Source organism: Mesoplodon mirus (genome assembly GCF_964341445.2).
Source record: "Mesoplodon mirus genome assembly, chromosome: 1".
In the NCBI taxonomy this organism is placed as follows: Eukaryota; Metazoa; Chordata; class Mammalia; order Artiodactyla; family Ziphiidae; genus Mesoplodon; species Mesoplodon mirus.
The window spans coordinates 94,574,266-94,718,444 of record NC_138976.1 but is presented as its reverse complement, the minus strand read 5'-3'; positions in this window follow the sequence as shown (position 1 = coordinate 94,718,444).

The following is a 144,179-nucleotide window of genomic DNA, read 5'->3' as shown; positions in this document are numbered from 1 at the left end:
TTACAATAAGCGTCAGGAAAGTCAGGTTGAAGCTTCAGAACAGTGCAATAAGATGCAATTGCTTCTGGAATATTCCCTGAATCGTGGTGAATGGAAGCCAGATTGCTGTGGGCATCCGCAAATTCAGGGCTGATATGAACGGCACGAGTATAACACTGCAAGGCTCCCTGAACATCCTGCATCTCCCGTAGGGTGTTTCCCATATTGCAGTAGGCATCAGCAAAAGTAGGACTGATTCGAATAGCCTCCTTATAATGCATCAGAGCTTCGTGCAGTTTTCCCTGCTGCTTCAATACACTTGCTAAATTTGAATGGGCATCAGCAAAGTCTGGGCAGAGCTCTAATGCTTTACGATACAAGTGAACTGCCTCTTCACTGTTTCCCTGTTCTCCTTTGATATTGGCTAGGTTATTCAGAGGGTCTGCATGGGTGGGACACAGCCGGAGAGCTGTATGATAACAATCTTCTGCTTCAGCAACACTGCCCTTCTCTTTGAGAGCGTTTCCTAGGTTGCAGTAAGCATCAGGGAAATGTGGTTGCAATTCAATAGCTCCCCTGTAGGTGTCTACTGCCAGATCCATCAGGCCTTGCTCATAGTATACACAAGCCAGGTTGCCATGTACCACTGCATGATTTGGACTCAAGCTTAGGGCATGAAGGTAAGCTGCCACAGCTCTGTCAAAAATCTGTGCCTCATTGAAGACATTTCCTAAATTGATATAAGCATCCAGAAAATTGGGGTCAAGGGTGACAGCCTTTTCAAAGTGATGAATTGCAAGCCAAATCTCCCCTTGTGCATTGAAAACACAGCCAAGATTACTCCAAGCTACTGCAAAGTTCGGTTGCGTCTCAATTACTTTCAAATAACATGCCTTGGCTTCTTCTAAGCCACCCAGGGCTTTGAGCAGGTTCCACAGGTCACTGTGAACACAGTACAAATAAGGATTGTACTGAAGAGCAGAGACGTAAGCTTGTATTGCCCCTTCCACGTCGCCTGCTGCTACCAATGCGGCTGCCAGGTTAATATAACCATCGATGAAATCTGGTTTGAGACGCAATGCATGCCGGTAATGCTCAGTTGCTTCCTGCAACTGCCCTCTTTCCTTGTACACATTCCCCAAATTCGAATAGGCTTCTGCCAGAAGAGGGTTCTGTTTAATTGCCAGAGTACTAAAGTGGGCAGATCTGTCCAGCCTTCGACACTGGAAGTGTATAGATGAAAGTAATAAAAGTACACCAGTATTGCCTGGCTCTTGTCTCCAGAGCTGCATGCAGTGTCTCTCAGCTGTCTCAAAATCTCCTGCCTGATATTCTCGATGTGCCAACTCAGCTAACCCTTGGAAGGGTTTCATTGGTTCTGTACTGTCGGCCACGTTGCCCACGGAAGACGCCATCTGGAGCTTCTGGAGAGAGTGAAAAAAGGGGGTAATTGAGTCCCGCTGCCGCCACTACTGGCAAGAATGTTTCTAGAGGTAGCAAACACGAGCCCAGCAGCCATACCACTGCTTTGGCAGGCTTAAGCGGCGGCAACAGTTACAGGCACCGAACCTTAGGAACTCTGGTTGGCCATCTACCTCTCATGCTCTTGAAATCTTAATTCTTAACCCTGCCCTCTTCCACCATTTTCCTCCTAATCAGGGAATAAAAATTACCTATCCATTTGCCTTAGAAGAAATCAAAAGTCAGTAGTCCAAACACTTTCTAAAATATTGTTTTCTGTCCAGTTGGAAATGAAATACATGATTGACTTTTCTTCATCATTCATATAGTCAACGTGGAAAACATTAGGGCCATGAATTTCAATACAGTAAGATGAGAAAATTTTAAATTGGCCTTCCCAAACCACTAATAAGTAACCGATGTTGTATATAATGCTAAAATCTTAAGAGACTGAGTTTGATATTTTCAAAGTTCTGAAAACATTAGCTAATTTCTCCTCATCAAATTTCTCATGACTCAAACCTGAGTATTACTTTTTAAAAGATAAATTTATTTATTTTTATTTATTTATTTTTATTTTGGCTGTATTGGGTCTTCAGTGCTGCGTGCAGGCTTTCTCTAGTTGCGGCGAGCGGGGGCTACTCTTTGTTGTGGTGCCGGGGCTTCTCATCACAGTAGCTTCTATTGTTGTTCCACAACTCTATGGGTTCCTTTTTAGGTCCTACGAAGAACCCTAGAAATTAGTTCATGTAATTATAGGTTTTTGCAAAATTGTCAAAAGTGAGATATTTTAACTTCCATCAGGTAAGACCAGCGTCTATTTCTTTGCCAATTTTCCTTCTATCATAGTCCGCTATGTTGGATCATATTGGATTGGTCACAGGCTTTTTTGAAATCTGGCTAAGGAGATGTTTTAAGTGAGGCTATTATGTGATTTTCAGACACCACCATATGTAATTGACTATATAATATCCCATTACAGGAATAACTTCCAGTACTCTTACTGACTACTCTACTGACTTAACTAGCACAAGACACAGAAGCGTAAGGACAAAAACCACCTTACAATATAGCCATGTCTTGCACTTCACAGCTCTCAAAGCATGTGCATTTGAAGAAGAAAAAAAGAACTGAAAAGTATAAAACCAGAAGTTATTCTGTGGAAAATTATTTCAATCATCAGGCATGTGAAAGATAAGTCAAAGATTCAGTTTTCTTCAATGCTTAGTCAAAACGGAAATTTCCTTCTGTCAAGAATATACTCCAGGGCTTCCCTGGTGGTGCAGTGGTTGAGAGTCTGCCTGTCGATGCAGGGGACACGGGTTCGTGCCTCGGTCCGGGAAGATCCCAAATGCCGCGTAGTGGCTAGGCCCGTGAGCCATGGCTACTGATCCTGCATGTCCGGAGCCTGTGCCCCTCAACGGGGACAGGTCACAACAGTGAGAGGCCAGGATACCGCAAAAACAAACAAACAAAAAAAAAACAAAAAAACAATATACTCCAGGGGCTTCCCTGATGGCACAGTGGTTAGGAAGCCACCTGCCAATGCAGGGGACACGGGTTCGAGCCCTGGTCCGGGAAGATCCCACATGCCATGGAGCAACTAAGACCGTGTGCCACAACTATGGAGCCTGCGCTCTAGAGCCCGTGAGCCACAACTACTGAGCCTGCGAGCCACAACTACTGAAGCTTGCATGCCTAGAGCCCGTGCTCTGCAACAAGAGAAGCCACTGCAATAAGGAGCCTGCACACCGCAACAAAGAGTATCCCCCAGTCGCTGCAACTAGAGAAAGCCTGCGCACAGCAACGAAGACACAACACAGTCAAAAATAAATAAATAAATAAATAAATAAAAGAATATACCTCATCAATAATATGTGTAATGGAATGGTGTGAATGAGTATTTTATCAGAATTCCTGTAATGCACAATCCTATAGCAGTACTGAAATCAGTAATGCATTTATAATAGTAAATATTTATGAGGAAGTAATCCATAGAGGTTTTCTCAAAGTTAACAATGAAAATTAATGTGACATTATCAATAATAAATTGTGACGCTGAAATAAACTTTTCTAAACTATTAATAACTAAAAGCAACCTCTAATCAACCATGTTAAAAGAAATCTATGTCTATAAACTACAAAGTTTATTTCTTAAAATTTTATTTCTAAAACACATAAACTGTCATATGAGGAGGCAGTTAAAGAATATATAGCTACAAGAGTGGGGAAAAAGTTTTATAGAGACACATCTGGCAGTAGTTAATTTTCAAATGTCATTTTTCTAGATTTTGTGACACCTATAGTATTGATATTTGAAAGCATTTAAAAAATTGTAATTTGAAGATTTTCTACTTCCAGGTAGAGTAAAATATTTTGAAGCAAAACATTTCCACTGAGAAAAATTTAAAAATTTAAAAAATTTTAAAAGCCAAATAAAATAGTCAGCATTCAATCAAAAAGTTCTAGACATACCAAGAGATAGAATCATATGACTAAAATTCTAAGAAAGGAACAGATAATACAAAAATATTTATATAAGATATTGTGTATCTTTATCAGGAAAAGTCTTTATCAAGAAAAGACTTTAAAATCATCAGAATTAATATTATATTTTATTTATTTGTATATTTTATTTATATATTTATATAAAGGACTTAAAGATAAAGCCCTAGTTAAGGCAGTGACAAAAGCAGTAGCAGTGGGAGTGAAAAGAAATGGTTATATTCAAGGATATTTTGTCAGTAAAAGTCCAAGATCAAATGTCTGACTGCATACATGGCATGGATAGACGGAGTGGGAAAAATCAAAGTTAACTATAGAGGTTCTAGTGAAGGTGGGGTTGCCAACACCCAACCCAAGGGGTTGCGATCATCCCCAAGGTCTAGGAGACTCAAAGGGAAGGTCATGGTCGAGGAAAAGTTAATTGCTGGGAAGATAAGACTCCCAGTCTCTCCATCTCCTTATACTAGTTTTTTTTTTTAAACATCTTTATTGGAGTATAATTGCTTTACAATGGTGTGTTAGTTTCTGCTTTATAACAAAGTAAATCAGTTATACATATACATATGTCCCCATATCTCTTCCCTCTTTGATCTCCCTCCCTCCCACCCTCCCTATCTCACCCCTCTAGGTGGTCACAAAGCACAGAGCTGATCTCCCTGTGCTATGCGGCTGCTTCCCACTAACTATCTATTCCTTACACCAGTTTTGTTTTTCCGCTCATATATGTAGCAGCATTTCATTCAAGGGGAAAGCCATTGATCTGACTGGTCAAATTAAACACCATAGTTCAAGGCACATTTACAGTGGTTAGTTCCTCCACAATTTAGAAAGTAACATTCACAATTTCCCTCTTCCTACACCGTGGAACACATTGGCCATTCCTCCAAAGTTTCCACTCCAAAGAGTGGACCAGAGATGACATTAGCCCAGAACTGAGAGCTTGGCATGAGATAGTGTCAACCCCTCCTAGAGCTCTGGCATAAGTTATGACCCAACCCAGCTCCACAGAGAGCTCTGCATGGAATCTTGTCTCAGCCATAATAATGTGATTCTGTTTTTCATTTGGTTGTCTTCTTTGCTTAACTTTCCCTGGCCACTCTGACAAACAAAATTTCAGGCATTCCTGGGCCACTCACTAACTTTATTCCGTCTAATGTTATCCAGATTCCCAAGAAAATTACTAACAATAAAGGGGGAAATTTGGAACATGGTGAGTTTTAGGTGCCTGCAAATACAGGTAACTGAATCCAGTTAAGTAGCAAATTATTTGGATCTCAAATATGCCAGTAGAAGAGCAGACTAAGCTCAATTTAATGTACTCTTACTGGAGACACATGTAAATTCTGGGTCAATTTTGAAAAAGTTAAAAGCACATAGCTGAGATTAAAAGAAAGAAAGGAACACCTGCATGTTTCAGAAAGTAACAGAGAAATTAAATCCAGAGAAATAAGAGCAGACTGATGTGTATGGGTTCCGTTCCTTAGTATAGGCCTTATGTAAATAGGGGCTGGAGCTAGAAATCTAACATTACCTTGAGGCAGGGAATTTAGACTCAGGATGGAACAATATTGAGAAGTTAGTACAGATATCCTACAGAAATTTCATGAGGAACTGCTTAGTCCATTACGAGGGCCAAGGGAGGTGGTGAGGAAGATTGATATCTCTTGAAAACCTTCAGGTACAGAAAACATCAACACCTCTGAAAAGTAGGCCTGTCCTTCCCAGAGTTGTGATGGCCAGCTTGTCACTAACCTGTAAGGCCCTGTAGGAATCAGAAACTGCAAGGAGAGTAATTCAAAGAAAAACAGATGCAGGATGGGTGTGGCAATAAATCCTAGGACCCTATCAGAAACAAAATTAAAACCACTCTAGAGGGAAATTTTAACAAACCAGAGCAGAGAGTATCCTAACCAGAATAGAATAATAATTCTGAGGAAGTTACTTTACTTATTTAAGTAATATTCAATGCATTTCCATGGCCAGGCCCTTTTGAAGAATTCTAAAACATATACAAACAATTAATTTACATCTTATATATCCCACCATCCAGAGCAAAATTCACTTAAGAACTGTACTGGTGGAAATTGGGCGGCACTATGGAGAAAATAAAACGGTGTTTGCCATAAAAAAACATGAAGGTAAGAAAGATAATGTCTAAATTTTTAATTATCCTGTGGTTTACTGAAATCTTTTGGAAACCCAAAATAGAGAAACCTAGGAGGAAATGAAGATTTAAATATTTAGAGATTTATCAACTCATCTATAAAAGGTTTATTAATCTCTTCTTTTAATAACATTCCTGAGAGGTATAAATGTGTCCAGTGATAGGGTTGAATAAGCCTGAGAGAATTTCAATTGTTTACTATTCTTGGTCAGCTCTTAAGACGTTTCAGGAGCATCTTGATTTTCATGGCCTCATCCAACAAAAAGCAGGATATTTTACAGAAAGTCCTGGTCCACTGTTTGGCTTGCTTTTGTGTTTATGTTTTTGGTTTTTTCACATTGGGCGGTACATTAGGCTACCTATTGCATACTCCCTCATTCATGCATGCATTTATTCCAACAATATTTACTGACTTGAGACATTTAATTAACACTCAATAAATGATGTTTAGATGAATGAATGCACTTTTTATCAAAGTAAGTGCAAGTACTGAGAAAAATTACAGAATGTATGATCCCAGCCCCACAAAAGCTTATAACTGTGTTGAGGATATAACAGATGCTGATGAAATAACTAATATATCATATTGGACAGTTTCTAAGTTCAAAAATGAGTTTTTATAGATAATCAGAGCATAAGGAGGACAAAGAAGGGACAGTTCATTATGGGTTGAATCTATCAATAAATGTACATTTCAGATGAGATTTGAGATTGACCTCAAAGAAGAGGACTTAGATATATGAACAGAGAACAAAAAAGGCATGGTGATAGCATGTGCATAGATAGTGTGGCCGATATTTATGTTCTTCATTAAAGATAGTCAGAGATAACCCAAATGTAACTGTTTCCATGGGTCCATTCTCAGTATCCAAAGAAAATGGCAAATCCTGTCTTAGTAAAACTAATGAAAAACACAGTCTTTAACAAAGAGATTGTGAAGGAAAGGGGGAGAGAAAGGCTTGCATCCCACACCACACAACAAAACTTATTGAATTATTTGTTTAATTTTCTCCCTCTGAAAATTTCCTCTCCCTCTCTCTGTACGTCTCTCTTCTCCCACATCTGGCCACACTCTACCAGCCATCTTTCCAGATCTTTCCAGAACTCTCCATCCTAGTTTCATTAGGCCACAATTTAAACATCTCACAGGTCTCCAGGATGCATCCCCATCACTTATTCCACAAAGACAAACAAAGGACACTTCTCAGGATCACGTTTCTTTGACGGAAGAGGTCATGAGGAGTGATTATAAATAATATAAGGTGGAGAGCAGTGACTTAAAATACCATTTTTCAGCTTAGAATGTGAATACAGGGAACTTTGGGAAACTAGAAAATCTAGAAAGGATTCATTGATAGTTATTTATTTTCAATGAATAAAATAAAATGTAATAATACGGCTAAACTCTGACAGATTCACTTTTTCAAAAGTTGCTTTCACACACCTTCACTATTGGGATGTTTGATAAACACACCTTTCCTTCTTTACTTTCTTCTTTCTTTGCAGATACTGGCACCAAACTTTCAAACAATAGGAACCTTCCCATAAGTCCCTTGCCAGGCAAGATTAAGGTATAACAATCCAAACAAATTTTTGAAGAAGATAACTGGTTGAAAGCATAAGAAAAGAGCTGGGTTTCTCTTATTCAACAGTCACATAATGAGTAATGTGGGAATTGGTTTAAAAAGTCTCTCTGCATGAGGGGCTAAGGTTAAGATTAGAACTTCTGAGGCCAGAAGAGCAAAATGACTACAACAATCCACATATTTTCAAGAGCCGCCCTTTGGATGTGAGGGATTGATTTTTCCCACTACTTTTTCAGCAACCCAACTGGTGTCTTTATTAAACGACATAAGAGAATACAGTGTGGCCAAGAAGGCTTAGATTTCCTTAGCCCCAAGTCAGATATTCTCCAGTGACTGTCCACTCTAATTAAAAAGAGAGATTTACAAAAGGAAACTGGATACAACTGAGTGTACCTTAATTTCAACCCTTTACCTGAGTTATTTGTTTTGCTTTCAATTCTCCACTGAAGTGCCTACATTAATATATTTTTAAGAACATTTCCTTAAGTTGAAGTATTCATTCAGTATATTCATTTACTATAATTTAGAAAAGCCAAAGGATTTAGGCAAATTCATTTCTATATTGCCACAGCAGTGTATTGTGAACTAAATGACACCTGGCAGTTCTTTACTCAGATACTAACTCAATTAGAAGGCAGAACAAGGATACCTACCCATTCAGGGAAGGAAAGGTCACTTAGCCTCTGTAGCTGTCTTAGGTCTCTCATCATCACAGTAACAAATTGAACACTAAAAACCATATGATCATCTCAAGAGATGCAGAAAAAGCTTTTGAAAAAAATTCAATATCCATTCATGGTAAAAACTCTCCAGAAAGTGGGCATAGAGGGAACATACCTCAACATAATAAAGGCCATATATGAAAAGCCCATAGCTAACATACTCAGTGGTGAAAAGCTGAAAGCATTTCCCCTAAGATCCAGAACAAGACAAGGATGCCCACTCTCACCACTTTTATTGAAGGTAGTTTTGGAAGTCCTAGCCACAGCAATCAGACAAGAAAAAGTAAATAAATAAAAGGACTCCAAAATGGAAAGGAAAAAGTAAAACTGTCACTGTTTGCAGATGGCATGATACATAGAAAATCTGGAAGACACCATCAAAAAATTATTAGAGCTCAAAAATGAACTTGGTAAATTTGCAGGATACAAAATTTATATATAGAAATCTATTGTATTTCTATACACTAACAGTGAACTATCAGAAAGAGAAATTAAGGAAACAATCCCATTTACAATCACGTAAAAAAGAATAAAATACATAAGAATCAATCTGCCTAAGGAGGTAAAAGACCTGTACCCAGGGAACTATACGACACTGATACAAGAAATTAAAGATGACACAAACAGCTGGAAAGATATACCATGGTCACGGATTGGAAGAATTAATATTGTTAAAATGACCATCATACCCAAGGAAATCTACGGATTCAATGCAGTCTGTATCAACACATCAAGGGCATTTTCCACAGACCTAGAACAAATAATTTTAAAGTTTGTATGGAAACACAAAAGATCCTGAATAGTTAAAACAGTCTTGAGAAAGAAGAACACAACTGGAGGAATCATGCTCCCTGGCTTCAGACTGTGCTACAAACCTACAGTAATCAAAAGAGTATGGTACTGGCACAAAACATCGATTACTGGAACAGAATAGACAGCCCAGAAAGAAACCCATGCACTTATGGTCAATGAATCTATGACAAAGGAGGCAAGAATATGCAATGGAGAAATGTCTGGGCTTCCTTAGGGACGGTTTCATCAATTAATTTGTTTTCTTAAATGGACCATACTTTTCCATGTCTTTGTATACCTTGTGATTTTTTTGGTTGAAAATTTGTCTTTCAAATATTATAATGTGGTATCTATGGAAATCAGATTCTCCCACTTTCCCAGGGTTTTCTGGGCTTTTGATTGTTGAAGGCTATAGTAGTCTGTTTGTTTAGGGACCTTTCCAAACTATTTTTGCAATGACTGTTTTCCTTATTGTATGTACGCACTGAAGTCTCTGTTCCTTTAGTTCATGTTTAGCTAATGTTTTGACAGAGATTTCCTTGAATTCCTGCACCTAAAACAAACAAAAACAAATATACACAAGCACATCCACATGCACACTCAAAATCACACACCTCTGCCCATTGTGCAGATTGCTGGATCACTCCTTCAACATTTAGCTGACCGGCATTGAGTTCAGGGCTCAGCCCATGGTCAAAGCTTAGAGACTCCTCTGGTGTTTTCAGAACATGCATCTTATCTTGGGTATGCATGTGGCTTTCTTAATTTCTCTGGACACATGTGTACTTTTGGTAGGTTCTAATTTCCCAAAGAATCTCCCCCAACTTTGGCTCCTGCATCTTCTATGGTCTATTGTATTTCAATGCACAGTCTTCTGCCCCAGCCATCTGTGCTTTGTTAGTTCACCTTGCACTTTTTTTGAGCAATGACCGCTGCTTTTCCAGACTGTGTTCCAAGTTAGCTAAGGCAGAGATAAGCATCTTGTGTCAGTCCTTCAGGTAGCTCCCAGACAGGTTAGAACAGATACACATAATAATCTGACAGTACGGTCTCTTCTGCTCCCTCCTGAAGCAGGATTGAGGGTCCCATACTAGGAACGGTCTGCTGCTACTTTAAGACTATCGCTGCATTAAGACTCCACCACTTTAAGAACATCACTACACTAACAGTGGATGGGGCAAGGGCAAGTAAAAATGCCACAAAGCTTTCCTGCCATTTTCAAATTGCCTCTTCCCTGGTTCAGTATGTGTTTGGTTGCTATAAATCTTTGGCTGATTTCAGGACTAAGAGAAACTCAAAGAACCTCACAGCAAGAAACAGTACAATCAAACTCTCAGAAGCCAAAAGACACAGAAAGAATCTTTTCTCCCAAAGGAGAAAGAAAAAAGAAATTTGTTACAAAGCAGGGATCCTCAGAAAGATTAGAGCTAATTTCCTATATGAAACCACGGAAGCAAGAGGCCAGACATTTTTAAAGTGCTGAAAGAAAAAAACTGTCCACCAAGAATTCTACATTTGCCCAAACTGGTTTCAAAACTTAGGGAGAAATCAACGCATTCCCAGATGAACAAAGGCTGAGGGCGTTTGTTTTACAACTTCCTACCACTGCCCTAGGAGAAATGCTAAATTGAACCTTCAGGTTGAAATGAAAGGACACTAGACAGCAACTCGAAGCTGTATAAAATAGAAATCTCCAGTAAAGATAAATACATGGGCAAATACTAAAGCCAGTATTGTGTTATTGGCTTGTAACTCTACTTTTTATTTCTTACATGATTGAAAAAACAAATGCATAAAATAATCATAAATCCATGTTATTGGGCTCACAAAGTATAAAGGTGTAATTTCTGACAACAATAATGTAAAGAGGAGGAATGGAACTGTAGAGGAAGAGAGTTTCTGTGTGCTACTGAAGTTGGTTTCAATTGAAATTATATTGTTTTAACTTTAGAATGGTAAATGTAATCTTCTTGAGAACCACAAAGAAAATATCAATAGACTATATGCAAAAAGAAATGAAAAGGGAATCAAGAGTTCACCACAAGAAAATCGGCTAAGCACAGAAGTCAGTAATGGAGTAAATGAGGGGCAAAAAATGCATAAGACATACAGAAAACAAGCAGGAAACAGACAGAATTAAGTTCTTCCTCATCAGTAATTTTTGAAAAAGTAAGTGGATTAAGCTCTCCAATAAAAAGATAAACATTGGCAGAATGGACTTTCAAAACAACCATAATCCAAGTATATGCTGTCCGCAAAAAAATCACTTGATTTCAAAAGACACAAGTTGCTTGAAAGTTAAAGCATAGAATAAAATATCCCATGCAAATAGTGACAAAAAAGAAGGAAAGAGAGACAGAAAAAGAAAGGAAGGAAGGAAGGAAGGAAGGAAGGAAGGAAGGAAGGAAGGAAGGAAGGAAGATAGATCTGGGATGTCTATGTTACTATCACACAAAATAAACTTTAAATCAAAAACTATCACAAGAGGAAAAGGAGGCCACTATATGTTGATAACAAGTTCAATCTATCAAGAAGATATAACAACTATAAACATATATGTACCAAACAACCCCCAAATATGTGAAGCAAACATTGACAGAATTGAAGGAAGAAATAGATAGTTCTAAAATAATAGGTGGAGATCAATACCTTGCTTTCAATAATGGAAAACACATCTAGACAGAAGATCAGTAGAGAGGTAGGGGGACTGAATAACACATTTAATCAACTAAACCTAACAGCCATATATAGATCACTCCACTCAACAACAGCAGAATACACATTTTTCTCAAGTACACATGGAACATTCTCCAGGAAAGACCATATGTTAGGCCACAATACAAGTACCAATACATTTTTAAGAAATTGAAATCATACAAAGTATCTTGTTTAGCCACAGTGAAATGAAGGTAGAAATCAATAACAGAACCATTGATAACCATTTCCCATCATGCCTGTCACACATGATATAAAGCAATGAAGGGAAAAACATAATTTACCATTTAGAAAAGTGGGAAAGAGGACATACCATTGACACAGAGTGTGTGCTGTTTTCCGTTGTCAGGGATAGAAATAAATTAGCATCATTTATTCATTAGTGTGTTAATTTCTTGGTCAATCATTGGGCAGCCAGTGTTTCTGCCTGATGGGAAGATTTCCTATACTCAGTGTTGAGTGGAGCCAACCTTGAAAGGGACATTTTAAAGGATTATACTGTGATGGGCTTCGCAGTACCCTTCCTCCTATGCCAGTATTTAGGCTGGGGTATTTCCATGGAGTGTGTACAATCGTAGGCCCCAGTTCACCAGAATTTAGTTTGACTCGTTTTGTTAATACATTCCCTCAGTACTTTGTCTTTTGTAACCTTTTGCATTTACTTCATTCTTTATTATCACTGCAAAACAACTTTGTTTCCTGTTCAGATGCCAAAAAGTGGATATCAATACCTCCTGAGTTTTACACATCACAGATCAGTTTTGGATATCAGGGACGGAGACAACAGCTATTTCCAATGACTCTGAGACATACTTTGAACATGTGATTAAAATGTTGAGTGTTGAAATGTGTGTCGAGCTCATTATACTTGCTCTAAAAGGATCAAACTGCAAAGATTTAAAAATCTTTACCTTTGAATAGTTTTCCTGTGCTGTCCTTTTGTGTCAGACTGTTAATGTGCAGTCTGGCATCTTCAAATAATGTGGCTTTGTAACCAATTATTTACATGTTGTTTTATCCACAGAGAATCTTTTTTTAAAAATAAATTTATTATTTATTTTTGGCTGTGTTGGGTCTTTGTTGCTGCACACAGGCTGTCTCTAGTTGGGGCGAGCGGGGGCTACTCTTCGTTGTGGTGTGCGGGCTCCTCATTGCTGTGGCATCTCTTGTTGTGGAGCACGGGCTCTAGGCGCTGGGGCTTCAGTAGTTGTGGCACATGGGCTTCAGTAGTTGTGGCACATGGGCTTCAGTAGTTGTGGCTCATGGGCCCTAGAGCACAGGCTCAGTAGTTGTGGCACACGGGCTTAGTTGCTCCACGGCATGTGGGATCTTCCCGGACCAGGGCTCGAACCCATGTCCCCTGCACTGGCAGGCGGATTCCCAACCACTGTGCCACCAGGGAAGTCCCCACACAGAGAATATTAAGGTCAAAACATACAACTCGATTAACTACACTTCCTCCTGTTCACATTTCCCTCATCTTTTCTTCATCTTCTGTCTATGTATCCTTGGCCCTGTTTATATTAAGTGCTTTTGCAGTTATATTTGATTGTCTGTATTCCGGTGAGTTACCACAATGCTTTATGAGACACGGTAGGATATAAATGCATTTAAGTAATATATATATATATATATATATATATATATATATATGTAGTTTGCTTGAGTGCAGTGTTTTTTGTTTTCTGTACTGAATTCATTAGCATGGGTCGGTATAAACTTTAGCATAGGTCGATATGTAATTTGTAAACTAATAAAGTCTTAAAAGTGAGGAAATAAGTCTTTTAAATTTAATTATTTATTGTAAAGAGCAGAATAGCATACATAAACAGGTGCCTAATGAAAACTTGTATTCTAATTTGGAACTCTCATGAACACCTATTTTTTTGTTCTTCTAATGGTATGATAGTAGGCCATTTGATTATTTTTATTTTTATGGCTTTAACTTTAGAACAATGAAATATTCATAAATTTTAAAAAAGTATTTTTCTTTATTTCATGGGGGTGGGATACTGGAGAAATGAAAGGTCCAACACCTATTGAGGAATCCATACTTGTCTATATAGTGTGTACTTTTATTTCAATAACTGATTTAAAATTCCTAAAAGGATGCTATAATAAGATATTATGCCATTTTACAGGCTGAATTAAGTGAATTTCAGGGAGGTATGAAACTTGCCTAAGGCCATCCAGCTGCCAAGTGGTAGAATTGAGAATTAAATCCAGGTATACCTATCACCAAAGTTTCTGCTCATCTCTTTACATCATCCACTTTTAATAGCCAATGCTTTTCTGCTTACAAATATGACTGAGGTTTCCAGACAGTCAACATTGCTTTTTAATCAGATAGAAAAATTATTGTTGCTTCTCTAAAGACATATTCCTTTTCCATTAAGTGACTTTAGTTGTTCAGATAATACTTCCAGACAGTAGTCATCATACAGTTGGAGACTAAGAACAGAACTCAGGGATGTGTCTAGCAGTCAGTAAAGACCAACTGGGCTCACTGATGATACTTACGGTCATTTCCTCTAGACTAACATAATGTTATTAATAAGACCCTAATAATTCACAGTACTGCCCTTGCCTGATTGTTTGTTCTTCTCCCTCTATCACTCTCTCTTTCCCAAGATTATTATTATTTTTGACAATTTTTGGTGAATTAAATCCAGGGATTAGTATTCAGGAGCGCTAGTCACAAAAGCAGAGAATCTTAGCTCACACCAAAGGAAGAAAATAGAGAAAAAGTATAAAATATATGAATACACACATTTCACACATATACCAACTATATGTTGCACTTCTCCAAAATCTATTCGGTATCTGCACATTTATTGTATATTAGCAGTAAGACTAGAAATGAGCGTAACGCTCTGTTTACAAGATACAGAAAACAGACCCAAATATGAAAATTACTAGCAATGAGAATGGGGAAGAAAGACTACAACAAGGAATGTAGATGATATTTTTGTTTCTTAGCTGTGATGCCAAATATTGAGCTTTCAACTTGAGACAAGGAGGCCATAAAAAGTTGTATTCGTTTCCTAGAGCTGCCATGACAAAGGACCAGAGACTGAGTAGGTTAAACAACAGAAATTTACTCACTCACGGGGGTAGAGGCTAGAAATCTGAGATAAGGCGTCAACAGGATTGATTTCTTCTGAGGTATCTCTTCTTGGTTTGTAGATGCCATGTTTTCCTTTTGTCTTCACATGGTCTTCTCTCTGTTCATGTCTGTGTCCTAATATTTTCTTTTTATAAGGACACCAGTCATACTGAATTAGAGCCCACCCATTTGACCTCATTTGATCTCAGTTACCTATTTAAGGGCCTTATCTCCAAATACAGTCAGATTACAAGGTATTGGGGGTTAAGACTTCCACATATTAACTTGAGCAGGACACAGTTCAGGTGATAATAGAAGATAAGAGTAATTTAAGAAAGTAAGTAACTATTGTTTACAGTGAGTTGCTTAAGGATATGAATTTACTCAAGAAAAACAAGAAGAAATTGCATAACACTGTGTGTTATACAAAGATATTAAACTAATCATCATAACATCCTGTGAGATGGGCATTAAATTAGACTAAGCAAGAGTAAGCAACTTATCCAGAATTGTATAGTTGGTACTTTCCAGAATTTAAACCAGGTATTTTTCCAGTTCCATTCTACGTTATATATTCATTTCATTATTTGAAATGAATTTTGAGTCCTCATTTTGCTTAGTTTCTGAAGTTATATGGGGATAGAATGGAGTTGGATATTTTCAGTGACATTCACACATGGGGAAGGAAATTGAGTCCAGAAGCTTCAGCAATGTTTCTATGGAGAATGCTAACAACAGAACCAGAAACACCGTTATCCTTTTGGTTCAGTGATCTTTCCTAAAGCACTACAAGAATCAATTTTAAGAAGCCCAATGTTTTCCAAACTTTCACCAATGGGCTCTCTAGGGTCCTCTAACAATATCTAAGAGACTAACTAGTTTCACATTCCAAGCCACTTAAGACAAGGAGTTCTGATTGTTCTCTGTGAGGAAATCAAGTGACAATCATAGCTGGTAATTTAGGGTAGTTTCTTCAGGGCCCAGGCAAAGCCTAATACACAAGTAATAATCATTGTTAAGTGCATCTTTGACAAGGATTCATCAAGTATCAAAGAGGTCTATAAATTGGGAGAAATTATGATCAAAGACAAACATAGACCACAGTTATTTAATTAATGCTCAATTATTTATGAGTTTAACTTTGGTTAACCTCATTTTCCTTCTTCTAGACAATTTCCAATTCATCTCCACAAAGAGACCAGAATACTTACCTTCCAAAACAAGATTTATTGTGTTCCTTTAATTCAAAGCATACAGTGACTTCTACATTCACTCCACCAAGTTTTGCTAGGAGAGAAAAGGAGACATTATATTTTGTCTTGAATTACATATGCCACCATACTTGACTTAGCCCATCCTACTGGAAGCACTTTGACGCAGATTCTACAGTGTTGTCTTACATCCTCTACGGAATCAAGCCAAGGGAATCACACATAGTTACAGCTGGAAAAACGTTTGTTCTGGGTTGATACTTTTAGCCTTTACCACCAAGACTTTATCACCAGGATCTATCTTTACAGTCTCTGAACAGGAGACCTTCTTGCCTTCCATTTTCATATTGACAAGGAAGGTAAAGGGAAGAACTGAGAAGTACCCAAAGTCAGCTAGCAGCCAGCACAGATAAATCATCTGTGGAGATATTGTTTCTTTCAAAAGATATAAACATGAGAGGAAGTCCTAGTGTTTGAAACAATTGTGCATAATAAAATTCCACGAAAACCTAGAAATCCAGATGCAGATCAGTAACATATTGGCTAAATAAGCTGTTATGTTCGTGCAATGGACAAGTGTACAGACATTAAGAAGAACGAGATACTCATTTCTATGAGATTCTCTTTTCACTGAACTCATCAGTGCTGCAAAAACAATGTTACATAATACTTTTTCTTTAACATTATATCAGGCATCCACATCTTGTCCTGCGTTTATTGCCAGTGTTACTAAAGTTTATCATTTACCTCTTTCTCTTTTAGACATATAATTTCTTCTTATTTTGGAAGCATTCATCAATCCCTATTTTACTCTTTCTTTTAAATTACAAATGAATATTGAATTTTATAAACTATCTTTTGGGGGCTATTTCAAGTGATTGTATAGTTTGGCTCTCCTTGGACCTTGTTATATGGTAAATTATATTTTGTTATTTTATATATGCTATTTATTATATTTCATATTATGTTTACTAATTACATTTATTACATTATAATTACATTATAATTAAGGTAGCATTTTGTTTTAGATAGACAAAACAACCAGTGGAACAGGAAGCATCTTAAAATTAAATGCAAGAGCATAAGGGAATTGAGATTAAAATAAAATTCACATTTTGGATCAGTAGCAAAAATTATTCAACAAAAGTGGGAAAATATGGCTATCATTACTAAATTCTAGATACAGCAACTAGCTAAAAGTTAAAAAAATAATGAAACTGTAAAAGTATCAGAAACCTGGGAGACATGAAATAAAGTATTCATGAGGAATACCTTTCTAAGATACAAAGAAAAAAGGATACATTTAATTATATAAGAAATAAAATTTGCCTCATGGCAAAATGCACTACAAAGGTCAGAAAACAAGCAAAAGAAATTGGGAAATATATTAAGAAATGGATATGCTTTGTTAACAACTTTTGAGAGAAGCACATGTTTCTTTTTCCTTTAACCTGTTATGGGGGTATTAATCTATAATGTAAGTGCATGGTTCCTTTCCTTTAACCTGTAATGTGAGATTTAATCTATATGGTAAGTGCATGGTTCCTTTCCTTTAACCTGTAATGTGAGATTTAATCTATATGGTAAGTGCATGGTTCCTTTCCTTTCATCTGTAATGTGAGTGTGAACATGTGGCACTGTTCCCAAGCACAGACTTTGGATGTTCCTGTACTGGTCCCATCACTGACCATCCACAAAAACTTACAAATGTTGCTTCACTTTCCTGGGGGTTAGAGTCTTAGCTACAAAATGGAAGCAAAATAGAACTTTCCCACAGGGATGATAGAAGGTTTAAAGGAGTAAATATGTAAGTGACTTAGCACAGTGCCTAGTACAAGAGAGATCAATATAAGTACTTATCAATTTTTTAAAGAGACAGATGAAAGAAATAAAATGTGGTAATTTCAATCTATTGATATATATTCTTGACTTTAAACTACCTTTTCATTCATTGGATGACCTAACTTGCTCATGCTTTTTCTTACTCTAGTGAACTTGGGTAGCTAATATCATAGTTTAAAATTTTTGCTTTTATATTTACAAGTAAATTTGACCTGTAAATTTCTTTTTCCTTACAGTCCTAATCTATTTCCAGTATTAGGATTATATAGACTTCATAAGATGAATAAAGGAGCATTCTTCCTTCGCTTTCTCTAGAAGTTTTTCTTTGTTAATATTAATGTTATCTGTTTAATAGAAGTTCGATAGAATTGACCTCCCAAATGATCTGGCTGGGTCTGGTATTTTCTTGGTGAAAGATTGTAAACTATTGACATAATTCCTTTACTGGTGAAAGAACTCCAGCTATAGATTTCCTCTTGTGTCAGTTTTGGTAAACTTTAGGAGCTAGGAAATTGTCCACTTTACAGAAAAGTTCAAATTTACTGGCATTTTATATATTCTCTGTTTGTACTCTCTGCTATAACATTGTCCTGATTCTTTCTGTATATTATTTACTTATGTTTTTGTTTTGCTTAATCAAAGTGTGTTTTTAAAATCTTTTCAAAGAATATTCTTTTGACTTACTAAATCACCTCAATTTTATACTTTTTTCTGTTTTATTAAGTTCTGCTCATGTATTTATTATCTATTTTTCTATGTTCTCAGGGTTTATTGTTTTACTCTTCTGATATCAATTAAAACACTTGATTATTAATTTTAAGAAATCTTTTTAGTTATAAATAGTTGAACTTTTTGAAGATTCCAGCTTAGTTGTAAGTATCTAAGGGTCAGCTCGTCCACATTGTTGCTAGCCTAAGGCTTAGTTCACCCTATCGCAATGTATATATTGACATTTGTTACCCTCAACTTTCTGTGTTTTGCTACTTCTCACTTTTCTTTGGAGAGAAGCCCTTTGAAATACCCTTAACTTATTTTACAGCCAATAAGTCTTTAAAATAATGTGTATTTTTTAAAGATAAATCTACTTATATAATTAGGCAGAAAATCTGATCTGCCATATTTTTAAAAACAGCATAAATTCACTCTTCTCCATGATTAATCTGCTGTATTACACGACCTTCGAGTTTTTAGCTTTATCAATGACATGTACTTGAAAAATGTTTTAAAGATCCTACCCAGTCTTTTAAAACATCCTTGTTCCTTGTTTCAGTTCTAGTTTTATGTATATTTTCTGCCTTGCACCTGATTAGTCCAACATCTGATGGATGGCCTTGGGAATCTAATTCTGGTATTGATTGCTTTTTGCTGATTCTCTTCACTTCTAGCTGATTTCTTCATTATTGTGTAAATTTAGATCATGAGCCCACGTTTAGCTAAACTTTATCTGTGGGAATGCTATAGGCCTGTGTTGAAGGTCTACCTCTCCAGAAAGGGTTTAGTTTTGTGTTTGGAATACCACCGATTTGGGAGCATTTTAAGTTAATTTCTTAGCTTCTGTTTGCAAGACCGCACATAAATTTGCAACCCAAACACTGGGAACACAGATCTGGGGTTCAGAATTCTCAAGATTTCCTACCTGTCTCCTACCCAGAGCAGAGGCCAAGAGAATTGGGTCTTAGTCTTCCTTTGCCAGCAGATATTTTTTCTCCTGGCACACCCTTTCATTGAAGGTGAAGCTAGGGATAGATAGGTTTAGTTCTAACTTCCCATCTAGTAGGGATGGAGTCTTACCTCCTGCCTCTCATGTGGTCATGGCCATTTAAAAACAAGTCTCTATGTCAGGTGTGTCATTAAACCAAGGCATCCAGACAGATGCCTATTTTTATGGCCTATGAGCTATGAATAATTTACACATTTTAACTGGTAACGTTTTAAATGGTTACCTAAGTACCTAAATAATATCCTCAATTTTGCCTCTTTGGTCTACAAAGCCTAAAATATTTGCCACTTGGCTCCATAAAAACAGGATTTCCAGCTTCTGTTCTAAGCTATCAAGATCTTCAATCCACTCCTAATATAGCTATAACTCTCACACATGTACCACCCTTCTTCATGGGTCCTGGAAATTTCTACTGCATACTTCAAGAATCAACCACGCACTTAAAAATAAGTTGTGTACATTTAACCTAGCATACCTAACCCTTTTCCTTTAGGAGAGTTTTTCAAGTAATCTTGCCCACCGTATTCTTTAGAGCTTCATTAATGGTGGCAAAAAATTAAAACAACTTAACATTCAACAAATGAGAATTGTTCATAACAATTATAGAAGCACATACAGTAGAAAACTCTAAACTGTTATTGAAACAGTGAGACATAACTAGTTTTATTCTTAGAGAACTATGTTTATTTAGGTCCCTTTTGTTTAAATAAGTATATTTCTGTGTATGTATGTATATAGTCATGTATTTATATACACATACATTATTTGTATGATATAGTTATATAAACGTATGAAATACATACCTATACACATACCTTTGATTTATATTTGTATACATACACAGGAATATAATTATATATATTATATAGTTATATACATTGAACTGAAAACTGGTAGTATACATATATATCGTGTATAAATATGTGTCTATGTGCATGTGTAGAAAAGCAGGTTGAGAGATATAGAAGCATGAGTTAGACAGGGTTCACGACTGTAAAAGTAGTTATGTGTAGGTAGTGAGGTTAAGGCCTATTTGATTGAAAATATTGCATATTTTTACACCAATTGTTATGATGAACAGATTCCTATGTAAATAAAATTATAAATAGCTATACATACTTGTATGTGTAATGTATAATTAAAATACATATAGTTTCATAGATGTATTATATTTATATTACATAATATAATTGTCTTATACTAATACATTATGTATTGTGTTATATAGAATATATTAACTATAGTGTATTATATCAGATAATAATAATTATATATTTATAATATATATAAATATATATATTTATAATTTGTGTATTATGATATAATTGTTTTATAATCAATATTACAGGATATATCATATTAATATTATGAACATATTAACCATATAAATACATTTCATTACTCATATATTTTGTATATAATATATGCTAGGCAAAAATATATATTAATATAATACATAATTGTTACACATTAATATAAATATTAGTATATTAAATTTATATATCAATATAATATTTAATATTGGTATATTATAGTTAATATATACATAACTAATGCTCTGCTACAAGTAGAATAAGATCAGGAGTATGGCCAAAGCAAATTCTAAAAATATTAGATTACTTATATTCATTTATATGTCATTTTCCTGGAATCTGCATCTGGCTATTAGAGAGGACACACAGCAAAATCAACAAAAAGTGCCCAGGAGGACATAGGATCCTTTATTTATCGGAACCTCAAAGGAAACACAGTGCTATCCAGTCCCCCATCAAAGAGCCAAGAGCAAACCTTGAAGCACCCAGTAAAAGCCCATTCAAACAAAAAAGCTTTTCCACTTAAACTGGAAAAAGTTAAGCTCCCAAGAGACCCCCTACATCAACCACCGAAGCTCATTTGGCAGTAAAAACAATAATGTTCACCGAACAACAAGAAACCCAAAACAATAGTTGTTTTAGCACAAACACAAAAAAGCAGCTAATGAGTGTCTCTCCTGTTTGAAAGAAGGGGGTGGGAAGTGGGCAGAAGACCTGATAGGAAAGATAAAAAGCAAAGGAAAAGGAAAATAAAAGTTCCCAGTTTGACACTCAAGCTGTCTTCTGCATCCATTTCGTCAAGACCACCAAGTCAATGTGGAGGCTTTTTCCTCCTTCCCTTTTCTTTTCATGAGACTGATCACAACCAGCACTGCAGAGTCCATCGAATTAAGGAATGCTGTTGCCTACATGTGTGAATGAGCTGTGAGTAAAGTACTGAAGTAGAGGACACCTAAAGTGAAACGTCTTCATGAATGTCCATGTGGCTGAGCAGGAAGTTAACCTTTCATAGATGTGCTAAAGAAGAAGAGTTGGCTTTTATTTTATTTACTTTTCCCTGGACTGTGTTGAATGACTATCACCTACAAGTTCAGGCTACTTTTTGCTGAGGATTAATGCACTGGGAGAGCTGAGAGAGAACTGAACAGTAGAGCTGTCTTTTTCTTGACCAGTTCACCTTACTTTCCCAAACTCTAAGTCTTTCCCTAATTCTTTCTCCTTTTTATTGTAGTAAAATGAACAGAACACAAAATTCACCATTTTGATCATTTTACAATTCACTGTACCATTCAGTGGAATTTAGTACTGTCACAATGTTGTGCAACTATCACTACCGTCCAGCTGCAAAACATTTTTATCCCCCCAAGAGGAAACCTACACCCATTTTAAGGACTCATTCCCTATTTCCCTCTGTTCCAAACCCCTGGCAACCACTAATGTATAATATTTGCCATGTGTATGGATGTGCCACTGCTGGACATTTCGTATAAATGGAACCATACCATATGTAGCCTTTCGTGCCTGATGATAAGTTGTGCAGTGGTAGGAAAAACTAAAATGCGATGTACTGTAGGATGTATGTTTTACTGAAGTGGCTTGGTCAGATTATAATGATTTATGATAGAAATCACGTAAAGCAAGCATCACAATTCTCCAGGAATGTTCTGTAGAATGCTAATGTTAATTATGAATATGTGAATCCCAAATCTTTCATTTGTATTGACCTTATCTCATTAATTCTTCTCCCAACACTGCCATAACTAGAGTTGAGTTCTAAAACGTACCTTCTTCTTTCCCCATAGAAATTGTCCCACAATTTCAAAAAGTTCTCAAAGGTGAAAAAGTGCACACGACGTTTATCACGTTTGCAAATGTCGATGGAAATGCTAAGCTAACACTGTCCAAAATGCAATATTCTTCTGTGAGAGCACCCAACTTTAAACAAATACACGTATTCTAAATACAGCTTAGATCTGTGACATGTTTTGGTCACTGAAGTATGAGCAGACATGATGGCCTTAAATGAGCAGAAGAGGCCTTAAATGGGCTTGTGCGGTTGGGCTCACCTATGTTTCAGTGAACTTTTAGAGAAGACAGGGCCTGGGAGCTGCAGCCTCACAGTTGGGCTCCAGACGAAGAGGTGTGTGACAGACCTCAAACTGACCCAAAACACGGAGCAAAACTAGCCATCTAGAGGTCTAAAAGAGAGCCACTGCAGCTAGCCCATAGATCCAAGAAAAATAAATTCTTGTTTATGTAACTGAGTTTGGGGTGATTTGTTCCAAAGCATTATCACAGCAAGAGCTGACTAACACAACATCCTCCAAATCATTGTTATGTAAATGGATGCCACCATGCCTACATTTAAGGCAACTGTGTCCTCAAATTGCGAGAAATCTTGAACTCTTGGTGCCTCTCCAACACAATGTACATGGCTGAATTTCCACAAATAAGCTCACTAATATACCACCAAGATCTCCCTAAACTTGTATTAAATGTAATGCAAAGTTCTTTCTTTTCATTTTCTGCTTCTACATAGTTAAAATGCTGTTTATCAATGGAAAACGGTTCTTGCCGTTTGGCTTCTGTCGTTAGAGTCCTTTGAACTCTTTGGTTTTTCAGCTCCTAGGCTGTAACATTTGAATCAGCAAATGCCCCAAGGAGAAAGGCTGCACCAAATATCAAGCTTGCGTCTGTTTTTCCCTTCTCTCCAGAACTTGGCCCACATGTCTTGGTGTCTCTATAACATTCAGACGCCAGCAAACAGAAGTTCTCCTACTCTATCCAGCTTTTCTAAAATTTCTTTAGACTTCGCCTGCTCTCATGTTATTATTCAACTATCATCTCAATTAACCCTAGGAAGAAAATCTACAATTTTTAGAGAAAACGGAACCCTGGTACACCGTTGGTAGGAATGTAAACTGGTGCAGCCACTGTGGACAACAGTATGGAGGGGTCTCAAAAACTAAAAATAGAACTACCGTATGACCTCGCAACTCCACTGCTGGGTATAAATCCAAAAAGAACAAAAACACGTGTTTTCAAAAACATGTATTTGAAAAGATACATGCACCCCAATGTTCGGAGCATCAGTATTTACAATTACCAAGATATGGAAGCAACCTAAGTGTCATCAAGTGATGAATGGATAAAGAAGATATGGTACATATAACCAATGGCATACTACTCAGCCTTAAAAAAGAAAGAAATGTTGCCATTTGCAGCAACATAGATGGACTTGGAGGGCATTGTGGTAAGTGAAATAAGTCAAACAAAAACAAACACTGTAGGATATCACCTATCTATGGAATCTAAAAAATACAGCAATCTACCGAATATAACAAAAAGAAGGGGAGTCACAGATATAGAGAACAAACTAATGGTTGCCAGTGCGGAGGGGGAGAAGGGGGCAATACGGGGTGGGGAAGTGAGAGATGTAAACTACTGGGTGTACGATAGGCTCAAACATGTATTGTACAACACAGGGAATATAGCCAATATTTTGTAATAACTGTAAATGTAAAGTATCCTTTAAAAAGTATACAAAATTTTTTAAAACAGAAATCATACTGAAAATTGGAAACAATTTAAATGTCCATCAACAGGAAAATGCACATATAAATTATTGTATTGCCCTACATGGGAATCCTACATAGTGAGGAAAGTACATGAACTAGACAGATCTTTACACGTCAGCATGGATGAACCTAGCAAAGATAACACTAAAAAAAGCAAGTAAGAAGAGAAAACATAGCAGAATACTATATGAGGTTTAAGAACACTTAAAAATGTAGCCTAAATAGAAAGACATCCATGCAGTGATGGAGACCAAGTTCAGAAGAGTGGTTACCCAGGGTCAGCTGGGGAGTGGCTGTGTTTGGGAAAGTGGTCACAGCAGGCTCTTCAACAGGAATGGTCATGTTTCAGTTCACACGCTGGCTGGAGGACGGAGGGGTGTCTGCAATGTTATAATGTGAGCACGCTGCATGTGAAAGCCATTGCTGACCACATCTAGGGGATCTGATACGCGGGAGCTGGTAGTGGGTGGAGGCATCCGGAAGGTGGTGGTAGAAGAGGAACGTTGTATGCATAACGCCTAAGGCCTGACCAGAGGACGACCACTGTTCTAGAAACTGGACACAAATCCAACTTCTACGGCCAATGTTAAAAGACAAACTGAGGCATGTTTAAAAGAAGACTTTACGTGAGCAAAAATAGATTCAATTCAGGCACCGCCAAAGCGGAAGTGGTGAGGAGCACTCCAGCCACAGGAGCTGCAGAGATTTTTAGTTTCAAAGGGCAGAAGCAAAGCAAGGAAATGACTGACTTGCTATCGCTTTAAAGCCTAGTTGGTGGTTTGTGACTGGTTGTCCTCAGCGGTGTGCGTCACCCTGAGGCGTTGACAGGCTTAGATTTTGGTTGCTTTACGTAGGCGGCCGCATCACTAGAGCCACCGCAGGCTAACGGCCTCCTTGCAGGGTTCATTTACTAACACCAATTGTCTGAGTCCTTACTCTGACTCGGTCACTTCACTTCCTACGCCTCAGTTTCTCTTCTGTAAAGTGGATATTCAGTAGTAAATTCTCTGTGGAGTTGTCAGTACAAAACAAAGTGATTATTAGTAACCACGATCATGTCCTGAATGCATGGAACACGTCACCATTTGCCAACTACCGTGTCAAGTTAGCAGAAACTACAGAAATTAAGAGCTCTCCGCGTAAATTCACACACCCGTGCACCAGGTAAGGGACCACAGGCAGACGTTCACTCAGCCTTTCGTGTGTCCCTCACGGAATACACGCTCTCTCCTGGGCGGGGGGAGCACAGACACTTACGGGAGTTTACTTTTCAAATGCGTTGATACAACCAGGTCTCACTTTTGTTTGGATGAGTCAGCAAACGCTTTTTGGAAACCCCAAAGTCTCCACACCTCCAACGTTTCGCGCTGCCTTAGTCTCAGAGCTCCAGCCCCTACTCTTCAGGCCGCGTCACCATGGGAGACAGGGCTGCACGCGGACGCGACGCACGGCGAGCGTGCTGACGTCCTCGAGCCCCGCCCCCACGGTCCCGCCCGCTGACTTAAACGGCAGCCCCGCAGCGTGGCGGGCGTAGATGCGTGCGCCAACACCAGGCCCTGCGGGGTCTCTGGAGCGCGGCATGGGGGGGGGGGGTTGGCGTAGCTGGGGCCCGTGGCCCTATGTCTTCTGGCTGCGACGCCGGTCCTGCGCATGCTGCGGGGCCGCAACCGCCGGGCGGTGGGTGCCCGAGGGGCCGGGAGGCGAGCCGGGGCCGCCAGGCGGGTGTGGGCATCGTGTCCGCAGCCAGCGTCCCCGAGGCCGCGCTCGGGCCATGATCACTTGGTGAAGCTGCGCCGGGACAGCGTGGCCGATATCCTTCCGCGCTCTGAGGACCTGTGCGCGCTGCAGGACTCGGTGCCTCTGCCCTCCGTGCACGCTTCCCTACAGGAGGGCCTGCTGGACTTAAGGCCGACCGCCTCCGCGGGGTGCACTGGGCGCCGCTCCTGAGCACCCGCTGCCCCTGATCTGTATCCAGAGCTTCTTCCAGCCACGGCTTGTCGAGACAGGTTTGTACTTCCCGCTTCCAGGACCCCTCGTGTGGGCGCTGAGAAGCGGGGTTTTAAATGGTGCAAGGTGGAGGGTGGGCACTAGAACCAGTGCCCAGTGACCGGGTGTGCGTGCACTAGACGGGGCGTGCGGCCTAGGACTCCTGCCAGCTCGGTGACCCCAGCCGAGTGCCTTAAGGCTTCAGGGTCTCAGTGTTCTCATCTGTAGTGTGGGCTTAACAGGACCCAGTCTCTGTGGCGGTTACAAGGATGCACTGTGTTAATGCTTCTAGACTCTACAAAGTAGAACACTTAGCACAGTTTGGAGCATCGTTAATTGTTGCACAGATGTTACCTGGTCTGTTGAATGACTTTGCCTGGTACACACCAAAGCGATTAGGAAATGGATATATCCCAGCTTGATTTCCTTTCCATTAAAACAGGGCTCGGGAAAAAAAAAATCTGTTTTTCAGTAGTCGTATCATATAGTGGAAAGAGCACTGGTGTGAAGGCAGCCTAGGGTTTGAATTCCAGGGCTTATGCTCTCTGTGGCCTGGGCAGGTTTCTTTTGCACTACAATCCCCACACTTGTAAAATGACATTAATAACCACTCTTTCTGTGGGTTCTTAGAATTAATTAAGCAGGTTATGTGTGTAAAGTAGCCTGGCACTTGAATGAGTTGTCAGAACCAAGGGCTGCTGGAGACGATGCTTCTGCCCTAGGTAATCTCCCCTTCTACTGGGCGGCAGGTAGACACAAGCACAGTAGTCAGTGCTCTGGAAGAAGTGAGTTCTGGTGCTACAGAGCACAGAATCTTTTTTTAAATTTAATTATTATTTTATATTGGAGGTTAGTTGATGTACAATGTGTTAGTTTCAGGTGTACAGCAAAGTGGTTTAGTTGTTCATATATCCATTCCTTTTCAGATTCTTATCCCGTACAGTTTGTTCCAGGCTATGGAGTAGAGTTCCCTGTGCTGTGCAGTAGGTCCTTGTGGATTATCTGTTTTATACAGAGTCGTGTGTCTATGTTAATCCCAAACTCCTAATGTATCCCTTCCCCCGATCTTTCCCCTTTGCAGAGCACAGAATCTTGGAAGGGAAAGTTCAGGGTAGGATTTTTGGAGGAGGTGCCATCCTTTCTAAGGATATGTAGAAGCTCCTGGGGTGGCAGGAGAGAGCAGTGTGTGTTGAAGTTTGAGAAATATAAGAAAATATGGCAAAACTAATGTACAGGACTGGAACTCAGGGTTTGGGAAAGAAATGAGAGTTGATACTGGAAACTTAGTGGGGCCCAAGAGAAGGGGGCCTTGTTTGTCCTGTCAGAAGTTTGCATGTTTATCCTGAAGGCTGTGGGAAACACCAAAGAACAGTGAGATGAACTTGTGGTTTAGAGGCTCACTCGGACCTCCATGTGGGAGGCAGTTGATTGGGTGCAGGGTGAATTGTAATCTGAGGGTCCCACTGAAGTTATGAAAGGTGGGACTGGGTTTTGCAGATCTGAGAGAGAATGGGTAGGGCCTGGTGACCAGTTAGAAAAGGGAGGGCAGCAAGCGTGGGTGACAGTTTACAGCTGCATCTTTTTGAGAGATACAGAGCACAGTAGGAAGGGATTGGGGGTGGGGAGAGGATCTTACTTCATCTTCAGTGCTTTAGAGGGCCCTGGTAGACGGGTCTGGACCCAAGGTACAGATCTGGGCTTTTTGGGAGGACAGGTGTTTGAAGGCATGGTAGAGACTTAGGTTATCCACAAGAAGATCCAAAGAATCATAGGTCTGAGAGATTTTTAAGTGGGTATATTTGAGGATGTTTATAAGCTGTGAGAAAGTAGCCAGCAGAGGAAGGGTGTAAAGATCTAGGACAGGAAATGATTGTTCATTTGATTTTGAAAAGCTGAATGCTTATCGTGTGCCTGGCCCTTTTCTAGGATCTGGGGTTCACACCATCTGTTATCTCTTCTGCAAGGATAGTTCAACTCATCCCCTGGTGAAGAGAAGTCAGATTATTCTTTGCGTCCCATTCAGGTATAAGAACAGTTCTGTACCTCTGAAGGGACTTTACTTAACCAGAGTAATAAGTTAGAAATCAAAAGAAATTAGAGCTGGAAGGGACCTTAAAGGCCACTGTACTTAATTTTGCCTGATATTTGACATTGAATGTAAGAAAAATTTATTGTAGAGCCCATTCTCTTCAGAGTTCCTTCACTGAACTTTCTTTATGTCTTGCATCCAGTGGGTCTATCTTGTAAATTTTGGCCTCCTCCTAAATTTGCTTCTTCATCCATATTACATTTTGCCCAGACTATGGCAGAAACTCCTGGGTGGTTTCACGGCCCCTGGGTTCAGTTCCTCTAAGTTCATCTGCCTACTCGGGGTAAGTGATCTTCTAACAGAAAAAGATGTGCTTAAAATAATGCTGCTAATGGCTTGCCCACACAGAGTTAGTGCATAGTAGCCGCCCAGCGTGTGCTCTGCACGGAGGCGTGTCGTATGAACTGTGCTCGGACAAGCCTTATAGGGCTCTTTGCCCTGAGGAAGGGGAGCTTTTTGTGATCACTCCCTTTATCTAGTCGGTCCTTCAGCAGTGGGGCGCCTTTTTCTAATCAGCAGAGGCATCCTTACTCAGCTAGTGGTAGCCCCAGGTCTCACCACCTGTGGGATACAAGCCATGCTCTCTCCCAGGCTTGCTTGGACCAACGTCTCTATTTTCATTTCTGTCTCTTCTCACACTTGGACCCCTGGCCTTTAGTCATCCCCACCTGCAGCATTTACAGTGCCCAGCAGGAGTCAGGCTTGAGTGTCTTTTCACACATGTTCCCTCTGCAGCTAATGCACCTCCTACTCCAACTCTGCATAGCCTCATCTTTCCAGACTGTACTTCAGGGTTATCATGAAGCTGTCACTTAGATATAACTTTTTGCCTCCATAGGAACCTCTGTGCATAAAGGTTACGTTTATTTATCTCATGTGATTGAAATTTTGAGTTTATACATCTTCCTCCTTAATGAAGGCTTTAAGGGCAGGAGTCGTTTCTAATCCTTAGCCCAGAGCAGATGCTTTTGTTTTTATTTAGATACTTTTTAATGATGATAAAATGTTTGGTTTTAATCACTCATTTTACAATAATTTTGCTTTAGGTTGTGACAGAAAAAGAGTTTACAGAAGTCGTGTTCCTGCGATAAGAAATAAAGATGTGACCTTTCAGTTGTGTAAAGCTCATAAATGCTGTGTAAGTGCGTCGGGTGCGCTAAGGAACATGGAGCTAAGTGGGCTAGTTGTGTGAGAGAGAGACTTAACTATGTTAACAAACGTGAGCCTTCATTGTGTCCTGCCAACATTTGATAGTTGCCTTTGGGGCTAACTAAACCAGTAAAAGTTTAAACTGTTCCTCCCCATTAAAGGGATTGAATAATTGGCTTCTTTGGTGCACCTGTGTCTTGTGAATTGTCCAGTTGGGGATGAAGGTTTAGAAAGTGGGTTTCAGTCTTGTTTAAGTCTCTTCCCATCAGACTGGTCTCATGATTTCCTACACACCATGTCTGTCTACCTTTTCCTGTCTACCTTTTGTTGGTAGTGTTCAGGCCTGGATTGTCTCCTGTACCTGCTCAAACCTTGGTCCATTCTCATTTGTACCATGGAAGTTTGTCATGCTGGATACTGTCAGAATTAATCTTACTTAAGTTTGTGTTAAGCCACAAACTACATGTTTTGTATATTTTCTGTTTTCTCTGTTTGTTTATATTTTTATGGTTTCTCTTCAAGAAATATTATGGGAAGGGAAATAGCAAGATGAAGAGCAAAAAAGTCATCATTCTCTTTCAATTGTTAGAACATCTATGTGCAATCATAATTATGATGCACTGTGGTATGTGTTAAAATAAGAAATATATGTAACGTCCCGTAGGAGCAGCAAACTCAGTGGTGTTGGTGAGGGTGTGTCATGGAAGTAATCACAAAGCAGGTGAATCTTGATTAGGGTCCTGAAAGATTAGTGTGCCTTCCCGGTGTCCAGTAGTGGTCTGGAGGGGTCAGGAAGCCTGCCTTTCAATCTGAGGGAACAGAGAGTTTGAGGTCCTCTCTCTTCTATTGCTCTAGTATAGTATACTGCATAGCAGCTAATAAAATACTGGGTTTATAGTTGACATTTAAATCGCTGATTGATCATCAAGATTGGCATGTATCATTGGAAATGAAAATCGGAGGAGTCTTATGCTTTTTAGGTTTTTTCTTTTTTTTTCCTTTGTCTCAAAAGTATGTAGTACTTTACTGAGTGGTTGGGAATAAAGTTTGCAGTATTCAGTGTATTCAGTTTTAGTACCTAAATAGAATTAAACTGTTGCTGTAAACTGGAATAACACTTTGTTACTGACGAGTTTTAGGATGCATCAGTTCATCAATTACCTGTTTGGGAAGATTGTAGTTAATGATTTTAAGAATGTGGCTATAAACCTCCAATTGACTCAAGAAAAGCAAATAAGTCAAGATTGACAAATGTATAGGCTCTTCATCTTATTGTGTGTGTGTGTGTGTGTGTGTGTGTGTGTTTTCCTTTTAGTTACTTGTCAAGGTATAAAGAACTCTATCACTGTTAAGACAGTAAACTTCACAGGGTATAATCTGACATGGCAGGGAACAGATCACATGGTCAAGATCTTAAAGGTGATTTGATGTTTAAACTTTCATGAAAACATATGTGATTGAAGCACATTAACATATTGATACAGATGGCAGTTAATTTTTGTCTTTTCATACATGTGAGTGCAGCTTTTGTTTTGTAGAAAGAATATGACCAAAGAGTGATGTGAATTGCTGTTGCCTAAACTATAGTGTTGAATCCCCAATGTTTGCACTTGAGTTTAACAACTCTGTGGTTTCCTATCTTCTTCCTGAGACACTTAATCTCAGGTCCATCCTCGTTACACAGAGTAGTAAATTAGAGAACAACTAATATCACCATTTAAAGAAGTGAGACTGAAATCTCAACCATCCTGAACATAGGAACTGAAGGGGGCTCTCAGCCATTCAGAGAGTTATTACCAAGCCAGTCGGCTTAATGCTGTTCAGTTTTCTCCATAGCAGAGCCTTCCAGGTCCTTCTTTTGAGCTTATTTATTTTTATACACAATTCTGTATGGATACTGTACATAATACTAAATAGTTGTATTAACTGGGTTTAACTGGTGATGTATTTACATGAAGATCTAACTTCGTTTTGTTGATATCTTTTTAGGGGCTTTCCATTCATCAAAGCTTGTGATGTATGTAATCAGTTGCTGGTGTGTAGCTATCACATTTATGATATATAGGGCTTGAATTGGGAAAGGTGGATGGTCATTCTTCTTGCTCTTTAAACTGACAGAGCCTTACATGAAGCATTTCCCTCTCTGAAATAAATCCGTGTAAAACATGTTTGGTCGCTCTCCCAATGCAACTGTGTAGTTGTGTGGATTTGGTGCACAACTGGCAGCCTTGTGGTTACATCTGTAAACAAGGAAGCCTGTTTTCCAGTCCGCAAATCAGCTGTTACCCAGTGAAACGAACTTGACTGCCATTTCTGACCCCTCACATGGAGCTGTCATACTCAAGAATGTTCACATGTTTTCAAGAAACGTTGTTTGCGGGCTATATGTACAAATTCCTGATCTGAAAGCCAATATAAAGCAACATCTCCCAAACCTCTGCTCTCTCACCAAGGCCACACACATTCCCTCGCTTATGGCCTCGTGGCAAGCTAATACTGTCAGTATCAGATTCTCCTTCCCAGTGGTCTTGGGAGACTGCATAGTTGCTCTGTGAATGGCACCACTGCTGAGGTTGAGAGAAGAGCATCTTGGGTGTCAGTCCTGGCCTTGCGTTCCCGGAGAGAGGGGTGTGCACCTCGTTCTCCTGTTAGGGTTTTCCTATGCTGCAGGGTTTGCTGCTTGTTGTCAAAATGATGTCCTAGTGAATTGTTTTCTGTGTGGTTATATAATCCCAGCACACTTCTTTATGATCTGTAGACTTCTATGGGGTTGTGGCCAGGTCAGTTTTTAAATGTTTGGAAATGTCCTATTGAACAACATTGCAGTGGCAGTAAAGCTTGATGGGAGAATTGTATTACTGTTGTCCTAGTTTTGGCTTAAGGGTGGTGAGAAGATGAAATTTTTGATGGGTCAGTTTTAGTTGTGTATGTGTATGTGATTTATTTTTTAAAATTCTAATGTCTATTATTCACAGCTTAGATATGTTGACTTTCTGATTATTCATCAGTCCCTTTACTGATGTATTTTCCTCTGAAAAACTACATTTTCTTCCAGACTGGTTTTTTTTTGCCTTTTTTAATTATTTAATTTAATTTAATTTAATTTATTTTTTTGATTAGTTTCTGCTTTATAACAAAGTGAATCAGTCATACATAGACATCTGTTCCCCCATCCCTTCCCTCTTGCATCTCCCTCCCTCCCACCCTCCCCATCCCACCCCTCCAGGCGGTCACAAAGCACCGAGCTGATCTCCCTGTGCTATGCGGCTGCTTCCCACCATCTACATTACGTTCGGTAGTGTATATATGTCCATGCCTCTCTTTCGCTTTGTCACAGCTTACCCTTCCCCCTCCCCATATCCTCAAGTCCATTCTCAAGTAGGTCTGTGTCTTTATTCCTGTTTTACCCCTAGGTTCTTCATGACATTTTTTTTTCTTAAATTCCATATATATGTGTTAGCATACGGTATTTGTCTTTCTCTTTCTGACTTACTTCACTCTGTATGACAGACTCTAGGTCTATCCACCTCATTACAAATAGCTCAGTTTCGTTTCTTTTTATGGCTGAGTAATATTCCATTGTATATATGTGCCACATCTTCTTTATCCATTCATCCGATGATGGACACTTAGGTTGTTTCCATCTCCGGGCTATTGTGAATAGTGCTGCAATGAACATTTTGGTACATGTCTCTTTTTGAATTATGGTTTTCTCAGGGTATATGCCTAGTAGTGGGATTGCTGGGTCATATGGTAGTTCTATTTGTAGTTTTTTAAGGAACCTCCATACTGTTCTCCATAGTGGCTGTACCAATTCACATTCCCACCAGCAGTGCAACTTAATAAAATAATATGGGAAATTCCCATTACTAATCCTAACCATGTACAACAGAGGTCTGTACAGTAACATAGCAAAAATAAGTTCCTGTAATTTTACTTAGTCATTGCCTGTTTTAGACTAAGGAGCAGTGAGAGACATTTATAAATAATGATACCTCAGATCACTTTTGTTAAATGCCCTCTAATATTTGCATATTTGGCTCTGGCTTGTGTTATCTATTTTACAATCTTGTCTTCTTTCTTTGCACTTTAGTGTAACAACTCTGTGATTTCTTATCTTCTTCCTCAGACACTCAGGTGCATCAGAATTTCCTGTGACTGTGACAGTAGAGAGTCCTTCCTCCTCAGAAATCGAAGAGGTCGATGATTCCTCAGAACGTGTTCAGGAGGAGCCAGAGAAAATCCGTTTGAAACAAGAAGCATTGCAGGTACAAAGTTATCACTTTAAAGCTATAGAGGAGATTATTTTTCAAATGGAAGCCTGACTGCAACACTGCACAGCTTGTGTGAGGGTTCTGTTTTCTCCTCTCATCTGCATTGTATCCCCTTGAATGGTTCCTTAAACTTAGACCAAGGTGAATGGTGGACATTTGAACTCTAAGAAATAAAAATCAAAACTTGTCGTTAGTAATATATTTTCCTTTCCTCAGAACCTTAGTATATTAGATTTAGGGAGAACCTTAGTGATCATAAGATAAGGAAATTGAGTTCTGAATGAATACAGTGAGCTGATTCAGTGATCTTGTTTAAGATGAGAAAATTGACAGTTCTAGTTGAACTCTCTTTTTATAAGAGGAAAATATGGCCTCATTTTAAATAAAAGTAAAGTTGAAAAACGTTTCGATGTTGATATTCTCCTTTCCTAAAATCAAAAATATCAAGAAGCTACATTCTATTACCAAATAAACCTGACCTCTAATGTCATTCCATACTTTTGTTTGTATGGACAGAAAAGAAAAATTGATTTTCATAAGAAATTTTTGCACCTCAGAAATAATATATTTATTTTATTTCAACTTCAATGCAGAGCTGAACACTTCTAGTAAATAAAGCAACACCATTTGGGGGGACCTTGTCTTTGTGCTGCAAAGTCCATGTTTAATTCTAAAAAATTATTTAAATTTAATTATTTAAATTTAAAAATTATTTAATGTGATTTTCTTTTCATATGAAACATGAAACTTGACAGGTTTCAGAACTAATTATCCCATTATTGTAGGACTATGGGAATTACTCTTTGATTTTCAAAAGAGAAAGTTAGATTTTTATTTTTTTATTTTTATTAAAAAGTTAGATTTTATTTTATTATATATTTATTTTATTTTTTTATTTTATTTTTTTATTTTATTTTATTTTTTTTTTGCAGTACGTGGGCCTCTCATTGTTGTGGCCTCTCCCGTTGCGGAGCACAGGCTCCGGACGCGCAGGCTCAGCAGCCATGGCTCATGGGCCCAGCCGCTCGACCGCATGTGGGATCCTCCTGGACCGGGGCACGAACCCGTGTCCCCTGCATCGGCAGGCAGACTCTCAACCACTGTGCCACCAGGGAAGCCCGATTTTTATTTTTTTAATGAAAATTAATGATAATATAGAGAAATTTTAAGAAAAGAACTTAGAAAATTATGATTTAGAGCAGGAGAAATCTTTAGTTCATGTAGGGTTACCCGCTTTCGTTTTATAAATGAGCACCTACAATTTGTAGCACGTAAGTGGTTTATTAGTAAATGGCAGAGTACGACAAGACCCTAGAGCATGTAACCTGCATTCCTTGTCATTTTAGATGTGGTGTATTCATTTCCTTCACGAGTAGACCAGGAGATTGTATTTCTAAAAGCAATGATAGACACTGGGGAAGACCAAGAAGTTTAAACACTGGGACCACAGAGTAGCAGATTCAGAATGCATGAGAACCCTTTTAGCTCTTCTCCATTTTGACAAGACACAAAAATGATGGTATCAAAGTGTTTAAGTATATAAGCCCACGACAATCAAGAGATTTCAACATAGTTTGGAAAGACGGAAGACAGGTGGAAGAGTGTGAAACCGAAGCAGTAGAACAGAGGAAAAGCATCACCTAGAATATGCACAGGGACCACGTGCAACTGAGGAGGATTCTGACCCCACCTGCAGAAGTAGCTCCGTGCTTTGATGCGCATGTATGAGAGAGGGTGGAGTTAGTTAAAAGTGTGACTGAAATAGGGGAGCTCATTGAAGGGTTGTGTTTGGAGGAGTGGACACCCAGCCCCGCCCTCACCCTCCTGAAATGAGATGATTTCATTTTGAAAACAGTGAAACTGACGAGATCTAGGGCAGCTAGTGTGAGTTTTTACACCTGAGAAAATTGTGTTTGGGGGGGATCCTGTTACAGTTACTCCCCGCTTCTTCCTGCATAAGAAGTCAATCAATCGTTGACTTCAGGGAGCTTTCTGCACTCATTCTTTTTTTTTTTTTTTTTTTTTTTTGCTGTACGTGGGCTTCTCACTGCTGTGGCCTCTCCCGTCGCGGAGCACAGGCTCCGGATGTGCAGGCTCAGCGGCCATGGCGCACGGACCCAGCTGCTCCGCGGCATGTGGGATCCTCCCAGACCGGGGAATGAACCCGTGTCCCTGCATCGACAGGCGGACTCTCAACCACTGCGCCACCAGGGAAGCCCTCTGCACTCATTCTTAAATAGAAACTAACTGTCATTTGCCTGATAGCTGAGTAAAGCTTACAACATCAGAGAGGGGGAAAAAGAGTGAAAACATATCCTAGTAGGACCAGGGACAATTTAGGGAACAAGATAATTTAAGGAAAAACCTTAATTAATATCCTGAGAGAGGTTTAAAAACAGCTAGAAACTATAAAATAAGACTAGGGAGTTAATTAAAAAGAGAATGGTCAGAAATCAAGAGAAGTCTCCTGGAAATGAAAATATGGTTGCTGAAATAAATTCAGTAGGAATTTAAAAAATTTCTCAGTGTATAAAAAAGAAAGACACAATGGAAAATGTGATAGAAATATGTTAGAGAGGCTGCATCTGGGAGATCCCACATGTTACTATTAGAAACTCCAGACCCAGAAAAAAAATGGAGGGAAGCTATCAAAGGGCAACAAAATTCCCCACAGCTGAAAGTAGACATCAGGCCTCAGATTGAAAATAGTTATACAAGACGAGCAAGAATAGCCTCATACCTAGGCACCCTTCCTTGTGAAACTTTAAAATACTGAAAAAATAAAATAGAATAAAATACTGAGAGGATACATCCATTCCAGAGAGAAAGATACTGGCTACCTAAAAAGAAAATTTAAAATCTGACTTTATCATACTTGTCATGAGCACCATGGATCCTGGCAGGCATTAGAAAGATACCTCCAAAGTTTTTCAGGCACATAATTTTCACCCTAGGGGTTTGTATCCAGCCAAACTATGAGTCATAAGTGGAGGCTGAAGAAGATACTTTGTACAGAAAGAAATTTGAAAAATTGACCTCCTGTGCTACACCTTAAGCTATTTATAGACATAATCCAGCAAAATGAGGCAATAAACCAAGAAGGAAGGTAATAGGGGATTCAGTGCAGATTGCAGCTAGTCTAGAGTGGAGAGGCTTCTATTGATTGTGTGATTGAGAGCTTAGAAACACCTTGAGGCATATTGTACTTACTAGGTGTTAGGCACTGTTGGAAGGGAGGAGGGAGAGGAAGAGGAGAAGGGACTTGAACTCCAGAGGAGAAAAGGCTATACGGACATAAACCTGAAGCACACTAAACTATGGTTGATTTTTAACCTAGTATTGGTGAGGAAAGGAAGAATCCACTTCAACTTGATGCTATAGATGTCCCCCTTTTCAGTGACACACAGGGGTAATGACCACCTATCTAATTTGTTGTCCAAACCGGAACTTGTCCAAACTCCTTACACTTCAGTAGTGTAAGGAGGCACTCTAATGCTGTAACATCAGGACAACAGGTATAAATTGGAACAGCCCAAGGCGGCTTGGGGTATGTGGTCACCCTGCACAAGGGCAGTGACGCTGGCACAGTATGGAACGAGGTGTAGTCTATACACAGAGACACAGTACATCTGCAGTGGGCAATATTAATTTCATTGTAATAATGGCAATACTGTCTTGGTTTGCAGCTTTTATTGTCAGTTTGCATGTAAACACAAATAACTAAAGTAAACTATACTTAGTATGTATTCGTATTAACTTGGTATGTACTGAAATGTATTGTATACTGGTATGTACTTAGTATATATTAGGCTCTAAGTGTTTTGCATATATTAACTCATTTAATTCTCTGAATAGCCTTATGAGGTTGGTGCTAGTATCATTCCCACTTTTGAGAACAGGAAGCTAAGTCAGGGAAGGAACTTGCCCAGGCTGTACCTAATTTAAGGTTGGATCGAGCCTTTGAGTTCAGGCTCTCCGCCTGTTCTCTTAAACCTTACTCTGTACTGACTCTCAAATAACAGAAGACTTAACTGCACATAGAACAGAATATAAATTTCAACTTTGACAACGTAAAAGCTAGGTTTGGAAGGTAGACAGGAGGTAGAAAAAAGGGAAGATGGTATGAATGTCCTCATTTTACAAAGCGTGACGTTGAGAGAGTTTCTAGTTGATCAACAATGTAGGTTTTTAAGTATATGACTACAAGTCAAAGAGATCATGAGCAGTGGAACAACTCATGATGACATAACTTTACTGAGCAGTGTGGACATAGGAAAGAGTGTAAAGGAACTAAACCCTTACTTATTAGTAAGTTAGAAAGTGAACAGATAATGCCTCCAATTTAGTGTGAAAATAGTCATGTAAGAGTATTACTTGGAAATGGAGAAGAATTCAAAATAACAATAGTTGGACCTCCCTGGTGGCGCAGTGGTTAAGAAACTGCCTGCCAAGGCAGGGGACATGGGTTCGAGCCCTGGTCCGGAAAGATCCCACATGCCGCGGAGCAGCGAAGCCCGTGCTCCACAACTACGGACCCGGCGCTCTAGAGCCTGCGAACCACAACTACTGAGCGCACATGCCACAAGTACTGAAGCCCGTGCGCCTAGATCCTGTGCTCCCTAATAAGAGAAGCAACCTCAATGAAGAGTAGCCCCGCTCGCCGCAACTAGAGAAAGCCTGCACGCAACAACGAAGACTCAACACAGCCACAAATAAATAAATAATAAAATAATAAAAATAATAAAAATAATAATAAAAAATAACAATAGTTGATGTAAACCTCATAAAAAAGGAAATCCAAACCGCCAGTAAACAGAGAAAAGCGTACAACTTCATTAAGTAATAAGAGACAAGTGAGTCAAAACCAAGGAAACTACATGCCAATGAGATGGACAAATACATACAATCTGGTAGTATCAGGTATTGTAGACCTCGAGTACTATGGGAATCTTCTACCCTACTTATACTGGAGTACAAATCGACACAACTAATTTGGAAAGCATTTAGCCCTCTCCATCAACTGAAGTTATATAAATAGCCTGTGAGCCAGCAGCCCTCACCCCTGCCCTGTGTAAATGCACCAGAATAACCGGTACAGCAGGATTCCTGTCCATGATTTGCATTAGCACAAACTGAAAACAAACGAAATGTCCATTAAGAGTCAAAAATTAAAGATGATACAAATAGATGGAGAAATATACCATGTTCTTGGATTGGAAGAATCAACACTGTGAAAATGACTCTACTACCCAAAGCTATCTACAGATTCAATGCAATCCCTATCAAACTACCACTGGCATTTTTCACAGAACTAGAACCAAAAATTTCACAATTTGTATGGAAACACAAAAGACCCCGAATAGCCGAATCAATCTTGAGAACGAAAAATGGAGCTGGAGGAATCAGGCTCCCTGACTTCAGACTATACTACAAAGCTACAGTAATCAAGACAGTATTGTACTGACACAAAAACAGAAAGATAGGTCAATGGAACAGAATAGGAAGCCCAGAGATAAACCAACACACATATGGTCACCTTATCTTTGATAAAGGGGGCAGGAATGTACAGTGGAGAAAGGACAGTCTCTTCAATAAGTGGTGCTGGGAAAACTGGACAGGTACATGCATGTAAAAGTATGAGATTAGATCACTCCCTAACACCGTACAGAAAAATAAGCTCAAAATGGATTAAAGACCTAAATGTAAGGCCAGAAACTATCAAACTCTTAGAGGACAACATAGGCAGAACACTCTATGACATAAATCACAGCAAGATCCTTTTTGACCCACCTCCTAGAGAAATGGAAATAAAAACAAAGATAAACAAATGGGACCTAATGAAACTTCAAAGCTTTTGCACAGCAAAGGAAACCATAAATAAGACCAAAAGACAACCCTCAGAATGGGAGAAAATATTTGCAAATGAAGCAACTGACAGAGGATTAATCTCCAAAATTTATAAGCAGCTCATGGAGCTCAATACCAAAAAAACAAACAACCCAATCCAAAAATGAGCAGAAGACCTAAATAGACATTTCTCCACAGAAGATATACAGACTGCCAACAAACACATGAAAGAATGCTCAACATCATTAATCATTAGAGAAATGCAAATCAAAACTACAATGAGATACCATCTCACAGCAGTCAGAATGGCCATCATCAAAAAATCTAGAAACAATAAATGCTGGAGAGGGTGTGGAGAAAAGGGAACACTCTTGCACTGCTGGTGGGAATGTGAATTGGTACAGCCACTATGGAGAACAGTATGGAGGTTCCTTAAAAAACTACAAATAGAACTACCATATGACCCAGCAATCCCACTATTGGGCATATACCATAAACCATAATTCAAAAACCATAAATTCAAAAAGAGTCATGTACCTAAATGTTCATTGCAGCTCTATTTACAATAGCCAGGAGATGGAAACAACCTAAGTTTCCATCATCGGATGAATGGATAAAGAAGATGTGACACATATATACAATGGAATATTACTCAGCCATAAAAAGAAACGAAATTGAATTATTTGTAGTGAGGCGGATGGACCTAGAGTCTGTCATGCAGAGTGAAGTAAGTCAGAAAGAGAAAGACAAATACTGTATGCTAACACATATATATGGAATCTAAGAAAAAAAATGTCATGAAGAACCTAGGGGTAAGACAGGAATAAAGACACAGACCTACTAGGGAATGGACTTGAGGATATGGGGAGGGGGGAAGGGTAAGCTGTGACAAGGTGAGAGAGTGGCATGGACATATATACATTACCAAACGTAAAATAGATAGCTAGTGGGAAGCAGCCGCATAGCACAGGGAGATCAGCTTGGTGCTTTGGGACCACCTAGAGGGTTGGGATAGGGAGGGTGGGAGGGAGGGAGACACAAGAGGGAAGAGATATGGGAACATATGTATATGTATAACTGATTCACTTTGTTATAAAGCAGAAACTAACACCAAATTGTAAAGCAATTATACTCCAATAAAGATGTAAAAATAAAAAGTGTAGGCTGTTTTTATTATTGGATGCAAGCTAGTGATGCTGTAAAAGCTTTCAGCAAGTATGTGTTTCTTTCTTATATAAAGAACTGCCATTAAGGCTGCCCTAATATTTTTTAGATTACATTTACCTATAGATTACTTACAGGTTCAAATCTACAGTGGAAATAACTTTTTTTTTTTTTTACAAGTTTTGGAATGATGTTTTTAAACCAGTTCCTTAGAAGACTCCTATGTGACCCACACTAGTAAAATATACCTTCAGGTGCCTCCTCTGTCTGTAGGCAACAGCAGTGTAAAATATGTAAACAAATGAGTGTCCTTGTTTGCTAAAATTTAATCTGTTGATCATGTTGTATTATTGCTCTTCCCCAAATTCTCTCTCTCCATCAGGTAACATTCCTTATTATTAGGAAGAGGAAGTTCCTTAACATGTTATTTCGACAGCATAATTTACCCAGATGATGGTCATTATGATGATGCTTCATTTGTTTTTGATTTATTTTACTTTTTTTGATGATGCTTTAGACTCATTTAGAGTCCACCATTCAGAGAGGAAGAATAGCTGGCCTACATTATTTCTCATACTTATTAAAAATTGCTGCATTCCCATTTGTGAGTTTGTTGAACGACTGGGTAGCATACCTCTTTATAAAGATAAAATGGAGAGTAATAAATGAAAACACTCCCTAGCTATACTATTGATTTAATTGTTTATTAAAATAACCTCATATTGGACTTGTATTTTCCTCTTAGAAAATTGGCAAAGTGCTAATATATTTAGTTTAACTGGACCAAGTACATGTCTTATTTAACTTTGATTCCCCAGCACAAACTCATTTATTAAGAATAAATGCTTGGGACTTCCCTGGTGGTGCTGTGGTTAAGAATCCACCTGCCAGTGCAGGGACACGGGTTTGAGCCCTGGTCTGGAAAGATCCCACATGCCGCGAAGCTGCTAAGCCTGGGCGCCACACTACTGAGCCTGCACTCTAGAGCCCGTGAGTCACAATTACTGAAGCTCACACACCTTAGAGCCCGTGCACCTCAACTACTGAGCCCACATGCTGCAACTAATGAAGCCCATGCCCTCTAGGGCCCATGTGCTGCAACTACTGAAGCCCACATGCATAGAGCCCCTGTTCTGCAACGAGAAGCCACCACAATGAGAAGCCTGCACAGTGCAACGAAGAGTAGCCCCCGCTCGCCACCACTAGAGAAAGCCATGCGCAACAATGAAGACCCAACGCAGCCAATAAATAAATAAAATAAAATAAAATAGAATAAACAGTCGAGAATATTGGACTTTATTTAAAAAAAAAAGAGTAAATGCCTGTTGAATCGAATTAATCAGCCAAACAGTAGACAAATGAAAGTTGTGATTAATAAGATGGGCCAGACTGAAATAGTATTCTTGTTGAGAAGCTTACTTTAATCACCTTCTTATTTTCCAGCCTTATATAATCATGTATTAATGTGATAGAATATTTCTCATATTGAGAAAATAATAGTTTTGTATTACGCTGAATCTGCCTGGGAATAAAATAGACACCTTATCAAATTCAGTGGAGGTGTCATGAGAATTGATACCTAAGGGTTGTTGTGGGAACACATTTAAATTTTAAAAATATACAAGATTTTTGATATCGTCTCATGCCCACTATATTGTTTGGGAATAATGCAGTTTCAATTTATAGAATTGCAGCATGTATTTTAGGGCTGGAGAGAAACTTGATAAGTCCTGCATTGAACCTAAAGAGGAATGCATTGCCATAAGGTGCTCATTCAAAAATCAAATAATGATGTGAATAATGTTGATCATCTCTACTGGAGGAAAAACATGCTACACATTAAACACATTACTTATTATATATTTATTTAACAATCTTGGACTTTATTAATACAATGTTTTGTAGTATGTATGCCTTATTTCTTTTCTTATAGTTAAATGTCTGAATTCTGAGAAATTTCAGCATGCTTTGGTGAGAGGAACAGTCATCTTATTTTCAAAAAGATGCAGGCACAGACTGTTTTTGACCAAAAGGTGTATTACTGACCAAAATGCAGCCATCTAGTCTGGAAAATAAATGAAGAATTCTGCTGCTGGTGAGATGAATACATAGGTAGACGGAGGTGAAGAATGTAAACTACTTAGCAGCCTTAAACTTTCTCTTGACTTTGCTATAAGTGCTGGAGAAACATCAATGTTATCATTCCCAGAGACCATTCATTTAGAAATGTAAATTAGAACAGATGGAAAAATACAGTGTTGGGAGTTACCTATCAGGAAACAAAATGGATGTGTGTGATATCTACCCACTGTCATGGTGAGGGCCCTGCATTACATTACACTTACTGTCTAAAGCTTACTGTGCTGAAACCTTCACAGCAAAGGTTCCCGTTCCTCATAATGACCTCTAAGTGAAAGTGAATGAGGTTTAGCTACCAGGTATGTGCTTCTGGAACAACACACGAAGGGCCCTATTTTTTTTTTTTACTTTATTTTTATATTATTTTATTTTTTGGCTGCGTTGGGACTTTGTTGCTGCACGCGGGCTTTCTCTAGTTGCGGCAAGTGGGGGCTATTCTTCATTGTGGTGCATGGGCTTTTCATTTCGCTGGCTTCTCTTGTTGCGGAGCATGGGCTCTAGGTGCACAGGCTTCAGTAGTTGTGGCTTGCGGGCTCAAGAGCACAGGCTCAGTAGTGTGGCACATGGGCTTAGTTGCTCCGCGGCATGTGGGATCTTCCCAGACCAAGGATCAAACCCATGTCCCCTGCATTGGCAGATGGATTCTTAACCGCTGCGCCACCAGAGAAGCCCACAGTGGGACCTTTTAACATTGATTCCAAAGCTATTTTCTTTGGAATACTGTTCTGTGAGATTTGGTAGAAAAAGAATCCCATGATCAGAATGTTTGGGAAACACTGAATATTTTATCCCCACGTTATACATTCAAAATGTATATTTTTTACATCAGACATAAAATTCCTAGAATAAACAAAAACTGAAAAAACAAAACAAAAAATCCTGCTAATTCGATTAATACAAGTTTTCCACTGAACACTTGTGAGTGTTTCTGAGGCACTGGCTGATACTGAACACAGTCTTGGGAAGGTTGATCTAAGGAATTAAAATTCTGTAAATTATGAGGAAAACACTTTTAGGTGAGAAGAGATGCATATGGTAGCAGGCTTCAGTATTCTGTATTTCCATTCGGGAAATTGTTCTTATTTGATCCCTTCCACCCTTGATCCTTTTTCCTTTCAGTGGACTCTGTAGTAGGGATAAAGGGAAAAATGTCATTTACTACCCTAGAAGAGCTATTTACTCTAGTGTAAATACCGTGGAGGCTGGTAAAAGTGTGTTGATAATAAGACATATTAGCTTAGGTTCTCTTGGTAGCAAATAACAAAAACTAAATCAAAGTTGGATATGTGAAACCCAAGGGCAGAAATACAGCCAGGCTCAGGAAAGGTCTAGGAAGCAGCTATATCATTTCCAGTAATGTGATCACCGAACTGCTTTTCAACAAAGGGCGTCTTCCTAATGAACTTCAAAATGAGCTCTGCTGCTTGTTGGAGTTAAAATATATATATATATATATATATATATATATATATATATATATGTTTATACATATATATATGTATACACACACACACAAGCATGCATATATACATATGATACAAAGAAAGAAAACATATATAAGTGGATGTTTTGTTATTACAACATGCATGCCAGGCATTGGTGACCATGGGAGGTCACCTCCGTGTTTCTGAGCAAGACAGCCTAACACTCATTTTTCCATTATCACTGTTGCCCAGAGTGAACTTGTCAAAGAGATACTCCACCATTCAGACTTCCAAATCCCTCCACCCCCCATCTTGCTACTCATACTTAACCATTAGTATTTGCATAATTAATGCACATAAACATTTCAGGTGAAACTGAAGACACTCTTTATTTTAATCCCTGCCCAATCCCATTCCCTTCACTTGTTCCCCAGAGGCAACTGCAATCATGATTTTCAGGCTATGGTTCTATACTTTCACTATGCACATGCACCCACATTCACCAGGTACCCCTACCTCACCCCACCCCACCCCAGTCTACCCCCATATACTTACATTATTTATAAGGGGAAGACTGATTTTGTGTTTTCCAGGGCCCCATGGAACACCTTCTCCCTCCCACTGTGGAGATCCTGAGCTGCATATGGTTGGGGTATGGCTGTGTTCAGAAACTCCTGGATACCTGTTTTAAAACTTAAAAAATGAGAGATTTGCCCACATGAATCAACCAGAGACCTTTATTTACTTATGAACCAATAACTTTATTGGAAGAAATGGAAAAACTGGAAGAAAAAAACTTAAGTGATAAAGTCCAGGAAAAGAGAGTCCTGCCCTTGTTGCCAAAAAAAAACCAAAACCAAAACTTAAGTGAACTTCTTCTGCAAGGGCACTCTTGCCGTCTGCATGGCAGGCATGGTGACCAGGGCTCTGGTCACCCCGTGGCTCTGGGGAAGTCCAGTCCAGGCTCAGTTCTTCTTGTCGCTGTCGCCCAGGGTGAGCTTGTCAAAGAGTTACCCTGCCAGCTCGACGTCTGGGGCCCCCATCATGCTCAGGGTGGTGACACGACCCTCCAGCTGTCTGATGAGCGCCACCTACTGGCTGACATAGTGAGTTGCCAGGAAGTGGAGCAGGTGGGGGTCGCACTTGTTGGTGGCCAGCTGGTGCAGTGGAGCAGGCTCCGGGTCACTAGCTTCTCCAGGAACCAGGCGCACTTCATGGCCTTGAGGCCGCTCTTCCACTCGTCACTGACTGGCTTCCTGATGTCTTGGAAGTTGAGGCGGCCCCCCGGCGCTGGTTCTGCAGGCGCTTCAGGCCCTGGGCCCACAGTGGTGCAGGAAGAACCGGCTGAAGTGCTTCCAGGCCACGTCGTCGCGGTCGAGGTAAAAGGCCGCGGCCAGGCACACGAAAGAGGCCTGGAGCTCCAGGGTGAAATGGCTGTTGACGGCGGCCTCGCAGTCGGCGTGGTAGCTGTGGCGCACCTGCGAGGGCGGCGTGGGCAGCGTGGTGTGTGTGAAGGCCAAGGTGAAGGCGAAGCCGCGGGGCCTGCAGTACCTGTCTCGGAGTCCCTTTCACGTGATTTACCAATTTCCTTCCTCTCGGGTAAGTGCAGACTTCTCTTTTCTTTGTCAGAAAACAAAAGGCTTAGGTGTATTCTTAGAGAAAGAGCTTAACTGTGTGGATGTATTTATCCCCTCCAGCCTCATTTGTCCTTTCACTGCCACTCGGCAAGCATTTTTTTTTAACCCCTCAATTATGTTGTATGGAATGAGCCACAGTGGTAGGAAGTACCATTGATCTCAAATTATCTTTTATTCATTCATTCAGTAAATATTTATTGATTACTTAATATGGCCCAGGCACTGGTATGGGATTTGGGCATATATTAGGAACAAAGAGAGACAAAGTCTGTTCCCATGAGGTTTGTATTCTAGTGGAGAAGCAGACCAAAACCAAACCAAACAAAAAACTACTGTTTTTCTCCCTTTCTTGTCTCCAGTAAATACGTATAAGATACATATCACATGTATATGATATTAAAAAGTCAATATTTTCTTAGAAGTTAAGGATGTTATAGTGGAAGACATAAGACCAATCTAGGTATTTATAATTAATTAATTCAACAGCCATTTCTATACAGTATTCCAAATATGTGTCAGTGTTTGACTCTGGAGATACACAGAAGAATCAGACATGGTCTCTGTTCTCAAGGTACAAGAAAGAGTGATGGACTGTTTTAAGTGCTCTCAATGGTTTTAAAGTTTTTGGATAAAATAGCTGTTTTCACTTGAAGTTTTTTTACCATGACTTTGACTAATGTACTTTTTTGGGGGGGTCCCTTTATTTCTCTTTGAAAGCTCATGCTGTGCTATAATCATTGTTTATGAAGGAAGCAAAAGATCAAATATCAACTGTCACTTTGTACACTTATCTAAGCAATTTTAGAGGCATTTAATTGTTGAGTCTGTAAAGAAATAGAATAATAACAATGTCTATTTGATAAGTTGATGTTAATGATAGGATCATACATTAGAGATGGAAAAGAACTACATGATCAGTTTCTCAGTGAGATAAAATTGTATTCTATGTTTGCTTAACACCAGTGTTTAGTCTTAATATAATTGCAATCTTTCAAAAATGTCCTTGGAAGAGTCCATTGTAGACTTCACTGGAAGAATCTATTTAAATAGAAGAAATCTTGATTTTGTAGAACATTTTCTCCTTATGTCCCAAGATTATTTAATAATTTATCTGGACAACTTTACTCTTCAAATATTAAAATAATACTATTGAATGGTTCTGTGTGTACTAAGGGGTGATAATGGTGTTTCTCAGATTTTTTATCCCTCATCATTACTCCCTAGGTTAGAAGATAATGTTAAAATACATGTTATAACTAAGAGAAACCTAAGGTTTAAAATCTAACTTTTTTAAGGGAAATCAGTAAACTAGCATGAACTGGAACCTCAAATTTCCATGAAGGAAATATACATATATCTAAACAAAAACATTGCATCGAGTTTTTCTTTAATGAGGAATGTAAAGCTAAATACAAACACAATGAAAAAACTTCCGAGCAGATCATGTTTTTAGAAAAATTTAAAATTTTAGTTTTTAAATGTATTTATTTTATTTTTTAATTTTTGGCTGCATTGGGTCTTTGTTGGATGTGGGCTTTCTCTAGTTGCAACGAGTGGGGGCTACTCTTTGTTGCAGTGCCTGGGCGTCTCATTGCGATGGCCTCTCTTGTTACGGAGCACGGGCTCTAGGTGCTTGGGCTTCAGTAGTTGTGGCATGCCGGCTCAGTAGTTGTGGCACATGGGCTTAGTTGCTCCGTGTCATGTGGGATCTTCCTAGACCAGGGCTCGAACGGATGTTCCCTGCATTGGCAGGTGGTTTCTTAAGCACTGTGCCACCAGGGAAGCCCCCGAAATTAAAAAAAAATTGATAATCAAATTTTATAGTTTATAACTTGGTCTGTGCTAAGATAATGTCTTTTAAAATATCAATATAGGACTATAAGATGAAGGTTTCTTTGAAATGTTTGTGGTCAGTGTTGGTATTATGTTAGGATTCTCCAGAAAAACAGAACCAATAGAAGATATATTTGTATATTATATAAAATAAGGAATTAGCTCACGTGATTATGGAGGCTGACAAGTCTCAAAATCTGCAGTTGTCGTACTTGAGACCAGGAGAGTCCATGGTGTAGGTCCAGTCCAAAGGCCAGGAGGCTCAAGACCCAGGAAATTCAAGTTGAAGGCAGGAAAAAACAATGTCCCTGCTCCAAGGCAGTCAGGCAAGAGGAGTTCCTGCTTACTCAGAGGAAGGTCAGCATTTTAATTTTATTCAGGCCTTCAAATGATTGGATGAGGCTCATCGACTTTAAGGAAAGCAATCTGCTTTACTTAGTCTACTATTTCAAATGTTAACCTCATGGAAAAACACCCTTTCAGGCACAAACGATAATATTTGACTAAATATCTGGGTACCCCCTTTGAAGTTGACATATAAAAATTAGCTATCACAGTATTATTCATGATAAATGCAGAGTCAACAAATAAAAATTCTCATGCTATAATCTGCAAAAACTGTTTTGACTTTCAGTTCCCTTCATTAATTTACAAATGTTACAGAACTAATAGTTACACAACTGATATTAGACAATAAGTTCTGACTCCATGTCAATGATTAGCTCTCATTCATTCATTCAGCATATTTCTATTGAGCATCTATTATATGACAGGTATTTTATAGGTACTAACATAAAAACTTGTTCTATAAGCTCCTCATATTTGTATTTCTTTTGTAGCTAAGTGCTAGTAAATGTTACATATAATTCCTTCTTTGAAAATTAATAGATGAAGTAGGATCAATGGTATAATCTTAAGGAAGTAGACCATAAGTAGCAGCAGTTGGTGGCTTATCTCACTCTCTGTGTTGTGTGTGTGTGTATACATATGTATAAATAAATCATTTAATGAGAGGTAGTGAAAAGTGATACATCAATATTATATATCTCTGGGCTGTTCACTCTGCATTACCTCATTATTACAGATACTGGATTAGATTTGATTATTATTACCCATATTTTACAGATAAAGAAATTGTGAATTAAGGTATGTAACATGATCAAACACAGAGCTTATAAATAGCAGAGAGCGACACTCTGAATTGGATTCCTCTCTAGGTAGTTTGGGAAGTTTGGCTGGACCATGAGCTCCATTAGAACAAAGACTGTTCAACTTGTGATGCTAAATTTCACATAGTAGGGGCTCAAAAATATAAATTAAAATATTGAGTGGCCTATTAAAAGCTTTAGTCTCATTATTTCTCCAAATTAAAAAAATGAGTGGATGTAGATGTTGAATATATATTTAAACTCTATTTCCTTTAGAAGGAAAAAAAATCAAAGACACCCAATGGTGATAAATTACTATTATAATTTTACTTTAATATGCATAAACATAAAACCAGGCATAGAAATTGGTATGCTTTTATAACTGTAAACCAGACAATTTGTAAATATATGCAAATACAACTATAAAACTATTAAAATTAAGAAGTTCCAATTATGCATCCGATTATGCTTTTTGTCTTAAACACAGTCCCTTGTCACTGAGAACACACTAGTTGACGAGATGCAGGTTTCCTTTCGAGTGCGCCGTGTCTGTGTCCCGACACCCGTGAAAGATCTTAGCGCTCTACCACCCTTCTGTACTGAAGACATGACGTACTTTAGCTCATATGATGATTCATAATGTACTTTTGCTTTCAGGTAGTGGAAGTCATCATTCAAATATTGTCTGTCCATGTTCTTTTTTTATTAGTTTGTGAAAAGTAATTCTGATGCAGTTTGTTGATTTCATGAAATACCATTAAAAGCCTCAGTAACTTCAATAACTGAAGAGGCTGTACAAACTGGGAATTGAGGGGGAAGAGAACTACTGACAGAATTTTAAGGGATAACACTCTTCCCTTTGAGTTTCGTTCTATGAAACTATTTTTCACCTCCCAGTCATCACTTTAAAAGGAAATGTTAGTGTTTGCAGCTGGTAAAATGTGACTATAAGGGTGGACATGCGACAGTTGTCCTTTTTACACTAGAACATGCCAGCCTAGCAGCAGTCACACTGTGTGATTCAAAACACACACGCAGGCATGGACAGTGAGTTTGTGCTGCTACATTGAGCTATAGACAGATCCAGATAATTCTGAAAATGCTTCCAGTAATTTTTCATTTGGATGTAAACACAAGAACAGATCCATGGAATTCACCAATACAGGTAGAGAACACTGAGTTAGAATGGCATGGACACACCGTATAGATATAGTCAGTAACTATTTAGGACCTAATATATTCCAGCTTTGTGCTAAATGCTGAATGATTGCAACAGGCGTTGACTTTAATCTCATGGGCCCTAGAGTCGGTTTCAGTTCATTATGTTCACTGACAGAATGTATATGTGATGAAGGTAAAATTAGATGCTAATGAGTTGATAATAGAATATGTATATATATATTGAAATATTCATATATTCAATAATATTTTGTTTGAAATCTTTACTACTATTGGCACAGATACAGAAATTGCTACAGACGTTCTCATACCTTTTCCTACATAGCAACTAGGTTTAGGGAAAGTAATTTTGGTGGAATGGTGTTAGTCAGCCTACAAATCCAGAATGTCTTGGTTGAAGGTGTAGATACTTTGTTTCACTAAAATCAAGTGTAAGTTTTTCCAAACAAGTTAGGAAAAAAATGCAAAATCCTTATAAAATGTTCCTTATGATTCCATACCTTACTATACTATTAACCCAGTGTGTTAATAAGCTTGTATTTAATGTAATCATTATTCTTCATAATTTGACATGAGTAATGTGCTCTCACATTTTAATTTTCTAAATGTTTTTTTTGTGTGTGGGATGCGGGCCTCTCACTGTGGTGGCCTCTCCCGCTGCGGAGCAGAGGCTCCGGATGCACAGGCTCAGCGGCCATGGCTCACGGGCCCAACCGCTCCGTGGCATGCGGGATCCTCCCGGACTGGGGCACGAACCTGTGTCCCCCGCAACGGCAGGCGGACTCTCAACCACTGCGCCACGAGGGAAGCCCTAATTTTCTGAACTTTTATACCATATTCTCAATGACTTATTTGCTGATTTCCTTTTTTATAAAAATATGATACCTCAACCAACCACTGTTAAACTCAGCAAAAAGCACGGTTTCCAAAGTAAATGTTTTGTAAAGTGTTTCCTGTGTATTATTCACATTTATTACTTTCCCTCTGAGTTTTTTATATTTCAGTTCATACATGAAAAATAAACAATGTCCTTTTGACTTATTTTCTTGAAGTCTTTTGCCATTTTCCAAATATATCTGAGTAGTTAAGGTCAGTTAAACCTATTTAAAGTTTCAAATTTCTAGGAAATATCTGATATTTAGTAACTTTCTGCCCAAATGATTTTAAATCTCATTTATTATAAAGTGAATTAAAAGATTGGCATACATTCTTTAAATAGAAAGATTATCAACCTGCTTTTGCTAATGTAGATGGTGCTCTTAAGTTCTGATTTCCTACATGACAACCCAGGATTAAAGCCTCATTAATAATCTGCCAAATACTGTCAGCTGTATGACTCAATGCTCCATTAGTAATGTAATCCCTTGATTTTCTTCTGCCAGAAAAGTGATTCTTTGAAACCATTGGCAGTAATATGAATTTATACATTATGTGTGTGTGTGTGTGTGTGTGTGTGCGTGTATCTCTTGGAATAGAGACTGAACGCCAAGACAAAACCTTGCATTCCTTTACAGGACGTGCAATGCAGATCTATTGTGAAGTAACTGCTGGATCTGGGAAGGAAGGTGAGGCTAAAGGCAGCCCATTAGAAAGGGAAGAGGCTGTTGGAACTGGGAGTTGAGGGGAAGAGAACTACTGACAATTTTAAGGGATAACACTCTTGCCTTTGAGTGTCTGTGTGGTAGAGTCCATGGCCTAGAGTAGAAGGGGGAAGCTGTACTAGAGCAGCTTCTGGTGGCGGGAATATTATTTTCTTATACATGCAGCTATTGAAACATTGCTTAACATTCCTCAGATCTTAACTGTCAAGGACAAAAAACAGTAATGATAACTGGAAATGTCAGTTCCACATCCACAATAATCTATTTACAATTGCTTCCCTCTTTCATGAGTTCTCTATCAATTACCCACGCTTTTATCCCCCCCCCCAAATCATCACTTTTTCCTTAATCACATGTATTCCTCAGTTATGCTGTAGAGAACTGTAATTTTCCCTTCGTGGCCCTTCCCCCTTAATCCTTTTTTTTATTTTCCACATTAACAATCCCTAATTTTTAGAAAAAAGACAATAGCATATAAATGAATCAAGGTGCAGAATTCCTCAAATTATAAAAATCAATTCCTGGGGCGTTATTGATTGGTAACTATATTGATCACATCAATATAAGTATTTTAATCAGTCTGTCTGCAGAGATTGCAGCTACAAGATAAAAAAACATAATCAGTTTATTCAGGTGTTACAAATGTAGGAGGGGGAAATGGAAATAGGATTAACAAGATTTTATACAGAACCAAGAGTCCACTTCCTTTTCTTTCCAGAGACACTATTCTATAAACCATGGTATTGCTTCTCCTAGCCAGACTATGAAGCATGTTTGGTTAGATTACATTTTGAATTATACCAGTTCATTGGAGTAAATGTCTTTATGGGACACTTGGGTTTATAAACCTCTGTTTCATAACTGGATGATGTAGAGCATCCCTCAGACTATCTTGTTGCAAAAGAATGCTGTTGGGTCAAATGAACAAGAGAAAACAGGTAATAATATAATATTAGAACTCTCTACAAAACAACATCTCAATTCACATTTTGCGCTACGTTCAGTGACATCTTAGAAAACCATTCTGTGTGTATGTATGTATGGAGTGCACAGATTCGTACGTACATATTGGGCTTTGATGACTAATGTTAATGTTCGCTAAAATTTGTACCTTAATGTGGATTGTAGTATGAATATTTATGTAGTAAATTATTATAAAGAGATACGATTATTAATATAAAATAGTATTCTGTATTTTATAATTAGGGTTAGAGTGGTATAATTTAAAAATAATAATAATATTGAATATTTTTGCCTACCCTTCCAATATTGGACGTTAGTTAGGTAAAGTAGACATTAGTGGAAACATGCATCTTAGCTGATTGTGTATGTATATACTCTGTCAATTTTTAATTCTTTAAAAAATACAAATGTTGTATTAGAAGCCATGGAGTGTTAGAAGTCAGCGGTAGTGAAAAACTGAGGTTATTGATTATTTTGTGTTTTCATACCCACAATATGAAGTGATTTTGGAAGTTTTTTGCTAGCTACTAGAAAATAAGCTAAGATTTATGTTAGCTCTTTGAATGCATCTACCGAAGTTCCATCACTAGGAAAGTGAGGTCACCCTTCTTTGATTAAATCATCAAACATAACATAGTACCATTTACATGTCCTCAAAGTTTTATTACAACACAATTAATAGCCAAGATTTTAGCTATTTACAAGGTCTTCTAACTATATACCAGATAGTTTGATGTGTACATGGCATGAACTACCTTATAAAATAGAGCTGCCTCTTTTTATTTTCTAAATATTATAATCTATCTATATTAGTGAACTGGAGCTGTGGATCAGATGATAAGATATGCATAACTGTGTTCACTGAGTGATTGGAATGCCACTTGTTATCTTTTTTCTGGAAATGTCTATATAAGAAAATAAAAGGTACTTTATAGAAATATGAAAAACATAGCAGCCTGATACTGTTCATTCTTACCCTTTTTGGGAATTTGAATAAGTAATTTATTCTCCCTTAACCTCAAGTTCTCTATTTAAAAAAGTGACCTTGGACTAGATCCTGTTGCAGATACTGTGGTCAAATGATTTTATGCCCAGGGATTTCAGCCGTTGGCTGTGAATCAAAATCAGTTGAGGAAATTCTGATTCAGCAAGTTCGGGGTTGAACTCTGGCATATGTACAGTTGACCCTTGAACAACTTTGGGGTTAAGGGTGTGGACCCTCACACAGTCGAAAATTCAGGTATGACTTTACAATCGGCCTTCCGTATCTATGGTTGAACATCTTCATATTCAGTCAACCCCAGACTGAGTAGTACTGTAGATTAAGTGAACCCACCCGGTTCAAGTCCGTGTGGTTCAAGGATCAACTGTACTTTTAAGAAGTGCCACAAGTGATTCTGATACTCAGCCAGGATATGGAATATTGATTCTATGCTATTTGGTGCAAAGAACAAAATGGGAATCTCTCAGTCTATATATTGATTATAACTTATCTAAATATCATACCTTACTAAGAAAAGATATCATTGGGTGTAGCAATGGTAAAATAGCTGCAGTGTATTTCATTATAAGGGAAGATGGTTACCGTGTTACTGGTAGAAAAATGATCAGAATAGTGTATTAGTTAGGGTTCTCCAGAGAAACAGACCTAATAGGATATTTATATTATATTGGATTGGATTGGATATATAATAGGTTATTGTATTTTATATAATAGGGTAAACTATCCTATTGCGGTTGACCCTTGGACAATATGGGTTTGAACTGTGTGGGTCCACTTATACACGGATATTTTCCAGTAAATACTGCAGCGCTACACGATTCGTGGTTGGCTGAATCTGCGGACGCAGAACCGGATTATGCAGTTTTTAACTGCACTCTAACCCCCATGTTGTCCAAGGATCAAATGTGTATATGTGGGGAGGGGTGATTTCTTTTAAGGAATTGTCTATTGGCTTTGGTTTATGTGATTGTGGGGCTTGGCAAGTCAGAAATCTGCAGGGTAGGTCAGCAGGTTGGAAATTAAGGTAAACGTTCATGTTGCAGTCTTGAGTCCAAAAGCTAGAAACTCAGACAGAATTTCTATATTGCAGTCTGGAGGCATAGTTCTTTATTCATGGGAGGACTTCAGTCTTCATTCTGAAGGCCTTCAACTGATTGGATGACGTCCAGCACACTATGGAGGCATCATCTGCTTTTCTCAAAGTCTACTGATTTACAAGTTAATCACAGCTAAAATACACCTTCACAGCAGCTTCTAGACCAAAGAACCAGGCACCATAGACTAAGTTTACATGTAAAATTAACCATCATAAATGGTAAACATGAGTGAGGGCTAGCTGATGCAGGCAGAAGAATGCCGAAGTGGGTTCATTCAGAGGGAATGTGATTGGGTATCAGAGGAGGGCTGGCATATGCTGTGTGGGAGGAGGAGGCAGCAAGGTTGTGGACTACTTGAATCTGTTGGGGCTCAAAAATGGTGCCCTGAGCCAGCATGAATTCTACCACAGTAAATGTGGTAGGCAACTGAGGGTAGGCAGAGGTACATAGGATGTCATACTTGAGACCAATTAGGCTTCATTTAACCAGTGAGTTTCATCACGTTGGTTTTCATAGTTTATTCTCATTCCCTTGTTCATCTGTTCATTATATAACACTCCAGTCAGAGCCTTTCAACTTGCTTGAGCATTTGTTTATTAGCTTAGTGGTGTTGGTTTTGGTTGTCAGTACAGCACTATTCATTTTTGGAGTAGTATCACTTCATACTAAGGCAGTTGTTGCCTATTGATTGAACAGGCCCGTTGTAATTTCTCTGCACTCCATAGCAATATCACTTTTCTTCAACCCCGGAAGGGTTGATTGAATAAGCAAGTTGCTTCCACTTTTAGTCTTTCAGCTGCCACTTGGATACTTACCATACTTTGAATTCACTTGCCAAACTATCATGACCCTGTTATCCTGTGTGCCCACCAGTTATATACATATTATCTTTCCTTACTATCTTGCATATGCTGAATTTTGACTTTCTTCAAATTTGGTTACCTTGGATAATACCATTACTACTTTGGTTTTTAAAGCCTTTAAAAGTCTTTTGGGACTATAAAAGGCACAGGGCTCTAGAAATGGAATCCTCAGATTTTGGTGTGCATAAGATTCACCTATAGCTATAGGAAATGCAGGTTCTTGGCTCCATTTCTAGAAAATTCTGATACAATTTATATGGAGAGAGGGGGTTTTGCAAATCTGCATTTTACAGGAGCTACAGTTTCTACTATGCTTAATAGCTATTCTGTGTTGATTCATCATAATGCAATGCAACTATGCACTTAAACAAAAACTAAACCTTTTTTGAGAATATTAGATTCATCAAACAGTTGCAGAAATAGTACAGAGAGTTCTCATATACTCTTCACGCATCTTACTTTAATGTTACTGTTTTACGTAGTACATATGTTAAAACTAAAAAGACAGCGGTGCATTACTTTTAGCTAAACTCCAGACTTTATTCAGATTTATCGATTTTTTTTTTTTACAATTATGTCTTTTTTCTGTTCTCGGACCTAATCAAGTATATCACATTGAATTTAGTTATAATCTCTCTTCTATGGTCTCTGACAGGTTCCCAGCCTTTCCTTGTTTCCCATGACCTTTATAATTTTGAGAAGTACTGGCCAGGCTTTTGTAGAATGGCCCTGAATTTGGCTTGGTTTGCTGTTTTTCTCATGATTAGACAGACCAGGGTTTTTGGGGTATTGGGGAAGATTACCATAGAGGTGAAATGTCTTTCTCATCACCTTGTGTCAGTAATGACTTACTGGTGATGTTAACCTTGATCACTTGGTTAAGGTGAGGTCTGCCAGATTTCTTCACTGTGAAGTTACTATTGTTCCCTTTCCATAATCTATTTTTTGGAATCCAGCCAATACTCCTAAGAGGGAGTTTAAGCCCCATCTCCTGGAGGGAAGAGTATTTACACATGTTATTTGAAATTCTTTGTAAGAAAGATTTGTACCTTTTTCCCCATTTATCTATGTATTCAGTTATTTCTATCAGTATGGACTCATGAATATTTATTTTATATTTCTCTATAACTTTAAAGTTTAATTAATTTTATGACTCAAATTGTTCCAGCTTAGGCCATCAGGTGCTCCTTCAGTTGAGTTCTTGTGTCCCTTTGATCTGCCTCTATCCTTTTGATTTTTGAGTGCTGCCTTATTTCCTGGCACTACATAATGCTCCAGGCTCATCTTGTGTTTTCATTGCCCCAGGCCGAGAATTAGTCACTTCTCCAAGGATGTCTGGTTTTTGTTATTTTGGAGGACCATATTTAGAAACTAAGGCCTGGATGCTAGATGTGTTTGTTGCTACTTGGTGCCATTGTTTCTAGTCTCTCCACAGAGTTATGGAATATATGCATGTATATTAACCAATGTATACACATATCTATAATCCTTTCTATAGGTGTCTATCTCTATACCTATTAAACTAAACGTGAGTTCATACTAATGTCTGACTCTAATCCAGTATCACATGGTTCATTCTAGCTTTTGCCTCTTGCTTATTTGTAACTTCTTTTACTAACAGTGAGAAACCTGACTCAAATTATTTACCATTTATTTACTTATTTGTTCTACACTAGTGTAAATGTGTTTTCATATTTCTTAAACTGTATTCCTGTGAGAAACACTTACCAACTAAAATTGTGTTTATGTACAGTTATTTTTGCACCCAGTCTTAGATTTACCAATCAGAACATCATTTTCCAAAGTCACTTATGTCAGTTCCTTTTTCTCCACCCCCTTCAGTGCCGTTTTATCATATATTGGGAATACAGTTAAATTTATTTGTCACAGTATGCATTACATCCAGGATACTCTGATTAAAAATTGCATACATTAAAGTTCACCCTTTGATGTACTATTCTACGTGTTTTGACAGATGCGTAGTCATGTATCTTATGCCTAGTACCATACAGTACAGTTTCATCAACCTAAAATATTCTCTGTGAGTGGCCTTTGTAGTCATTCACTCCCAACCTCTGACAAATGCTGATTTGTCTTCCATCCCTATAATTTGTCTTTTCCAGAATGTTGAATAAACGGCATCATACAATATGTAGACTTTTGAATTTGGCATCTTTGACTTAGCAACATGCATTTAGGATTCATCCACGTTGTTCTGTGAATCTATAGTTTCTTCCCTTTTATCCCCTGAAGTATCCATCATCTCGAATACCAAGTTTGTTTATCCATTCACCTGTTGAAGGATAATATGATATGATTATTTCCAGTTTGGGACAATTATAAAAAAAGCTGCTATAACCATTTGGGTATAGGCCTTTGTGTGAATATAGGTTTTCAATTAGCTGGGGAATATGATTGTCTGATCCTATTGTAAAACTGTGCTTAGCTCTGTAGGAAACTGTCAAACTGTCTTCCCAAATAACTGTATCATTTTATACTCTCACTAGCAATGAATGTATGTTCTTGTTGCACTTCAACAGCATTTGGTATTGTCAGTTATCGGATTTTAGCTCTTCTAATAGGTGTGTAGTTATATCTCATTGTGGTTTTATTTGTATCTCCCTAATGACATATGATGTTGAGCATCTTTTCATATGCTTATTTGCCATCTGTATATCTTCTTTGGTAAAAATATGTGTATATGTATTTTTCTTTCTTTTGTTCTTATAGATTTTGTATGTGTGTGTGTGTGTGTGTGTGTGTGTATACACACGTATATAAAGTTAGGTTGCTTGTTTTCTCATTGTTGAGTTTTAAGAGTTCTTTATGTATCCTAGATATGAGTCCTTTATACAATATATTGTTTTGGAAAGTAAAAAAAATGAAATGGATACAAGGTACAAATAAAAGTTTTAATCAACAGTCATATGAAAAATTTTGAAGCTGCCCAGTTGAACTTTAGGATATTTTAGATAAGTGAATACTCATTAACTTGCTAGTTACAGTATTATTAAAGGGAATGGTTGAAACATTGGCTCTTATATAAGTTCCTCAGAATTTTTCTAAGTAAGGAAGCTAAAATTATACCCTTATGAAAATTCTCTTACTATATAAATAAACATGAAATCTACTAAATGTCTTGAGACTTTAAAGCATATTCCTATAAATAAATGAAAATATTTGTGAGATATAAGAAGATCTCTATGACTTTTGCTTCCCCTTTATGCGTTGAATATAGTTTACTTCTGTTTTCTAATTATAATTATACTGTATGAAATAGCAATATTATACTGGATGCTTATTCTGAGACAGATAACATGCAAAACCATGTTACATAAATTATACTGATTTACAAATAACCCATTTGTTTGATTTCATACGAAATTTAGAAAGAATATATATTGTGTCCAGTTTACAGAGGAAGAGCCAGAGGCAAAAGAGGCATTTATCGTTCCTCATTCACAAGGAGAAACTAAGGCATACTTGTTAGTTAGGTAGAAAACATCATTCAGCTACATCTAACAAAGGAAATGATAAATATTCCCTTGACAAGTTAATAAACATGTTTAGAACAATTAATTCTGTCATGAAAAATACTGTGATAAAAGAATAATCCAAGATGAATTCAAATCTTTAGAAAACAGCTTTTTCATGGGCATTGTAAGCACCATAAAAGAGATAAAAATCTAACTTATTATTCATGGAAAAATCAAGGATTGCAATTGGATCTATAGAGTAACAAATATAAATCTGTGATGTTAATCACCTACTGCTTAAGAGGTAAATGTCTCAGTTTCCAAAGACTTATGTATTTATGTATTTATTTATTAAATTTCTTTATTTTTTAAAATTTATTTATTTATTAATTTATTTTTGGCTATGTCGGGTCTTTGTTGCTGCACGTGGGTTTTCTCTAGTTGCAGCCATAATGTATTTATTTTTATTTCTTTGGAGATTTATTTTCTTCTTACAGATCATATGGTATCACCACTGTTTAAAATTCTCATATTATTCTTTCATTTAAAAATTATTTTGTAAAGTACTTAAGATTTTTATACAATATTAAAGGTTACTTTCCATTTACGGTTATTACAAAATATTGGCTATATTCCCCGTGTTGTACAATATATCCTTGAGCCTGTCTTACACCCAAGAGTTTGTACTTCCCACTCCCCCACCCCTATATTCCCCTTTCCCCTCATGTCTGGTAACCACTAGTTTGTTTTCTATATATGTAGGTCTGCTCGTTTTGTGTTATGTTAATTAGTTTGCTGAATTTTTAGATGATACATATAAGCGATATCATACAGTATTTATCTTTCTGATTTATTTCACTTAGCATAATGCCCTCCAAGTCCATCCGTGTTGCTGGAAATGGCAAAATGTCATTCTTTTTTATGGCTGAGTAGTATTCCATTATATATATATTTGTATATATATATATATTGTGTGTGTATATATATATATATATATATATATATATCTTGCATCTTCTTCATCCATTTATCTGTTGATGGACACTTAGGTTGCTTCCATACCTTGGCATTGTAAATAACACTGCTTTGAATATTGGGATGCATGTATCTTTTTGAATTAGTGTTTGTTTGTTTGTTTGTTTGTTTGGTATATACCCAGGAGTGGAATTGCTGGGTCACATGGTATCTCTGCCATTCGTTTTTTGAGAAACCTCCACTGTGTTTTCCACACCGATTTACTTTCTCAACAACAGTGTACAAGGGTTCTCTTTTCTGCACATCCTCACCAACATTTGTGATTTGTTGACTTTTTGATGATAGCCATTCTGACAGGTGTGAAGTGATATCTCACTGTGGTTTTTATTGGATGGGCCAAAAGGTTCGTTCAGTTTTTTCTGTAAGATGGCTCTAGTAGCACTTAGTTGTCTTTAACTTTCTTCAAAACAATTTTGTTAGATTGTATGTGACAGCTGTCATATCAGCATGCATATAAAGAAAGACTTATCAAAATTGGTAAATTTTTGTGTAGCCATTTTAATATTGAAGATGGAAGAAAAAAGCAACATTTTTGGCATATTATGCTTTATTATTTCAAGAAAGGTAAAAACGCAACTGAAATGCACAAAAAGATTTGTGCAGTGTATGGAGAAGGTTCAGTGACTGATTGAACATGACAGAAGTGGTTTGCGAAGTTTTGTGCTGGAGATTTCTCGCTGGATGATGCTCCATGGTCAGGCAGATCAGTTGAAGTTGATAGCAGTCAAATCGAAACAGTAATTGAGAACAATCAACATTATACCACGTGGGAGATAGCCAACATACTCAAAATATCCAAATCAAGCACTGAAAATCATTTGCACCAACTTGGTTATGTGACTCGTTTTGATGTTTGGGTTCCATATAAGTTAAGTGCAAAAAATCTTCTTGACCATATTTCCACCTGGGATTCTCTACTGAAACGTAATGAAAACGTTGCATTTTCAAAACACATTGTGATGGGTGATGAAAAGTGGATACTGTACAACAATGTGGAATGGAAGAGATCGTGGGACAAGCGAAATGAACCACCACTAGCCACACCAAAGGCTGGTCTTCATTCAAAGAAGGTGATGTTGTGTATATGGTGGGATTGGAAGGGAGTCCTCTATTATGAGCTCCTTCCAGAAAACCAAAGGATTAATTCCAACAAGTAGTGCTCCCAATTAGACCAACTGAAAGTGGCAGTCAACAAAAGCATCCAGAATTAGTCAACAGAAAATGCATTAATCTTCCACCAGGATAACACAAGACCACATGTTTCTTTGATGACCAGGCAAAAACTGTTACAGCTTGGCTGGGAAGTTGTGATTCATCTGCCCTATTCACCAGACATTGCACCTTTGGATTTCCGTTTATTTTGGTCTTTACAAAATTCTCTTAATGGAAAATATTTCAATTCCCCGGAAGACTGTAAAAGGCACCTGGAACAGTTCTTTGCTCAAAAAGATAAAATGTTATGGGAAGATGGAATCATGAATTTGCCTGAAAAATGGCAGAAGGTAGTGGAACAAATGGGTGAATATGTTGTTCAATAAAGTTCTTGGTGAAAATGAAAGATGTGTCTTTTATTTTTACTTAATAACTGAAGGCACTTTTTGGCCCACCCAATATTTGCATTTCCCTGATGATTACTGATGTTAGGCATCTTTTTATATGCCTATTGGCTATCTGCATTTCTTCTTTGGAAAAATGTCGATTCAGTTCTGTCCATTTTTTAATTGGGTTGTTTGTTTTTGATGTTGAGTTTTATAAGCTGTTTATACATGTTGGATATGAATCCTATATTGGTCATATCATTTGCAAATATTTTCTCCCATTCAATAGGTTGTCTTTTCATTTTGTTGATGGTTTCCTCTGCTGTGCAAAAGCTTTTAAGTTTAATTAGGTCCCATTTGTTTATTTTTGCTTATATTTTCTTTACTTTAGGAGAGGAATCCAAAAAATAGAGCAGAAATAAATACAGTCAAAAAAAATCAATGAAACTAAAAGCTGGTTCTTTGAAAAGATAAACAAAATTGATAAATCTTTAGCCAGACTCATCAAGAAAAAAAGAGAGAGGGCCCAAATCAATAAAATCAAAAATGAAAAAGAACTTACAACGGACACCACAGAAATACAAAGGATCCTAAGAGACTACTATGAGCAACTCTATGCCAACAAAATGGACAACCTAGAAAAAAATGTACAAATTCTTAGAAAGGTACAATCTCTGAAGACTGAACCTGGAAGAAATAGAAAATATGAACAGACTGATTACCAGTACTGAAATTGAATCAGTTATTTAAAAACTTCCAACAAACAAAAGTCTAGGACCAGATGGCTTCACAGGTGAATTCTACCAAACATTTAGAGAAGAGTTAACACGGATCCTTCTGAAACTAATGCAAAAAATTGCAGAGGAAGTACCACTTCCGAACTCATTCTTTGAGGCCACCGTCACCCTGATACCAAAACCAGACAAAGATACTACAAAAAATGAAAGTTACCAGCCAATATCACTGATGAACATAGATGCAAAAAGTCTCAACAAAATACTAGCAAACTGAATCCAACAATACATTAAAAGGATGATACACCATGATCAAGTGGGATTTATCTCAGGGATGCCAGGATTTTTCAGTATCCCAAATCAGTCTGACACACCACATTAACAAATTGAACAATAAAAGCCATATGATCATCTCAATTGATGCAGAAAAAGCTTTTGATAAAATTCAACATCATTTGTGATAAAAACTCTCCAGAAAGTGGGTATAGAGGGAACCTACCTCAACATAATAAGGGCCATATATGATAAGCCCACAGATAACATCATACTCAACAGTGAAAAGCTGAAAGCATTCCCTCTAAGATGGGAAACAAGACAAGGATGCCCATGCTTGCCACTTTCATTCAACATAGTTTTGGAAGTCCTAGCCACGGTAATCAGAGAAGAAAAAAAATAAAAAGGAATCCAAATTGGAAAGGAAGAAGTAAAAACTGTCACTGTTTGCAGATGACATGATACTATACATAGGAAATCCTAAAGGTGTCACCAGAAAACCACTAGAGCTCATCAGTGAACTTGGTAAAGTTGCAGGGTACAAAATTAATATACAGAAATCTGTTGCATTTCTATATGCTAACAATGAAATATCAGAAAGGGAAATTACGGAAACAATCCCATTTACCATTGCATCAAGGAGAATAAAATACCTAGGAATAAGCCTACCTGAAGAGGCAAAGACCTGTACTCCAAAAACTACAAGACATTGATGAAAGGAATTGAAGATGACAGAAACAGATGGAAAGATATATCGTGTTCTTGGACTGGAAGAATCAATATTGTTAAAATGACCATACTACCCAAGGCCATCTGCAGATTCAGTGCAACCCCTATGAAATTACAAATGGCATTTTTCACAGAACTAGAACAAATAATTTTAAAATTTGTATGGAAACACAAAAGATCCTGAATAGCCAAAACAATTTTGAGAAAGAAGAACAGAGCTGGAAGAGCCATGCTTCCTGTTTTCACACTATACTACAAAGCTACAGTAATCAAAACAGTATGGTACTGGCACAGAAACAGACACATAGATCAATGGAACAGGATAGAGAACCCAGAAATAAACCCACATACTCATGGTCAATAAATCTGTGACAAAGGAGGCAAGAATATATAGTGGAGAAAAGACAGTCTCTTCAATAAGAGGTGCTGAAAAACTGGATAGCTACATGTACAAGAATGAAATTAGGATGTTCTCTAACACCATGTACAAAACTTAGCTCAAAATGGATTAAAGACCTTAGTTTAAGAGTGGACACTATACAACTTCCAAGATGAAAACATAGGCAGAACACTCTGACATAAACTGAAGCAATAGTTTTTTGTAAAAATACTTTTAATAGAATTTTAAAAATATGAACATGTGGTGGGAAAATTTTCTTCGCATTTGCATTTTTTTCTTCTTTCACAGAATTGGTCATCTGACTGGGTATAAACTACTGGTATAAAATAGTTTTTATCAGGCATTATTCTGTTGACGTCTAGTATCCAGCAGTTCTGGTAAAGGGTTAGATGTACATCTGATTCCTTAGTAGGTCCCTTGTTTTTCTGCTCTGACATCTTTTTAGAAAGCCTTATACTTAAGTTTCTGAAATTTCATCAGCGTATGTTTCGCTATGAATCTTTTTTTAACACTTTGAACCCTGTAAGTTACTCTGTGGACCTATTTCAGTCTAAAAACTCAGATATTTGTTCAGCTAAGGGATATTATTTTATTAATGTCTCTGATGATTTCTTCTGTGTTTCTTATGTTAACTGATTTTAGAACTTCTGCTAGTTTTGTGTTGGACTTAATCACCATATTTCTTGATTATCCCTCATATATTTAATCACTGTAACTTTTATTTAACATTCTGTAGTATTTCCTCAATTTTATTTCCCTTTTGCCTCATTCATTGCATTATTCAGTTCATATACTGAAGATTTAAATTCCAGAAATAGTATTTTAATTATTTATTTATAATATATAAATGTAATATTGTGTTAATTTTTATAACTTGCTTAATCTGAATTGTAAACACAGATAATATTCTCTTATCTGGTGTTTTTCCAAAGGATGTTCCACTTGATATATGAGAGTTTAATAGGTATTACTTGAAAAAAAGATCTTTTCTAAAGTCAAATGAGTTTAGGAAACACTGCGCTTAACAAATATTAAATTTATTTCTTGAATCCGTTATTGTAAATGTCATTTAATGAACTCATGGGCATTGGGAAACTCTAAGAAGCGATTTTATAGGGCGAATTTTTCAGATTTATTTTACTAAAATATTTATAAATTAAAGAACATATTAAGGCACAGGGCAGTTTAAGAAATGGAACCATGTCACTTTAGAATATACAGCATTGGAAATACATTTTTTACAATCAAATTTTGTTAAATTTAATCTGGTATATTATTAGAAATTTCTAATATCTTTGTATTAAATAAATAAATTAAGAAGTACTTTATGAAGATAGGAGCAAGGGAATATCATTTTTTCCTCCATGCCCATTTCATTTCCTCCTCCAGGATTTTGAAACTAATTTATCACATCTTTATTTTGGTGACAGGTTAAAGTTTGGTTGTCTTTTTCTAGATGATAGTAATTATATTAAATGAAGGGAATTAAAGTACTACAGAAAGGCTTGACTAAGTTTACTTTACCTTTCCTCCTTATCACTATTAGGAAAACAGTATTCAATCAAGATCTGTCGGTTTGGAGACTAACTGTTGACAGGGTCTAAAAAAACACTGTGTTAAGATTATTTCTGGTATAAAATTTATTATAATCAGATCAACAGTGGGCCACAGAAATAGCTTTTTAAAAGTAAAACCAATCAGTCAACATACGTATTGACTGCCTATATATTTGTAATAAGAAGAGCTGTATTGTATATTGACTGTTTTGTTGCCAAATTACAGGAAAAACCACAGTTGTTTACAGCAGTGACTTTTTTACCCAGCAGGATAGAGAAAACATTCTCAGAAATGTTATACATATTTTCAATGTAGTCAATGTTGTGGTTGCAACTGTATTTATTTTGATTGATTTAACTCATGGTTAAGTGTTTGCAAGGCCCTTTGTATGTAAGTCTGTGGTGCATTATTGTGCATTATTGAACTAGAGTTCATTAGGTAATGGAGTTTTATGAACTTTATTAACTTTTTCATTTTCTTACCCAGGAGTAAATAAATAAGGTTCTTGCTCTAAATAGTAATTTCATAAACTATTGGTCAGATGACTTTAATTTTAAAAAGGCTAGCAAAAATAAATGAATAAAAAGCTTGTTGCTGTGTTCTGTCATCATCATCTTGCAGAACACAAATTTCATATTCACATTAAAAAGACATATTGCTCAAGTTGATCATTAACTAGGAAAATGAGCCATAGGGTGTACATTATGCTAAAGAACAGTGAAGTGAGAAAAATTCCCAAGACATTTGCCTCTTGAAAACAGCCTATAAGTAAAATCTTTTAAGCACCATGCTGTCATTTGATAAACTGTTATACTGAAAAGGTAAAAGTCAATACCCAAATTTGAGATGTCACCACACACATATACTGTGTGACTTCACTTGTCTGTAAATTGAAGTCCTCTTTTTAATTTTAGTTATAATAGTCAATATTCTGGTAGTTAGCAGAAAGTTAACAATAATAGCTTAATGATATAATAGCAGCCCTGGGAATTGAGATAATTCATGATCTATATATATTCTCAGTGTACTGCTACTTCATTTAAGATATATAGGTACAAAATGAATGCAATAAGTATTCTTTATTTCTTTCGCAGGTATGAAAGACTTGGGCTTCTGTGTCAAAAAGTCCTCAGTTGAAAGCTTGTTCCAAGCTATGTGAACTTGCATATAGTGATTTACTCATCAGAAGAATGGGGCTAACATTACCATATATTATAAGTATTAAGTTAGATGATTCATTTAAAATGATGCTAATGTTACACTTAGCTCATTGGCTTCAATTAATATGTGGTAGCAATTATTTTTAAAAGACTGACCTTGATAAAATAGTCTATTCATTATGAAAAAACTCAAGTTCATTTTTAAACTTTAGGTTCTTCTGTTGTGAGTTTGGAAGGCTAACATAATACCTTTCCCCCCTTTTTTCTTTGTTTTTTTCTTTTCCAGCTAGTCACTGAAATCTCATTTATATTTTTTCTTGTAGAAGTGTTAGTAGGTAGCACATTTCCAGCATGTGAATAGCTTTTGGAATCAATAAATCCTGAAGATTAGTTTGAGACAGAGGAACTAAACTTCAAAAAGTAGCTTATCAAGGGCTACATTTATATGGCCTTTAGACATTTCTTATGTTATTGTCCTGAATTTTTATTTAATTTCAAGAGTAACTGTCTTGTCTCTCTAAAAAGAGCAGAAAAGGAACCTTAGATATTGTCTGTGTTTCCATTACAGATTTTTCTCTCCCAGAGGCTCAATAATAATGGTGTAATAAGTAGTAGATCTTATGGAGCTTTTTAGTCCACTGAATACAGATCCACTAAATATTGGTACTGATGCACTGTACTGTACTGTGAAAATTTTGAAGGTTCATCATGCTAAATTTGCTTTTTAAAAAAATTGGAGGAAAGATTGCAAACATACAATATATAGTAGATTTCAGTGGTTTTTTTAATTTATTTTTTAAAATAAATGTATTTATTTATTTTATTTGTGGCCACATTGGGTCTTTGTTGCTGCGCGTGGGCTTTCTCTAATTGTGGCAAGCAGGGGCTACTCTTTGTTGTGTTGTGTGGGCTTCTTATTGTGGTGGTTTCTCTTGTTGCAGAGCATGGACTCTAGGCTTGCAGGTTTCAGTAGCTGTGGTGCATGGGCTCAGTAGTTGTGGCTCACGGGCTCTAGAGCGCAGGCTCAGTAGTTGTGGTGCACAGGCTTAGTTTCTCTGCGGTATGTGGGATGTTCCTGGACCAGGGCTCGAAACCGTGTCCCCTGTATTGGCAGGCAGTTTCTTTTTTTTTTTAATTTTTGAATTTTATTTTATTTTTTTATGCAGCAGGTTCTTATTAGTCATCAATTTTATACACATCAGTGTATATATGTCAATCCCAATCGCCCAATTTATCACACCCCCACCCCCACCCCCCTTCAGCTTTCCCCCCTTGGTGTCCATACGTTGTTCTCTACATCTGTGTGTCAACTTCTGCCCTGCAACCCGGTTCATCTGTACCATTTTTCTAGGTTCCACATACGCGTGTATGACAGTCTCTAGGTCCATCCATGTCTCAACAAATGACCCAATTTCGTTCCTTTTTATGGCTGAGTAATATTCCATTGTATATATTACTATGTCTTCTTTATTCATTTGTATGTCAATGGCCATTTAGGTTGCTTCCATGACCTGGCTGTTGTAAATAGTGTTGCAGTGAACATTGGGGTGCATGTGTCTTTTTGAATGTTGGTTTTCTCTGGGTATATACCCAGTAGTGGGATTGCTGGATCATATGGTAATTTTATTTTTAGTTTTGTAAGGAACCTCCATACTGTTCTCCATGGTGGTTGTATCCATTTACATTCCCACCAACAGTGCAAGAGGGTTTCCTTTTCTCCACACCCTCTCCAGCATTTGTTGTTTGTAGATTTTCTTATGATGTCCATTCTAACTGGTGTGAGGTGATACCTCATTGTAGTTTTGATTTGCATTTCTCTAATAATTAGTGATGTTGAGCAGCTTTTCATGTGCTTCTTGGCCATCTGTATGTCTTCTTTGGAGAAGTGTCTATTTAGGTCTTCTGCCCATTTTTGGATTGGGTTGTTTGTTTCCTTAATATTGAGCTGCATGAGCTGTTTGTATATTTTGGAGATTAATCCTTTGTCCGTTGATCTGTTTGCAAATATTTTCTCCCATTCTGAGGGTTGTCTTTCATCTCGTTTATGGTTTCCTTTGCTGTGCAAAAGCTTTGAGGTTTCATTAGGTCCCATTTGTTTATTTTTGGTTTTATTTCCATTACTCTAGGAGGTGGATCCAAAAAGATCTTGCTGTGGTATCTATCAAAGAGTGTTCTTCCTAGGTTTTCCTCTAAGAGTTTAATAGTGTCCAGTCTTACATTTAGGTCACTAATCCATTATGAGATTATTTTTGTGTACGGTGTTAGGGAGTGTTCGAATTTCATTCTTTTACATGTAGCTGTCCAATTTTCCCAGCACCACTTATTGAAGAGACTGTCTTTTCTCCATTGTATATCCTTGCCTCCTTTGTAATAGATTATTTGACTATAGGTTAGTGGGTTTGTCTCTGGGCTTTCTATCTTGTTCCGTTGATCTATGTTTCTGTTTTTGTGCCAGTACCATATTGTCTTGATCACTGTAGCTTTGTCGTATAGTCTGAAGTCAGGGAGTCTGATTCCTCCATCTCCGTTTTTTTTTTTTCCCCTCAAGACTGCTTTGGCTATTCGGGGTCTTTTGTGTCTCCATACAAGTATTAAGATATTTTGTTCTAGTTCCATAAAAAATGCCATTGGTAATTTGATAGGGATTGCATTGAATCTGTAGATTGCTTTGGGTAGTAGAGTCATTTTCACAATATTGATTCTTCCAATCCAGGAACGTGGTATATGTCTCCATCTGTTGGTATCATCTTTAATTTCTTTCATTAGCGTCTTACAGTTTTCTGCATACAGGTCTTTTGTCTCCCTAGGTAGGTTTATTTCTAGGTGTTTTATTCTTTTTGTTGTAGTGATAAATGGGAGTGTTTCCTTAATTTCTCTTTCAGATTTTTCATCATTAGTGTATAGGAATGCAAGAGATTTCTGTGCATTAATTTTGTATCCTGCTACTTACCAAATTCATTGACTAGCTCTAGTACTTTTCTGTTGGCATCTTTAGGATTCTCTATGTATATATCATGTCATCTGCAAACAGTAACAGTTTTACTTCTTCTTTTCCAATTTGTATTCCTTTTATTTCTTTTTCTTCTCTGATTGCCATGGCTAGGACTTCCAAAACTATGTTGAATAATAGTGGTGAGAGTGGACATCCTTTTCTTGTTGCTGATCTTAGAGGAAATGCTTTCAGTTTTTCACCATTGAGAATGATGTTTGCTGTGTGTTTGTCATATATGGCCTTTATTATGTTGAGGTAGGTTCCCTCTATGCCCCCTTTCTGGAGAGTTTTTTATCATAAATGGGTGTTGAATTTTGTCCAAAGCTTTTTCTGCATCTATTGAGATGATCATATGGTTTTTCTTCTTCAATTTGTTAATACGGTGTATCACATTGATTGATTTGCATATATTGAGGAAACCTTTCATCCCTGGAATAAATCCCACTTGATCGTGGTGTATGATCCTTTTAATGTGTTGTTGGATTATGTTTACTAGTATTTTTCTGAGTATTTTTGCACCTATGTTCATCAGTGATATTGGTCTGTAATTTTCCTTTTTTTGTAGTATGTCTGTCTGGGTTTGGTACCAGGGTGATGGTGGCCTCATAGAATGAGTTTGGGAATGTTCCTTCCTCTGCAATTTTTTGGAGGACTTTGAGAAGGATGGGTGTTAGCTCTTCTGTAAATGTTTGATAGAATTCACATGTGAAGCCATCTGGTCCTGGACTTTTGCTTGTTGGAAGATTTTTAATCACAGTTTCAATTTCATTCCTTGTGATTGGTCTGTTCATAGTTTCTATTTCTTCCTGGTTCAGTCTTGGAAAGTTATACCTTTCTAAGAATTTGTCCATTTCTTCTAGGTTGTCCATTTTATTGGCATAGAGTTGCTTGTAGTAGTCTCAGGATGCTTTGTATTTCTGCAGTGTCTGTTGTTACTTCTCCTTTTTCATTTCTAATTTTATTGATTTGAGTCCTCTCCCTCTTTTTCTTGATGAGTCTGGCTAATGGTTTATTAATTTTGTTTATCTTCTCAAAGAACTAGCTTTTAGTTTTATTGATCTTTGCTATTGTTTTCTTTGTTTCTATTTCATTTATTTCTGCTCTGATCTTTATGATTTCTTTCCTTCTGCTAACTTTGGGTTTTGTTTGTTCTTCTTTCTCTAGTTCCTTTAGGTGTAAGGTTAGATTGTTTATTTGAGATTTTTCTTGTTTCTTGAGTTAGGCTTGTATAGCTATAAAGTTCCCTCTTAGAACTGCTTTTGCTGCATCCCATTGGTTTTGGATTGTCTCTAGGTATTTTTTGATTTCCTCTTTGACTTCTTCAGTGGTCTCTTGGTTATTTAGGAACGTATTGTTTAGCCTCCATGTGTTTATATTTTTGACGTTTTTTCCCCTGTAATTCATTTCTAATCTCATAGCATTGTGGTCAGAAAAGATGCTTGATATGGTTTCAAGTTTCTTAAATTTACTGAGGCTTGATTTGTGACCCAGGATGTGATCTATCTTGAAGAATGTTCCATGTGCACTTGAGAAGAAAGTGTAATCTGCTGTTGGATGGAATGTCCTATAAATATCAATTAAATCTATCTGGTCTATTGTGTCATTTAAAGCTTCTGTTTCCTTATTTATTTTCATTTTGGATGATCTGTCCATTGGTGTAAGTGAGGTGTTAAAGTCCCCCACTATTATTGTGTTACTGTCGATTTCCTCTTTTGTAGCTGTTAGCAGTTGCCTTATGTATTGAGGTGCTTCTGTGTTGGGTGCATATACATTTATAATTGTTATGTCTCCTTCTTGGATTGATCCCTTGATCTTTATGTAGTGTCCTTCCTTGTCTCTTGTAACATTCTTTATTTTAAAGTCTATTTTATCTGATACGAGTATTGCTACTCCAGCTTTCTCTTGATTTCCTTTTGCATGGAATATCTTTTTCCATCCCCTCACTTTCAGTTTGTATGTGTCCCTCGGTCTAAAGTGGGTCTCTTGTAGACAGCATATATATGGGTCTTGTTTTTGTATCCATTCAGCAAGCCTGTGTCTTTGGGTTGGAGCATTTAATGCATTCACGTTTAAGGTAGTTATCGATATGTATGTTCCTATGACCATTTTCTTAACTGTTTTGGGTTTGTTTTTGTAGGTCCTTTTCTTCTCTTTCCCACTTAGAGAAGTTCCTTTAGCATTTGTTGTAGAGCTGGTTTGGTGGTGCTGAATTCTCCTAGCTTTTGCTTGTCTGTAAAGCTTTTGATTTCTCCATCGAAACTGAATGAGATCCTTGCCGGGTAGAGTAATCTTGGCTGTAGGTTCTTCCCTTTCATCACTTTAAGGGTATCATGCCACACCCTTCTGGCTTGTAGAGTTTCTGCTGAGAAATCGGCTGTTAACCTTATGGGAGTTCCCTTGTATGTTATTTGTCGTTTTTCCCTTGCTGCTTTCAGTAATTTTTCTTTGTCTTTAATTTTTGCCAATTTGATTAGTATGTGTCTTGGCGTTTTTCTCCTTGGGTTTATCCTGCATGGGACTCACTGCCCTTCCTGGACTTGGGTGGTTATTTCCTTTCCCATGTTAGGGAAGTTTTCGACTATAATCTCTTCAAATATTTTCTCGGGTCCTTTCTCTCTCTCTTCTCCTTCTGGGACCCCTATAATGCGAGTGTTGTTGCATTTAATGTTGTCCGAGAGGTCTCTTAGGCTGTCTTCATTTCTTTCCATTCTTTTTTCTTTATTCTGTTCCGCAGCAGTGAACTCCACCATTCTGTCTTTCAGGTCACTTATCTGTTCTTCTGGCTCAGTTATTCTGCTATTGATTCCTCTAGTGTAGTTTTCATTTCAGTTATTGTATTGTTCATCTCTGTTTGTTTGTTCTTTAATTCTTCTAGGTCTTTGTTAAACATTTCTTGCATCTTCTCAGTCTTTGCCTCCATTTTTTTTTCTGAGGTCCCGCATCATAATCTTCACTATCATTATTCGGAATTCTTTTTCTGGAAGGTTGCCTATCTCCACTTCATTTAGTTGTTTTTCTGGGGTTTTCTCTTGTTCCTTCATCTGGTACATAGCCCTCTGCCTTTTCATCTTGTCTATCTTTCTGTGAATGTGTTTTTTTTTCCACAGGCTGCAGGATTGTAGTTCTTCTTGCTTCTGCTGTCTGCCCTCTGGTGGATGAGGCTATCTAAGAGGCTTGTGCAAGTTTGGCATGCAGATTCTTAACCACTGTGCCACCAGGAAAGCCCAATTTTTATTTTTTTAATTAAAAAACATTTCCAACTTTATTGAGATATAATTGAGAAATAACATTGTATAAGTTTCAGGTATATAATGTGATGATTTGATATATGTATGTATTATGAAATGATTACTACAGTAAGGTTAGTTTATCCATTGCCTCACATAATTAAATGTTTGTGTGTATGTGGTGAGAACATTTAAAATCTGTCTTAGCAACTTTCAACTATATAATATGGCACTGTTAACCATAGTCACCATGTTGTATATTAGGTCCCCAGAACTTACTCACCTTATAACTGGAAGTTTGTACGCTTTGACCAACATCTACCCATTTCCCTCACCCTCCAGTACCTAACAACCACCATTCTGCTGTTTCTGTGAGTTTTTTGTTTTAGATTCGAAATGTAAGTGTTTGTGTTTCTCTGTCGGACTTATTTCACTTGGCATAATGTCCTCAAGGTCCAGCCCTGTCACAGATGGTAGGAGATCCTTCTTTTTTATGGTTGAATAATATTCTTTTATATTTAGGTATATATGTATGTGTATATATATATATATATATATATATATATATATATATATATGTATATATGTATGTATATGAGATAACATATTCTGCAAAGCAACTTGCCTAAAGCCACAGGATCATAACATGGCAATGCTGGACTATGAACTCATTTCTGCCTGGCTCAAAAGGCTGGGCTTTTAATGCTGTTTCATGCAGAGTGTCAGAAATGAAAAACAATTTCCTTTTTCTTTATTAAACTACATATTCTTAGAACGAAATTCTCCAAGGGTTTTGTTACCTCTTATGTGACACTGTAATACAATTGATTATTATAATTGTATAATATACCATCAGCTTTAGGCACGTGGCTGGCTTAAAGTGGAGGCTAACATGGACACACATATCACCAAAGGGAATTTTAACAGAGAGAAAGTTTGCTACAGCCTACTGCAACCTATTTTCCTAACCTCAGCAAATCTTTATTTTAAAGAATTTTAATATGAGCATAATTAACCTGGTTAGCAATGTTTAATAATTACACAGTGTTTGTTTTCACTAGGGTTGTAGCAAATAGGAAATATATGTTTCAAAAAATAGGATGAGGTACAATATTTTCCCTTTTTTAGTAGGATACAATTTGATGTAAAAAGTTAAGTGCTATGCACTTGGGCAAAAAAGAAGCAGTGAAAGGGCGATAATTAAGAAATCACAGGTTTCCATTTTGTAAGATATTAAATAACAGGAGTGGCTATCCATTACCTTTCAATTCTTCTATGTACTATCAGTTTCTTCCTCATGATGCAAATATCTGTTGAATATGCCATAAATATTTGCTTACTTAAAGACATTGTCTTTATTATGAACAATAAAAGTTCCTTATTTACTCTAATGATAGATTGAAAAGAGAACAATATCCTTAACTTTTTTTTTAAATGGTGAAAGATCAGGAGAGCATGATACGAGTATGAGTGGCCATGCAGTCCACTTCCCCCTTGTCTGTGGCTTTTACATCCAGAAAGGATTTTATCCCACCTCCTGCCACATAACTGACTAACAACAGGCAAGATGAAAAGCAGGGTACAACTCCTTCCAGAAAATGAAAGTATATCTTTATGTTTTCTTTATTAGAGGCTCCGGTACATATGTTATTGCCCTAGTTTCAATAGTTGGGGTCCAAGGTTTCAAGATGTATATTTCATTTTTCATAATATTGCTGAATGTCAGTGTGGAAATAATGCACACAATTAGAAGACACTGACTCAGATCTCACACTTTAGGTAACTCAAGTTATCTGGAGTTTTCTCAGTTATTAAAATGAAGACAATAATACTTTCTGGTTTCTCTATATCGTTAACCTGAAAAAAACCAAAGATTGTGAATGGGCTTTGAAAACTTTAGGAGGCTACACTAACAAAGATATATAAGGCTCTCCTGATTTCTCTCTCCTAAAAACTACAGAGTTGAGACTTCCTTAAAGTCTCATTGATGCTAAAAAAAAAAAATCCAAAGAGATCAAACATTGCTCCTGTTTATTTCTATATGACAACTTATACCAATACAGGTAATTACAGCAATGAAAAAAACCACATAATTTCTCCAAGGAAAGTCTATTTCACTGGAAGTAGCCATCACCAATAAGCAATAGGAAGCTTTTCTAGTGACTCTCATTTTGCAAATACATTTTTTTCATCTTAATAGATAAGATTGACTGAGCTTTAATTGAAGGCTATCACACAAGATAAACACCATTAAAGCTTTTTTTTTCTTGGGTTCTTTGTACCTTTTTGGAACTCTCCTTCCTTCCTCTCTCCCTCCTACTCTTCTACAAATATTTGCTGAATATCATTCTGTGATGCTTGTAATATTAGGGACTTATGTAAAGTGATCATTTAATTCTCACCAAAGTTTGAGTTTGATGATATGGTTTCCACTTTAGAGTTGAGTAAATGTGTTCTGTGAAATGCAAGGTCACATAACCAAAATGTGGAAAAGCAGATTTTATTGGATAGAATAGTGTAAGGGGGAAAGCTGCTTCACAAAGTCAAAGGCTTGAATGGAGAGCCACAGAAACCAGATAATGCTGAGCCAGAGGGCATAATATTGATCTCTTTGATGTGTGAATAAATAAGTTTGGCAATTTCCTAGATTTTTTTTTGTGGTACGCAGGCCTCTCCCATTGTGGAGCACAGGCTCTGGACGCGCAGGCTCAGAGGCCATGGCTCACGGGCCCAGCCACTCTGCAGCATGTGGGATCTTCCCAGACCGGGGCACGAACGCGTGTCCCCTGCATCGGCAGGCGGACTCTCAACCACTGCGCCACCAGGGAAGCCCCAGTTTCCTAGATTTTGAAAGCATTCGTTACTCATCTGTCTGGAGTATTAGAATGAATTCTTTACTAGAAGGCAACTGGCAAATGAGGGTCCTTGTCTAAAAACAAGATCTTAATAAAACCAATCATAAAATTGGCCTTGAAGGAGAGAGCATTGAAACAAGATCACAGTGGCCTGAGTCCTAACAATAGGGAAGATCATGTACAAAGACACAGAGATATGAAAAGGACATGTTGACTGGAATCTGGAATGTAAGTGTTTGTGTGGCTGCGTGTGTGTGAGAGAGATGTGTTTATGCGTATAGGTAAGTTTAGATGAGCCTGGAGAATTAACAAGCATGTGAATTTGACCAGATTTGCATTTTATAAAAATATACTTAAGAAGAGAGACTAATTTGGAAATCATTGGGTAAATAAGATACAGCAGTGATATGGACTTAAGGTTGTGGTGAGAAATTTTAGATTAGAGAGCAATTCTAGGCTTTGGCTTCCAAAACTACATAGAAAAGACCTGGTTCTTCAGGCACACGATGCTCACAGGCAAACTTCATTTGAAATAGAATATTTGCACATAAACAGATATCCTCTCCTATAAGGATGAAATATATACATATACTTCCATTTATAGATGAATTCCTTCATTAATGGAAACAGAAGTACACTTTAGGTCTGCACTATGAATTTTTCTAGCTACAAATTTTCCTGTCCAAGCCAGTTTTAGCTGTTATTTTGGAAATGTAAAGGAGTTGCTTGATTTCTTAAACTAATGAGTGAATTTTAAATTGCTATTCATGAAATGCAAAGCATATGAATAGATTTGTGAGGATATTTGATGTTGCTGTGTAGTTTTGATCACAGATGTCTATTTTGCAAACTACATTTGCCAGGGACTTGAAGCACCCTTCTGTTCTGTATCTGTTATATAGGATATGGAAATATTCCTTTGTGGTGAATTTTTATGAATATTGTAAAATTTAAAAATTATATTTAGTTGGGAGATATGATAAAATGACATAACTCAAGTTTTACCTACAATTTAAGTAAGTAGTATTCAATCTGGTTTTGGGGGCTTGATGGAATTGTAAAAGGGGAGTTAATAATTTCCTTATTAAGGAGAGTTAACATTGTTTTGACTATAGATTTCAATTTTTGGTTAACAAAATAATTGTCATAGTTATTTCATTACAATCTTAATATAAGTGGAGCTATACAATTCTCTTTTTACTCAGCACTATTATTTTGAGATTCCTCCCGTGCTGTAGTGACTTAACTAGATCTATTTTTTTTTTTTTTTTTTTTTTTTTTTTGCTGTACGCGGGCCTCTCACTGTCGTGGCCTCTCCCGTTGCAGAGCACAGGCTCCGGACGCACAGGCTCAGTGGCCATGGCTCACGGGCCCAGCCGCTCCGCGGCATGTGGGATCTTCCCGGACCGGGGAACGAACCCGCGTCCCCTGCATTGGCAGGCAGACTCTCAACCACTGCGCCACCAGGGAAGCCCAGCTAGATCATTTTTTTAAAGAGTAATTCTGCTTTTATTTATGGCTTCATTTTTGCCAGTAATTGATAGCAACAGTGTAATGTTCATAGCGCTACAAAAATATGAGAGGAGTATATATGAATGTTGGTCTCATAGTTGATAAAATATTGATGAACCTGAAGCAAAATTCAACTTCTTTAATAGATATAGGTATATTCACATTGTCTATTTATTCTTCAATGAACTTGATTAGTTTGTGTATTTCAAGGGATATATCTATGTCATATATCTTGTCAAAATTATAGTCAAAGTATTCATGTTACTTCTTGTTATCCTTTAGATAGCTGTGGAATCTGTAGAGTGATGTCACCTCTTTCATTGCTGATTTTAGCAATCTTTTTTTTTTTTACTAATTAGACAGGCTTGAGGTTAATATACTTTATTGGTCTTCTTAAAGAATCAGCTTTTACCTTCATTGATTTATCTCTATTTTTTCTCTCTTCTATTTGATTGAGTTCTCTTCCCAATTTTGTTCTACTGTTGACATCCATTTTGATCTTATATATCTTATAAATTCCATAATACTTAAAAAATTACCTTTCCTTAAATACTGAATCACCAATGATTTTAATATATAGGAAATCTTATTGATTTACCCATGTAGTTATCAATTTCACTACTCTTTATTCCTTTAGACACTTATTTCCATCTGGTATAATTTTCCTTCTGCCTAAATGAAATTATTCAGCTCTTTTGGGGGTACTTTATGTCTCCTGGTAATGAATTTGTTCATCTTTTGTATGACTGAAAAAATCCTTATTTTGCCTTGGTTTAAAGAGATGTTTTCACTGTACATAGAATTCTAAGTTTACCAATTTTTTTTCTTTCTTTAAGGAGGCTGTCTACTTTTTCTCAGTTGCATTATTCAGATAAGAGGTCTGATTTCATCCTGTTTTTTGTTTCTTTGTATGTAATGTGTCTTTTTTCCCTCTGGCTCCTTTAAAATTTTTCTGTTTATCACGGTTTTTGAACAATTTGTTTCCGATATGACTTGTCCTTTTTTTTATGTTTCTTGTGCTTGAAGTTTGTTGAAGTTCTTGGATTTGGGGACTTATAGTTTCCATTAAATTTGCGGAAAAGTTGCCATTATTTCTTCAAACATATTTTCTGTCTTGCCTTCTCTCTCCTCGTCTTTGGAGACTCCAATTTTATATATATATATGTACATTAGATTGTTTGAAGTTTTCTTCAAACAGTTTACTGATGCTCTGCTCATTTTGAAAAATTTTTTCTTTTTGTTTGTGTTTTATTTTGGATAATATTTCTCGCTTAGTCTTCAAGTTCACTAATCTGCAGTGTCTAATATGTCATGGATGCCATTCAATGTGTGTTTTTTTATTATCTTACACTTTGAATTTTTCGTTTCTAGAAGTTTGATTTAGGACATTAAAAAGTATATTCCTTGTTTCTAACTTAACTTTTTGAACCTTTTGAGTATAGTAATAAGAATTGTTCTATGGTCATTTCTGCTAATTCTAACATCTGTGTCGATTATGAGTTGGCTTTGGTTGCTTCATTTCTTCATTACAAGGGCGATTACTGCCTCTTTGCTTCCTTGATAATTGATTATTGGATGCCAGCCATTGTAAATTTTACCTTTTTGGGTGCTGGATAATTTTGTATTTTTACAAATATTTTTTACCTTTTTTCCTGGGATACTGTTAAGTTGCTTGGAAGCGGTTTGATCCTTTTAGGTCCTTTTAAAGATTTGGTAGAAAGAAATATATCAGTCTTGGGCTTCCCTGGTGGCACAGTGGTTGAGAGTCTGCCTGCCAATGCAGGGGACATGGGTTCGTGCCCCGGTCTGGGAGGATCCCACATGCCGCGGAGCGGCTAGGCCCGTGAGCCATGGCCACTGAGCCTGCGCGTCCGGAGCCTGTGCTCCACAACGGGAGAGGCCACAACAGTGAGAGGCCCACGTACCGCAAAAAAAAAAAAAAAAAAAAAAAAAAAACCCAAGAAATATAGCAGTCTCCTGTTATATTATATGGCTAAATAATGTTGCTGTATTGTTCTTTTATAATATATGGTTAAATATTCCCCACCACTGAGGCAAGACCTTTCCATGTATATTGTCCATTGCCCTGTTAATCTTGAGGTTTTACAGTCTGGCTGACAGGAAAAGTCAGTATCTCAGGCCCTATATGAATATTAGGCACTGTTTTCTATAGTCCATTTAAGTGGTTCCTTTCCTGCTCTCTAGTAATGTAGTCACACACATAAGCTGATCAGTAATCAGCTGAACAGTTAGTGTGGAGGTGCAAGATTCTGGAGTTCCCTCTCTGTGAATCGTTCTTCTCTCTGGTACTGTCTTGAGAACTCTACCCACCTTGTTCTCTAGTCTCTCAGCCCTTTCTCCTTTATTTAGTGAGACTGCTGGTCTCTGCCTTGGATCCCCCTCCCTGAGCTGTGGCCTGGAAACTCAGGTAATGTGAAGCAATCATAAGGCTCACATCATTTATTTCCTGTCTCTCAGGAATGAGTCTCTGCTCCTTGATGTCCAGTGTCTTGCAAACTGTTGTCTTATTTCCCTACCCTTTTTTTTCGGTGTTCCAGAGGGTAACTCTGATCCCTGTTACTCTATTTTGGCCAGAACAGAAAATGTAATTGACTTTTTCTTGCTTTGTCTCCACCAATTTGTCAATCTACCTTCTCAAAAGTCACCAATGACTTCCAAATCATCAAATATCTTCAGTCCCTGACTTACCGTGGTTCGACTTTGTGATGGTGTGGAAGTAATACACATTCAGTAGAAACCATACTTCAGATTTTGAATTTTATCTTTTCCCAGGCTAGCAATATGTGGTATGATACTCTTTCGTGATGCTGGGCAGCAGGAGTGAGCTGCAGCTCCGAGTCAGCCACGCTATCATGAATGGGAACAACTGGTACACTTAAAGCCATTCTGTACCCATTAACCATTCTGTTTTTCACTTTCAGTGCAGTATTCAATAAATTACATGAGATATTTAACTCTTTATTAAAAATAGGCTTTTTGTTAGATTATTTTGCCCAAATGTAGGCTAGTGTAGGTGTTCCAAGCCTGTTTAAGGTAGGCTAACAAGCTATGCGGTTTGGTAGGTTAGGTCTATGAAATGCATTTTCAATATATGGTATTTTCAAGTTACAATGGATTTCTCAGGATATTACCCAATCATAAGTTGAGGAAGATCTGTACCTTATTACATTCTTACTGATCTCCATCCTTAGAAATTGTAGCTCACACTCACATCATTGAAACCAAGTTCTCGCTTAACATCCATCCCATTCTATTTTTCTTTTCCCCCAATACTCATGAAATTTATCTACTTTAAAATCCATGAAATAAATACCAAACTCCTTAGCATACAACATTAGGTGTTTTACAAGTTTGATGCAGCATAGCTCTTCTTTTGCCATAGCCAATAATACTCCAATACACAAATTACATATTAGATATAATTCTTCAACCATGGCTGCAACTCGTATCTTTTCTTAAAATCCATTTTTTATTCATTTGTTTGCTCAGCACATGTTTGTTAAGTTCCCATTTTGTGTCCCAGTGTGCTGTATCCTCAAACTATTGCAATTAAAGATACAAACATTATGTTTTCCTATAATAAAATTTCTACCAATTATTTGCCAGATGAAATAAATTTTGTCATATGAATTATTTCAAAGATTTTGTTCAAACTTCATCCTTGAAGTACATTCTTTCAGAGTAAGTTTTGAGTGGGGCAGGTTAAGATTGCAAATCAGTGGAACAGAATTAAATGTGTCAGTACAACCAGGATGACCTAAGATTGGTGTGTCAGAAGCTAAAGTATGAAGCAAAGGAATAAAAATTTAGGTGACCGTGATTCAATGGGAGCTTGGTTTAGTCTAGTGACCATTGTAACTGTTATTATTATTATTATTCCCTGCAGTATGAATCACAGGCAGAACATCTCCACTTAAGGTCAAGGACAGTGTGACATTTTCATTTAAAGAAGAAAAGATGATTAGCAAATTTCCTACAGTTAATGGCCAGTTAGGAAAACATCTGATATTCAGATATCTTTGAAAGTTCACTATCTCCCCACTTTGTGATATGGCATATACTTTTTCCATATGATGAGAGATGTACAATTAAAATTACACACACCCATTGCTACAATTATCAAGTGAAATGTAATGAATCAGCATCATGTGTTCCAAGTAATGCTTTCAGAGATCACTTCACTCCAATGAAAGAGATTACATTACTGTATGAAAATCAAAATCTTCCAATTATCCGTCCTACTCTGGCCATGGAAGTCAATATCAGGAGATAAGGCTGTTGAAAAGGAGCCTGCTGAGGTTGTTTAACATCTCTCAAAGCCATATTTCTGAAAAGTGATTATCGATGTAGGATCCCATCTGTTTGCTCAATTGCCCCATGTTTTGCTTCTTGAAATATTAGGGAGCATGTTAATGTTGTATCTTAAAGGTAATTGTTACCATAATTTTGGTTTTTTATACCAATGCCCAATAAAAACATTTTTGACACCTTGTTGTCTAGGAAACCTTTTCAATATCAGATTATTCTACCAGCTTCCTCTTTTAGTTTTCATTTTGATTTTCCTTTTTTAATCAACATTACATTGTTAATTCTCTATATGCTTGGCTTCTATGTGTCACTTCTCTCTCTTTTGATATGATCAAATATTTGTATATAATGTTTCCACTTAGTCATCTGCTTTTCCAAGTTTTCCAAAGTTAGTCTCCCTTGTTTAATATTTCTTTATAAATCATTCCAGGCATCATTATGTTCATCTTCGCTGAACTTCAATTTCATCTAATTTTGCCCTTAATTTTCACTTATGGAAGCATGCAAAGTTTGTTCTTCCTGAAATATCAAGAAACTTCATATTTTATTACTTGAATAATCAAATGAAAAGAACATGACTGTAAAATTGTAGGTTCATTTCTGACCTAACAAAAGGAAACACAACCAAGAAGCTGTGTTGTGTAAAGTTCAACTATATAGGAGAAAAGTATCAGCCATTATAGCATTGAAAGCATAATGTGAATAATCACAAACCAAAACTTTGTGAATTTTAGAAATTAAAGTGTTAAAAGATGAAGTTCAGCATTCAACTATCATGAGAGTCTCAGATTCTTTCCTGTAATAACGTACTTTATATAGGGAAAAATACCAAAGTACAGAGTCATTTCTGATTTCTTAAAGAGGAAACACCTTTTATCTTTTCAGAAATATAAGTCTGATACATGTTAGTTTTCCTTCATTTTCCTGGATCAGATTTTCAGTGTGTCTCACCACAAAAAAAAAAAAAAAAAATCATTCTCATGGTCTCTTTACATCAGGCTTGTACCCTCCACTTTCTACACTGATGGTAGAATATTACTCTTCTTTTTTTTAAATAACAGCTTTATTTTGATTATGATTCACGTACCATACAATTAACCCATTTAAAGTGAACAATTCAATGGCTTTTAGTATGTTCACTCAGTTGTGCAGCTATCACAACAATCAATTTTAGAATATTGTCATCATCCCCAGAAGAAACACTATATCTATTAGTAGCCACTACCTTTTACCCCCATCTCCCTCAGCCCTTGGCAACCACAAATCTACTTTTTGTCCATAGATTTGCCATTCTGGACATCTCATATAAATGATTACATAGAATATGTGGTCTTTTGTGGCTGGTTTATTTTACTTAGCATGATGTTTTCAAGGCTCATCCATGTTGTAGCATATATCAATACTTCATTTCTTTTTGTTGCTAAATAGTATTCCATTGCATAGATATGCAATATTTTATTTTTTTCTACTGTGAATAAGGCTGCTATAAACATTTGCATATTTTTTTTATGTGACATACATTTTCAGTTCTCTTGGGTATATATCCAGGCATGGAATTTCTGGGTCATATGGTGGTAACTCTATGTTTAACTTTTAGAGGAACTGTGAGAGTATTTCAAAGCAGCTATACCATTTTACATTCCCAATAGCAATATATGAAGGTTCTAATTTCTTCACATCCTCACCAACACTTGTTATGTCTTTTTGATGATAGCCATGTCAGGGTGTGTGAAGTGGTATCTCGTTGTTGTTTCAATTTGCATTTCTCTGATGGTTAATGACATTAAGCATTTTTTCATGAATTTATAGACCATTGTATATCTTCTTCGGAGAAATGTTTATTCAGATATTTTGCCCATTTATAATTGGATTATTTGTCTATTATTGATCTGTAAGAGTTCTTTATATATTCTAGATTACAGGCCCTTTATTATATATATGCTTTGCAAATATCTTCTTCTATTCTGTGGATTGTCTTTTCATTTTCCTGATGGTGTCCTTTGAAGCACAAAAGTCTTTTTAAAATTTTTTTTATGAAGTCTGATTTATCTATTTTTTTTCTTTTGTTGCTTGTGCTATGACTTTGATATCATATTTAAGAAGCTACTGCCTAATCCAAGGTCACAAAGGTTTACCCCTAAGAGTTTAATAGCTTTAGCTCTTACATTTCCATTTTGAGTTAATTTTTTTCTATGATATGATATGAGAGATGGGTCCAACTTCATTCTTTTGAATATGAATATTCAGTCATCTCAGCTGCATTTGTTGTAAAGACTATTCTTTCCCCCATTGAATTATCTTAGCAGTGCTGTTGAAAATCAATTAAATGTAAATGTGAAGATTTATTTCTGGGCTCTCCATTATATTCCACTGATCTATATGTCTAGCCTTATGCCAGTACCAAACTCTCTTGATGATTGTAGCTTTGTCTTAAGTTTTGACGTATGGAAGTGTGAGTCCCTAATCTTTTCAAGATTGTTTTTGCTAGTCTGGGTCCCTTGAATGTCCATATGAATTTAGGGTCAATGTGTCAAATTGTGCAAAAAGCTAACTGGAATTTTGATAAGGATTGTGTTTAAGGTGTAGATAAATTTGGGGAATATTGCTACCTTAACAATATGAAGTCTTCTGATCCAAGATGTCGTTCCATTTCTTGAGGTTTTTAATTTCTTTCAGCAAGGTAATGCTACTTTCAGAGTATATTCTTTTGTTATAGGCCTCTGCCCTATGAGTAGAGGCTTTAAGTGGTTTTAAAACAATCATTTTCACCAGCTATGATTGTTTTGCTGGGCAATGGGTCTGCTTTTCATATCATCATTCCATAAGTGCTAGCGTGAGAATAATCTTGAGGTTTATTCTGACTGCATCCATTTCTTCTTTGAATTATATTGCTTTCTTATTACCCTATAAACAATTAATGATCATTTTCTAAATATGGTGATGTGCCATCTGCCTTACAAGCATTGTTTTTCATTTTTTATCCATGATGATCTGGGCATAGAGAATGACTCACTTTGTCCAGAAAACCCCTTTACCTTTTAGTAATTATGCCTTTACAATGAACCTTTTTACATGGCTCTTTCCTCTACCTCTGTCAAAGAGTTTTCAGTCTTTGAAGGATCCCTCAAGTACCACCGTCTCCTTCATGAATCCTTTTGCATTCTCAGGAGGCAAAAGAAGTATTTCCATCATCTGGCTATATTAGCAATTTGAAATTCTTCCATAGCCCTTATCCCATTAAACTTTGCTCTAGAGTCATTTGATGTATACTTTTCTAATATACTATTCCATGAGCTCTTTGTAGGCACGATTTCTTACCTTTTTATTATTTCACTTCCACAATACTTAGCCCAATTCCTTTCATATAATACGATCTCAAATTTTTGCTGAATCCAAGTGAATGTGTTCTGTGTCAAAGTACTATGCAGCTTTTATTCCCTTAAAGAATTCTAAATATAAAACATTCAAGGGGCTTCCCTGGTGGCACAGTGGTTAAGAATCTGCCTGCAAATGCAGGGGATGCAGGTTCGAGCCCTGGTCTGGGAAGATCCCACATGCCGCGGAGCGGTTAGGCCCGTGAGCCATGGCCGCTGAGCCTGCGCATCCGGAGCCTGTGCTCAGCAACGGGAGAGGCTACAGCAGTGAGAGGCCCGCGTACCTCAAAAAAAAAAAAATTCAAAATTGATCATGGAGCAATTTATATTTGATCTCTTTTAATTCTTTTACTGGACCATTAAAGCACTATATTTCATCTTCTAATTAAGGGATCTAGCAAAAGGAACAAAGCTGGCCTTTCAGTCTTTACTGTGACTGCAGCAACACCATGGATTACAGTGTAGATTACACTGATTTACTGCTAAGTAAATGGAGACTTGTGGACTAGTCAACACTGTGTATACTCTGCTCATTGGTCATATTAGGTCACAGTATTGCTTCTATTTGCAATGGCGTCACTGACTTATGGGGAAAATAAAATCTTTTCCTCCTATGAGCTTTAACAGATCATATTTACTTTATTTTGGTTAAAATAAATACTTATGAAAAAGTAAAATTTCCAAGGAGTGGGTAGCATTAATAAGCACTGATTTGCATTGATCTGATAATTTAGGAGTATGAAAAGTGGTTTGAGAAGTGTTATGAGCATTCATAGTCATTTAGATAGTTTTTTCTAGAGCTTTTTGGAACTGTGAAATTGAAAACAGATGAGGTTTGGACTTGATGGTAAACAGCCCTTAGATTTGCCATGAGACGGCATAGAATCCATTTTCTTCTTCAATACAAAATATAATGGACAATTTGAGTATCATACTTGTGCAATCTTATAGACTTGTTTTCCGATCTGTACATTTTGTTTCTGTGATAAGGCATGATTCATTTCAAATTTATGTTATATTTTGTGATGGCTTTTTAAAAATTCTTGTTTCATATTGTTTTTTTTTTCCATCTACTAGGATATATATAAGCCAGAAAATTATATATATATATAGAACAGAGAATTACAACAGGGCATATAAGTACATATATATATATATATATATATATATATATATATATATATATATATACACACATACAGAGAAAAATACAAATAAGAGATAATAAAATAAGGAAATTCTTAGGATCTTTCTAATATTATTCTAATGTCATTTTTCTTATTTTAACCTAAATCTGTGCTTGAACAAATTCATCAAATAAGATAGAATACTTCTTTAAGATGGGATCATATATTTTTTTCTACTTTTTTTTTTTTTTTTTTGATGTTGGGGGTAGGAGTTTTTTTTTTTTTTATTAATTAATTAATTTATTTTTGCTGTGTTGCGTCTTCGTTTCTGTGCGAGGGCTTTCTCTAGTTGTGGCAAGCGGGGGCCACTCTTCATCATGGTGCGCGGGCCTCTCACTATCGCGGCCTCTTGTTGCGGAGCACAGGCTCCAGACGCGCAGGCTCAGTAGTCGTGGCTCACGGGCCTAGTTGCTCCGCGGCATGTGGGATCCTCCCAGACCAGGGCTCGAACCCGTGTCCCCTGCATTAGCAGGCAGATTCTCAACCACTGCACCACCAGGGAAGCCCCATATTTTTTTCTACTTTAATGTCTTATGACAAGAATTTTGCACTTACATACCCAGATTGCCTTTCTAAAATTGGTAAATTTTATTAGTGGCATTTAATTAAGTTTTAAAAATGATTAAAACTATGACTTTATAAATAAATTATTTGAAATTTCTCACACCACCTGCTATGTGTGTAATCCATAGATACAAGGCAACAACAAGATGTGTGGGCTCAGGTAAAGCTCAGATTTCAATTTAAACAATTAATAGTTTATTTTCTAAAAGAATTTCTAAATACCTTTAGCATAAATGACACAATACTAATAAATTCTGTTGTTTGTATTTGTATGTATGTATGTATTTACTTATTTTTTACAAAGAACTGGAAGTGATACAACATTGGTGGAGTTGTTCCTCTTTGAACCCCTAGCATCTAATATGAGGGAAATTCTGCTCAGTGCCTCTGTTACCTCCTAATTTCTTAGATTTATTTGACCGAACTTCCTGTTCTTTTTCCTTTTCACTGCCCCATTTGTGTTCTTCTTGAAGGTGAGACCTTTAACAGGATAAACTTTGTACTTGTTCAAATAGTCTTTAATTCAATTAAAATAAAATTACCCAATTAAAAGTCCTCATCACAAGAAAAAAACTTTGTAACTATGTATGGTGGTGGATGTTAACTAGACTTTTGGGGATGATCATTTCACAATATATACAAATATCAGATCATTATGTTATGTACTTGAAATTAATATAATGTTATATCAATTATACCTCAATAAAAAATTTTTTAAGTATTGAAAGAAAGAAAGAAAAATCTGGACCTCAGTAGTCTCTATCACCAAGAAACTTTTCTTTTTGTGATACTTTTTGTGTCCCTGGAACTGCCTTTCAGAGTGGCTGATGTCCCTCACCTTGGACAGACCTGGGAAACTGCTGTGGATGCTTTGGTTGCTGGAAAGAGAGAGTATGATGAAGTCTAAAATTGGCTAGATTGTGTCACAGTGATCATGGAATATCCAACTAGCTAAAGAGGTGCCAGAAGAAAAGTTTCCAAATAACCAGCATCTTTCCTTATCTTCCACAGAAAGCTTCCCCCCTTCCTCAGTGCTGAATAGTGTATCTAGAGCAAAATGACCTGCACTCAAGTGCCTGCTTATTAAGAGAAGAGGTAAATATGCACGTTCAGGGGTGAGAATATAGGTATTAAGCATTTAAAAATGAGTTTCAACAATCCCTTTCTTGATCTTTTGCTTAGCAACAAATGGCTTTGACAAAAATCTCTGGGTACACACACATATGCGCACGCACACACACACACACACACACACACACACAAAGGGTGGGGGGGTGAGAGCGAGAGAGAGAAGCATTTGTGTTATTGCTTATTTAGCCTTATGTAGAAGACTGTAAGAAGACCATGTTTTTCTCAACCCTCACTGTCCAAAGAACCAGGCTTCAGGTTATCTGCTGAAGAGTTCAGTATTTAATCACAATCAACCATTCAGTTAGTTAAATGTATATTTTGCTCACTAAATGCAAGGGGTTTTAGATACAACTTCTGGGTTGAATGTTAAATTTCCATATTTAAGCTTTCTTCTTCTTCTATCTTGCATTCATTATTCAAAACTTTATCCTCATTTTGTTGCTTATACTTAGAGTTATCCCTATTGCAAATTTCCTAGACTTTTCTTTCCCACCTCTAACCTACCTACTCCTAATTTTCTTCTTTCTCATTTTCTTTCTATAAATCTGTTTTGCAAAGTTTTTGTCAGAAAGCAAAGTAGATTTTGGAATCCTAGAGGTCTATTTCAAATTTATTATAATTATTATATTACTATTATTTTTACTATAGTTTTTCGAGCTCATGCTATCTGCCAGACACTTTAAAAATATTCTAAATATATTAGTTCATATAATCTCCATAAGAAAAAAATTATCATCAAAGCAGCGTTCTCATTTTATAATCAATCACTCTCATAAATATAGTTTCTCTGGATCTGTATTCATCAGTTTAGTAAATAAATAGTTCGTGTGTTCATTTTGTACCGTGTAATGTATAAGTTACTGTTGTTAAACAGTGATTAGCCTCATAATCTTTTTCTTAATGAGGATAGCAAATAAGCAAAGAAAAAAACTATAATAGCAGGTAACAAATGCAGTGGTGCAGATATCCTTGTCTTCTCATAAGATAAAGATAGGGATGTCGGGGGAATGTTTTAGAGAAGGTAATATACTTTTCTTCTTGAAAGAGGAATTAATCAGATACACAAGGTTGGTGTGGACATGACCATGGAGAGAGTATCCCAGGTGAATGGAAAAGAATGTGAAAGATCTCAGAGACATAAAACCTATGATATTTTCAGGTAATTTAAAGAAAGTCAATGAAAGGAAAATCAGAAAGTACCAGATCTTGAGAGCTGACTAAAGCAGAGTTTCTTTTTAAACCCCCGAGTTTTATTGAGGTATAATTGACCAAAAACATTGTGTAAATTTAAAGTGTACAATGTGATTATCTGATATACACATATATTGTGAAGTGGTTACCACAATAAAGTTAGGTAATGTGTTTCAGAAGTTGTGTAGCCTTAGTTCAAATCCAAGTTCTGCCCACTGTTACCTTTTTGTGCCTCAGGTTTATATCTGTATAATTGAGATAATAATAATATTTTCCTTATAAAGTTATTTAGGGGTTAAATCAGTTAATAGCTGCAAAGATTTTACAGTAGCCTCTATCATGTAACAAATGCTATATGAATGTTGGCTGCTATTATGCTCTGCTAAAGAGACTGAAGGGACAGGTATATATTTATATTTTTTTAACAGGATCCCTGAGATGAATGGATAGTGGGATGCATAACTGCCCTCACTGAGACCAGTATGTAGGTTAGAAATGTTACATGAACCAACTAAGATGGTACCTGTGCCTATGGAGCAGAGGGCTTGGCTGTAGTTTGGCCCTGACTCAGGACCTTTATTATATGGAGAAGGAAAATCTGTTCTAAAAAACTGGCTCTACTGTGGTTCTGCTTACAGAAATAGGAAAAAAAAGTAGGAAGAGGTTTTTCATTTGAACACTTTGTCTTTAGTTGCCTATCATGCATAGTAACGGAGGTATCTGGTAAGTGGTTGAAAATGTATGTCTGGAGCTTACATTTAGATTTGTAAAAGAGTCATCATGAGAAAAATTGGTAAATTTTTGAAGTATAGTTAGAAAAATTATGAATCATAAGTACACAGCTCAATGAATTTTCACAAACTAAAACACCCATATCATCACTATATTTTAATCTGAAGATAACTCACTTGAGCACATGAAACATATATTCTAGTCTGAGAGTGGCATTTTAGTATAAGAAACAGACCATAAACTAAATGAACTTCAAAATAATTGGAGTTATTGTGTTTATAAAACATTAGCAACGATATACGGAGTTTAGAGAAACCCTTATGAAAATGCCATTTTCTTTCTCTTATACTTCCTTTCACCCCAAAAATTTCTCAGCTATCTATTCCAAACTCTTCAGTAGAACCACAACCCTCTCTATAGTTCTTTTTTTTTTTTTTTTTTTTTTTTTTTTGCGGTACATGGGCCTCTCCCTCTAGTGGCCTCTCCCGTTGCGGAGCACAGGCTCTGGACGTGCAGGCTCAGCGGCCATGGCTCACGGGCCCAGCCGCTCCGCGGCATGTGGTATCTTCCCGGACGGGGGCACGAACCCGTGTCCCCTGCATCGGCAGGTGGACGCTGAACCACTGCGCCACCAAGGAAGCCCAACAATATTTCTTTTATATGTACATTTAAAAAGCTTTGAGAAGGAAGCTCTGGAAAACATCAGAAGTAGACATTGCAGCAGGAAAAACAAGCAAGGGACATCTGGAGAGGAGTCATAGAAACCAAAGGAGGAAGAAATTCCAGAGAAATGGAGGGTGGCAATCAGTATAGTAGGTTTCAAAAGTAATGTAGGATGGTTTCCAAAAATTTTCAATTGGCTTTGACAAATTGGAAGTTTTTAGTGATTTTAGTAATTGCTTCTAGTGGAGTGACTAGAGAAGCTAAATTCCAGTGGGTTGGGAAGTGCATGGGGATTAAAAAGTAGAGGTAGAGGGGCTTCCCTGGTGGCGCAGTGGTTGAGAATCTGCCTGCCAATGCAGGGGACACAGGTTCGAGCCCTGGTCTGGGAAGATCCCACGTGCTGCGGAGCAACTGGGCCCGTGAGCCACAACTACTGAGCCTGCACATCTGGAGCCTGTGCTCCACAGCAAGAGAGGCCGCGACAGTGAGAGCCCCGCGCACCGCAATGAAGAATGGCCCCTGCTTGCCACAACTAGAGAAAGCCCTCGCACAGAAACGAAGATCCAACACAGCTAAAAATCAATCAATCAATAAATTTATTTAAAAAAAAGAAAAAAACGTAGAGGTAGAGAATTTAGATGACGTTTCAAAAGAACTGAAGTATGAGGGACATGAAAGGAATAGTAAGATTTCTGGCAGGGTGAGGGAGATGCAGAATAGATGGAGAGTTGCTTTTGAAGATTTGAGTGGCTTAAATGAATATTTTCTTAAATTCTGAAGAGGAAAGAACCAGTAGAAAGGAAGAAGATATGATATATAAATCAGATGAATTACGATGATTGAAGAAATGAAAGCATATGGAGTCCAGAACACAGATGGAAGGATTGTCACAGTCGTGAGGAAGAATACTTCCTTTAGTGGGACAGGTAAGAGAAGTGGATATGACTGTAGATACATTACAGAGGGATCAGGGAGGTGAGCTATGCTTTGCTGAAAAGGCAGTGTTTCTTGCTGAAACACTTGAAATCAGGTATGTTGCTTCCATGAGAAGTGATTCAAGTCCGCTTTCTGACCCTTTCCTAATCCCTCACATAACACGTCTGGAGGGAGGATAGTTTATGAATTGGTTAGAATGAACGTCTTGTTTACTTTTGGAATTGGATGTGTTAAATTTTAGTTTATCATAGTGGTTCTTTCTCTTTTACTCAAATGGCTGGAACATTAAGCAAACCAATGACCTACTCTGTTAGATAGTCCTTTTTTTTCTTCTTCTAACTCTTCTTGCCACTCAAATAGGAGACAGAAAGTAAGGAGGATTGAGTTTGGATGCATGCCATGTCATCTACATTCCTGCTTACCTGTTTTCCCCTGGTACCTTCCTCTGCCTAATTCCTGTTGGTAGGACCTGGTGAACTTCTCCCTTCTTCAAAGAGATTGCTAACCCCACATCTGAATCATGACCAGTGTTATATTTATGTGTCTCATAATAGCCCATTTTTTATGTCAAACAACTGTTGATATTTATAATTGCATGTTTTTGGTATTGTTTAAATGTTGCTTTCCCATAAGACTGTAAGCTTTGGAAAGGTAGGTACAAAGTATATTATAACTTTACGTTCCCATTGTTCCTTTTACAATGATCTGTTTAGAGCACCTCCCGGCCAAGGAACCATATGTCTGTGGTCCACAGCAGGATTAAGGTAATCTTGATTCTATGAACAAGCACTGAAGTGTCACTATAGCTTGTATACTAGTTGGAGGTAAAGGCAATTGATTATTAATGATCTGGCTGACATAATGGAAAACATACTCATTAAATTTTAAGAGGACACTGGCAATGTATTATTGGGAATTTTAAATGGTCCAGTGTCATTTGTTTCTTTTTTGTATTCTCACTTGATTTACTGTTTCTTAGTTAAAAAGAATGCAAACATCTGATTACAGACAGCCTAACCAGCTAAACACCAGACCAAACAGGAGAAGAAATGGGAAAGAGATTAAAATTAATTTTTGATGTCCAACACATCATTAGTCAGTAGGCACATAAGCAAGTGATAATTTTCTTAGTTAATTCAGGAGTGCTAGACCAAAGAAGTTAAGAAAAAGCCCTTTAACTTTTGTGTGTTTCTGTTTTTAAAACTTTCAGAGCAGTGCAAGTAAACCTCAAAAGTGACAGGTAACTTGGTTCAGAGGCATAAGCCCTGCTGGAATTAAGCCTAAAGTTACTGTTAATCTTAAAATAAAATTGTATTATATGTGTGTTTAAAGTGCTTCCCCTTTATGAATACGGAATAACTCAGAAGGCAAGGCAAGGCAAGGCTTATTTAAATAAAGCATAAAAATAATTCCAAGCATACAATGATTGTTTCTGACCTCTGAGTTTCTATAGGATGATAGCAGCTTCTTAAATCCTAATCTTTCCACACATGCTCTAGAACCCATAGAGATCAACAAGGAAAGAAAATAAAACCATGAGAAACTTATGCCAAAAGCATAGAAGTCAGAGAATACTACAACTTGGATTTATGTCTAATAGGAAGACATCTGAAACCAGCAAAACTCGTTTTGCAGCCCAGGCTGAAGGGGAGATTCAGATGAGACTGCTGAAAATCACGAGCATGCAGCAGGATAAAACCGGTGCCAGAACGCAGGTAAATTTCTCCTAGAAAAATGAGGTCTTACCCTGAGTGGAAAAATACCAAAAACAAGTAAGAGACGAGAAGAATCAGAAAACACTGGGTACTAAGAATCCAAAGGAAGGAACATAAAAGTGTGGGACCAGAGGTAACAGTCATAGAAAGGCACTGCTTCTGGGAGAAAGGGAGCAACTTGGAAGGGATGAGCATTTGAAAATGAAGAGAAAGAAAAAAGTATATGGAGGAGATTAGAGGTCCTACAGAAACAAAATAATGCATAATCAGAATATATAACCCTCTTTTCATTGTGTCATTCATTAAAGAAACTGTACTTCACTATAGCAATTCTATTCTAACTCTAGAAAATAATTAGGAAGAAAAAGAGAGAGTTATACATGATTACAGGGTTTTGACATTTTGACCTGCCAGTAGCAAAGAGCATAAATCATACTGAGATCTTGGTTTCTAAAAATCATTCCCTGCTGAAAGGAACAAGGATTCCTTGGAGATATGGCCTGTTGCAGGAAAGGTCAGAGAAAGTACAAGGTAAACCAGAAAGCCAGGAAGTGCTCAAACACAGATGAGACCATATGCAAAAGTTTCAGTAGTTGACTTGAAGTTGGACCCAGTGAATACATTTGGTACTGTGTGAGCATTACAGACAATAATGATGGTAGTACATTAAACAATAATAAATATCTATGAATAAGAGTAAAGAAAATTTCATAATTATTTTGGAAAGAGAGGAGACGGATAGAAAAGATAGGAAATGATCTCTTAAATATAGGATTTAAGATCATACCAAATGATCTCAGCAAGTAAATGTAAAAAGAATTTCAGAATGAGAAACTCACTGTTTTGTAACTCCTGATGTCATAATATTTTCAGTTAAGGGTCAATGGCTGAAACCATATGGTAAAGAAATGTGGAGAACAGGGTCTTTACAACCCCTTAAATTACGAATTAATTACAAATGGAAAATATGTCTTTACAACAGAGAAATCAGTGGCCCTCTCATAAATCACTAATGTTATGACCTGGCATTAATGAAATGCAGAGAAAGTTACACAATATTACCTACGTGGTGTCCTTGCCAGAAATATTTTATCTGAATTTAAACATGGGAACACACTCTGATGAATCCTGAAAGTATAACATACTGAAGAACAACTGGCCTTGACTCTGCAAATGATTCAATGTAATTAGAAGTACAGGACAGTAGATCAACTCTTCCAGATCATGGAAGATTTCCAGGTCATAGCAAAATAAGATGGTTGATGGCTGAATTAGATTGAATCATGGGGAAAGCCAGCAGTAAAAAGTACATTTTGGGGAAAATAAGAAAAGTTTTAGTGTTGTATGGGAGGAAAACTAATTTTCCCTTTACCCTTCTAGATTCTTGGCTAAGATGCTATAAGGGTAGCAAAACTTTCCTTCTATCCTTCTAAGTTCTTTGGCTGGTCTAATAATCAAATAGACATAAAACAGATTAACAGGAGAAAGACAAATCTAATTTCGTATGTAAGAGAGTCCCATAAAATATGAGACCCACAAGGCAGCCAGGTAATTGAAGCTTATATAACATCCGGAGCTGAGGAAAGGGGTAGGGGTCTGGGGATACAAAAGGAAGGAAGGCATTCACAGGAATGCAGAGATGTTTAGAAAACAATGGTTATCCTATTATGCAGGTAAGTTTCTTAGGTAAAAAAGTTATCTCTGGTAATAGCTCTCTTCCTGTATAGGCTCCCTTTCCAATGTAAATTTAGGAACTTGAGGTAGAGGTAAAGAGCTTTTCCTGAATCTGTTGGGTTTTGATTGTTTATAGCTCAAAATAATCCTCCTGCCAAAGTAGCATATTTTGGGGTGGCAAATGTTGCTCCCCTTAAGTTCCACCTTTGAAACTTCAAATAAGTTTCACAACCCAGACGCTAAGTTGATAGATTGCTGCCTATCTCGTTGACCCAGTCTCAGTCTTGAGAATAGGTCAGTTGAGTTAACAGTTGTGTTTCATTTCAGGAGGTGGATGATGCAGGTGGGCTCCCATAGTTAGACTTGTATTGCATAAACAAGGAAACAGATATTTAATCAGAGGATTTCCATGGAATAGAGAGTTTCTATGGAAGAAAAAGAAAAACGAAGTTTAATGGTTGGAGCAAATTATGAACCCAGTGTCTGAGTCCTGAGAGCTGCCAGTCAAGAAGACCTCTGGATATCAGGCTTGATACATGTTCAGATGGAGAGAGGGCAGACAGTGGGAATCTGATGGATTTTCCTGGTTTGCAGTTTGAATGTCTCTGATGAGGGCACTGGGTGTACCAGTCTGAGTGGCCCATGCAGTAACAGGCACAAAGGAGATTGTCTAAACCAGCTATTGTGGTGATTTCTCTGAAGTTTATATCAAGTCATTCACATTCTGTTTGCAGGGGTGCAGGACAAAGCTTTCATTCTCCCATCTAAGGATGGGAGAAAATCAGAAATATTAGCTTGGAGAGTTGTAGCCAGGTATTTGAGGGAACTGAAGGTATTAAAGATGCAGTCCACTTTACAGGCAAATACTAAATCCTCAAAGACAAGAAACAGCCCTAGAATCTAATATCCACAAGGGTGTGTTGCTGAAACATACTTTTTCTCTCTAAAAAATTTCTACACCCTCATTTTTACAAAGAAACCAAAATAAGACTAATTTGTTTGCAAAGTAAGTCTAATTTCAATACAACTCGTCCTGATTTTGTACAGAAGTGCAGCAAGAATAGTGATTGACCACATAAGCTCTTTTAAACATGCTTTGCCGGAATTTTTCATAAGGAATCTCAGATTGAACTTTTGAACTTTCTTTTTCTGGCTGTGCCCTGCAGCTTGTGGGATCTTAGTATGCCAACTGGGGATCGAACCTGCACCCTCAGCAGTGAAAGCACGGAGTCTTAACTACTGGACCGCCAGGGAATTCCCCAGATTGAACTTGTAAAAGCCTCTCGAGGGTAGGAAGCCAAACCAAAGACTTGCTATCTGACTTCACTTGCAATACCTATAGATATAGGTGAATTCTTCTCTTCTCGAGGTTCCCCAATTATCCTGAGATTACTGCACCTGTCAAGAAGTTCATTACTCACCTGATTAGGCTGTTGGGAACCCTGTAAGCAAGGTTCCAGGCTGTCTTTTCAAGGGTTTTTATTGGCTCCATAAAGTCACCCTTAATTTCTTAAAGTTGTCTGGTCATATTTGATTCTATGTACATTATTCTTAAATATGACATTCCAGTCAAAACCTTGGTTAATATAATCAGTTTCCAATTGTGTCCTGTTACAAGAAAAGCAGATATCTATTGCACTTATGCAGATAACTAACTGTATTGCCATGAGATGAATACTCAAGAGTTTCCAAAATCTGGAGGGTCAGGTAGGGAGAAAAAGTAAATATTTCATCTTTGTTTACAAAGGTGTATCTTACCCAATTGCTGCTAGCTTAAGAGAAAAAGTTTTCTTTTTTTTTTTTAACATCTTTATTGGAGTATAATTGCTTTACAATGTTGTGTTAGTTTCTGCTTTATAACAAAGTGAATCAGTTATACATATACATATGTTCCCATATCTCTTCCCTCTTGCATCTCCCTCACTCCCACCCTCCCTAGCCCACCCCTCTAGGTGGTCACAAAGCACTGAGCTGATCTCCCTGTGCTATGCAGCTACTTCCCACTAGCTATCTATTTTACGTTTGGTAGTGTATATGTGTCCATGCCAATCTGTCATTTTGTCACAGCTTACCCTTCTCCCTCCCCGTGTCCTCAAGCCCATTCTCTAGTAGGTGTCTTTATTCCTGTCTTACCCTTAGGTTCTTCATGACTTTTTTTCCTTAGCTTCCATATATATGTGTTAGCATACAGTATCTGTTTTTCTCTTTCTGACTTACTTCACTCTGTATGACAGACTCTAAGTCCATCCACCTCACTACAAATAACTCAATGTCGTTTCTTTTTATGGCTGAGTAATATTCCATTGAATTGCACTTTATTTTTGACTTGGCGCCCAAATTAGTCACACAATTACACAGTGTTTAACAGTTAATCCTTCTTGGATTTATCTACATGTATATCACTTTCTTTGCTCAGTATTGTTCTTTAATCCCACTTCTTCACGGTGAGTTTAATTCCCTTCAGTAAGAAGCCTATTCCTTGGAAGTTTTACTATCGAGGGTCTATAGGTAGAAATTTCTGTCTTTGAAAATGTCATCTCTTTCATTTTTTAATATAGTTAGTTAAACGTTATATTCTAGGTTAAGAGTGATTTTTCCGTTAGTACTTTAAGGATAGTGCTTTCAGTTATCTTCTGGCATCTATTGTTACTGATGAGAAGATTGCTACTAGTCTAATTGCTCTTTTTATTTGATATTCTTTCTTTCTTCCAAATTGTTTTTTAGACTTTCCTCTTTGCCATTATGTGATGTGGTTTACCAGCTGTTTTTTAGCCTTGGTTCCCCAGAAAGCAGAGCCTCAGGCCAAGAGTTTATGTGCTATTATTTAATTAGAGAGTACAATGCAAGTGAACCGGATTGCAGGGCAAAAGCAGTGAAGCAGGGAAGGCTGGCGATTCAATATAAGAATGCATGATCAAGCTGGGATTTGACCTCTGGAAGTTCTGTAAACTGGATCTCAAAATTATGGGGAGGGAATGTGAAGAAAGGAGAAAGAATTCATCCATGGGTTTAGCCTGTGGGAGAACTGAAAGGGTTGCTTTAGGAATATTCTCACCTGCTGGAGTAAGGAGAGAGGTGGAGGATAGATTTGTTGGAATCATGAACACAGTGAGACACTGTCAGATTGTATATATAAGTAGTCTGCCAGTGTTGCACATTCTTCTATTGTAGAACAAAGGAAGGATCAGGCTGAGGTGAGGTATACGATACAGGATATAGTCATATATTTGTTTTCATTTCTTTTACTGGTGACTCCATGCACTTCTTTTATCTGAGGATTTATTTCTAACTTAATCTCTGAGAAGTACTATTTCTTCAAATACTTGTTAAATTCACTCTAATCTCACCTTCTAAAAATATTATTAGATGAATGTGGGTCTTCCATTTTATCCTTTATTCCTTTATCATTCACATTTTCATTTAATCTCATCATTTTTTCTGGCTTATTTTCAACTTATAAAATTCAAATTCAGTTTTATCAAATATGTTATTTAAACTTTCTATGGAGTTTTGAACTCCAATGAACACACTTTTTCTGCCTTTTTCTGCATCAATTGAGATGATCATCTGGTTTTTCTGTCCTCCATTCTGTTAATGTGGTGTATCACAATGACTGATTTTCGTATGTTGAACCATCCTTGCATTTTACAAATAAATCCCACTTGGCCATGATGTATAATCCTTTTAATATGGTGTTCAGTTCATTTTTCTAGTTGGATTATAGCTTATCTTTGAAGGTTCCAGCTTATCCTTGATCTCCTAACTTCAAATCATCTCTCATTCCTGACTGCCAGCCCTACTGACTTCAGGACTTGCACCAAGAGGCAGGGCAGTGGATTTACATAGACTGCTTAACCAAGCCCCACTATCATGTAAGGTTTAATCTCTATAATAAAGTCCTTCTAGTGGTTCTACTTCTCCAATCAAACCTTAATATAGAGTTTATCGAATGTCATTTGATATTGTGATCAAGGAAAAATGGAGAAAGCCAAGGTATAAAGTACAGGAACAGAAAGAAAAAAAATACAAAGGGAAATATATTAAATTTAGGATGATGCACTGAACATAAATATGCTGTAAAAATCTAAAAACTGGGTGCAATTGATTATTTCCTAGTAAAATACATATCACCAGAATTGATTCAAGAAGTGTGTGAAAAACAAAAGAGAACCCTTAGAAGACCTTCATTGCTACTTTTGGTGAATTTGTCCACATTTCCATCTGGTTTGGTTTGGAGATCCCACCTCCATATTCTCGTGCTGGGCATGTGACCAAGACCTGGCCAGTTAGAATTCCCTTCAGGTTTTAACAGAAATCCCAAGCTGAGTCAGTCTTTTGTATAAAGGCTTTCTCGTTGCCTGGGTTCAGTAAATTGGTAATATATAAAAATAGAGTTGCTTTTGTTCATTTTTCTTGCCACCCCTTGGAGAAAGCTTTCCCCAAAATAATACAAAACAAAACAAAACAAAACAAACTGCAGAAGGAAGGATATCCAAGTCAGAGAAACATTTTCTATTTATATCCTTTGGGCCCCCACACTTACCTGAAAGTGTCTGAAAGTATCAGCACTTTCAAACTTTGGTGTATTGTGAGTCAGTAAATTCCTTTTTAGCCTTTAAACTAATTTGTAAGGGTTCTCTAAAATTACAATTTATAATTAATACAATGACCATGGCAGCAATTGCATAAGATTTCAAGAAGCTAATTTTCTTGCAAAAATGAGGTCATGGGTATATACTCTTTCAAGTTCAAATACTCTGAAACTCTTTCCCTGTTGCTGAATTTTAAAATTCCTTTATATTGGATTTCAAAATACAAAAGAAAAGAGGCTCTGGTTCAAGATGTTTGTGAATGTAAGCATACGTAGCCATTACCTTTGCCTCTCAAGAAACTATCATAATGTGAAATCTGAAAGAAAGGGAAGCCCTCTACTATAATATGCAAGGAGAGGGCTTCAGCTTCTGAGGTATGTATGTGCCCAGTAGAACTCCTGAGTAAATCAGGATGGCAAGAGGGAGAAGTAGACTGAAAGTCTATGTGGGGCAGAGTTACTTCACCTACACCTTTTTCTCCCAAGCAAAAAGCCTGACAGAAAAGCATTTAAACACCTTCTTACCAATTCTTTCTTTTAAAAAGGAGCCTTTAAAAAAGATATGTAAAGACTGTTTCCAAGTGATCTATAATGGCCAGTATGTTTGTTACAGTTCCTGCCAAAGACTTATTCTTTCAACATTTGTAGGTTTTTAGAATAGTGGCAGGTCTCCATCTGTTCATGGTAAAACTAAGCCTTTCAGGTTCTGTCCTACTCTATGAATTATTCCTATTTCTCCCAGGATTTATTTTTTCTATTTTTAATATTTATCTTATTCTCTCTTACGTCATGCCTATCTCAAATATCTCAACAAATATTTATGGAACATCGACTTTGGGCAAGGCAGTGTTTTGGGTGCTATGACTATTGTAGTGAAAATTACAAAACCCTTGCTTTCCTAGTAGTTTACATTCTTCTTAACATCTAGAGATATTTTGTTTTCTCTTCATATTTACGAATGAAGACCGTGAGCTCTGTGTTTATGATTATCTTTACACCTCTCATTTTTCTGTCTTGATTATCTTTGCTATCTTCTTTATGTCTGTCTACTTTATAATTGCTCCTGTTCCAAAGGATTCCATCCATCTCCCTCCACTACTACCATGGAACATACTTTCACAGGCAATACTCATACTTCTTTGACTTCAGTCTGGCATCTTTATCCTAATTTTAGAAGCATACTTGATATTCCGTGATAGCGAGATGAACATTGCCACTAAAATATCACTCTGACATCTCAAATCTCAGAGATTCCAGCTGAATTGTCATCTATTCCTCTACTATGACAAACAAGTTATATTGCATTTCTTATATCAGTGGAACTTCTCACCATCTACTCAGTCACCTAAACCAGAAACTTAAGGTCATCTTTAAATTATCCAAGCAGCCACCAAATTTTATTGTGCTTCTTTAATACTACTTGAATCTATATGCATCCATATCTCAACTGTCTCACCATTATATCAGGACTTTATACTTTTTTCTTCCAGTTAATGCCATAACTCCGTAAGTGGGACAATCTAAATTTTGACAATCTGTTCATATCCCTGCTAGTATGACCATTCTAAAAATTGAAAAATTTTATTCCTATTAGAAAAATCGTGTTGACTGTGCATTGCTTAGAAGATCTAGTTCAACTCTTCAGCCTGATACACAATACCACTTGTTGCCTCTTTGGCCTCATCTCTTCATTTCTTGCTAATGTACTTACATCTCTTCCTCTTCTACCCCAGAGCATGATGATTCATACTTACTGTTTACTGAGCCCTAAATTTTCAATGCATCTTTACTGTTGCATGCAGTGTTTATTTTGCTTAGAATAAAATTAATGACTTCATTTCATTGGCTAATTGCTACTAGTCCTGTAAGATACAGCTCAGATATAACCCAACTTTAAGGAGGTTTGAATTATTAGTGTAGATTTCTCCTCCTAGATCATTCCATTTTATCCTATATCTGAATCTGTGTCAGGGCATCCCTGACATAGAGTGTTACTGTATGTTTATTCATCTGCCTTCTTTAAAATGTAATACATTTCGTCATGATAAGTGCTGTACTTCGTAACTATAACCCTAGCACCCAGCATCGGGCATGGCACATTCTTGGTCAGCGTTGAATGCCTGAAATAGTGATTTAGAAAAGGGTTGGCAGATATTATACCTTAATAGGCAAGAGACCCTATACAAATATGTTAAGTAAGTGAGAGAGATCTAGGTTGAAATACATCAAATCCAGGATGGTAGGTAACAGTATTAAAATAGGTTTTCTTTGGAGAATAAAGGGTGAAAAATAAGTCTGGGATGCTCACAGTGGCCAAAAATTCTGAAGCAGTGTGTGTGTGTGTGTGTGTGTGTGTGTGTGTGTATGCCAGTAACTGTTCTAGTTTTTAGAAATGTAGTAGTAATTTAAAAAAAAAGAAAGATCTTTTGGAGCTTCTATTTTGGGATAGGAATGGGGAAGAAAACAAGCACAAGATAAATAAAAAATGTTTTAGATAGTCACAAGTGATACTAAAGAAAAAAAAATACACTTCCAGAATAGAAGATGACAAGGCCAGGGGTGGTAGATAACTGTGTTGTGACTAGTGATGTGAGAATGGAGAACCCAGAGCCCAGAGTTGGCTTATAATTAGTGTCTGTCCTCTACGAATGGTGGATGAGAGAAAAAGGATTTTCCCCAACATGCTTTTCCAAATCCCCACATTTTTGCAGTGATGTTAAAGATGCTGGCTTGATGATTAAAAATGGAGAGTTTTGAATATCACACAAAGGAGAGCCTCTTATTTCATAGTGAAAAAGCCTGAGTTAAGATGGTAAAGAATTTTCAAATCTTAAATGAAGTCACAGAAAAGAAATGCAGTTCAGATTTCCATTCGAAATTCTCATACCAGGAAACTTCTCATTGAAGGGAGTATACATTCACCTCTCAAATAATGAAAAGACATGAAATGTTTGGTTAATTGTAGTAAAGAAGATACTGAAGATCTCAAAGTATTGTATATGGATAACAAGTAATATTACTTAACAGAAACGTCACATTTCTTTGTGAACTTTCCAGTACATGCAGTGTTTTGATGTTCATGTTGTTCGATGCTCAGGCTTGTTTGCATTAACAAAAGAATCTTTATACTTAATTCTTCATGGAATATTGAGAGCACAACTTATTTTCATGGTTAGCCAAAAAAGATAGACTTTATATTGCTATCAAAAACTTATCCACAGGCTATAACTACTTTCAAAAAGAATTTGTTATTCAGACAAGGGTTTTCTTTGGAATTAGGCCAAAATAAACAAATGTTTTAAAAACTACCAAGAAAATACAGAGAAAATTCTTAAGATGGAAATATTTATGCTCACAACCACAGTGATGCTGTGTATTTAAACTGATATACTGTAATGTAAAAAACGTATCAGGTTGAGCTCAGAAGCTTCAGGTAAAAATCTTCTCCATTTCTGATTTGTCAGGGCAGACAGAGAGGAATATGATTTGGAAGAGCAATATAATACTCAGCAATCGCTTTGAGAGAAAAATAAGTGGCTCTATAGTTTCAAAGTCAGAGTGTTAAATTGGGTTTATGATATAAGCAGCATACACTGGTAGAATGAGATAGGGTGATGTGAAGTAAAGTTAGAGTGATACGATATTGGTGGTTGTTCAAACAGGAAGGATACTGTCTTCTAGCAGCTTCAGTAGCAGGAATTAGGGATTCCATTTTTGGGAAAAATGGTAGAATATAATGTTATAGTGGGCCTAGAACCAAGACATTAAGCCATTTACTTGTCTAGGACTCATTATAATCATTTTCTAGGTACAGGATGGATCCTAGATGAGAAGTTGTATTAGTTGTCTGTTGCTGCATAAGAAATTAGTACAAATGTAATGGCTTAAAACAGCATCCCTTTATTAGCTCACAGTGCTATAGGTTGGGATACTGGCATGGAGTGACTAGGTTCTGTGTTCAAGGTCTTAAAGGTCTGAAATCAGCATTTTTAAACCCTTGTCAGATAATTCTAACATCTAATTCATCTCTGTTGGCATCATCTGTCACATCTTATTCAAGCTGTCATGTATCTGGCTCTTGGTATAAGTAGTGATATTTTATTGTCTTTTGGACATTTTGGCTATTATGTTAGGATACTTTGGTCCCTATTTAAAGTGTTTTGTTTTTTTTTAATTTTTAGCAGGCATTCACTCTTTATAGGTTTGGCACACATTTCCTGTACTTTTATGGATGGTGGTTCCATGATAACCTAATTTTCTGACCCTTTGTGGTACTCTTATGGTCTGTTTCTCTTGTGCAGGTGGGGTTACCTCTGGTCCCTTCTCATGCTGCTTATGGGGTCTGAAGTAGCTTCCCCAGGATACGGCACTTGGTGCTTCTGGTGAGGGAAGGGAATCTCTGGAACACGTGATGAAGAGTCCTTCCTGGGCCAGGCACTTGTGACAGGGTCTCCCTGGACTGTAAGGAGTGGAGGGTGCTTACCAGGTTGAGAGCTTTCTGTGGAGGTATCTCCGTTGCCAGTACCAGCAAGTTGCCTGATGTTTCTGGGGAGGGGAGAGGAGTCTCAGGCCCATCTGAGGAGAGCATTGTCCAGGTGGGAGCTTTTTGTGGTAGGAGCACTTTTGCTGGGACCCTTAGCCACTGATGTGTCTGGGTGGTGAAGGGGGATCTCAGGCCCAGTGGGGAAGGAAAGCACTTTCCCTGGTCACTTATTGTCATCAGGGCTTCCAATTGTTCGTCCTTGCAGGTTCTGCAAGGCTCGCCTGGTGTTTGGGGGATTCCCATTTGATGTGATGGAGGAAGAGCCTCTTTGAGCCACTTCCTGTTACTAAGTTGGGAGTTAGGAAATGCTGGGCCTGGATCACATTTTTTTGTTTGGTAGAGGGTCATAAGGTGCCCTGCCATGAGGCTGTTCATCCATTCTGAGGGTCCCTAGGCAATTCACCTTCTCTAGACCTTTCAGAGATCTCCTTTGGTTGTCTCATATTATTTCCAGAATATATAGTTGTGCGTATAAAGGGGGAGCAGGGAGAGGGAAGTATAAACCATCTTATCTGGATTAGAAGTCCTCTCTGTGCCTTTTAAGTGCTCACCTGATGAGGTCAGGCTCACTCTGGATAATCTCCCAATCAACTGTGCTATATATCATAATCTAATAATGGGAATGATATTCCATCACATTCACAGGTCTCATACTCAAGGGGAGGGGCTCCTACAAAGATCATTGGGCATCATCTTAGAATTCTGTCGACCACAGAAGGTGCATGTGAATGTACTGAAGCATTAATTAAGCAATTATCATCCTTTGGAAGGTTTTAATCTGTTAGGATAGTATGAAAGCCAAGTACTTTTATAATTATTCTACTCACTTTAAATGAAGTATATCTGATATCAAAAATACTTCCTAAAAATCAGACTATTCAAACAACTTTCAGAAGTTAATGTAAATTTCAGAGGTTTGAGCCAAGCCTTCATTTCTGGCCATGCAGATATCTTCTGTGTGAAAAATATGCTACCTCAAAGATGTTTTCAAAAACTTCACCACCACTCCCCATTTATATTTTGTAGTTATGTGCAAATACTGTGGCTGCCAGCAATTCACAGAGAAAAGAAAGGTCAGTGATGTTGCTGACTTTAACTTTTTAGAGAAGGTGTATACTTAACACTGCCTACATTTGTATAGGTTGCACATTGCACAAAATTTCTGATTATTGCTTTAGGTTATAATACAATGTACTCTCACCTATACCAGGATTGAAAAATTTAAGCAAAATTTTCTGGACTGGCCAATACAACCCCCCAAAAATAGTCTTCAGGCTGAATTAGGAGAAAAATCCTTCACTATGTTTAGGTTGGAAGGAAGCATGACCTAAATTTTGATTTCAAATACTCGGGGTTTTGGGTGATGGTTTTACTGGGGACAATTAGAATTGAACTATGTAGACATGTTTCTTGAAGCCAAGTTTTACCTTTAAGGCTTTCATATTGCAGCTTGTGAGGCTCCAAGCAGCAATTGGCTACTTTGGGTCATTCACACAAGGATTCAGAGTCATATATAAACCATAAAACCCTTTATAAGAAATCAGAATCTGTTTTAAAAATTAATTATATGAACTAAACATATATAGAAAGAAATTGAAGCTTGAATATATTGAAGAAGCAAAAATTAAAGACATACCTATAACTGCCCTTTATCCTTAGTTGTTTACAATCACAGCAAATCAAAGTGTGACATGTTTAAGAGAAAGGTAATTAAGTTCTAAGGCTTTGTCATCTTATCACTTAAAAATACAAGATCTGAGTAAATGAAAGGAAAATAGAGAGGGTTGTTAAAGAGCTGAGTCATAGAGTGGAATAGAGAACAAGTGGAAGCGGAAGAGGCAAGAAAGCATACACAGGCTGGGTTTGAAGAGAGTTGGGAATGCTGGTTGTGGTAGATGGTCTCTGATTTGCTTACCGGATCTACTCGCCATCCTTCTTAACCCTGCTTCGTGATTCCAGGAGGCTGATCTTTATCAGCTTCATGGACCAGTCTCTCTGTGTCTTCAGGTTGGGTTTGGTTAATATGAACTACTGATAAGTGATTAGAAGTCAGGAGGAAAGAAGGCAAGGGTATTTATTTCCATGATCTGCCCCCTTCCAAACTTTAGGTTGGCAGTGGATGCCATTTTCTAAGGTTACATCTCTTGTTGGGTGGGCTTCTCCTATAACTCGAAGACATTCTGGGTTGCAGGAACTGCTATCTCTCTAGGCCCCTTCAAACCTAGTGGTTATAATACTGGCTTCTCACAGCTGCTAGCCTCAGGGTACTTCATCATCTCTTGGTTTCCCTTCATTCTTTACACACTTTAGTCTCTTCATTAAATGCTATTCCATCACTCTTTTAAAGTGTGCCATCAGTTTTTAGCTAGAACTGACTGATACATTGGTAGTGGGGAATAGGAGAAACGTTAAGGTAGTGTTAGGGAGGTGGGATAAACTGCTGTGGAGAGAGATAGGAAGAGAAGGGTTTCAATGCTTTTTATGGCATTCTAAGAATGTAACATGACTTCTTTATGAGAATGACTCTAATGTAGTCTTAAATGGCTTCTTAATTATTGATATTTGGTTGGGTTTCTGTTTCTTTGCATGCACAACCAGGATTGAACAGGGCTAAGAGATGTCTGGGATTTACATGACGAGATAATACTACTAGGATCTATCTAGATTCATTATATCATATTAAGACATTTCTCCCATGGAATCAGGAACATCCCAACCCAGTGCACATGCTAAGTTTTTATTGAAATTCAGTGAACTGCTATGGTGTGAAATTAATTTTTATTGTCAGTCCCCTGCGTCGGCAGGCCGACTCTCAAGCCCTGCGCCACCAGGGAAGCCCTATAACACTTTATATAGCTGAGAATTCATCGATCAGGATTTTCACTCTCATTGGAATCCACTACTTGCCTACGACAAATCGGACACGTAGAGTTCTCAGACAGCCAGCGATCAGTGCAGTGAATGTGATATTCATGGGAGCAAGGTAGTATGCGAAGCTTGCTGTTTTCTGTGTACTCTGTAAGGCAAATGCTACAGGCTTTTAGTGCATCATTTTCACCAAAAGATCTTACAGCCAAGCTGTCAATCTGTGCTTTGGTGAGTCCTGTAGTTTGCAGATTATGGGAGGACCCAGAGTCACTTTCATCAGATATTATTAGGCTAATTCGTATGCCCCCTTGGCTGGTCTCTGATGATAAGTTTGTTTCTTCAATGCCTTCAAACATCAGTGATCTAATTCCTGAATTTTCATCACTTGAGCTGGAACCAGAAATAGGACTAGAACTGGAACTAGACGTACAATTGGGGCTTGAATGACAACTCAGTGTGGAACTTGAATGGGTATCATAGCTAGCATTTGAATCAGAACCAAATGTACCACTACGACTACCATTAGGTGACTCTAGCCATTCCATGTCTTGACTTGGAGGTGAGACACTATGCTCTAAATTACTGTCACTGTCCATAAGGTTATTTGAGTTACTAAATTCTGTCATTGTCTGCCTTAACGTGCTCTGAATTGGAACAGATGTTGTATCATTTAAGCTAGTATTTAACATTCTGCAAACGGGATTTCTAATGGTATTGACATAAGCTCTCACACCTGCCTGCTCAGAATGTGAATACATATGCCTCAGTCCTCGTTCACTTTCAGAAGTGACAGTGTTGTTTGGTGTCTCAGATGTTAACTGAGTTCTACTAGCTCTGCTGTCTCTCTGAGAATATGCTCCAGAATGAACTTGTCCTACTTCAAGATTGAAGGGTATGGTTGGATATATTTCCCTCATTCCCCAAGATTCACCACTGCTGGTTGTATCTGGAGAATTTTCTCCATGAACGGCATTCCTCGTTCTAGAAGTTTCAATAAGACCGCTATTTTGCAACTCAAATCCAGTCATTTGCTGTGTCAATATTTCTTGGTGCTCAGTTCTAGAAAATCTCGCATTCTCACTTAGCAGAGGCTGCTCAAAATTCTGAGAGGGTATACTATGATTAAGTCTTTGTACAATTTCCCTAAGTGAACGTGGAGGCGACCAACTTTCAATTCTTGCTCTGGTTCTCCGATACTCTGGGCTCCTACTTCTTGCTCTTCTCTGACTTGTGGTAGGTGGGAATTCCATTAATGTTTCAGTTGTATCTTGTTCAGACATAGATGGTCTTGTAAATATTGATTCAGATTGTGGACTTTCCACTTGCCTTTGGCTGTCTTCCATATTTTCTCTTCTGGGAAGTCTTGCAGATGCTACATATTCATTCTCTGGATTTGGACTCCCATTATCAAGGTTAGCATTTATTTCTAAACTGAATATGAACTGATCACTTTTAGGATTAATTTAGCTCTCTTCTCTCCAAGATTGGTTTTCTCTTTGTCCACTTGTCATATTTTCAGTTTGTCCAGAACAGTTAAGCCAGTCTATTATAGAGTCACCACTAGACACGTCATCTGAAGAGTCTCCTCTGTCTGTTAACAACAAAAAATGGGGAGGGTGTGTAAAAGAACTACCAAAATTAGAACCATCATAAAATAGCACTCTGAAACTTTGTTTCAAAAACAAACAAAAAATGAGAACTTAAATACTCAGGTATTTTAAACTGATTTCACATTTATAGAGTTAATATTTTATAAACTGCACTGTGTAGATTTATAAGTAAAGGTAGAAAAGTTTGGATTCCATCCAAAAAGAGTGAGCTAATCCTAGATAAACTTAGAGAATTTTTTAAAAAGGGAATCCGGAGGAAGTCTATGTTTCAGTATTTCATCATATACACAGCCCTGTGTACCACTGTCGGAGGAATGTCAAGAGACTTTTTTTCAGTCCACTGTCAAAACACTAATGCAATTAAACAAGGTAAACACCAGTTAAGGTACAATGCTAGTAGTTTAGTTCAATTTACATTATTGTCTAATTTTCATTAGTCTCCAACATGACTACTTGTAGGCTCTTCACTTATGTGCTTTTGATAATAGATAGGCTGTTTTAAAATATAAGGTTATTGCCCAAACATAAACAAGTTTTATAGGTTTAAAAGTGTTTACATTTTGAATACTTCTTAATGTTACCAAGATTTTTAATTGACATTAAATTGAAGGTCAGATCAAATGAATAGACTGAACCTAGCATGGTACATATAAGACCATATTCAAGAGCCAAAGTATTATAGTATCCTCTTCATTAGACAGCAAAATCCTCTACTTCACACTGGGAGGGAGGACACCAGACCTGAGTTTCGAGCAGGGTTTCTCAGCCTTAGCACTACTGACATTTTGGTGCTGGACAATTCTTTGTTTTGGGGAGCTATCCTGTGCATTGTGGGATCTTTGGCAGCATCCCTGGCCTCCGCCCACTAGATGCTAGTAACACCCATGCCTCCCCTGTGACAACCAAAAATATCTCTAGCCATTGTCAAATGTCCCCAGGTGTTGAAGAGAGCACAATTGTCCCCAGTGGAGAATATTTCTGTTTGCTTTTTTTACATGTCTATGTAGAAAAAATAATTCAGGAAGTAGGAGGGACTTTCAGTTGAGGTAGAAAACCAAGAAAAATACAAATAGGCTACTTTGCACTGTTTCCCAATTAAAACAACCCAAATGTGAATCAGGAAAACAAACATACCTTGACATGCTCACCAAAAATCAAGTAAATGCCAGTTCTTTTTATGAGAAGTTACTTACCAAATTAATGTAAGTCACTTCTGTATAATTTACTATTTACTATTATGAAGTTACTATTTCCTATTATGAAGTTCCTTATTCATCCCATCCTATTCCCTCCAAAAGCAAAATATACCTGTATTTTCATCTGAGTCTTGTGGTGCGTTTTCTTTAATTAGCTGAAGTCTTCTCAGCAACTCTTCTTCCGTACTTTCACCTGGAATGCCTAGAAGATTGTTGTCTCTCATAAGTTCGTAATCTTCTTCACTCGGATTATTTACGAACCTGGAGAAATCTTCTTCCCGAACCAATCGGTCCGTTTGACTTATGTGTTGGGGCGAAACTCCATCTCCTTCATCGTTGAAATCCGAGTTTTCCACCTTAATAAACAAGTGGAAAATTATCTGAAATTCACGACGTGGTGTTGAAATTCACCAATGGTCGTTTCGTTTTCTTCGCTTTCTACTTCCTGCCAGAGTGTCCGGTTCCGACTCAGTCGGATGACCCTCCGCACAGATTCCTCCCTTCTCCCTTCCCGACTCAGTTCTGTGGCCCCTGGTGACGCAACAGTTGGGAGCCGCCTCTAGCCCAGAACTTGCTAGACGTTGCCTAGGCACCCATTATCTTCCCCGCTGTTACCGAGTAGGGACTGGATTCAGGTTAGGTTTCATTTCATTCAAAACCAGCCAATGTTACTGAGGGTTTATAGTGTACCAAGCACCGTGCTTTACCTCGTTTCACCCACATGAGCCTATTCTCAGGTTTTCAGGCTCTGATATGCTCTATTTATTCGTTACATTCCATATGACTGCCTTCTTCAAAATGCCATGCCAAAGTCAGCCTAGTTCAGTGCAGCAATTCTCATTTTCAGGTGCCCAGGGACCTCCGCCTTTCCTCCTCATGAATTTCTCAAATCCTAGACTCTCACTAAGAAAGCCCACAATTTTTGATAATTTACCAGGGCCCTGGCTGAGTCTCTTTAGTGTGTCCTCTCCCTTTTAACTGTTAATGGCTTCATCTTGCATTATACGGTCCTTCAGTCTTGTTTCAAACAAACAAGAAACACCAAAACTTTGGCAGGCTTTTCTGCTCAGCCAGGGAATTCCTTCTCCACAAAAGCATCAGGTTCATTTTTGTCCTCCTTTCTCATAAATATTATAAATATTACTTAAGCAAAACTAGCCAGAACATCACAGGAACTTTTAGGAGAGATACATAATAGTTACTTTGTCTGCCACAGAGAGTACTGACTTTGCTGATTTTGTCGCATGTATCACCTGAAAGGCTTGGTGAAAATAAAATAATGCTCATTTGCAATGCTATCTGGAGGAGACCTCTAATTCACTCTCAGTACACAGCTTAGAAGTTTAAGGAGCTGTGTAAATTCACAGTTGTTGTTTTGTTCACGGTCCACAGCAGGCTTTCTTGTTTGTTCTCAAGGAGATGGAAGGATGGTAACTTTACTGGTGTGACAGTGAAGAATCTAAGTCTATGTCCTGCTTTTGACATTTGTTCCATGCCTCGTTTAACTTAAGCTAGAAAAATCAATCTTTCCCCTCTGAATCAAATCTCAGCAAGTCTTTGGATGAGAACAGAATCCCCTAGACTACCTTGCCTCCTTTATGGACTTCTGAGTGTATTTGTTATCTTTTACTGAAGTTATTCTTTTCACAGGGGAAATCTGTTGTAAACTTGTTTGCTGTGCCTCAATCAAAACTAGCAGTATTATGAAAATTCAGCGTGATTTGTACTCTTGATGCAGGAAACCCTAACAATCATTAATGTTCTTGAGAGTGATTGATTCAGTTTAATTCAATTCAATCAATTCAAGTGTCAAGTATATTTAGCATCTGTTAAATGTCAGTCATATTATCAGATATTAAGATACAAAGATGAGTATATTTAAGAATCTGTTGTCATTAGAGTATAACAAACAATTGAGCTACACAGAGGTAAAATTACAGTTTTGAGGAGAAAGTGATTTGAGTGAGAGAGAAAATCGGTTTCACTGCATTTGGGTTTTAAAGGATGAATAGGAGTTTCCTAAGTGAATGAAAGGGGGAAATATTTTAAAAAGTGAGAACAGCAACTACTGACACTCGTAAAACAACAAGGATAGTAGATTTTAATTACTAAAAAAAGACATTAGTTAAATTGGCAGAGCAAGGCCAAAAAATGGAGATCTTTATGACATGTTTAGAAGTTGGACTTTATCATTAGTGCAATGGAAAGATGTTGAAGTCTTTAGACAGTTGATGGTCAAATTTGCAATTTAGAAATAATATTGATAGTAGTGTTGAGGATGAATATGAAGGGCAACAGTTCAGATGGGAGGGGCAGAAATAGATAGAGGACAGCTTAGGCTAGTGATGACAAGGTTCTGAATCAGGGCAAAGGAATATGATTAAAATGAAGGACTTTAACAGATCTCTAGGCAGCAGAACTGATTAAACCTAGTAATATATGGGAAAGAGGGAAAAGTGGGGAGGGGGAATATATGAGGGAAAGGCAGGGGTCAGGATTACTTCTGTATTTCTGTCTTTGCTTAGTGGACAGTGGTACCAATAAGAAGTAACACCTGATTCTGAAGTTGTATGGTTTAGCTTAAGAGGGAGCATGATTGCTTATGATTAGAATAGTATGCAAGTTACCTGAAGATTCAGAAAGTCTTACAGTCTTTCCAAATTTAGGTACAGAAGCACATGAACTAATAGCCCCGGATGTTTGGTGTTCCCTGTAGTTGGCTCTCAGTGTCAGTGACTCTAGCTTCCTGAACTACTTGTTCCTGGTTCTGTCCCAATTCTGGTGCAAGTAACAGGGTATAGGGATCATCATCCCAGAGACCTACTTATTGACCTTGATTATTTAAATAGAAGCCACCAATATAGCTGTGCTTTACACTTAGTTCTCTCATGTCTTGACTTTCCTTCTGAGTATTGCAGTGTAGGTTCAGTAGTTTTTCCTCTGGATGGCAATATTGCTGCTTTGGCCTTTGTTCTATCCCTTGTCGTGATATCAGAACTCTTCTGAAGACGTTTTTTCTTCACGTCTCATTTCAGAGATAGGAGGTGCATCAGGAAGTCCAGAGGTTGACTAGAGCATCACTCTAAGTTGAGTTGGAGGGGAAGAGTTTGAAGATGGAAAGTTGCTTACTTTCAATCAGAGTCAAGCACTTAAAAATTTGGCCAATCCATTGTTTATGATGTGGTAGAAAAATGGGGTGTGTGTGAGCAGATTTGGCTGTTCTTTTATCCTGGTTGTAATAATGGAGTTTTGTAATCAAGAGTTTTCTTTTACTGACTCTGTCCAAGGAAGCTTCTGAACAGATTCTATGACTCAAAGGGAGACTGAAAATAAGCAAGAGATAGCATTCTCCCTGAATATGGGTAAAAGGAGTTCTGTGGCTTTAGAACTGTAAGAAATGATCAAGACATATATTCCAGATACCTATTGCAGTATAACAAACCCTTCCAAAACGCAGTGGTAGATACAATAGAAACCATGTTGTTATAGTCAGGACTTTGTGAGCTAAGAATAAAGATAAAGAATACTGGGGATGGCTCATCTCTGCTCCATCATGACTGGGCCTCAGCTGTGGTGGCTTGAATGATTGGAGATAGATTAGACAACTTGACTGGTGTCATATGTCTGGGGCCTTGGTTCTGGCTAAGTTTTCTTTGAATCACATCTTTTGGTGCTGAAATGTCCAACCAAGATGGCATCTTCATTCACAAATCTGGGGCTTGAGTTGGGTTGCACAGGCTGAAAAGTCTGGGGCTGGTTTTCTCTCTGTCTCTGTCTTTCTCCATGAAATTTCTCGGTGTAGTTTTGGAGTCTTAGCAACCTGGATATCTCAAAGTAGTTGAACTCTTACATAGTGAATGGCTTCACCCAAAGTAAACATCTCAAGAGACTTGGCTGGAATCTATAAGGCTTCCTATGACTTAACCTCACAAGTGCAAGAACACCTTTGCTCTTGCATTCTGTTGACTGAATAAGCCACTGTATCAGCCCATATTCAGGAAGTGGGACACCACATTCTACCTTTCAATAGAGAGGTAACAAAGATTTTATGGTTATATTTAATGTACTATACCACATGATGAAAAAATCTTATAATGATGACCTTTCAGTTGAAGGGGAAATTAATCTCTCCCTCTGTTTTCTGAATTGCATTATTCTCTGGGTAAAAATAAAAAAAAGGGAGGACATAAAATCTGAAGTTCTTTGCATTCAGCCTGATTTTAAAGATACCCGATTAAGGATCTTTTTATTATGTAATAGTTTTCCCACATCAGAGACCATTGGTAATATCAAGAGCTATTTAGTGAGCAACTGTAATTGCTAGACACTCTGCTTGTGTTTTAACTTATTTGATCTCAAGCCCCATGCAAGATAGGTATTACTATTCTCAGAGATAAAGGCATTGAGGCTGACGCAAATTAATTGATTTTCTCAAAGTTACAGTAATAGATAATATGTTTAGATTCAAACAAGGTCTATAGGATGACTCTCACTCTTTCGCTCTACTCTGCTGTGTTTAATGAAAACACAATTTAAACATCATTACACAAACGTAGTAAAATCTCAGTTAAATGAGATGCTTGAATCATGTTTGATCATTTTCGTGTGCCATTTCAATTCTGCTTTGGGGTTAGTCTAGAATATCTTCGTTTTAACTTAATAAAGAGTAATTTTAAATCAAGAAGTAAACATAATTAAAGCTTGATAAGATATTTCATATTTTTATGTCTTTTTCTTTCCCACCAGAAGGATGGGTTAAAAGCTTGAAAGCATTGATGCAGAAAAATGAATATAAATATGCATGTCTCATGGAATCTACTGGAATTGGTTCTTTGACACAAATACTTGTTTTGAATCTAAACACGAAATTCTTGTTAATTGAAATCACACCCTTTCCACTTACATAGGCTTGACACTAGGAATTAGTTTCATCTCTTCCTTATGCTTACCTCTAATTATGGAAATAAAAATGTATTTATTTAGCAAGGTCTCATCCCTCTTATGATTTCCTTTCTTCCTGGTTCTGCTCAGATTTAGACTTTTTTTTTTTTTTTTTTTTTTGCGGTACGTGGACCTCTCACTGTTGTGGCCTCTCCCACTGCGGAGCACAGGCTCCAGACGTGCAGGCTCAGCGGCCATGGCTCACAGGCCCAGCCACTCCGCGGCATGTGGGATCTTCCCAGACCGGGGTACGAACCCATGTCCCGTGCATCAGCAGGCGGACTCTCAACCACTGCGCCACCAGGGAAGCCCAGATTTAGACTTTTGATAGCTTTTCTATTAGTGCCGTGTCAGTGGTTAGTTTGCTTCTATGCTTTCTCTAGTTTTGAGCCATTTTACACACTTTCTCTGAGGCATGCTCCAGGTCTGTTATTCACAAGCAAGTTAGTTCATATTTCTGCACATTTGTTTATTTGTAAAGTCTTACCTCCTAGATTATTGTAATAAATAAATAAACTTACATATACATAAATAATATTCTGTTTGTTTGAAAAGCACTCTGACTTTTTGTGAAAGAGACTCACTTCCCAATTTTACAGCATTAATCTGAGGAACAGGGGCCTGCTGGAATACTCCCCAGGGACAGAGGCTGGCAGGTGCCATCTTCCTGCTCTCTCTCTGCCTTGATAAAACTGAAAGGTGCCATCTTTTTTCCCCTTTTTCCTTTCCTGCAGGTGACAACTTTGTGCTCCAGCCAGCTGGCTCCTTCTTCCCTGCTCTTCCTCTGTCTTGCTATATATATATTTTTTCTTCTTCTTTTTCTTTTTTTCTTTTCCCTCTTTCCCTTTATTCAAATGGTGTCATCTTTGCACTCTTCCCACCGCCTCACTCAGCCAGTAAGCATCATCTTCACACTTTCCTTTTGATGTGCTCCAGAGACCCAGAATCTCCAAGACAGGAGATCCCATTTTTGTGGCCTCCACTCAGGGGATGCTCCTTGATCACCTGGCTCTGGAGGCCAGGAGGGATTTCTTTTCTGGGTCCCATGGGACTGTAACAATTGGAGAGACAGTTCTTGGCAGGATACCACCCCCAGGATGTACCACTACACATCAGACTGAGACACAGCCCCAGTCTTTACATGAAAAAAGCCTATTTGCTAGTAGGGACAAGACTTAAGAGCAGACTTCAGGTTCAGCACACATCTAGAGGCTACGGATGTGCTCTCGGGGAAGGTAGGCTGGGGGTGCCATCTCTCCACCCTCACTCTGCCTTACTACAGTTCACTGGTATCTCCCAGAATGGAGCTTGTACACTTATCTGAAGCACTGTTTTCTTGTGACTGCTCCCTGGGGAACACCTTCAGATTGCTTGCTTCTGGGGCGCAGCAGGGCTTACACTTGCAATCTCACAAGGCTAAATATATTTGCATTCTTTAAAAGCTGTTACCAAATTTTCTGGCTTCCTATCAACCTGAATCTAGGTACTGCCTGAGATCCTCCACTTTGGGTTGCTCATTTGTCTTGGCACACCCTCAACTGCTGGGATGGTGTGCCAGGTCTATTAAAAATAAACTGCTTAGACAATCACAAAGATTTGAGAGGCAACCAAGAGTAGACAGGGTTAAATGACAAGGTTCATCTGTCACACAGCTCTTCAAGACTTGGAGATGTGGCTATTTCACTTAATGCATAGAAACCAACACAGAGAGTCAAGCAAAATGAAGAAAGAGAGGACTATACTCCAAAAAAAGAACAAAATAAAACCTCAGGGAAAAATCTTAATGAAATGAACATAAGTAATTTACTTGATAAAGAGTTCAAAGTTATGGTCATAAAAATGCTCACTGAACTCAGAAGGAAAATGGATGGAAACAGTGAGAACTTCAACGAAGAAACAGAAGATATAAGAAAGTTCCAAATAGAAGTCACAGAACTGGAGAATGCAATAATTGAACTTAGAAATACAGTAGATGAAGCACAAGAAAGAATAGGTGAACTCAAAGACAGGTCAGAGGAACTCATCCAATCAGAGAATAAGGAAGAAAAAAGAATGAAAATAATGAATATAGCTTAAGGGATTTATGGCACATCAAATGGAATAACATTCACCTTATAGGAACTCCAGAAGGAGAAGAGAAAAGGGGGCAGAAAACATTTGTAGAAATAATATCTGAAAACTTTTCCTAACCTGGGGAAAGAAACAGACATCCAGATACAGGAAGCCCAGAGAGCTCCAAAGCAGATCAACCTAAAGAGATCCATACCAAGAAATATTAAAATTAAAATGTCAACGTTAAAGATAACAAGGGAATCTTAAAATCACCAAGAGAAATACAACTTGTTATATAACTTGTTATATACAACTTGTTATATAACTACATCAACCTAAAAAGCTTCTACACAGAACAATAAACAATCAACAAAATGAAAGGGCGAGCTACAGAATGGGAGAAGATATTTGCACATCATGTATGTGATAAGGTGTTAATATCCAAAATATATGAGGAACTCGTACAATGGCTATATATATATAGAGAGAGAGAGATAGATAGATATAGATTCTCAAACAATTCAATTAAAACTTGGGCAGAAGAACTGAATAAAAATTTTTCCAATGAAGACATCCAAATCACCAACAGGTTCATGAAAAGATGCTCTACATCACTAATCACCAGGGAAATGCAAATCAAAACTACAACCGAGATATCACCTCAGAGAGACTAAGAGGTAACAAATGTTGACAAGGATGCAGAAAAGGAAACCCTTGTGCACTGTTGGTGGGAATGTAAATTGGTACAGCCGCTATGGTAAACAATATGGAGTCTCCTCAAAAAATTAAAAAGAAAACTACCATACATTAGCAATCCTGCTTTGGGTGTATATATATCCAAAGAAAATGAAATCACTATTTCAAAGAGATATCTGCACTCGCACGTTCATTGCAGCATTATTCACAATTGCCGAGAAATGGAAACAACCAAAGTGTCCATACATGGGTAAATGGATATAGAAGATTTGGTACGTACATAGATGGAATATTATTCAGCCATGAAAAAGAAGAAAATCCTGCCACTTGCAACAACATTTATGGATCCTTGGGGCATTATGATGAGTGAAATAAGTCAGAGAGAGAAAAATAAATACTGTATGATATAACTAAATTGTAGACTCTAAAACAGCCAAACCCAGAGAAACAGAGAATAGAATGGTTGTTGCCAGGGGTTGGGGTTGGGGGAAATGGGGAGATGTTGACCAAAGGGTAAAATATCCAGTTAGCACATGAATTTCTGGGAATCTAATCTACAGCATGGTGACTGAGGTTAACAGAATTGTATTATATACTTTAAAGTTGCTAAGAGAGTAGATCTTACATGTTCTCACCGAAAAAAAAAATGTTATTTATGCGAGGTAACGGAGTTGTGTTAACTAGCTCCGCTGTGGTAATCATTTCACAACATGTAACATACCAACAGGTTGTACACCTTAAACTTACACAATGCTATATGTCAATTACATCTCAATAAAGTTAGAAAAATACAGAAAACAGACTGTTGCACAACATTCAAGCAAAAATACTAGTTTTGGGCTGCTTTTTCTTGAATTTAGTCATTGTTCCTTCTTGACTCTGTTTTGTATCACATGATAGCAGACTCATACAGGCAGCTTACTTCTGATCAGGCGCAGCCAAAAAGAAGCAACTGATGGTATATGGGAGTTTAGGGATAAGCTACGAGATTTCTCCCTTTCTTCCTCTACTTTATGAAGATTCTCCAGCAGCAACTTTGTAACTTCCATGGCTCCAACTCCAATGAGACAGAACTGGTATGGTCTGACATTGATGATCATTTAACCTGGCCCTGGACTCCTTTACAACCCTCTGCTTAACTCTGCCTTTCCAGCATAGGGATAAAAGTAAATTCCTGTTCCTACTAATCACTCCATTATCTAGGTGGCCCTTCTTTACTTCTCAGAAGTTTCATCACTGGTGTTCTTAATACCCTGTATTAAATTTATTTGCAAAGACTTGAAACAATTTCTATTTTATTTGTTATGGGCAAATACAGTATAATAAAATTTCCAAATATTAAAAAAAAATTAGAAGAGACATGAAATCTCAAAATGGGGAAATGTTAGCCACGTTTAGGAAGAAAATGTACTAATATTATTGGAGGAGAGAATTCAGGAATTGGAAGATAACACTAATGAGTTTGGAAGGTATAAGACTGTGGAGAAGTTTGAATGGTGGGCTTCATGCCACAGGAAATAGGGAGTGATTCAAAGTTCTATAAAGATTGTGCTCACTTCAGCAGCACATATACAAAGTTTTATAAGATTAATCTGAAAGTGGTGGGCAGTTTGGAGTATGTGATGGAGTGATGTCAAAGAAAAATTGCACCAGATGGTTAAACAGGCAAGGAGTACTTTACTCAAGATGATTCTGTAATAGGGGAGAGAGACTGAACTCCATTCTGCTGAAACAAAAGGCATGGAAGTTTTTAGATGCCAGGATGAGCTGTAGGAAAAATAGTAGAGGATGCTGGAGAAGAGGTTGGTCAATATAATTAGACCATCTCTGTTTGCTTTGGCTCTTATCAAAGTTAGGCTCCTATACTCCCCACAGAGACTGGGAACTAGGGGCAATACCTTTCTTGAAGGTTATATTTCAAAGAGCTGACTCCCAGGTCCTTGAGAAAGACATTTCTGGGTTGGAAAAGTATCAAGTGACTACGAGAAAATTTACATCTCAAAGGGGCAGAGAAAGAATTTACAATTTCAAGTTTCTTAAAGTAAATGTTTTCAGAAAAGGGAGGTTAAGGGCCTATGGTAAAGAAAAAACCTGTCTGCAGTTTAGCCAAACTGAGGGACACATTAAGGCCATCTTGATCAGTAGTTAAAATTAGCATTACCTTCAGGAAGGTTATTTTATAAAGAAAAGCAATGCTTTAGAAACTTTCTCAGAAGAATCAAAAGTAACTGTCTGCTAGTTAGATACAGGTCAGGAATAATGAGAAAGGGCAGTTACAAAGTTAACTCAACTAATGTTCTCTGTGTTGTAGCTTTAATAAAGATGAAATAAGTAGAAAAATAATAATCCATTGGTACACGGTGAGAGCCAATTGGATGGATTGCCCAATTAGAAATACTTCTTTATTTTCTAGTCATTATCAGTCAAGGATTAACAAACCTACTTTTATTAGATATACTTCTGTCTAGGGATTGAGAAATATCAATTATTTAAACTTAATCACTACTTTATTTCTGTGAGATTTTTAAAAATATACTTTGGGGAAAAGTAATGGAAGAGTGATATAGCACTAAAACATTGAAGTGAATGACATAATAAGATCCTATCTTTCTCAATTTAAGGAGAAAAAAAGGGAGGGCAAAAGAAATGGGCAGAAAGTAAGTTTACCTACCAGTCATTGTGTCAAGTGTTTTCATATATTTATCTAATTTAATACTCACAAAACAATGAGACATAAGGAAGATATTTATCCCATTCCGTAGATGAAACTCTGTTTACAAAGTAATATATCAACCAATTGTAGAGCTGACCCTTGAATTTAAGGCCTTACGTCTGTTGAAATGCAAGAGCCAAACCCTGCTAATACAAGGTGCTTAGAATAGGTAGACTTCAGTGAGCAGGAAAATTAGAGCATGCGTAAACTGATGACAAGTTTTGCTGATCTAGTAGCTTTGTGAGATTTGTCTAGATCCAAAGACCCTTGCTCTACTAAACCATCAAATTAGAGGTGGTCTCCTTCTTAAACAACCAATATTTGCAGAGCTATTCAGACTTTGGGTCATGGTATTTTTTCAAGGATTAACTATTATCACTGGCTTTTCAAATTTTAACTTTAGAAAGTCCTTGCTTTTGTTGGAAGCAATGTTAAATTTTGATGCAGTTGTTTGCAGGGATGAAACTTGGTCACCCTCTGGAGGCTATTCTCAGGTCCGACTAGCATACCTTAATTTTGAGAAAGAAGTCAGGGCTCAACAATTTAACAACTCATTTTAAATGTGTGGAAATTAGGTATATACATTATACTTTTTTAGAAGTTACAAAACATTGAGTTCAAAATGCTCAAAATATTTTAAAATGCTGAATTAAACGTTTTATGGCATAGCATGTTTTGAATTCCTGTTCTCCCTTTGGAAATGGAGATGGTCATCATTCTCCTTTTATCATGCAATATCTATACTGGGACTAAAACCGTTATTTTTCCTCCCCATGGGCAATTAGTTCTATAAATTGAATGATAAAACATATGACACAATACTATACACTCAATTACTACCAAGATCTTTCATTTTAAGTTTAAAAAAAAATCTCTAAATTTCCAATTAAAAAAATTTTTTTTTCCTTTCTCTCAGATATAAAACATCAGAGCTTACAAGAACCCTTAAAAACAGAATGGCTCAAAGGATAAAAATGTTTTGCTCCCTAGTTCATTCTTGTTCAGTTTTCTTGTAAAAGGTGTATTATACCAGTTAGTGTAAATTATACAAGCAAAGTTCTTGCCATATATTGGTGACAGCATTTCTACATAAAGTAAGCATTTAAGGGGCTTCCCTGGTGGCGCAGTGGTTAAGAATCCACCTGCCGATGCAGGGGACACGGGTTCCAGCCCTGGTTCCCGAAGATCCCACATGCCGCGGAGCAACTAAGCCCATGTTCTGCAACTACTGAGCCTGCGCTCTAGAGTCCGTGTGCCACAACTATTGATCCTGCGCTCTAGAGCCCATGCACCACAACTACTGAAGCCCGCGCACCTAGAGCCCATGCTCCACAACGAGAAGCCACCGTGATGAGAAGCCCACGCACTGCAACAAAGAGTAGCCCCCACTCTCCGCAACTAGAGAAAGCTCGCGTGCAGCAACGAAGACCCAACACAGAGCCAAAAATAATAAATAAATAAATAAATTTTAAAAAGTAAGCAGTTATGATCTGCTATAAACCTACTGTTTCTTTACTTGATTTAAATGAATTTAATTCTTTAAATAACTGAGCAGGTAGAGAATTTAGACTCAGCCATTATTAGAGGTACCTTATACAGCCAAAGTGGTATAAAAACCCTGTAACATGAAAGTGTTGTGGAGGTCCTTCTGGTCTTCTGAGACCGGGACACCTGTACCTTTATGTCCCATTTATAAATGTTCCTGTATAATGTTTGGGATGTTGAAATATTTGATGAGATAGATACCTCATGCCTATTACATGCCTTCCCTATATCTCTCTCAACTACATCCCTCTAATGAGTTGGTGCAGCTCCAAGGCTCTATCCAGTAAAAAGGTAGTGTCAGGCAGTGCTTGTTGTACTCAATGGCTTTTAATCCTCCAACTGCCTTGTAATCTCCTCCTTCACACCTTGATGCTTAGAAATGGCATATTTCCTGAGGAAGAGGTTTCTAGGGAGTCCTGGATACTTGCTTGAAATGGGGACAGGAGGATGGAGGAACAGAAGGGAAGATATAGGGAAGATGAACGGATTTTTTTAATATATATATTTTTTAATTTATTAATTTATTTATTTATGGCTGTGTTGGGTCTTCGTTTCCATGCGAGGGCTTTCTCTAGTTGCGGCAGGTGGGGCCCATTCTTCATCACGGTGCGCGGGCCTCTCACTGTTGCGGCCGCTGTTGTTGCGGAGCACAGGCTCCAGATGCGCAGGCTCAGTAATTGTGGCTCACGGACCTAGTTGCTCCGCGGCATGTGGGATCTTCCCAGACCAGGGCTCGAACCCGTGTCCCCTGCATTGGCAGGCAGATTCTCAACAACTGCGCCACCAGGGAACCCCGGATTTTTTTTTATATAAATTTTTCTGCCATAAAAACTATAGGTACCAAGCAAAGCAATCAGGGAAATTTATATTCATGCATTAATTTACCACTTACAACGATGAGTAGATAGAGGACATTAGATAGATTAAGGAAGTATCTAGGAGGTAAAATGGATAAGATTGATAATGGATAGGATATAGTGGCTGATGCGAGAGGTTGAACTCAAGGATTATTGTTAGGTGCCTGGTTTATACAACTGGGTGAATGGTGTCACTACACACTAAAACAAATGAAAATGAAGGAGGAGAGATTCGGCAGTTTAGGGAGACCATGACTATTTAGCTTTATGTATATTTTAAATGAACAGATTTAGATGTTAAATAAGCAACTGGATTTACAGAATTCAGATTAGAGGTCTCAGGTACACAAATGTCCAAACTTTATGGAGTTGGTAACTGAAGCTGTGTGTTTCTGTGAAATCATATTATGAGTTCTAGAGTGAGAGGACATAATGGCCTAGAACTGAATTTTGAAGAATTTCAACATTTAATGTCTGAGGAGAAGGATACGTACCTGCAAAGAAGATAGAGAATGAACTGCCGCAGAGATTAAAGGAAAACCAGAAGAGTTTTTGGGTCAAGGAAAATCAAGTCTCAAAGACAGAAGCAAATCCTACTTACAGGTCAAGTAAGTAGGAGATAAATTTTTCACATCGCATCCATGGATTTGGAAATAACTTATGAAGTACCTTTTTATTGGAGTAATAAAAGATGGATTCTATTGGGAGTGGGTTGAAGCATGAGAAGGAAGTAATAAAGTGAAGATATCAAATATAGATAAACATTTTTAAACAGCTTTATGGAGGTACAACTGATGCACAAAAAATGGCACATGTTTAATGTATACTATTTGATGAGTTTGGACATATGCATAAACCCATGAGACAATTAACACAATCAAGGTAATAGACATATCTGTCCCCTCCAAAAGCTTCCTTGTGTCCCATTTTTTCTGTGTGTGGTAAGAACACTTAACATGAAATTGACCCTCTTAACTAATTTTAAGTGCTTAACACTATTGTTAACTACAGACACTATTTGTACAGCAGGTTTCTTGAATTTACTCATCTTGTATAACTGAAAATTCATACCTGTTGAACAACAGCTCCCCATTTCTCCCTTTCCCCAGCCCCTGGCAACCAACATTCTATTCTCTGCTTCCATGAAGTCTGATTATTTTAGATACCTCATATAAATGGAATTATGCAGTATGTGCCCTTCTGTGACTGGCTTATTTACTTAGCATATTGTCCTCCAGGTTCATCCCTGTTGCCACAATGGTAGAACCACCTTCTTCTTTTAAAATTGAAAATATTCCATTGTAAATATATACTACATGTTTTGAACCATTCATCTGTCGATGGACATTTTGGGAAAAACTTCTTGACATTGATCTTGGCAATGATTTATTGGCTATGACACCAAAAGCACAGACCACAGAAGCAAAAATAGACAAGTAGAACTACATCAAAATAAAAAGCTCCTGCACAACAAAGGAAACAACCAACAGAATGGAAAGGTAACCAATGGAATGGGAGAAAATATTTGAAAATCATATATCTGGTAAGGGGTAAATATCCAAAATTTATAAGGAATTCCCACAACTAAGTAGCAAATAAAACAAATAACTCGATTAAGAAATGGGCAAATAACTTGAATATACATTTTCCAAAGAACACATATGAATGGCCAAAATGTATATGAAAAGGTACTCAGCATCGCTAATCATCAGGGCAATGCAAATCAAAATCACAAAGAGATATCACCTCACACCTGTTAGGATGCTTAGTTTCAAAAATACAGAGGTAACAAGTACTGGGGAGAATATGGAGAAATTGGATCTCTTGTACACTGTTGGTGGGAATACAAAATGGTATATAGTCACTATGGAAAACAGTATGGAGGCTTCTCGAAAAATTAAAAATAGAACTATCATATGATTTAGCAATCCCACTTCTGAATGGATATATGTATATATATATATATATATATGTATATATATGTGTGTGTGTGTGTGTATATATATATATATGTATAAGAGAACTGAAATCAGGATCTCAAAAAGATTGCACTCTCATGTTCATTGAAGCATTATTCACAATTGCCAAGATATAGAAAAACATTTTCAAGAATTATTTTAAAAACTGTGCCTTTGAAGAAGAGATAGTGTGGTAATTAGTAATAGAAGTCAGGTGGAGAAAGGTGAGTTTGGTTTTGCTTTTCTTTTTTGCTTTACTCTTCTTTATTATTTTTCCCAATTTGGAAGATTTTAGAATGTTTAAAAAAGATAGTGGAAAAGATCCAGATTAGAGAAGGTATTGAACAAAATAAGGATCCTTAGAGAGTGCAAGGTGATGCAATCCAAATCAGGAGTAAGGGAATTGGGTTTAGTAGGAATAGAGCTTCTGTTCTGTTAAATTACCAAAGGAGATAAAGATGGCAGCAGATGTAGTAACTCTATTATGTTAATTAACAAGAAAGTTCTCCTAATGTTTTTTCTTTTCTTTTCTGTGAATTAAAAGAGATTATCTCCTGATATTATAGCAAATGGTGGGGACATGCCATTTAAGAACAGTGCAATAGCTGAATCACTTTGTTATACAGCAGAAACTAACACAACATTGTAAAGCAATTATACTCCAATAAAGATTTTTTTTAAAAAAACAAAGAATAGTGCAGAAAGAGAGAACAAACTGTAAAGAGTGGGAAATGATGGGTCCAGATTAATGTAGCAGAATTAAAGGGCAATATTAAAGGACCTTTTAGGTTAGTGATCATGAATTTATAAAGGAAACAATCTAAACTATTATACACTTTACTTGGGAAGACTTTGAAAGCTGGAGGTCAAGAAAAGAGAAAGCAATGGTTTGGGTTGATCCAGCATAATTAAAAGACACTGGAACAGAGCTAGGGACAAACACACTATTAGATAATGGACATTGGAATGTAAGAGAGTAAGGAGAGATACAAAGGCAGTATCAGGAGAAAGCAAGGGGGTAAACAGACTTGCGTCAAAGTACTATCATAGTGGTGGGGTATTTGAACAAGTGAACTGGAATGTGAGAAGTTATTGTAAAGGGATGGCATATTTGTGTGAATAATTTTGAAAGACTATTTCTCTTTTTCCAGCTCTGATTTTTATTTTAGAGGACTGACTCCTGAAAACTCGGTTTCCCAGGATTCACTGGCAACTAGCTTCCAATTAATTTTGAGTAAAGGAAGGACTGGTGAGAGTTTGGAAGAAGGGGATAGGGGAGAACCCAGAATGCCCTCTTTCTTTGAGTTGTACATACAACTGAGGCTTCGTCTCCCTCATGCGTCCAATTCCTGCTCAAGGGCTTCTCCCTCCATGTCCCCAGCACCCACCAGCAGTCTCTACATTCATTCCAGTTCTGCTTAGGGGATTCAGTCTTTCCAAACTCTAGGTTGCCTTCCTATTTCATTTGACTCCAGATTTTATAACTTTTGAAACAAGCTCCTTTTATTAAAATCTACTTTCTAAACTTCCTGAAGCAGATTTCCTGTCCTGCATGAGTAATCCCGGGAAAAAGATGCTCAAGATGGGACTCTGGAATAAGGTTTTGAGCTTGAATGTAGTAGTGACTCCATTGCCAATGCAAAGACAAGTGCTTCTTCCGAGTAGTGGAAGCAATAAATAAATTACCAGCAATATTTGCTTTGAACATATTGCCAGTTGAAGACAATACTTTTACATCTCAAGAGGCAGCTGACTTTGTCTATTACAGCAGTAATAACTACAAGCACCACGGGGACCATTAGCTGCTTCTTATAGCACCAGAGAGCTTACAAAATGAAAATGTTTACACTTAATGTTAAAAGATGTTAGGTGTTTAAACTCTCAGATCGAGGCATGGGAAGACACAGAGAGCCACACTGAGGGCCTTAAAATTTTCTCATGTCTTATAGCCACACAGCAGACATGGCTGAGGATCAAGTTTCAAATCTAAAAGTGTGAGTTGCAGAATTAAAATGCAAGTTCAAGGTACATCTGTGCTAAGTCTCACAGATTAATATCAGGACATTGATCAGGAAGAGCTGGGTATTAAGATAAGGATATATTGAGTATTTAGGATAAGTGCAGGTAGGCAGACTCAGATTAATATGAAAATTTTTAACCCAAATCTTCCTGTGGTTTCCTCGCCAAAGGAAGCCACCCTTCTTCCTCCCCATTTGAGGAAACTAACCTTCCCTTACTTAACATATCTCTAAAGACCTCATCTAAATAGGTTAGTTTTCAAGGAAATTTCTACTTTTCTCAAGACCCACCCACATCAGCACTTACTGCATCCTAAAAACTACAGTCAGATTCCACCAGGCCCCAGGAGGCAAGTATAATGTCCACCCTGGCAGGAGTTAGCATATACATCAAAAGAAATGCTATATCCTGCTAACGTGTATCAGCAGAAACTTGTAGAATGTGAGTGTGGCATATGGTTTGTTGGGTTTTTTTGTTTGTTGTTTTGCAGTACGCGGGGCTCTCACTGTTGTGGCCTCTCCCGTTGCAGAGCACAGGCTCCGGACGTGCAGGCTCAGTGGCCATGGCTCACGGGCCCAGCCACTCCGTGGCATGTGGGATCCTCCTGGACTGGGGCACGAACCCGTGTCCCCTGCATCGGCAGGTGGACTCTCACCACTGTGCCACCAGGGAAGCCCTGGCATATGTTTTACAAGTGCTAGACTGAGAAAGATGGAATATAAAGTTGGAAGGGGTTGAATTTATTATAAAGGACATACCTGAGATTCAAAGTATTAGCTCTAGCTGATGGAATTGGCTCTAATCGTTGGCTTGTTTGGCTGACTGAAACATAGATTCAATAGTCAGCAACATTCAAAGAGGGCAAGATGCCATAATTTATCTGACAGAATGTAGACAAAGGAATCCATGTACTTAAAATGAGAATGTTGGAGTGGATTAATTATGTAAAACCCACTCAACTATCCCACAGTTATGCCCCCACAGAGGTCATCGATAACATTCTTCTTCAAGACATTAAGACATTCTTTGATGAGAGAAATACAAGCATCCTTGAAAACCTCTGTGGAATCTGTCTTCTGGGGGCTAAAGATGACAATGCGGGATAGCACCAATGAAATGGCCCCCGTGCTTTTAACAGGAATATGGGGTTACAGAGTAGCAGAGGTTAAGTGGTAGCATTTAATATGAGAAACAAGGTGAGTGCAATTATCATAAAGGTCAGCAGGGCAGAGTGGCACTATTTTCACCCAAAATGACTTCCAGCAGTAACAGATTAATCACATTTACACTGGGAATTACATTGATGAGCAGGCTTGACTGTATAAATGAAAATAAAATTCAAGCACAATGAACAGAAACCTGCACTGATTTTCCAGGAATGAAAATTACAGCCTCGCCCAGACCTAAACCAGAGATCAGGTGGCTACAATAGCTTCAGAAACTTTGCTGCAACACTGTCAAAAGTATAGAGTGTGATTTTTTTTTCTCCAGGTCTACCTCAAAGGTGTTTACAGTTTTCCAGGGGGAATGTTTAGAAAGAAAAGTGGAAAACTCAGAATTTTTCAGAGATTATTAAGATAAATTTACACACCTGAGGTTCCAAAACATCACTGTGGTCTTCAGGTCATAATAGGGCTTATGGAAGCCATGTGATAATTGGAATTTTGACACAAGTTCACCTCACTAGAAATCCTGTGCAGTGACCTACACTATATTTCCCCATATCTGAATGTATTTTTGGAGTACACATACTTGGAAAATGACAGAACTCTCAAACAAGGTAAGTGCTATTGAGAACGGCTACTGCCTGACACCCATTAGGATAGCTATTATTAAAAACAATAATAAATAACAAGTATTCGCATGGATGTGTAGAAATCTGAACCCTTCTCCGTTGCAGTTCCTCAAAAAATTAAACAGAATTAGCATACGATCTAGCTATTCTACTTCAGAGTATATATCCAAAGGAATTAAAAGCAGGGACTTGAACAGATGTTTGTAATTTCATGTTCTTAGCAGCACTATTCACAATAGCCAAAAGATGGAAACAACCTAAATGTCCATCAACAGAGGAATGGATAAACAAAATGTAGTATATACATACAATGGAATATTAATGACCCTTAAAAGGTAAAAAATTCTGACACACACTACGATACGGATGAACTTTGAAGACATCATGCTAAATGAAATAAGCCAGAACCGAAAACACAAATACTGTGATTCCAGTCATATGAGGTACTAGAGTAGTCAAATTTATATAGACAGATAATAGAATGGTGATTGCCAGGGTCTGGGTGCAGTGATGAATGGAGAGGTGTTGTTTAATGGGTACAGAGTTTCAATTTGGGAAGATGAAAAAAGTCCGGGAGATGAATGGTAATGATGGTTGCACAACAACGTGAATGTACTTGATGCCACTAAATGGTACACCTACACATGGTTAAGACGGTAACTTTTATGTCATGCATATTTTGCCACAACTGGAAAAAAATACATAGGAAGGGCCAAGTGGAAGCTCCTGGAACTGTCCCTACATGAAAACAATACCAAAAAATAGCAATAGCACATATCTGGGGAATTGGCAGAGACTAAAATAACCATGCAGATGGTAATCTCCATCACCTGCCCCATTTAAATAATCTGTTTGGCCTGTAAAAAAGGCAAATAAGTCATGGACAATGATTGTTGATTATCATAAGATAATGAGGTACTAATTCTAATCAAAGCTGCTGGATTTTATGGGCCTTTTTTTCCTGGAACAAATCAAAACATCTCTAACTCCTGATATACAGCTATTGATCTGGCGAATAGTTGTCTCCACATCAAACAGCAAAGGTAATGGAGCAGTTTACTTCTATCTGACAGAGACAGAAGTACACTCAAACTCTGTCTTACTTGAGTGCTATGCCAAGTCTCCCGATGTCTATAATATTATAGTCCATAGGGAGATTAGTCATCTGGATATCACAAAAGCATTATGATAGTCCCTTGTATTGATGAGTTTATGGTGATTGGACATGAGAAAAAGTAGGAAGTACTCAAGTTGTGTCAGTAAGATACATAGATGTCAGAGTGGGAAATAAACTCCATGAAAATTTAGGATGTCAAATATATCACAGCCTAGGTATGATAATGCACACAAACAGAAACCAACCTCCAGAAAGCACTGAAGATCATGTTGATTTGTTTTAAAGATGGAGGCAGCACACAGCTAGGATTCCGAACCATTTTTTACACACTCCCTTTCCTAAATCCCATTCCTGATAGTGACTGCTCTTTCCTTTTACCTCTTCTCTCCTGTCCTCACCCTTCCTTTATTGTTCCCTATCCTTCTTACCCCTCTGCCCTCTTTCATTCTTCCTCATAGAGAATAGCCTGGGCTATTATTTGTATTCTTTACATTCTTTGTATCTCTCTCCCGTCCACCCCCCACCTCAACAAAGGCCTTGTACCAATTAAGAAAGTAAACATTTCAAGTCTTCAGAGTATTGAGAGGAGAAAGGTTATGGGGAAATAGCAAATCCTGACAATTTAAATATTCTCTGTGTATCACATAAGTATATTTATCGTAAATAAATTCATACATGCAATAATAGTACAAACAGAAAATATTCACAAGCTACCAGACTGCCAAATTCTGCATGAGATACAAAATCACATACCTATACTATCTGCTTTTCAATTTATAATTAAAACCACGTTACCTCAGAATTTTAAAAATAGCATTTTGATAATTATAAAAAAATTATAACTACATTAAAATTTTAAATTTCTGCACTTTTAAAGACACCATTAGAAAATGAAAGGGCAAGCCACAGATTAAATATTCATGAGATATAGATATAGATATAGATATAGATATATACATAACATAGACTGGCATCCAGGATATGTAAGATGATCCTACAACTCAATAGTGAAGTAGTATTCGGGGGAAATACTACTTCAGAATTATAAGAAACAAATATTTGTGTTTAAGCCACCCAGCCTATAGTATTTTTTATTGAGATATAGTTGAAATATAACATTATGTAAGTGCAAGGTGTACACTTGTTGGTTTGATACATTTGTATATTGCAGTATGATTACCACCAGTAGCATTAGCTAACACCTCTATCATGTCACACAATTATCATTTCATCTTTTGTGGTGAGAATAATTATGATCTAGTCTCTTAGCAACTTTGAAGTTTATAGTACAGTATTGTTGACTGTAATCACCATGTTGTGCATTAAATCTCCAGGGCTTATTTATCTATCAATACCAGTTTCAAGTTTCTATCATTTGACCAACATTTTTCCAATTTCCCCACTCCCAGCCCCTGGACCACCATTCTACTCTGCTTTTATGACTTTGGCTTTTTTAGATTCCATATATAAGTGATATAAGACAGAAAAAGACAGTCTATGGTATTTTTGTCATAGCAGACCAAACAAAGGAGTATTTGGGAGATGCCATATCATGTAAGCTTTTTAGTCAATGGTGAGAAATATTGATTTTATTCAATTACAATAGGATAGTGCAATGCAGAGTTGGGTTTGGAGGCTTAAACATGGGAGAAAAATGATCTAATTTATTTTTTTAAGATTATCTATTGGGGGGTGCTTCCCTGGTGGCGCAGTGGTTCAGAGTCCGCCTGCCGATGCAGGGGACATGAGTTCGTCCCCCGGTCCGGGAAGATCTCACATGCTGCGGAGCGGCTGGGCCCGCGAGCCATGGCCACTGAGCCTGCGCATCCGGAGCCTGTGCTCCGCAACAGGAGAGGCCACAGCAGTGAGAGGCCTGCGTACCACACACACACACACACACACACACACACACACACACACAGATTATCTATGGGGAGTTTCCTATAGACAAGTAAACAAGGATTCAAGAAGAAACTTTAGAAGGCCCTTTATAAGAGTCCAGGTAAAGGATAGCAGATTAAGGTGGTAAAAATAGAAAAACATTAACTGGCAATTAACTGAGAAATAGATTTTCAGGAACTAACCCCCACACATTTAGATAATTCATCTGAAATACGCTATTTGAAAATATAGTTTCTTAGGATGCATCATATCTCTGAAGGAAATGCTAAAATACCAATGGATTGATAGTCCAACAATGAAGATTTACTGAGTGGTGTGTGTGTGTGTGTGTGTGTGTGTGTGTGTGTGTGTGTGTCGTCCTCAACTGTCCTAGGTTCAAGGAAAGGCAAATAGAAATAAAACCTTCATGTTGGAATACTGTCCCACAGTGAGTAAAGGTATCATGTACTTTTAAAATTATATTTATTTAAACAAAGCCTAATATAATGGGAAAAATAAACTAGACCTGGAATCAAAAGACCTGAGTTTGAATTGCAGCTTGATTAATTACCAGAATATTAAGTTCGGGCAAGTTGTCCACATTTGATCAATTTCAGGTTCCTTATTTACAAAATGGTAGGCTGGATGGAGTGATCTCTAGGCTCCCTTCTTGCATGAGATTTTGTTATTCTACAACACCATATTGGTATTCTCATTAAAGTGAATTTCAAGTGATTGGTCAAGAAGAGGCTCATTTATTTACTTCTTTTATTTCAAATTTAATAATAATGTAAGCCCTCATCCCATCAGGCAAAGAAGAAACTCTACCAGTTTGTCATCATTCAAGAATCCATTTCTTTCATTAGGTCACATGAACATTCTAGAGGCTTAAAATAACCCTAGAAAGTGTGGTAGAGGCTCTGTATTTGGGCCTTAAACAAAAGATACATCTTGTTGAACTTTCATGGTGGCTTTAAATCTGCTGACTCTACTGCTTCACTGATAAACTGGAATAACAGGAAAGTTGGTGCCTGAACCCATATTACTTGCATGAAGTGCATAACCACTGTTTCTGAAATCTTTCTCTATCTCTGGAGACATGCCCTATTTTCACATTGCCATAGTGAATGTTTAAGTTTTCTGCTACATGAAGATATGTCCCTCTCTCCAGCCTCAGGGACATCTATCCCTCTTCCTTTGGAGTCTCAATGGCTCTCCTCTGTTTCCTCTCTCTCTCTCTCTCACCTAACATTATTCTTTCAAAGTATTTGTGCTTTTCAAAGAACAAAGGAAAATCTGTCAATTCCAGGAAACACCAGCTTTTCACCCTAACACAAATCTCCCCTGAAGTAATTAACAGCAAATGTTAACTACCATCTTGAAGTGGTGCTAATAGAGTTATTGGGGAAAATAAACACAAATTAAAGCTTCAGTAAATTATACTGCCATAACTACAAATAATTAGCTCTTCAAGAAAACAGATTTATATATCTGTTTTGGAGCCTTCTCACCAAATAGCCTTAGTCTTTAAGGGAACAATCAATGATCTGAAATCTATCCCTCACCAAGCATACTTTGAAAAGTTCATTCTACTATACAGCTCATTAGATCGAACTTGCAATAAATCTTAACAGACTCAGAGAAGAAAATGTTTATTTAAAGTGGTAAATTTTTCAAAACTTCACGTGGAGCCTGACCGTATTTCCAAAGATCTGATTCCTGCATTTCGCTTCAGATCATCCCCAATCATTAGAGAGATCTCTAACCAAAAGGTATGTAAATCTTCTATGTTCATGTTGCCATATCTGACTACATATATATTCTTATTTAACACACACAAAAACTCATGCACACACTGTGTCTCGCTCTCTCACATACATACACAAACACACACACACCCATCCCTTCAGTTCATATATTTGTAAACCTACATACTCTTTTTGTAACTGCAATTTATTTTTTAAATCCACATTATGTTATTATGATCCACCCATGTTAATACACACAAAAACATTTCATTCAATTTACCTATTGTATAATATTACTTTTGAAAACAAACCATAATTTATTTATCAATTACCTTTAAGAAGGGAATTTAGGTAACATCCACCTTATTATAAACAGCACTACATTAAAATTCCAATGCACCTAGCTTCTAATGTAGATAAATAAGAACTTCCTTAATGATAGAGAGGCTGACCTTTCTATTATAATTTTCGTGGCCACCCAGATTTATTCTTTTGTGTTTTTATTTGTCCATTTGTCTATACTGCTGTGGAAATGTTTCAATATTAATGTCATATAATCTGTTCAGCTTTTCTTCATACTTTGTGATTGTTTAAATGTCTTTAAGACACCTTTCCCTAGCCTGATTTCATAAAGCTATATCCATATTTTGCTTTTAAAGTATTAATGTTTTTTCTTTCATATTTAATTTTTGATTTGAACTGGAATTTATTTTCTCATTTCTTTAAGATAGGGGTCTAACCCTTTGTCCATATGAATTTCCAATAATCTCAACACCATTTATTAAAAGGTTCATCCTTTCTCCACAAATCTGTAATGTTACCACATTAGTCTTTCTTTTAATCTATCTATGTTCCTGGGCCCTATATTCTGTTCAATTTTGTTTGTCTATACCTTTGCTGTGCCAGTACCACACTGTTTTAATTAATATGACTTTAAGTGTTTATACCAGGTAGCATAGGTTGCCCTTTCTTCATGTTTCTTAATGTTTTCATATCTTCAAAATTTTTTGGCTACTTTCAACTCCCTACTTATACCTAATGGTCACCTTGGCTAAGACACGGTAACCAGACATTTGGTCAAACATTATTCATGATATTTGTGTGAAGAATTTTTTTAGATGAGATTAACATTTAACCCAATCAGTTGAAAGTCTTAATAGAAAAAAGACTGACGGCCCCTCAAAAAGAGGGAATTCTGCCAGCAGACTGCCTTTGGACTCACACTGCAATATCAGCTCTTCCCTGGGTCTCCAGCCTGTTGCCCTGCCCTGCAGATTTTTTGCACATACACATGTCCTATTGGCTCTGCTTCTGTTTCTCTGGAGAACTCTGCCTAATACACTTCTCTCCCATATAAACTTTAGATTTAGCTTGTCATGGCTTATGAAAATATCTATTGCAATTTTCATTGTAATAGCAATGCATACACAAGTTATTGCCATGGTCAATTATAAGATATTGTTTCATGTTTTCACAGAATATTACAAAGTGTTCCATTTAATTTTTTACATCCTTTAAGAAAGCTTCATTTTCTCTATGAATATTTGACTCACATTATATTTATTCTCAAATACCTGATATTTATTGTTTTATTGTGAATGATATTTTTACTTAATAGTAAAAGTATTAATGGAATAGTATTTACTAAGAGTAGTACATTTTCTTACTGGTTGTTGCTAATATTTTAAATTCTTATTGGTTTTTGTACGTCAGTCATCCAGCAAGTTCAGAGATTACAGATTTTCTTATATTTTGTATGCAGACATTTTCCACCTCTTTTTTTGTTTTCACATATATTTTCCACTGGCTTTTGCTTCGGTATATATAAATTAATCTTGTGTTAATATTTTATTTGGAATAGTTTTATTGATTTCTATAAATGGATGTGTTGTATATTTTATTTATTTATTTGTTTTGGTTTGGCTATTGTACATTGAAAAAGTGAGTATACCCTCTTGTTTCACTCTCTGAAAAATTTTATATAAGATAAAGGTTAAATTGAGCCCTGAAGGATTTGCAAAGTCACTTTTAAAATGTCTGGTCCTGGTGTTTTGTTTGCTGATTTGTAGACATTTGACCAGACTATCCTATTCATGTAAAAGTTGTTAGTATACTATGTTTCTCTATTTCCTCTTAAGACAATTGTGCTAATTTTATTTTTTAATTCAATTTTTTATAAATTTTCATATTAATGGCATAATACTCTTTACTTTATTCCTATAATTAGTAAAACTCCAAATATATGTAAATAAAACCCCTTTTCTTTCATAGTTTTGTTTGTGCCTTCCTCTTCTATGAACATAAAAAAATACCATTTTTTATATTTTCAAAGAAACAAAATTGAAGTTTACTGATCCTCTCTATTGTCTATTTAGATCCCATTTTTTACTGACATATAATTCACATACCATCGAATTCACCTATTTATATATTTCAGTGATTTTGAGTATATTCTCATATAAGTGCAACCATCATTACAGTCAAATTTGAACATTTTTATCACTTCAAAAAACAAATCTAATATTCTTTAGGCATCACCTCCCTATATTCCCACCCTACTTGCCACAAGCTCTAAGCAACCACTAATCTATCTTCTGTCTCTGTAGATTTCACTATTCTGGACATTTCATAGAAAGAGAATCATACAATATAAGGTCTTTTGTGACTGACTTTTTTACTTAGCATAATATTTTGAAGGTTCATCTAGGTGATAGCATACATCAGTATTTCATTCCTTTTTATAACCAAGTAATATTTCATTGTATGGACATACCAATTCTGTTCATCCATTTATCAGCTTATGGACATTTTGGCTGTTTCCACTTGTTTGCTACTATGAAAAATGTTGCTATAAACATTCTTCTTCAATTGGTGTGAACATAGGTTTTCATTTCTCTTGGGTATACATCTAGGAGTAGAATTGCTGGGTCATATGGTAATTTCATGTTTAATTGTTGGAGGAACTGCTTAGATGGTTTTCAATTGAGTGACGCCATTTTACTGTCCTACCACTATTTTTTTAAATAGTGTGAAGTGTGAGTCCTCCTACAAGTTGGAGATTATTGATACCCTCTAAAGTTTGTTTTCTGTTTGTCCTACTTGTTTTATTAATTATCTCTTCTTCTATGGCACAATCTATCTAATTCTTATGTTGCAAACTTAGCTAATTAATTTCTAATAAGTTTCCTTTCAAATATGTGTGTGTGTGTGTGTGTGTGTGTGACACAGATTACAAGTATTGATTTACAGGTTCCCAGCAAGGGTTTTTTTTTTCAGCTCTAAATATTTAGTAAATTCTGACAGAAATTGTCATTAAATAATAAAATAGAGCTTACAGTTTCAAACTTAATATAGTAAAAGCAGACTGTTATAAATATTTCATGATTCCAGAAGAAAAAGAAAAATATGAAAGGATTTAGACAAGTAGGAAAAAAAGGAAGATTTAAACCAAATTAGTAACTACATTTAATGCAAATGGATTGGCTGCTCCAAATGAAAAGAAAATAAGTGTCAGATTGTATAAAATTACATGTAACTATGTGCTATCTTCAAGAGACATACCCAAAGAAAGTGGAAGAAGTAAATAATAAATGCAAGAGCAGAAATTAATGACATAGAAAATAAACAACACAAATGCAAAAGCTAACACTTGGCTCTTTGAAAATACTAATAAAAATGGCTATCTACTTGAGAGTCTTCTCCAGACCAAAAAAGAATAAAAAAAGATAGAAAGCACAAGAAACCAATATCAGAAAGGTAAAAGGGTCATATATCACATACATGTTACAGACTTTACAAAGGAAAAAATGAACAAAGTGTTTTCAAATAAATTTTAAATTTTATAAAAGTCACAGTCCCCTAGAAAAATATAACATCAAAATAGATTCAAACAGAAATAGAAATTTATACATACATTTATACATTACAGACATTGAATCAGCACTCACTACTCTCACCATGAAGAAAGCTGAAATCCAAGATTTTTCACTAGTGTGTTCTAAAGAAAGGAAGAATTCCAGTAGTACACAAACTCTTTGAGAATAGAAAGAGGGAACACTATTCAACTACTTTTTAATATTCATTTCAAGACAGGAAAGGGTAGTATAAGAAAGGATAATTAGAGGTGACCTTACCCAGGAAAACAGATGATAAATATAATATAAGCAAACTGAGTCCAATATAAAAAGCTAATTTCATGACAGACAACCAAAATTATTTTACACAACAAAATTAATAAAATTAAACATACAAAAAAATTAAATCAAAAGTTTCTTATAATTTCAGCAGTCATGTATGATTTTACAAAAACCTGCAGCTAATCTTATCAAAGTAGAAACAAACTTTCTTAAATGAAAATTAGCAATCTACCATAGAGTAACATTATAGATACAGGTGAGATGATGAAAGATTTAAAGATCAGGAAGAAGACAAGGATGCCCCCTGTCACCACTCTATTCAGTATTGTACTTGAGAGTTTAGCCAGTGGAGAAAGTCAAGAAAAAGAACTAAAATGTCTAAGGATTAGAAAAGAAAACACACAACTTGTTCTATTTATATATGATATGGTTGTGTACAGAGAAAATACAAAATAATGTACAGGAAATTGCTAGGATTTGTAAGAGAGCTTCTTAAGATTTCTAGATAAAAATCAATAAAAATAAATTGTGTTTTTATATAATAGCATCAAACAGAAAGTGATAGTAAAAAGAAAGAAATCCTTTTAGATAACACCAAAAAGCTGAAGTAGCAATAAATCCAATAAGATATACAAAGCCTTTACAGACAACATTATAATAGTTTTTCAAAGACCTTGAAGATTTCAGAAATGAATAGAGATATATTTTGTGTTTATAAGTTGGATATCTTAATAGTGAAAAGATGTTAAGTCTCTAAAGATTAAGTTATAGAGTAAGCAAAATCTAAGTGAAAATGCCCAAGATTTCGTTTTGGACCTGAAAAACTTCTTTAAAAATTTATACAGATTACAAAAGCCCACCACACACTTGAAGAATAATATAAATGTGGGAAAAGTTGTTCTACTGAATATTTAGTGTTCTTATAAAGCTATAGTAACAAAGAGGGTGCAGTTTTGATATAGAGACAAACAAATGAACCAAAAGAAGACTTAATAGAGACACAGAAAAACAAACCAAAACATATATTATTAAAACAAAGTCATATGTATATATATGTACACACACACACACACATACGTATGGCACCTCTGTATAACAGAGGTATCACAGCACCTCAACAAAGACATAACAAACTTTTCAATTAAAAAATGCTGAGCACTAAGGTATCCATAAAGAAAAAATAATTAAAATTGTATCATATTGTAAACAAAATTATTTCCAGATGGATTAATGACCTATATGTGAAATGGTACCAAATATATTTTAAAAGACAATATAGGAGGCTATCTTTAAGCCACAAAGTAGAAAGATGGAAAAAAGTATAAGCTTTAAAGGAAAAGATTGATGTATTTACCCACATTAAATTAAGAAGTATTTTCCAACAAAAGAAAACACAAAGATAGTTAAAAGAGAGGTCATGCCACAGAGTTTGAAAAGATCATTGCAACATATAAAACCAATAGAGAGACTACTATTCAAAATATGAAAAGAACTTAAAAAGATTAAAGCTGGAGGTATCTCACGCCCTGACTTTAGACTATAGTACAGACCTACAGTAAACAAAACAGTATGGTACTGACACCAAAACAGACATATGGAACAGAATAGAGAGACCAGAAATAAACCTATATACACTTATGGTCAATTAATCTAAGACAAAGGAGGCAAGAATGTTCAATAGGAAAAAGGTCTCTTCAATAAGTGGTGCTGGGAAAACTGGACAGCTACTTGTGAAACATTTAAATTAGAACACTTTCTCACATCATATACAAAAATAAATTCAAAATGGATTAAAGACCTAAATACAAGATCAGAAACCATAAAACTCCTTGAAGAAAACATAGGCAAAACACTCTGACATAAATAATAGCAATATTATTTTGGATCTGTCTCCTAAGACAAAGGAAACCAAAGCAAAAATAGACAAATGGGACCTAAATAAACTTAAAAGCTTTTGCACTGAAAAGGAAACCACTGACGAAATGAAAAGACAACCTACTAAATGGCAGAAAATATTTGCAAATGATATGACCTATAAGGGGTTAATATCTAAAATATATGAACATCTCATAAAACTCAATATTAAAAAAACAATTAAAAATGGGCAGAAGACCTGAATAGACATGTTTCCAAAGAATACATACAGGTGGCCAATAGGCACATGAAAAGATGCACATCACTAATCAACAAAGAAATACAAATCAAAACCACCATGAGATATCACTTCATACCTGTCAGAATGGCTATCATCAAAAAGACTACAAATAACAAATGTTGGCAAGGATGTGGAGAAAAGGGAACCCTAGTAAACTGTTGGTAGGAATATGAATTGGTGCAGCCACTATGGAAAACAGTATGAAGGTTTCTCAAAAACTAAAATTAGAACTACCAGAAGATCCAGCAATTCCACTCCTGGGTATATATACAAAGAAAACGAAAATACTAATCCAAAAAGATGAATGCACCCAATGTTCACAGCAGCATTATGTACATTATTTACAATAGCCAAGATATGGAAGAAACCTAAGTGCCTGCTAACAGCCAAATGAATAAATAACATGTGGTATGATACACACACACACACACACACACACACACACACACACACACAGAAATATTACTCAGCCATGAAAAAGAAAGAAATCCTGCCATTTGCAACAACATGGATGGACATGGAGGGTATTATGCTTAGTGAAATAAGTCAGACAGAGAAAGACAAATACTGTATGTTATCATTTATATGTGGAATCTAAAAAATAAAATGAATGAATATAACAAAACTGAAATACACTCACAGTTATAGAGAACAGACTCGTGGTTACCAGTGGGGAAAGAGAAGGAGGAAGGAGCAAGATAGGGGTAGGGGATAAAGAGGTATAAAATGTGTAAAATAAATCAGCTACAAAGATATATTTACAGTTCAGGAAATATGGCCAATATTTTATAATAACTTTAAATGGAGTATAATCTATAAAAATATTGAATCACTATGTTCTACATCTGAAAGTAATATAATATTGTAAATCAACTATACTTCAATTAAAAAATGAAGTAAACTCTTAAAAGCAAGAATAAAAAGGCAAATAACCCAATAGAAAAGTAGGCCAAAAATTCAATAGACCCTTCAAAAAACAGCAAATCCCAAAAGCCAATAACTATATTTAAAATTGTAAAATATTTATATTTTCACTAGTAATCATGAAAACTAAAATTCACACCATAATGAGGTACCACTACACACAGATTAGATAGGAAATATTAAAATAAATGATAACAACTAATGTCAAGGAATTTAAATATCAGTCACCACCACTGTTGGAAGTGTAAGTTGATCTGACCACTTGTCATTATCTTGTGGTTTAAGGACATATATTCTCTGTGACTCAGCATCTCAGTCCTGAAACTTCCCTATAACCCAGTAGTTCACTCCCTAGAGAAATGTGTTCTCCTGTGTACTAGGATACATATATAAACATGTATCTTGTTCAGCATTGTTCATGACAACCATAAATAGAAAACAACACAAATATCTATCAACAGTATTACAGGAATGTGCACATAAGTAATAAATCTACAAAGAAAAACAATGAATGGGTTAACATAAAAGTTAGGTTAAGTGGTTATTGTTTGTGCTATGGGAGGGTTTTGTGATGATGCAAGGCATGGAGGGGATTCTTGGTTGTTGCCAATGTTCCATTTCTTGACCCGTGTGATTGTAACAATTGTTACTGCTTCATAATTTTCATTAAATGTACATAGAGTCTATAGATTTTCCATCTAAACTCACAAAGAAAAACAGCTATTGTGCTTACCACCTACGGAGTTAAGTACACAGGAAGGATGCTACAGATGAATACTTATGTCTCCACAGCGATGCTTGCTGGCCACAAAAGCTAAAGCACCAGGATAACTGCCTTTCCTTATTTTCAAATTCCAAGTCTCACATAAATGCACTGAGTTTGTGGAATTTCTTTTATATAAAGATCCCAAGCTGAAAGAGGGTTTGGGATTTTTTTTTCTTAACCTCTATCCTCTGCCTTAGGAAGGTATACTAGAAAATGCAGTAGCCCCCTTATCCTCAGGGTATACATTCCAAGACCCCAGTGGTTGCATGAAACAGCAGATAGCACCGAATCCTATATATACTGTGTTTTTTTCCTATACTTACATACCTATGATAAAATTTATAGGATAGGCACAGTAAGAGGTTAACAATAACTAATAATAAAATGTAAAAATTATAGCAATATGCTATAATAAAAGTTATGTGAATGTGGTCCCTTCCTCTCTCAAAATATCTTATTGTACAAATTTAATGCCTTTTCCATCTTAACTAAGCACTTATCATGCACTGTGGCCATAACTTTTGCAAATTGAGGTGTGACCACAAAACTAGCATGAATTTATTTTTCCTTCTTCACAATTTCACATACAGAAGATTCATTCTTACCATAGATCTTAGCAACCTCAGCAAATGATTTTTTCTTTCCTTTTTAAACCAAGAACTTTCACCTTTTCACCTAAAGAAAGTACTTTACAGCTTCTCTTTGGCATATCCAAATTGCCAGCATCACTCCTCTTTTGCTTTGGGGCCATTATTAAGTAAGATAAGGGTGACCTGGACACAAGCACTGTGATACTGAGACAGTCAGTTCTATAAGGAAGAGGGCTACTAAGTGACTAAAGGGTGAGATACGCCAGACAAAGGGATGGTCCATACCCCGGTGGGTGGATGGATGATACAAGATTTCATCACACTACTCAGAAATTTATGAATTGTTTATTTCTGGGAGTTTCTATTTAATACTTTTGGACTTCGATTGACCGTGGGTAACTGAAACAGCAGAAAATGAAACCTCGAATAAAGGGAAATGACTATAGATCAAATAGATGCTGAATGCCAATCCACTTATTTCACTCTAGGAGTAATCTTGGATGAATCAATTATAATACCATCTGAACTCTCCAAATATCTTTAGTTCTTTCAGATTGGTAAGAAATGGTCTTGTTAATGAGATAAGTAATTCTTTTTCCCCTTGTCAATAAACAACATGGTGCACATATTCACTGAAGTGTGTCAAAACTCACACCTGTTAAATGACATTTTCAAATTAACTTCCTTAAGGTGATCTTGCCCTTAGAGAAGTAACTTTTCTTGCTTTTTCAGAGTCCTTAACTCCAAAAATCAAGTTTATTATTTAACTATACCTACACTTCCAAATACTCTCACCAATAGCCACTGTCCCCAAAGAGTTTAGACTCTAGTGTTACCCTGAAGCATTTTTTCAAAGGAAAAAAATCTCCCTAGAAAAAAGTATTTATAGTCTCTTTAGGTTTAGTCTTCCTATGGGTATCAAATAATATTCACTCCTTCCTTAAATCTAACACAGACAAAAAAATTCCTGAATCTATACCATGCCACCTTCTGAATGCTGAATTTGGGATATAGTACATTAATGATTAATAGTTTCTTCTTCAACTTCCTTTAGTACAAACACACACACATCCTAATTTTCTTAGTCTTTTAAAATACCATCACAATTGAATAAGATTACTAACTTCGGTACTACGATATCATAATATAGGATTTCCTACTATGGTACCATAAAACATTGATCTCTGATGGCTCAATCACACTGAAAAGCTCTACAAACTCTAGGGTTCTACAGCTGTAGTCCTCCTTTTGCACTGCTTATTGAGAGGAAAAATTTGTATTCATACCTTATAACTTCTCTTTAAACTTGCCTTCCATTCTTAGGTTACTTAAGATTTTGTATATTCAAATCTGTCCATAAATTGGAGTCAAATATTACTCTGATATTTGATTAGGTGCTAAAATCAGTGGAAAATATTGTTTAAGGGACTAAAGTCAAAATTACCCTTGAAAATCTCTTAAATCAATAATAATATACACTGTCCACTAAATAATTTATATCAATTCCTCTAAAGCTTATTTAATCAATTTCCCTTACCCATCCTCTCAATTAATTATTCAATGAATTATTTGAGAATGGCAGAGAATCATGAATTCCTAAAGAATGCATTCTTCTTCTCACGTACCTACTGGCTGTCTTTTCACTAGTTTCAAGCCCTGTTTCAAATGTAGCTGGAGCCAAATACTGTATCAACTGCATTGCCCCCATCAACATTGCCATATCATTCAGGGACTTTTCCTCCGTCTTCATAAACGATCTAATTTCCCTTCTATCATCCATTTTGGATGATGCAGATACACAAATGACCTTCCCCAGACTTCTTCCCTCTCTTCATAGCCTGATAACAGCTTGTGAAATTTTCCTATGGGAAACTAATAAACTCACTAGAAAGTATTAACCTAGGCATTCATGTTAAACCATGCATTCTCAAACTTGACACTCGGCCAGTGCTTCAAGGCCAAGATTACTACTTTTCTCAAGTTACTCCCCTGCTGAAAGAGTATTCATTACATCAGTTTACAAAAGCTGTGAGCACTCCCCTTCCTCAGCAACAATCTGGTAGTTTAGATAAACGGTGGAGTATTTCTTGGCTAATTTCTATGGTAGTCTTAGATGGAGGCACAGCCATATGTTATGTCACAGTACAGTAATCTCAGACAAGACCACAAGTATATAAATCCTCATTTATGTCGACTTGAATATCTGGAAGAGCATGAAAGTGGGTCTGTTACTAGAAGAAAAGCCTACTTTACAATACAAAACACAAAGAGAACAGTGGAGAGCATGGATAGTGTTTTCCTCTTTTCCATTTAAAGTCTATACAGGTTTCAGCTTAAAGCTGCATCTCTGTAGGTTCTCCCTAACTTTTCTCCTCTTCACCATGACCCTGGTTTTTTTTAGCTT